Below are 125,066 nucleotides of genomic sequence, written 5' to 3'. Positions count from 1 at the left end.
GACATTAAAGCTCTAACTTAAAAAAAAAAAAAAGGCACAGCCTGAAAATGCTTTCTTTTCTTTTCCCCAATAGCAGAGCCCGCTAAAAGGGGGAGAAATTCGCTCTTGTCGAAGTTCCCAGCCACTCTGAGAGTGCAAGGGGGAGGACGAAGCGAAATGGTATTCTTGCTCTGTGCCTCTCGACCCTCTACTCTCTGACTTCCTTACGTTGCTTTCCCGCGGAGAGTATTGCAGAGGCAAAGGCAGTTTTCTGCACCTGACTGCTGGTTTCTGCCGCTGGGTTTTGCTGGATCTGCCCAGGGGCGGTTCCTGGGACCCGAATTTATTCCAGGCGAAAACGTACACGAAACAGTTTTTGGCCTCATATCTTTGCTCAGGGAGTCTCCATCTCCTTTCCCCTGTGTCCTCTGAGTGTAAATGAAAAGATGGAAAATTAAACGAGAAAGGCACGTACTATCATGAAAAAAAAAGATAGTTTAAAAATAAGGAATCTAGCGGGGAGAAATCATTCTCTAAGAGCCTACATAGAAGAAATCCTGACAGGGCCTACGAGAGCTACAGGATTTGCTCCAGAATGAGTTCTGTAGACAGCGTCCCACGCACAGGCCGATGACTCTCTAAACTCTGGTTCCCGATCCTTAAGACAAGGACAGCTGCGCGGGTTGAACACTTTTCGAGACGATAGACGTCCTGACCTCCTTTGGAAAAAGCACACCTTTCCAAAATCTTGAGAACCCCTCAGGCTTGGGAAGGTTGCAAAAGCTGGTCTAAGAGTTAAGAAGAGAATGGAGAAAGAAGGGAAAGGCTGTCAGAGAAAGGAGAAAGGAAAGATTGTGGCTAGTGAACTGCGAGATCGATTGAGTTCATTTTCCCCCAGCGGCGGGTCCCAGCACTCTCCTCCCCCCGGTTGCGATCACCAGCTACTGGTGTACAGGCGAGAAACTGCCCGGGATCACCAACTACCAAAGTTGTGTCAAATTGAGGTAGAAGCGGTGGGTCTGTTTCATTTTAAGGTCCACTTTTGGGAGTCGGTGGAAACAATATAACGCTGATTTTCGTACAATCTTCTAAGAGTGGAAGGAAGGAAGCGATCGCCGCTTACAGACTTGCTCTTAGTTTCTTTGGCCCCCTTCTCTACAGGCCCCACCCTCGTCTAGCCCAGGGAGCCTGCACCTGGATTTGGGCCTCCAGACGCGCTCGCAAGTCTGGGGTACCCGCGAGTGCCCCCCCCCCACCCCCCAGGCCCCTAGCCCCCCAGCTACGAACGCTGAGGTTCTAACTGCGACGTGACTTTCTGGCTAACGTGAGGGAAGCCCCTTTCCATCCTTCTGGGGTTTCATCGGGTCCTGCCCCGGCCTCCCTCCCCAAAACCCCCGTGGCCTTGGTCGGGGCCACCCGGGACCTGACGCAGGCCGCGCTGCCGCTGACGTCAGGGGCTCCCGGTCGCCCGAACCCAAGCCCTGGCCACAAGGTGCCCGGCGCGGGCATCATTAATTATTAGACGGTAAATGTTGTAAAGAAAGCTCAAGCTATTATTATTCAAGCGGGAGCTAACTATATATATATTTTTATATGTATATAATATGTATTATATATAGTAAGGTTTTGGTTTCTCAAAGCATAGTTACTAACTTCGCACCCTCCTGCGTTCCCGTCTGCCCCCTGGGTCCACTCTTTTGTAGATTTGAACTCCTTAGTTTGTAACTGGTTTGGGGGATTCTTGGTGGAAGCGCCAATATTTGTTCATATGGGAACTGCATGGCTACAACTTCCCTGTAGATTCAAGCTTGAGGAGCTTAATCATCTCTATCAACCAAGGGTGTGTGTGGGGGGGGGGGGAGCATTGCTTCATTAAGCTTCATAAAGCTTCATAAAGCTGGATCTAGGATGTTCACATCATCCTTTTGTTTGGTCAGATTCTTAGTCCGAGATCTGATACTATTATTGTTGTTGTTGAGTAAAAAGGAGGGGAAAAAGCTCCACCTACACCGATAGGGCCAAGATAAATGAATAGTGTAATTCGGTATCAGGAACAAAACCTTTCATTTGTAACATCAAACGCAGCATTTCTTTTGTTTTTAAAGGAATTACACTATAATGTCTGACTTAAAATAGAATTTTAAGCAGTACTAACTTCTTCAAAATAACACCAGTTCTTGGTTCTAGCTCTAATACATTTTCAAAATCCTTTCCCTGAGGATTACTGCCTAATAAACATAGGGCACAGCAGGGTCATTGTGGTGTGAATTCTCTCTTGGGCTCTTCTCCACAAAAGGAAAAAAAAAATCATGCCATATATGACGGAATTCCACAGGTGATGTGAGGTGATTTTCTGGAAAAAGAACAAAGTGATATTAGAATTAAACTAAAAACCCATTTGAATTAAGACAATTTTTATGTAAGTGGGAACAATAATCCACAAATTTAAACTTCTTGAATATTATCTTATTTGTCATAAATAACTTTTTTGAAATTCCCTTGTTGAATTAGCTGTTTGAAAGATCCTGCACATAAAAATAAAGCTCCCATGTATCACTGCATAAAACTAGTAAGTAGCATCTCTCAAAAATATAAAATTATCTTCATACTTATGAATATAAAATGTATTTGTCAGTATCCACAGGTCCAGTATGAAAAGTCTCTCTAGTTCTATCTATAGGAGGTAGAAATATCTTGAAAAGCACTTTGAAAGGCAGGTAATTTGTTTACTGTTTCACAGACAGAAAAACAACTGACTGATCTTTAATTTTTCTTTTGGAAGTTTTAGAGCCCTGCAAGCAGCTTTTGATTCAGAACTGTGATGGTGACCTTTTACTCTCAAATTAGTAATTTATTTTTAACCAATCATTATATGGTAAACATTTAACAAATGTATACAGATTCCTCAGAAGTGTGCAATAATTATTTAGAAAATATGAGTAAAAATAGAGCTCATTCTTATACAACTTATAAATATATTTGCAGTATTGAAATCTTTATGAAGGAGAGTTTTAAAAAGTTTAAATGGTCATATTAATAAATGTACAAAATTCCACAAGCATGGATCAATAAAAATTTCCAAGAATTGTGTGTTAAACATATTAGAAAAGAGATGCCTGTGCACAAAAAGAAAAATGAAAAGAAACCTCACTTAGGGAAATGAAAACAAACAAAGGTCCAGGGTCCAACATTTTTTTTCTTTAATGATTATTACCTATTTTTATGGCTTGTTATACCAGACTTTTCATTTAAAATTCCAAAATGTGTGTGAGCTAGAAAAAAAATATTTGGAGTTGAGGACAACAGTTAATTAGTATTCAACAACTTCGGTGCTGTTTCTGTTTTCTGTACCACTACTTTTATATACTATAAATCTTTCCAGAGAGCTCTGCTATTTTTGGTACAACAGGCTGAAATTTATGGACCTAAGATATATTCCAGACCATGTATATAACACCCTGGCTGAGAAAAACCCTAGGATATTCATTAGATTAAAAAAAAAATTCAGCTAGTATTATTTTAGTTCCTGAATCAATAAATATTTACAGATTTAAGGCAATAATTGAATCGAAGGGCCACATTTGAAGGTTAGTGTGTGTGTATATGTGTGTGTGTGTGTGTGTGTGTGTGTGTGTGTGTATCTTCAAATAAGTGATTTGTACAATTTAGGCAATATCCTATGGAGGTTATGTGATTTTTGTGCTGCTTCAATCATAATTTCACTTGCTGACCTCGTAAAGTCAGTTAATATTCTTGGCTCTTACTTAGCTTTTTCACTTGTGAAATCAGTGCCCTAGATGATACTCACTTAATTTTTATATAGTCCTCAAAGTAGTGATTTCACTTAGTCTTGCTTATGTATTAAAGAAAAAAAAACTTTTAAAGGTAGAATTTTATTTGTGAAAAAAAATGAAATCAGGGAAATCTTCTTAACTGATTTGGATATAAATGAAATAAACTAGTAACTCCTAATTGTAAAACCTCATTGTTAAGGTTTTCTTTTCTGAGAGTCCTGTTTCAGAAATATGATTCTATTAAACAAGGAAGGATACAGGGAACCTATCTCTTTCTCTTTCTTAGTTTGAAAAGGAAATAAAATACATTTCCAGTGTTTTGTTTACACGAATTACAAAAAATATTTTCATAAACCAGGGGCTTAGGAGATGGAAACACTATTAAATCTAATTGTTTAAGGGTGTGGATTTGGGAAGTGTAAACTAAGTTCTGATCATATGCAAATCATGTAAAATATGCTTGCTATATATATTAATGAACTGAAGGCTATACAAATCCTACTATGCAAAGTAACAAGAATAAGAGGAAAACACAATGCTCCTGCACACTCTCCTCGCTAGATCAGTGTGAAGAGCTAAATATATTGAGTATATTATTCAATCCACAGGTTCTGCAGCTGTTGCTTGTTACTTACCTATCAGTTAACTGCACTTGACTAGACCAATTGATTGATTAATTAATTAACCCGACAAACATTAAAGATAAATATAGTTATTGTTATGGTGACTATGGCATTTCAAAAATCAATTTCAAATGCTTTCTTCCCTCCAGGAATATAATAGGAGAGACATATACAGTTAGTCAAAATATAAAATAAAATATAGTATTTGTCATAAGAGAGGCATAAACAAAATCGATTGGGAAATGTTTAAGTTTTTGATTCTCTTTAGAAGATATTGGGTGTCACTTGCTGATTTAGAAAATCAGAACAAAATATCATATCATGGATTTTTCCTTCTCTTTCCTTCATGCCCTCTTTTGCTCCTTTTCCTCCCCCTTATCTCCCCCTCTTCTCTTCTTCTCTCCCTTGCTCTGGAACCTAAGGTAATATGAAATTTTCAAAAGACCTTTCTCAGGATGGTGGTAATGGTGTTGTGAGCTCGCTGCCTGAATCCTTGCCAGGCCTTTGTCTTTTGGGGGAAGTTTTGTCCAAGTGCCCATCTGTAGTCAGCTAGCCTGGGCTCCCTTCATGGGCTTAAACTTTGTGAATGCTGGGCTCTGGGGCTGGTCAGAGCTTTTCAGCAACCAGGGTGTCCATTTTAATGGTTGAAGTGGGTCAGACCAAGCAGAGACCAAGTTCTGATAACTCTGGGCAAATACCTCAAAAGAGGACACTGATTGGTCACCAGGACATTTCCACTTTGCAAAATTGTACAGGATTTCTCTCTTTTCTATTATTTGTTTCATCTAAATACAGATTCCGTTGTCACTAACAAATAAATCTTTTTCTTATTTTTATGATGGTTCTTTTGTTCATTTTTATTCAGTTTTAAAAATATTTACTATAAAAGTGTCAGCATATGACTAATTTTTCATGAATTTTCGATTTGTTCTGAAATATTAAGCCATGTGTTTTCCCTTTCCCTAAGACTGATGTGATTTTCTCGAAATATTTTCCAAGGAAATTTTATGTCCATTTTATAACATTTGATAGTCACCCTACAAAACCGAGGAATCATTCATGTTTTCTGAAAAGGGTTGCATTCAGTTTCTTTAGAAGCTCTAAGAAGGACTAACTGGTAACTAATCAAAGAATTAGAAATAACTGGTCAGTTTATATATTATTCAGATTCCTGTTTTTTTTTTTTTTTTTTCCTTTTGTTGCTGTTCTTTGGGTCGATTGGAAAGTGGCGCAACTCAGATCAGTATGGTTTGTACTTGCTAGCTGTTTGGATGAGTCAGTTCAGGCAAGAGGGGTTGCAAAGTATGTTTTAGGACTTTGTTTTGTCATTTTTCATGTGTTTCTTATCCTTTTTATAAAAAGTTTTCTTTTGAACAATTTCAAACATATACAAAAATAGAATAATGTAATAAATCTCTATTACCCAACTTGAGCATTTATCAACTCATAGTCAATTTAGTTTATATTTCCACCCACTGTTCTCCCCCAGGATTATTTTGAAGCACATCTTAGGCATCATATCATTTAATATGTAAATATTTGTTACTTAACTAATATGTAGTTAATGTTTGCTACAAAGCAGAGTGGCTTTTTTTAAGGCAACTGGTATGTTTTTCTGAAACACTGAGCTTTGGGTTTGAGCTTTGGGTTGCTATTCTTGATCTTTTCAACAGTTTTGCTTCCAATACCAGAGCCTTTATTAGCGCTGGAATCAAGGAGCTCTGTAGTTATCAAGAGGAAAAGAATAATTCAGTTGATGATCATCATAATCAATGAAGACGGAAGCTTCAAGTGGGAAATCTCACAAATTCCAGAGTCTAGTACTCATAATGGAGTGAGAATAATTCACTCAAAAGTTTCTGATTTGGGGAAAATGTGATGACTAGGAATTCCTTTTATTAAAAAAATCATATGAACTTGAACTGGTATGGAAAAATCATCGTACTTGAAAAGCTATCACTTAAATGCATGGAGTTTCAGCTTTACACCACCCAAGGCAATCCCCCAATTATCGATATAATAATAAACATGAATTTATGCACCGTGATTTAAATGTATTATTTCCTTATCTCATTAAGTTATATGAAACCATATATTGTGGTTGATTTTTCAAAAGAGAGTACCAATCTTTTAGAGCTCTATACTAAACTATTTATGGATGAAATGATGTGATGTTTGGAATGGGTGCTTGGGATCATGATAACATTCTCTCTACTTCAGTATATATTTAATTTTTTATTAATAAACTAACAAAAAGAAAAAGATAAAAAGTCAGGAAGAACTTCACTAAAGTATCTATCTACCTATCTATCATCTATCTGCAGATAAGTCAAAAGATTTTCATTCAAAATTGTTTGGACTTTAAAATTAAAAAGGTAAAAGTTTACTTCCTTCATCCTGGACTACCCAAGTGTGTACTTGGAGAAGCCAGTGAACCTCTTTCAACATTGGTTTTTACATATATAAAAATACTTCCTCTGGGTTAAATAAATGCTAATATTTTTCCATGTACCCCTATATATTAGATATCATTTCATAACATCTTGCCAGCAAAAATGTAGCTTAATAATTTAAACTTGCAGTTATTTGAATGTTTGTCATCTAAATGTTCCAACATCTGTTTGTTACTTTCTACTTGTGTTTTTTTTTTTTTTTTTTTTTTTTGTGCATTGATTATGGTAGAACTTCTCAGTATGTGGGGAAAATAATGATAGCTATAGATTTTAAAATGAGATTTTTGCTATAGCATAATTCTGTGCCATCTACTTTTCTGGTGGGAAATATAGGCTCTTGAAGTTCAGGGTTAACTCCCACCTCATTCTTTCTCCTTCCATAACACATCTGCCCTTCAGACTTTATTTCTGGGCCATTCCTGATGGAGGCAGAAAACACAGCATCCTCATAATGTAACTCATTATGGAACTTGGAATTGAATTATAATTTTCAGATTTGAGTTTTTATAGTGGGCCTCTAGTTTTAGCTTATGTTGCCCTTCTCTATTTTTCTAACCAGATCTAGAATATTAGGAATAAGAATAAGTAAGCCCTTCAAAGTGCAAAATTATCTTCCTTTCAACCTGTCCTGCCCATAGATTGGCATTCTGTCATAGTTTTCTTCCATGTTCTGAATATGCTAGATTTTCCTGCCTGGCACCCAAATCTCCCCAAGGATACAAACCAGCCTAGACAGTACCATGAAACTAGGGCATTAGAAGCATTCTAGTTCTTTCCTCCCTGGAGCTAGATCCTAGTCCATACATCTCCAGCATCAGTGGTTCTTATGACAGCACTCAGAAATGATGGCTTTTCTTATCACTGTGTTATGTCTGTTGTAACAGACCTTTGGTACCAAGCCAAGCTGTGGAAGCCATTCATTGAACTGACTAACCATCCCCAGCCCAGTCTTTGCAGTCAGGGAAGTTCTCTCTGGACCAGTGTTTTTCAGAGGACTTGAGTCAGAATCATATTTTTAAAGATTTTATTTATTTGACAGAGAGACTGTGAGAGAGAGAGCATAAATGGGGTGAAGGGCAGAAGGAGATGCAGACTCCCTGCTGAGCAGGGAACTGGATGCAGGGCTCAGTCCTGGGACTCTGGGATCATGACCTGAGCTGAAGGCAGACACTTAACCGGCTGAGCCACCCAGGCGCCCCTTGGGTCAGATTCATTTTGGGGATGTTTATACAAATTCATATTCCTGGGCTTCACTTCATGTCTAAGGAATGAGAATGTATGGGTTAGGGTGTTGATTGGGAATCTACATTTTAACAAAGTGAAGTTTAAAAGTCATTGACTAAAGTCCTAGATTGTGCCCTTGGATTTGAATTTTTCTCTGGGCCCAAAGTTTGTTTCCTTTCTCCTGCTTCTATTGCTGTGATTTTAAGCTTACTGGTGCCTGTGATTTCTAGGGTCTGGACTTTCATAGAGATTCCAAAAACGAAAAGCGAACAACAACAACAACCTTGGACAGATTCTTAGCAAACAAGGCTGGTGGTCTCAAACATACTACTTGTCTTGCCACCATTACCCTTACTGTAATCACTGTCTTCTTCTTGATCTAGCATTAGAGTAAGAACATGTACATGATATTAATAATGATAATGTGCATGAGAGTGCCTTTTAAAAACTTAAAAAGCACCTTATAAATGCAATGTATTATTCAACACTCAGTTAATGAACTCATAGTCTATTTGGGGGCACTGTACAACCTGCCTCTTGAACGTAGTACAAAGAAAATGAAGAACATATTTTCTGCTCAGGGGAAGCCCATAATGAGGATAACATGCGCACATAATGTTACAGGAAAACAATTGGAAAGCAACATATCTGATTTATATCCCAAACATACTCTTTAGTGATATAATTCTGAGTGCCCTGGGAGATATAGGATAACTATTTGTTTTTGTACCAACCATTGTATCTGTTGGTGTATCTATGACTCTATATATTCATCTCTATCAAATATCTGCTATTCATCATTCTATTTTTATCTATCTTTATTTATTATTTATTTTTTTATTTTTACCTATCTTTAAAGTAAATGTGATGTAGTTAGAATGTAAACTCCATGAGGGTAAGCATTTTGATCTGTTTTGACTGACTGTCGTAATGGCTGACTGAATGAAATTAATTAGAAAAGATTTCCAAAAAGTGATGAGTGTAAGGGAGATCTTACAGGTGCCCACCTATTGGTTGGCAATGGTTGTGTAGAGGAAGGACTGCACAACATAATATAAAATTGGCTTAGTGGTGAATGTCTCCATATTTGACATTTCCAGTCTGCCTACTATGGACCAATTCAGTAACCAATGACTTGGGGTGATTGTAACGGTGATTTTTCTGTCCCAGGAGAGGGACTCCGCCCCTCTTAGATCTGAATCTGTTGTGAAGTGGAACTAAATTCTGTTTGTGGATATAAACATGTAAGTTTTTTTGTTTGTTTTGTTAGTTTTGGGGGATTTTGTTGGGATTTTGGAATTGAACATTTTCTTCCTTTAGGAATTGTGTCTGTTTGTATACACAAATACATTGGACAGTAGCATACATTTGCCAAATCTGAATAGTTGTGGTTTAATTGTAGTGAAGCCTCCTTTGCAATTTCATTTTCTAGTCTATATAAGGAAAGGTAGAAAGATTTTCCCTCATGGAAACTAATAAGTGAGGATAGTCAAAGTTGAACAAGCTACTGATTATAAGCAACTTGCACCCAATCAGGATTCTAAATACACCTGGAAATATAATTTGTTAGTCTTTTTTATCTAGATGCTATGTGAAATTTTAATTGTTCAAAAATCATTTACACATATAGCAATTTAGTTTGTTGTCTAATACTGAAGAGCAGTGATACCATGTGTGGGCATATATTTTAAAACCGCAATTTTCAACCTTTCAGTCACTCATTTAACAAATATTTATTAAATGGCTTCTGAGTCTCAGGCCTTCTTCTAAGTTCTGGAGATGCAGTGATAAGTCAAAATTCCTCATGGAGCTTACATTCTAGTGGGGGGTGGGGTGGGTAGTGACAACAGTTAAGATGGAAGGAATACATACAAAAGGGAACTTCAGATAGTCATAAGTGCTATGCTTAAACTAAACCAGTGTAGTGCGATAAGGAGGCCTTGAGGGGTGGAGAGGTTAGTGAAATCAGTGGCCTTTCTGAGGAGCTGAAATTTAAGCTGAGATCTAAATGATGTGAAGGAACCAGTCATGAGAAGGACAAGGGGAAGGGCATACTGACTAAGGAAAGACAAAATCTAAAGGTGCTGGAGTGGGAATTAATTTGGCATGTTAATTAAACTGTTTCTTTACTCTTCTCCACAAGTACTCTTCTCCACCTGTTTTGTGCCAGGTGCAACATATTCTAAGGTGCTAGGGAAATGGTGAGGAACAAAACAGACATCTTGGATTCTAGAGCCCATGGAACCATATTCTAGTGAAAAAGAAAGACAAACAAAAGAAACAGAAAAAGTATCAGAAAATAATAAATGAAATAATACTAAGTGAGATGGAACAGTGTAATAGATGCTGTTTTTGTGGATGCCCTAACTTGAGGGACCAGAAAATGCCTTTCTGAGTCAGTGACTGGTATGGTAAGAGGCTCACACTTGTGTCACATACCCCCTTTGGATATTTCAAATTATGTGTTGGGACATAGCAAAACAGGCTGATGATAATTTGTGACTCTTGTTGGTCTACCTGTAACCCCACCATTTTCTCTTCTGCTAATATGGGAATGCAAGGAACTGTAACAAGTTTATAAAAAAGGAAAAAAAAATAAATTTATGTACTTTATTAGTAATAGCAAATTACATGAAACTCTCCTGACCAAGGATTTGGGATATTCAGGCTGAAAACAGCTGTTTTAATTGATGGGAATGTATGGCAGAATTAAGGAATTTTTGCTGAATAAATATTAGAGAATAACTTTAACAGTGATGAAACTTAAATAATGAGGGTATGCAAATTAATATAGATTTGAGCAATCCTGCAACAGTAAGAATCAGCCTTGGTCTTAGCCTTCTTATACTTTTTAATTAAAAGCAGTGGATTCACCATTGAGCACATTTTCTTATATTTTATAATTTTTCCAGTGTTGGGATATTGTCTTAGTTGGTATTTAAGTCAAGATTCAAACATCACAGGGAATAGAATTCTATTTAAAGTTGTTCATTTAAAAGAGTGTTTATTGATAGGAAAGAACATGGACAGGAAACGAAGTGTAGTTTCTGCATGTGGGTGGACAATGAAAAGTAGGAGGCCACATGCATCTCTGTCTCTACATATCTGGTCCATCTAGTCTCCTGATTCTCTTTTTTTGCATAAGCTTTCTTTCCTTCGTTATGGTTCCTTTGTCTCTTCCAAAATTCACTTTACATATGGTATTGTTTGACATTGTTCTCAAATTCCACAAGGCCTATAGTTCCAATTTTCACAGTTCTCTGACTGGCTTAGTCTCGCAATGACCAATTTCAATTTCCTAGGAGAGATAATTTGATTTTCCCAGTTTAAATTAGATCTATACACTGGTCCAATCAGCTGTAGCTGGAGCAGGGGTGTACAAGCTAGGGGCTACACAGTATGTACTTGTGATATGTTATGTTATAATTAACAAATAATCAATCTCCCATTATATAAAAATAATGACTATATCACATTTAAAAACTTGAAACAATACTTAAGGATAAAGTGTCATTTTGATAACCTCTTCCACCCACACCACACATATCATGATCCCATTTACCCTCTCCCTACTTATACTCTCTCTAGAGCTAAATGTGGTTTAGAGATATACACACATATACACATTCCATGGAAAATATATAATATTATATAAATTCATTTCTCCATTTAACAAATATTAATTAAAAGCACTGGAGATTTAGCATTGAATAAAATGAACAAAAATTGTTGCCCTCATGGAGTTTACCTTCCAGAGGAGACAGACAGACATGAAAGTAGCTAAATAAGTACTTGTGTTATATGGTACTTGGGAAGATCATGAGTGCTATGCAGAAAAAATAGATCCTGAAGATAATAGGAAATAAGTGGTCAGAGAATAGACCAATTTGAAGGTGACATTTGAGCCAAAACTTATAAGAGGCCATCTAGAGAAAAGACATTATAAGCATAGGGAACAGCAGGTGGCTGCATGTTCAAAGAACATGAAGAAATTCTGTGAGTCTGAAGCAGAATGAACAAGGGGGAGAAGAGTAGGAGAGGTCAGAGTAACTAACGGATTCTGGGAGCTGGGGAGGAGTTGGGACTACTCACTCAGGTTCTTGTTAACAAGTTTAAGGCCTTTACTTTTGTTCTCTGTGAGGCAGAAGACACTGTAAGGTCTTGAGCAAAGTAACTTGATCTGACATATTTTGAGTGGATCATTATGGCTTTGGAGTTGAGACTAGACTGAAGGAGGCTGGCAGCAGTCAGATGTCAGGCTATGACTGTGATTCAGGCAAGAGATCATAGTGATTTGGACAAGAGAGTAGCAAAGAAAGTGGCAAGTTGTCAAGATCTGGATTGATTCTGAAGGTAGAGCCAATAGAGGTTTCTTCTGGATGAGATGTTGACGTGAGAGAAAGAAGTCAAGGTTGACAACAAGTTTGACCTTGAATAATTGGAAAAGGTGCAGGTTTCATTAACTGTGATAAAGAAGATTGTGGAAGGGGAAGTTTTTTAGGGTGTGTGTGTTGGGGGGTGGAAATCAAGAACTCAGTTTTGGGAATGTTAGGTTAAATATGCCTTTAGACTTTTGTGTGGGGGCACCTGGGTGGCTCAGTTGATTAAGCGTCTGCCTTCAGATCTGGTCATGATCCCAGAGTCCCAGGATCGAGCCCCGCGTAGGGCTCCCTGCTCAGCAGGGAGCTTACTTCTCCCTCTGCCCCTCACCCTGTTTGTGCTCTCTCTCACTCTCTCTCTCTCAAATAAATAAAAATCGTAAAAAAAGAAAAAAGTAGACATTTGTGTGGAGTGGCTGAGTAGGCAGTTGGATTGGAGTAACAGCATAGTGATGATATTTAAAGCCTTGAGACTGAATGAGACCACCAAAAAAAAAAAAAGAAGTTAAAGAAAGAAGGAAGAGGCAAGTTGGCCTCTCCAAAATTTAGAAGATGTAGAGATATGGAATAACTAGCAAAGGAGATAGAGAAGCATTGAGTGAGAGAGGACACCAGGAGAGGTGGTGTCCCAAAAGCCATGTGAAGAAAGTGTTTCAAGAAGGAAGGCTGTAATAAGTTGTGTCAAATATAATGGCAGGTCAAGTCAGATGGGGACAGAGAAGTGACCATTTAATTCAGTATCAGAAGCTATTAGTGATTTGACATGAACACTCAGGGGGTTTGTGATGGTAGAGATAACTATCTCTTCAGAGTGGTTTTGAAGGAGACAATAGGAGGAGAGGTATATAATATATATATTATAATGGGTATATAGGTGAATGAAATGGTAATATTATGTATTTGGCAACTTTTTTATGGAGCAATATGTGCTAGGGATTCATACTCTTCTTTGTAGCTCTAGATCTTTTCTCCTAATCATTGCATAATTTTTGACTATATGAATGACCACAAAGTGTTTAAGATAGTTCCCTAAATAGGTCTTAACTCTTTCATTTTAGTGCCAAGAATATCAATAATCCCTACTCTAAAACACTGATACAGATGAAATGTTCAGTGGAAATTCATAGATAGTAGGAGAGGCCAAACCATGTAGGGACAAGAGTTGACATAAGCCTGGCTGCAGTGGGGATTTCATAATGGAAACCAGGAGGAAATAAAATCCCCCAAACTGTTCTCTGATAACTCTCTTCCTTGGAGTAGGGCCAACACTAAGCAAGCAAACACAGTTTTTTGTTTCACAAGAGATACCAGTGACGGCCATCGGTAATTTTACCAGTAATATTTTTTTCAAAACATGGAAGTTTGTATAAGTTGATTATGAAACTAACTATAGCTCTCCATTATTCTTTGTGACAAGGAGTGGAAGCATTTTTAGTTGTCGTTTGGGTACCAATCTTTAGGCTGAACATTCTTGCTTTCTGATGCTATTCTCTCTACTCTCAAAACAACTCATCCTGTTTTGGAATGCTTTGTAGCTAGAAACCCCTTTTAGTTCCAACTCTCTCTTATGAAGACAGGAGCTGTTTCTTCCCAACCTCCCACATTGCACAGCTGTTTATGAGGCTTGTAATTAATGAAGATTTGCTAATAATCACACACGCAGTGATGTTCTGGGCTTGTTGAAAGAAATAGGGTGGGCAACAGTCATTGGGCTGGGGCCTGTAACTGTGCATTTCATCAGTGGGCTGTCGATTGGCTTTTGTCTTTTTTAGTAAGAGAATTTCTGGGAGTCCTATTCACATAGTTCTGGCTGAATTACTTCGGGAAATAGGAAATGATCTGAAAGAAGAAATGTTAAAGAGGAATTTTCTAAATAGAATTAACTTCGGGGCACCTGGGTGGCTCAGTCATTAAGCATCTGCCTTCAGCTTCTCCCTCTCCCACTCCCCCTGCTTGTGTTCTCTCTCTTGCTGTCTCTCTCTCTGTCAAATAAATAAATAAAATCTTAAAATAAATAAATAAATAAATAAATAAATAAATAAATAAATAGAATTAACTTCTTCTGTTAGGTTTATTTAAAAGTCTACAAATCTTGGGGCACCTGGATGGCTCAGTTAGTTAAGCTTGAGCTGACTCTTGATTTCAGTTCAGGTCTTAATCTCAGGGTCTTAAGTTCAGGCCCTGCAGTGGGCTCTGCGCTGGGTGTGGAGCCTACTTAAAAAAAAAAAAAAGTCTACAAATCTTCAGGAATTTCCAGATTAATTGTCTGGGTTTGTTGATTTCTATTTTCAGTTGCTTTTAAAATGACAGATTTTGCAGGCAACCTCACTTTCATTGTTCTAATGAAGGGAGCTTGATCTAGTCCAAAAGTTGAAAAGTCAAGTATCTTGTAGGAGCCAAAGAAGAAACCAAGCAAAAAGCAGCTCAGAATTAGAAATCACTAGGGAGAAGTGAGGACTGTGGTGGACTTGTTGCCACATGAGAATGTCTTCCTTGTCTTAACACTCCTCAAGTTTTTCAGGAGAAGTTAGAAATCTGGATTTTTACATGACATCTTTCAGCTTAGAAATATTGGCAATGAACTCAAAGTTTTAAGAAAAGCAATCTGTAACCCAATACATTGCAGGCCAAAGCAAACACATCTGCAGGCTGGATCCAACCCCAGGCCACCAGTTTGCAACTTCTGGTCCAGAAGGATCAGTGGCTAGGCAAGGCTTTGGGACAGAAACTTAAAAAAAAAGTGGTTGCTAATGATCCAAATGTTCGCAGTTACAAGTTGTTCTCTCTTTTTTGTTTTTGTAGCAAATTTTAAATCACATTAGCCTGATATTTGAAACCTGCTGGTTCAAAGTAGAGTGATCATATATCTTGGACTGCCCAAGACAGCACTAGCTTAGGCCTGTAGCAGTTATAATTATTAATGCTATGTTTTTTCATACCCAACATTATATGGACAACTCAAGTGTCTCTTTTGTCCCCACACCTCATTTTTCACTTATTCCTTCTTCTTCTTTTTTAAGTAGGCTCCACACTCAACGTGGGGCTCAAACTCACAACCCTGAGATCAAGAGTCGCTTGTTCTTCTGACTGAGCCACCCAGGCTTCCCTCACTTATTTTTTAATTTGTTTCTTTTTACAAAAGCTATCGTGGTGCATTTTAAATATATACAAAAACTAGACAAATATTATCATAAACCTCCATGTAGCCATCGTCCAGTTTCAGCACTTATCAACTAATGGCCGCATGTTTCTTCCATACCCTCACCTGCTTCCTATTCCTGTATTATTTTGAAGAAAATTCCAGATTTCATATCATTTCATCCATAATTTCTTATGCCCTTTACGTCAGTGTTATTTAAGTACCAGTCTACCACTAAACATTTAGATTATAACCCATTTTGTTTTAAATTGTCCTTACTTTTTCCCAATACCTTGACTTCTTTGTAGCCTTTCTTTCTCCACTGTCCACCATGAGTCTGTCCTTTTGTCCCTGAGTACTAGTACTAAGATACTTCATTAGCATTTCTCAAAAACTTTTCAAGAGTCATTGAATATTTATTGCTGCTTAGAAGGATAGCCAATATTTATGTCTAAAATTAATTTATTCTTATATTTATTATTAAAAATAAAAGATAATTTTGAAACTTATTTTTTTCTAGTCCTTCAACCTCATCCATCTTTTCAAATGTTGACTTGCTCTGCCCTGAATGATTTTTGGTAAATTTATCTCATTGCCTTGTTACAAAGAAGATGCTTGCCAGATTCCAGTTCTATGAAGATCTCTGTTGTCTATTATAGACTAATCTTGGGGCCTAATTTCAAGATTTGTTTGACATTTTTGGTGGAAAATGTGTATTCTGGTAACTATGTCCTTTGAAAAATTTCATGAATTGCAAATAATAAGAGAGAGAGTAGACATGATTGTTAAACTTTGACAACTTTATTAAAGACTCAAAATACTTTTATTATATTAGAATTTTTTTATAGTTTAAATATTTTGGATTAATACTTATGAATGCACCTTATATAATTCACATACATATAATTTGATAATATAAATAATTGATTCCTCGAACATGCTTGTTTTGTTAATTTGCATTTCATATTTGGAAACCTTGAATAAAAATGCATTACATTTTTACTCCTTTTTGCCTTCCTTCTGTGTTCTATTTATATTTTTCTTTTCTTTGTTTATTTATTTATTGTTATTATTTTTGGTTATCAAATGATCCTTTATTGAAATATTTTCCTTTGTGGGGTATCTGGGTGGCTCAGTTGGTTAAGCCTCCAACTCTTGATTTTGGCTCAGGTCATGATCTCAGGGTTGTAAGATCCAGTCCCTGTCGGGCTCCACACTCAGTGGGGAGTCTGCTACTCTCCCTCTCCTTCTGCCCTCCCTCCCTCTCATGCACACTCTCATAAATAAATAAATAAATAAATAAATAAATAGATCTTAAAAAAATATATATTTTCCCTTGTAGTTCTTAACCAGCTGGGCATTCCACTGCACCACTATTGATGTCATCTATGATGTCATGAAGGTGTTGGCCATCAACACTGCAGCCCACAGACTGGGCAGTCCCCAGGATCTCTTTAATAGTTCCAGATAGTTCTCTGGCTAAAGATCGGTGCCCCATCTGTCCAGCAATGTTGGCAATCTTATCAAAACTGACATTTCTACTGTGCTTAATGTTTTCCTGCTTCTTTCTGTCTCTTGGCAATTCCTTGAGGGCTTTGATAATCAGGGCAGAGAGAGGAAGGTACCACTTCAATCTGGGCCTGTCTGTTCTGAATGGTCAGTTTCACTGCAATCCTCAGATCCTTCCAATCATCAGTTGCCTTGGCGATGTCATCACCAACCTTTTTCGGAGATAGACTCAGGGGACTGATCCTCAGGACTAAGGCAGACATGGCACCCACATCCCCACTGGTCACCTCAAGTATACGAATTTGGTCTTGTTGGGGTCCCACTTAAGTGGAATGGTGGAGGTGGCTGGTGTCAGATGAACCCGGATTCAGGATGACCGAAGACAGTTGTGCCTTCCTCTCCTCTGAGCCAAAAACCAAACCAAAAGCCTATGATTTTTTAAATAACATGCTAACATTTTCTCTTTGAGTTTTATATTTTTAAATTTTTTTGTATGTTGGTAATCCCAAGCTGCATTTTTTAAGGGGGGAGGGGCAGAAGGAGAGGAGGGAGAAACTCTTAAGCAGGCTCCACACCCAGCATAGAGCCCCATGAGGACTCCATCTCAGGACCCTGAGATCATGACCCTGAGCCGAAATCGAGAGTCAGAGGCTTAATGGACTGAGCTACCCAGGCATCCCCCATCTGCATTATTTTCCCATATTCAATCTTTATGTGTAGAGTACCGGTTGCTCTACATTCTCATATGGCACATAATTATTCTTATTTTCTTACTTAATATAATTTTTTAAATGCTTTGTTGTCTTCATAGTTAATCTTTATATTTTGAAGTATATATAATAAATATGTATTTAATTGAAAAGATGTTAGAAGGTAAAGGAATTATTCTTTTTCTATTATTTATACAAGTATCTGTAGCCTTACTGTATATACAAATTTTCTGATTAGAACTGGGTGGGCCTGGGTTAAATTTAGAAACAAGTAAAGATTTTGGGACACCTGGGTGGCTCAGTCAGTTAAGCATCTGACTATTGATTTCGGCTTGGGTCATGATCTCAGGGTTGTGAGACTGAGCCTCATGTAGGGCTCTTCACTGGGCATGGAGCCTGCTTAAGATTCTCTATCCCTTTCCCTCCTCTCCCCCTCTCTAAAAAACAAAAAACAAGTAAAGATTTTGCTTTAAATCTCCTCTTTCCTTTTGAAGTCTATCTCTGCTTTCTGTGCCTTATCATTCCAAGATGGCCTGTCATTATAGAGGTCACACCTCTACCTTAGTTTTTCATCACGTTTTTTATACCTTAAACTTCTGATTTTTTTTTAAAAGATTTTATTTATTTATTTGACAGAGAAAGAGAGAGAGCACAAGCGGGGGGAGTGGCAGGTGGAGGGAGAGGGAGAAGCAGGCTCCCCGCAGAGCAGGGGGAGCCCGATGTGGGACTCAATTCCAGGACCCCGCGATCATGATCTGAGCCAAAGGCAGTTGCTTAACCAACTGAGCCACCCAGGTGCCCCAAACTTCTGATTTTGTATTTAACGTGGTAATGCCTTCTGTGGTAGAGCTTGCCAGTCAAATATATAAATGCTTCTTAATCATGCCTTGTTTGAAGACTTATTCCTTCTACTGATAAGGTTAGCTCTGATAATATATTTTGTTGTTTCTAGGTTTTCTTTGACTTTTGCAGATATCTAATTTCCATCCTGCAAAGAGTACATGAGAGGGCAAAGCATGGTGTGTGTATACGTGTGTATATGAATGTGTGTACCAACATGTGTTTTATTGCCCTGAAAGAACAGGTATCTCACTCCAATAGCTTCACAGTATTATGGAATAGGATGAGTTGGGGAGGAGTTTCCAACTTTTCCAACTAAGTTCTATAGTCCTTGTAAATCCCCTTCTTTGCCTGGCTGGGTAGACAAAGTGTAAGCCTGAAGTGCTTCACTGCCCGAGTGACCTTTCATTCTCCCAGGCGGCTGGGATTAGATACTGCAGTCCTCAAACACTCAATCACAGTTCTTAGTCACAGACTAGGTCACAGCCAAGCAGTCAGCCTCAGGGGATGGTCATGTTCAAGTTCAGCTCATTAGTATCGACTCAGGCCATGTCTTTTGTTTCTGTTCTCACGATTATGTCAGGAACATGCAGAATTTAGGCTGCTTTAAAAAATTTAATCACCTCTCCTCAAGTTTTTGACTGTGAAGCAGCTACAGAAGAATGGGCTTTGCAGTAAAACAGACCCATCTGTGTGCAGGTATTTCCTTCCTTTTTTCTCTTTTTTTCATTTGTTTAATTTATCACTGGAAAGGATATAAAAGAGCATGATAAAATTTCAAAAAATTTAAGAGTATGCAATGGAAAGTAAGTAGTCCCTTTCATGTCTCTAAACTCCTTTCCCAAAGACAGCCATAGCTAGCATTTTATGTATCCCTTCATAAATTTTCTATTAATAATCAAACATGTATTTATACCCCTTAATTTAAACTCTTCTAAAGAGCTCAGGTGTTTCTGGCATATTTTCACTTAAAATGTGCCTTGAATGTTGTTCCTGAACAGCACATAGAGATCTACTTAATCTTTTTAAAAGACTATATTTAGTTACATAGTGTTCTATTGTATGCCTGTAAATACTATATTGAACCCATCCTCTATGGAGGGACCTTAAGTTATTTCCAGTTAAAAATATTTAAAAAAAAATTAAAGATGGTACTACAGTGAACATTCAAAGAGATATATGAGGGTAATTATTGGAGACATCCTTAAAGTGGATTACTGTGTCTAAGCATTTAAACTTTGATAGTTGTTGTCAAGTAGTCCTTCAGTGAAGGTGTATCAACTTACTTTCCCACTAACATTTGAAAGTGCCTGCTTTCAGACTATATACTGTTAAACTTTTTGATCTTTGCCTACAAATTCAATTTTCTTCAATAAATAGGAAGCAAATAATCTCTCTTCTTTTCTCCATTTCTCTGCCATCTTTAATTTTCTTGTTTTTATCACAAAATTGGATATTTAAGGTTATAACTTATTAGGGTTAATCATAAATTTCAAATATTAACTATGTAATCACTCCTTATAAGGGAGAAAGAGGTGTTTCTCTGGGCCTACATTCAATTTCCATGCTTCAGTCCCTCTTTGCTTTAACTCTGCCCACATGCTGATATGTGGCAGTGTTAATGGGACATTCTGTTTTTTTGGATCTCATGTAGAATGTACATCCAACTCATTTACCACAAAATTAAAAAAAATGAAGAGAGTGAATACAGCCATTAGAGTTGTGAATAATTTGAGTTAAATGTAAATGCAGAAAGAAAATAAGAAAACTACTATTAAGTACACCTTGCCCTCCTCAATGGAATACAATACAGATTTACAATGTTAATTATTTCCACCACCTATCTATTTAAAAGCTGTAAGATTGAAATATGAATATGTCGGGTATTTAAATACTTATTAAAAACCTGTACTTTATTAAAATATCATTATGCATATTTTAAAGTTAAAACTCTGCACTCTGTAGATGTAGAGGTAAAATTCCCATTTATTGTCCGCTGAATGTGAGGGAAATTGGATTTGTCAGGAAGCTGATTGATATCTCGAAGTGTTTTGTTTTCAGTGACTGGCACTGCCTAGTTACAACCATCTATCATCTAACAGGTAATTAGTCAGATTTCTCATCATGAGCCTTCAATCCTGCTGTTTTATTATTGAAATACCACAAACCAGTAGGCAATTTGAATGCAGATAAAATTCTCTGTCATGGTCTTAAGGACAAAGACAACATTTTGCAATTCAGCAGTAGTGATTTTGAATAAAAGTCCCCGAAATGTAAGTTTGGGTCTTATAAGAAAATAAATATAAAAAATTTAATTTGATACCACATTTGTCCTTTACAGTAACAACTGAGACATTTGTTGTTTACAAAGCAATCCAGTGTTCTAATATGAACTTACTTTATTATAATAATTTATAAGTAGAAAGTTAAGTGAAAGAACGTTGATAGCATGAAAAATAAAGTTAGACAAAATAAATGAACTAAGTCTTGAATAGCTTTCATTCATTTTTCAAACTATTTTAAGATGGTGGATAAAAGTAGTCTGTAATTAGTAGTAGCTAATAATATGAGAAGTTTACTCCTTTCAATTATTTTTCATAAGAAAGTTTAGAAATTAAAATAATTAGAAATTTTAAAGATGAATTATTTGATCACTCTTACACATGCTTTGTAGTAAACAAACTTGCTTCTGAAGTTGATGCTAAGATACTTTGGGGGCCTTCTATGATTTATAGATTTCAGGCAACTGATTTTACATTACTGGTATTCCAACAAGATTGATTATTTCATACCATTTAATATTATTTTCTTGACTTAATTAAAAATCGTTTGGGGGCAGAAGGAGCTGCACTGGGTCATGAGGAGCGGCCCATTATATACTTTCAAGCTGGGAGGGGGTTAGGCATAGTGTAAATCCCTAAGGAATTTTGGAAGCAAGGTTTCCAGGACCTTGAGGGGGCTAGCTATTGTTAGGGAAAGGTCATTTATTAGTGTCTAATAAAACCTTAGTCATGAGACCCTTCAGATGTCTATTGGTGGGTCATATGCTTGGGGGATGATTGCCAACATATATCTTGGGGGGTAGAGATAAAGGAAGTTTCCAAAGGAATTTTTATATGTTAAAAGACTCACAGGATCCTGGGGGTCAGGCTAAGATTGCCTTTTACCCTGAGCAAGATATTAACATAGAGGCAGCTGAGTTCCTAGAGGAGTATCATTCTGCCTCTTTCAAGAACTTGTCAATGGGCTGTAAGTAGTAAGGAAGTTTAATTTTTCTTTTGCCTTTGTTTCCCACATCATCTCCCCCCCAACTTTTTGTGTGGGACTAAATGTCTACATGCTTTCTCAAACCTTAATTAAATAATAATTTTCTTTGCTCCACAAAGTATTGTATATATTGCACATGTACATTAAAATTATCCAGATCAAGGGAGCCTGGGTGGCTCAGTCGGTTAAACATCCGACTCTTGATTTCGGCTCAGGTCATAATCTCAGGGTTGTAAGATCAAACCCTGTGTAGGCCTCTGTGCTCAGCGTGGTGTCTGCTGGAGATTCTCTCTCTCCCTCTCCCTCTGCCCCTTCCCCCTGCATGCTCTCTCTCTCTCTCTCTCTCTCAATCTCTCAAATAAATAAATAAATCTTTAAAAAAAATTAACCAGATCAAACAATGTTTTAATTCAGTTACATAGTCACGTCTTCTGGTGTGTAATAGATTTTACCAGAAAGAAAATATTTACATAATTAATTTTGATTTTAAAATATAAACTAAACCTTAGTTTTGTGTGAGGATTGAACACATACTTTAGAAACATAATCCATAATATGGGCATTCAACAATTCCTATGTAATAGGTAGAAAATAATATCAAATATTATAAAATTGCTTATACTTGTTTAAAATATGGCATTGTAAATTTTTCTTGTAGTATCTTTATTAAAAATAGGTCAATGTACACACTTACCTTTTTGTTTCTTTAAATAGCATAAGCTTTGGTTCTACCATGAACATTTCATAAGATCTTTTCATATGAAAACAAATACCAATTCATAAGCCATGATTGCTTACATTATCTTTTTAAGATATTTTTTAATTTTTAATTTTTTAAAATAATCTCTACACCCAATGTGGGCCTTGAATTCACAACCCTGAGATCAAGAGTCGCGAGCTCCACCGATTGAGCCAGCCAGGCACCCTGCTTACACTATCTTAATGCACTAATATAAAAAATACTCTTACAGGTATTACACATGGAGAATAAAAAGTTAAGAGAATAATTAAAGTATTAAATAAGTGATCTGGTTAAGCAGACAAATAGAATATTACATACACTGCTGCTCAAAGTAGATAAAACATGTGATAAGGTTTCCAGACCTGGATAAGAAGATCACAATCTCTATTATCACATAAAATCCAAAGCTGCTAGTTCCCTGAGAATTTTATTTAGATAATATTTATGCAACACTGAATAAACACAAATTGAAACCTTAAGTTAAACTTCTAGGCTCTTATAGGCATCAAGATAGAGCACACACACCCTGCTGACTTGGCTCTTGGCACCTAAGCATATTGGATTTTATTTCTATTTGTGAGTGAATGGAAATTTTAGGTGTTTCTATTGACTACTTGACTACACTGTGGTATAATAAAAATAGGTAATAACAAGGGAGATTTGTTGCAAGGCAGGTTCACTTTTTCATTTAATCCTCCCATGAGAAAGGTCCTGCCATCATCCCCATTTGGTGGATGGGATACTGAGGCTGAGAGAGATTAAATGCTTTGTCAGATTTCATATAGCTAGTAGAGTGGTGGAGTGGTGGGGATGGAATTTGGACCTAGGTACTTCAATATGGATCTTAGGCCCTTTGTCTCTGTTTGCTAGTACCAAAGCAGAATATGGCTCACATTCTAAGCAATGCCCTGTTCACTCATTCTAGAGAGACCTTGTCCATAATAGTCTTCATTTGGGGGCACTGTAGAGTGACATATGGAGTCACCATCTTTGGTATCTCCTGACAGCTACCATGTACTGGTCTTACTCCTATAGATTTTCTTTGGTCGGCACAATTTTTTTTCCATCCATTACCTTCATCTGAAGCTGAAGTCCAAAGAGATGAAAGGACCAGTAGAAGATTATACAACTGTTAAATGGTAGTGTTAGGTAATTCATCGCAAGAAACACAAATCATTTTTTTTTACACACTCAAGTATATTTTCTTTGCAGCATATGGGAGAAATATAGTATAATGGAAAAAAGCATCAATTTTGGAATCAGAAAGACCTGGGTTAAAAATCTAAATTCTACCAGTTACTAGGAGGTGTGTATGTGAGTGAATTACTCAACCACTCTAAACCTGTTTTCATATCTATAAAGTGGGGACTGATAAGAATATCTGTTCTAGTTATTCTGTGTGTCTGGTGTGTGCAGGTGTCAGACAACACCCTCTCCTCTCATATGCTCCTGTTTCCTCCCATTTGAAAGCTACATGAACTCTTCTGGCTCATATTTCACTAAGTTGAAACATAGTACTAAAACAATAAGAAGTTTTATTTTGAGTTCTTTGATTTAGTTTAACTAGGGTGAATGGTAGCCAGTAAAGTCTTTATTCTCATGTACAGTTTACTGAATCAATTGACTATTATTCATGCGCTTTTGGGAAGATATCAGTTGGCTGATATTCATGAGCTTTGGGGAAGATACGTAATAATACCAAGACTTTAAACAACAAAATAGGGCTGGAGGAAACATCTGGAGGTGATGGATATGTTTATGGCATTGATAATGGTGATGATTTCATGGGTGTATACTTTTCTCCAAACTCACCAAATTGTATACATTAGATATGTATAGCTTTTTATATATCAATCATACCCCAATAAAGTGGGTAAAAAATGATTTTTTAACCATACACCTGTAAGAATGATGGGTAGTACATCAGGATATAATTCTATAATGCTTGATCCTACTATACTTTTCTTAGTATTTCTTAATAACTATATTCCTTAAGGTATGCTTGGTGGATGGATTAAATTAGAATCACTGGAGGTGCTGAATAAATATTCAGATTCCTGGGCCCTCCTTTGGAACTATTGAATCAGAATCTCTGAAGGAGAGGACCAAGAATCCACAATATTCCAGGAAGTATATTATTGTATTGATTGACTGACTTATCTCTGTCTACATCCCACCAGCATCTAGGAATAGACTAATATTCTAGGTTCTGAGAGCACATTGTATAGTGCAAATGCCAGATACATAAACAAATTACAAAACAACATGATAAAGGTTAAAGCAGAGGTATATAAAAGTATGCTATAAAAGCACACTTAATAATGGCTAATTAAGCCAGCCAGGTAAATCAGAGGAGATTGCTTATGTCTCCACCATGGCAGTTGAGTTGGGTTTTGAAGGATGGGTAGAATTTCACCAGGGAGAGAATGGGATTTGAAGACAAAGAGGATATTATAAGCAAAAGGAACAATAGATTAAAAGACACAAATATTTGAGGTGAATTTTAAAGGAGTACTTTTACATATTATTCTTAGAAATATAAGTTATTTCATATTTTTTTTGGAGGGCAGGTGGGCAGTAAATTTTAAGATGACTTTGTACAAATATTTGACCCAGCATTTCCACTGCTTAATATCTACTCTAGGAAGACATGCACAGATGTTCACATTACAGAAGACAATTTAAATGTCACTCATCAAGAAATGGGCAAATAAATCGTAGGGCCTTGATTTATTTATTTACCAAATATTTACTGATACTTATTATTGATATTTATGAGTAGTTATGTGCCAGGCACTATCTAGGTACTAGAGATAAAGCATTGAACAAACAGACAAAAATATATACCTTCATGGGGCTTATAGCAGGGAGAAATAGGCAAGAAACACAAATTTAAAAACTGAAGTATTGGGAAAGATTGCTATAAGTGTCATGGAGAAAAAGCAGGGAATGAGATAGGAAGCTCAGGGTGAGAGTTGGGACATGGGAAGGATGGTTTGTAATTTTATTTTATTTTATTATTTTTATTTTTATTTTTTTTTAAAGATTTTATTTATTTCTTTGACAGAGCGAGAGACAGCGAGAGAGGGAACACAAGCAGGGGAAGTGGGAGAGGGAGAAGCAGGCTTCCCGCTGAGCAGGGAGCCCGATGCGGGGTTCGATCCCAGGACCCTGGGACCATGACCTGAGCCGAAGGCAGACGCTTAACAACTGAGCCACCTAGGTGCCCCTAATTTTATTATTTTTAAAAAATATTTTATTTATTTTAATCCCAGGACCCTGAGATCATGACCTGGGTGGAAGGCAAACAAACGCTTAACCAGCTGAGCCACCCAGGTGCCCGGTTTGTAATTTTAAATAGTGTGATCAGAGGGTTCTACTAAGTGTAAAAACCCTGCAGTGAGAGCATGCCTGACAGTTCATGGAATAGCAAGGAGGCCATGTAACTCTCATGGAAGAGAGTACTTGAGGAAAGACTAGTAGGAAGTGAGGTCAGAAGTGGGGGTGCTTTTGTAGGTACGGCCTGTAGCTATTGTAAGGACTCTCTGTCTTTGACTCTGAATGATGGGGAGCCATGGCAGGGTTTTAAGTAGAATAGTGAGATGGTCTGCTGTATTTTTTTTTTTTAAGACTTTATTTATTTATTTGAGAGAAAGAGAGAGACAGCAGGGGGAGGGGCCGAGGGGGTGGGAGAGAGAGAATCTTTTTTTTTTTTTTTTAAAGATTTTATTTATTTACTTGACAGAGAGAGACACAGCGAGAGAGGGAACACAAGCAGGGGGAGTGGGAGAGGGAGAAGCAGGCTCCCCGCAGAGCAGGGAGCCCGATGCGGGACTCGATCCCAGGACCCTGGGATCATGACCTGAGCTGAAGGCAGTCGCTTAACCAACTGAGCCACCTAGGCACCCGAGAGAGAGAATCTTAAACAGGCTCCATACCTAGTGTGAAGCAGATGCAGGGCTCAATCTCATGACCCTGAGATCATGACCTGAGCTAGAACCAAGAGTCAGACACTTAACCGACCCAGCCAGCCAGGCACCCCAGGTCTGTTGTATGTTTTAATAGAATCTTGTTAATGCTGTATGGAGAACAGACTAAAGGAGGCAAGGGTGGAAGCAGGGAAATCAGTTTGGAGGCTATTATAATCATCTAAGTGAGAATGATTGTAGCTGTGACCAGAGTTGGGGTTGTTGATGTAGTGAGAAGAGTTTGGATATGTGTGTGTAGGGAAGATAGGGCCACTAGAATTTCCTGATAGACAGGGTATGGGGTGAGAGACACAGGAATGAGTCTGGGAGAATTCCAAGGGCTTTAGCCTGGTCAGCTAGAAGGAGAGTAGGAGGACTGGCTGGGCTGGAGGAAGGTCAGCAGTACAGGTTTTGACACGCTAGCTTTGAGATGTCTGTTAGACATCCTGTTAGGGATGGGGAGCGGGCAGTTCTATATGTGAGTTGCAATTTAGTGGTGAGGTACAGCTCAGAGACCTACATCTGAGAGCTACGTATGAATGGTATTTAAAGTCATGAGATGGAGGAGATCCCCAGAGATTCCAGAATTTGGGATAATATTCAGAAATTAAGAAAAATAAGGAAAACAATAGCATCTGATAATAGTAAGCCAACACACATAGAGTTTATGCCATGTATCAAGAACTGTTCTAAAGGATTTGCATTTTAAACCTCACAAAACCTTACAAGGGAGGTAGTATTATTATTTCAATCTGCCAGATGGGAAAATTGAGGCAGAGAGGAGGTTAAGTAACTTGTCTGAGGTCACTGATAAAGGGGCAGAGTTGGGATTTGACTCTATGCTTTTCTTAACCACAAAAAGGATTAAGTAAAAAATACATTGCAGAATTATGTTATCATCGTGATATAAATATGAAAGCCTCAAATACCATCATTTATTTCTCCATATGAATGTCTATGAAAATAATTGCTGAGGAAAGATCTGGATGTATGCACTTCAACCAGGAATTAAAGATTTGGGCAGCCAAGGAGATACCAAATTCATAAGCAGTGTAATAGTTATATATTTGGGGAAATAAAGAACCAGTTGGATATGCCCCAGCTTTCTGATATTTAAATAGCATTTATTCCTACCTTGTTTATCGTTCTTGAACCTAAGTAGATTCTTACTTCAATAGGCTTTTTGGACATAATTTAGAAAAATAATGCTGAAGGATATTGATTTAGATCAGAAACTGTTAGACCAATAAGTCTCATATTTCTTATATAATTTTACTACAAGAAAATTCCATAACAGCAAGATTTGTCATGGCTTTAGCCTGTATAAGTTAGGGTATCATCACTTGCTACCTACCCACTAATTTGGATTGGTAATACCTGCGTAAGTTATAAAGAATTTTCACAAATGGATTTTTGGATTTCACTCCAATAGGCTCTATTATGCTAATATTTAAAATGTCTTTTGAAGGGAAATACTAATTCAATCAAAGGATACTCTACTGCTTAAAAAACTTGCCCATGCAAATATCCTTGATTATTAATTCATTGAATCATAAATAAAATATAAGTTAAATTAATTTTGACTTTGCATTCAGTTTCATCTTAAGGCCACATTCTGCCCTTTTGCATACCAGCTGATGTCCCTGGGAAAGGTTTGCAGCTGTTTCCATAACCAGTGCTATAATGACTCACCTGCCAGACCTGCACGGCACTCCTTGTGAGAGCCCGATGGCAGGATATTGATTTCTTTAAAGGCTATTAACATTCTCAATGATGAGGGTGTGAAGGATAAAGCAAAGGGAGATGGGAAGAAAAACCTTAGAAACATTCAGATAAGTCTTCAAAATGGAAGTGCAGAGAGAATTTAATCGGCTAGTTATCTGACCTCTACACCTTTGCAGAATACAAGCCTATCTGAAAATTCACTTTGTAATAAAGTTTCCATGATATTTGGCACCTTCTGCTTCAGGCTAGAAATGCTGGGTACTGTTTTTCACTACCATTTTCCTTCTAGTGAGAGTTTTGTCATAAAATTCTTCATGAATATCCTTATATTTGGAAAGAAAGATGATTAAAGCTTGTTTCAGCACATGGACATGACACTGTTTGGTTATCATCCAGCCATTTCTAAATTGATGAATAAGGCAAACATTTATTTAACATGGATGCTAAGCACTTGGCTAGATGCTCATAGGCAAAAGGGAGTTCTCAGAGGGGAGAAACAGGACACGCGTGGCTATACACTATAAATGGGATAAGTATTGCTCTAGCATGAACTATCATGGAAAAAGGTCGTGATAACTAACTCTCCTTTGTGCAGGGAGCACAGTTAGAAAATGGAGCTGACATTTGAGCTGAGCTTTGAGCCCATAGAGGTTTTAAGTCTGAGTATGATCAGAGCTGTGTAGGATAGCTACGGATGTAGCCCTCTGTGTGGGCAAGATGGCTGTCATTGGTGTGTTGAGGAGGAATGGAGTGGTTGAGAGATTGAAGCATGTGACTATTGTAATGCTGTAGTTAAGAGGTGCTATGGGGCTGGATTTGGGTCATGTAGGGGAAGGAAGGCATGAATAGCAAGAGATTTTGGAGATGCATCTCACGGGACATGGTAAACAGTTGAGAGTGGTGGTTGAGGGAGGAAAGAAAGCAGAGAAGGAAGAACCAAGATTTACTCTTGAGTACCTAGTGTAGACCACCAGAAAGTTTTTTGCAGGGGGTAATTGAAGGGAGTGATTATAGGTTCAGTGTTATGCATATAGAGTTTGGGTTTTCAACAGATTATTCAAGTGGAAATGTCGTGTAGGGGGTTCAAAGGGTATGTCTGGAGCTCAGGTGGGAAGAGACAGTTCTGGAATTATTTATATTAGGAGTCAAAAATATACAGGGGATGGCTGAGGTTCTCCAGAGAGCAGCTCTCTTTGATGACCTCTGTGAGCCTCATTTTCTGAGTAATAGTAACTACACTATGAGTTTTAGTGAGAAAACTGATAAGAGAGAGCACACAAAGCCTTGTGTCTGGAACCTAGTAAGCACTCAGTCTATATTAGTTATTACTGTGGTTGTTGTTTTTATTTGCTAAAGAGCAGAGACAGTAGAAGTCTGGGAATGGTGAGTACAAACCACTCCTACAAGAATATAGGGATGACAAGGCTGAGAGAGCTGGGAAGACACTTAAAACGAAGGTTTTTTTGTTTTTGTTTTTTTTTTAATTGATGGAGAAATGGGTATATTTATAAGGGGGAGAGCTATTGAAGATAAAGAGAGAGATGGACAAAATCTTGGAGTTAGGGCCAGGAGACTTAGTGGACATGTTCCTAGATTATCACTTGGGGTCTGGCACACATGGTTGGAGGCTTGAAGGACATGATAAAGGTTTACAGACAGCTTCAGTGGGGATTGAGAAAAAAGGCTGTCCTTGTGTCTTCTTTTGTTGATCAGTCTTAAGGTCCTATTGATTTTACCAGGACCTGGATTTTCTTCTTCAATACCTTAGTTCAGTCCTGTAATATCAGACACTATTCATGCCTTACAACCCAGTCCAGCCTCTAAAAAGCCAACTACTGTTGCCTTTATTTTTTTTTTATTTTTTTATTTTTCTACTGTTGCCTTTAAAAGGTACCTATTCTGATATATCCCCAGTTAAACATTTCTGATGTCTCCTTATTGCCTACAAGATGAAAAAATCTTGATTCCTTAATATCCTCCTTTATTCTTATCCATCTTCCCTAATACACCTAAGGTTGCAGTAGTGCTGAACTGAGATATGCTCTTCCATTAGTTTGACCATGTACTGTAACGTGCGAAAGGTAGTGCTTTTGAGTGTAAGGGGGTGCTACTAAATAATGTCAGGACAGTAGATAAAAACTGGATCCTAGTGTCTATCATCCCCCTGATTTCTCACATTTATGCCTTATTTGTGTCTTCTGTTCATTTTGCTTGGAATATGCTCTCTGTCATCAATTTCATTCTCCCCCTGGTGAAATCCTACCCATCCCGCAAAACCCAATATAACTGCTAGGTGCCAGAAATAATCAATCCCCTTTGATTTCCCTGGCTGGCTCAATTAGCCATTTTCTCCTCTATGCTTTTCTCTAAAAAATAGAGAGCATTTTATGTACCCCTGCCTTTATCATGTTGTTTTGTAACTTGTTTACTTGTATAACTGCCCTGTCCAATATACTGTGAGCTCCCAGAATCCAGAATATTGGTGTATACTTGGCATTTGGTGCAGTGGGTCAGACCCACAGAAGTCGTCCAATAATAAAATCATGTATTCCCTTGAATTGTCATTATCATATGTGCCAACTTCCCTATTATATTATAAAGTCATGGAGACTTTGGGGCACCTGGGTGGCTCAGTCAGTTAAGCATCTGACTCTTGATTTCAGCTCAGGTCATGATCTCAGGGTCCTGGGATTGAACCCTGCATTGGGCTCCACGCTGTTAGGTTCCACACTCAGCAGAGGTCTGATCAAGGATTCTCTCTCTTTCTCTCTCTCTCTCTCCCTCTGCTCCCCCCAAAATAAATAAATAAATCTTGAAAAGAAAAGTCATGGAGACTTTGCTTTCAGTTGATCTTTTTATCCTCTTTAGGGCTAGCACATTTTCTTGTAAGGAGTAGGTCCTGAGCTGTATTTGTTGAATGAAAGAATAAAAAGACACTGAAAAATACACTTAAGTTTCAGGCTATTAGTATATAATTCTGAAAACCTGTCCTTGAAACAATATAGTATTTTATAGAATTCTCTCTTGTTAAATAATTTCAACCTAAATTTGCAGCCTTGGGTTAATTTCCAAAGAGATTATTTTGTGGGTAATGGTGATTTAAATCTCATAATATGTTTAATGCTCGGACAAGCAAATCCTTTTAACATCAGTTGAATTTAAATATGCAATTTCTTCTTTCACTCCCTGAATATGAAGTACAGCAACCTTTATCCTAGGACTGATCCTAGGATCAGGTTCCTAAGCTGAGCTTTATTGTTTGTGTATTGAGAGGTCACGGAGAGCTTTCTGTGGAAAAAAAATAGAATAATTATGATATTCCTAAAGGAGGAACAGATGATGTTTTGTAAACAACAACCATATTCTTTGCTTTCCGCCAATTGTCTTCCAGAAAGAAGCCTCTACCTTCTGATGGGAGAGAGAAACTGCTTGGGTATCTGCTGGAACGTTTTCTGATGGTGTTTCTGATGCCTTTTAGCTAGTCTGCTCTTTTACCAGTTGTGGTATTGAGATAACATTAAACACACACACACACAAGGCAGGATTTTTATTTTGAAGTAGTTACTGCCGGAATCTTCAAACTATTTAAACCAGTTGTTAAGTGACACTTTATTATTTGAAGTAATTGAGGCTGGCGAAGGCTGTAGCTGTCCCATCCATAAGCAGTTACCGCTCTGAGGTGTCAGAGACCCAGGGAATCGGGATTCTTATTATTGGTTTTATTTTTAGCTGAATCAGTCATGCCGACTGAGGGCTGACACGAGAGCCAGCCTATAATGAGATGTCATGATTTGTTGCTTTTATGCATTCACCTTGGGGCAGTCATTATACCAAGTGAACAGCTCATGGCATCTCTTCCTGTGGCTCCTACTGCCATCTCCGGCTCCTGCTGTTCCTGTGGTCATCCTTCTCCGTCTCCTGCCTGTGCTGTCTCTGGCCAGGGCTTTCCCCCTCACTTTCCCCTGCTATTGCTGATAGCTCTTGGCTCCTGGTGGCTCAACTAATGTCTGAAGCTAAAGGCTGCCATCTCAGTGAAGTGTTGTTTCCCAGAGTGTAGCAGGGAGCTGTGCATGAAATACTGGGAAAAGACACACCGCCTTGTGTGCTGGCATGCGTCCGCCTCCACTTGTGGACAACAGAGAGGCAGCCCATCACAGCTGGTCAGGCGTGCGGTCCGTGAACTGCAGGGTCCAGCCGTATGTCAGTCTTCTACGTATCATGATACTTTGAAGACTTCTAAAACAGATATCTATCTTTATTCTATGCGAGTCCCAGCCAAAATGATTTCTAATTCCGTATTCTGTGCTTTGAAGGTTGGCAATCAAATATTTCCTATGAAAATAACCCAAATAAGAAAATAAATGTGATGGGGCCGAAGGATGTTGCTTTTGTCCATCCATCGTAGAGTGAATAAATAAATAGTTTTTGGTGATTACAGATAGTATTGTTATGAAAATTCTTGTCCTTGTCTTTTAGTAAATAATATATGTACACATTTTTTGTTGGCTATATACCTTGGAGTGAAATTGTTGGATCTAGGGAATGCATATGTTCCATTTTAGTGGATACTTCGTTTTTTTATTTAACTTTCTCTTTTTTTTTTAAGATTTTATTTATTTATTTGACAGAGAGAGACATAGCGAGAGAGGGAACACAAGCAGGGGGAGTGGGAGAGGGAGAAGCAGGCCTCCTGCCGAGCAGGGAGCCCGATGTGGGGCTTGATCCCAGGACCCTGGGATCATGACCTGAGCCAAAGGCAGACACTTAATGACTGAGCCACCCAGGAGCCCCTAATTTTCTTTCTTTTTTTAAAGATTTTATTTATTTATCTGAGAGAGAGAGCGTACAGATGTGGGGAGGGGCAAAGGGAGAGGAAGAGACAGAAGCTGACTTCGCACTAAGCATGGAGCCCAACAAGGGCTTCGATCCCAGGACCGAGACCTGAGCCAAAGTCAGACACTTAACTGACTGAGACACCCAGGCGCCCCTTCATTTAACTTTCTACTGTTAAATATTTTTGTTTATTACTGAATAGCTTTTAAAACTAATTTTTATTAGTTACACAGTATTTCAGCAAAGTCGTCATAATGCAGTTTACTTAATCCTTTCCTTACTGGTTCAGTGTTTTGCTGGCTTACAATTTCAGAACTCCTTAAAAAAAAGTTTATAAAATCTTTATTGGGGTGCCTGGGTGGCTCAGTCGTTAAGGGTCTGCCTTTGGCTCAGGTCGTGATCCCAGGGTCTTGGGATGGAGCCCCACATTGGGCTCCCTGCTCAGCAGGAAGCCTGCTTCTCCCTCTCCCACTCCCCCTGCTTGAGTTCCCTCTCTCGCTGTGTCTCTCTGTCAAATAAATAAATAAAATCTGAAAAATAAATAATACAAAATCTTTATTAATTTTGGGTACACCTCTTTTTGCTTTATATGTGAAATGTCTAAATGACATCCTAGAGATGATAGTCACAACATATATATATGCCCTCACCATGTCATCTGAACCAGACATTGAAACAGGTGCTGTATTTATGAGGATAAAATAAAAGTGTTCTTAAGTACTCAGAAAAACTCATCACCTTGTGATTGGATTAGAATCATTCTTCCTCTCCCTCTCTCTCCCCTTCCTGCCTCCCCCATCCCTCTTTCTCTCATCTCTTTTTAAGCACAACTCATGGACTACTCTACACTTTGCTTTTGTACCTTGCTATTTTTCATTTAGCAATAGATTTGGAGATATTTCCTGTCAGTACATACAGATTTACCTTGTTCTTCTTAATGACTCATGCCATTTTAATTTGTTGAATTGCCAATTAGCATAGCACTCAAATAAAGATACCAAAATTGAGTTTGATAAATCAATAATCAGCAATCAAGAGATACTCTATAGATTTGGGTAGACTTTTCCATTGTAGAAGAGGCTTTTAGGCAGCAGGCTCTATTTTCAACAAACACGACTTTACATATATAATTCATCCTTACAAAAGGGCACAAAATTAACTATTTAATTTATTCAATTTTTCAGTGACTGGTAGCTTCACTGTTTATTTCTTTCAACAAATGGGGGAACTAAAATTCTGGTGTGTTATTCAATTAAACCAAAGAAACACAGCAAGTGGTATCCAAGCTGGGATTACAGTTCAGGGGCTCTCCTGGTTTCATGGACTGCTTATTAAGTCATGTTTCAATTAGTGCATCATTTCATATTCCCTGGTGTCTCATGCAAATGCAAAATGTTTAAGTTAAGGAGATAATGTTTTTAAGAACTCCAAATTGCATTTGAGCATAAATTCCAGGAAGCAGACTCACCTTCAGAATAAAAAAGGATTTTATAAGAGGGTCATGCAGTTAGATATTTAGGGTCTGAATGACTGCATTTTGTCCCTCTTCCCCGAGGGCATTTGGAAGTGGCCCTGAGGCCCAGATGCATAGCTCATTGTATGAAAAACTAAACTGGCTTAGAGTGTGTCTCAGTTTTAGAAGTAATATGTTTTTCTTTTCCTCTGTCATTCTTTGTTGTGCTCATTAGGTAAACCTTTCTATAATCATAGAATCTAAGTCAATACTAAGTCCATGCAAAGTACCTAGTAGGTACCTCATAAATAATTTATCAAATTGGCTTTTTGTTTCACTTATTTCTGTTTACAATTTTCTGTGTCTCAGGTTTCATCTCTTCAGAATCCATTGGTGTATTTTCCAAAAATTTTTATAAAAAGCGTATTTCAAGACAAATAAGATGCTTAACATTTAAACCAATAGAAATATGTGTTAAATACTTAAATGTTGACCTGTGTCAAGAAACATCGGTATGACTTTAATTTGTTTAGCAATTGATTCAAATAAGGAAAAAATAGGAACATGTGGTAGTAAAGGTTTTTTAATGCATCCGCAAGCAATATATATACATATGCAGTCTTGTAATCTGAAATGTACATAGTATGCTAATGTGCAATTTCATAATTTCTGTTAAAAATGATTATATCCTGCTGCTAAGACCAAAAGCATACTAAAGTCAGTTTTCCATGCTTTCCTAATCATGGGATGTATACCAGCATACTCACATACCCAATACTTACATTATGTTAGAGGATAAGCCAGTAGTTTTTAGGTACTGGACACACACACACACACACACACACACACACACACACTTCTTCTCCTTTTAGAAACAATGACAACAACCGAATAGCTTTATTATTTCACTTGTCAACCAGTGAAATGTTTTTATTAAAAACAAATTACTTCTTGATAAAACAAGTGATAAATTTGCTACTATGAGCAATCTAGGGATCTGTTTCACTTTTCCCATGGGAAAAAAACCTTTAAGCCTCTGAGTGAACTCTGTAAATAGGCTACATAAAAAGAACAAAACAAAACCCACCTCAAGATATTTAATAGCATCATAGAATTTTCTTGTCATTACAAAAATTAATTTTAGTATATTATATTAAAGAGTATCTTGAATAAAATTGACACTCAGGCCTGCCAAATAAATGTTTCCTGATCAGAATTAACTACTTTATACTTTTCTAATTTATCAAGAAAAATATTTTGGAAATGCCAAAATGGATACATACATTATACTTATTCTTTAACACTGATAGTCTCTACCAAATAAGACTTAGATAAATAGGATCTCTCTTTCCTTAAGAGTACAGAGAGACATTGGGTGTAATAATAATATGGTGAATTCTAATATTTCAAAATTTTGAAAGGAAAGATATATGTTACTGTGTTTTTATACCTACACATGCTATTCATTAACAAAGTGTAGTTTTTTCCAAACTGGTACAGTTAGAACAAATATTTGTCAGGGTTAGTCTCAGAGAACAGAATCCAGTGAGCTAGTTTCAGCAAACAAGATTTATTGCAGAGTATTAAATGGCTTGCTGAATCTTTGGGAGGGCTGAAGAAACAGACTCTAGGTTGAGTTTCCAGGGACACCTAGAAGAGCCACACTCCTGAAATGGGCTGCCAAGAGAGCTGCTGATGTTGCCATGGCCATGTTTACCTGGGAAGCTGCCATGAAGGCTCCCGGCTCCATGCTGTCTCTGCCCCAATTTCCACTAGCAAAATGGATGTCTCATGTCACCTCTCTCCCATTTACTTCAGATCCAAATTCTAGTCTTGCATGAATACCTTTGATGGCAGAACATGATATCTGGAAAGCTAACTGCAAGGGAGTCTGAGAAGTTTAATTTTTTAACTTTCCAGCCTTCATAGCACACAAAGGCACATTAGAAGAAGACTGGAAAAGATATTCAGCAAAGCAATTTATAGGATATGCCATAGAAATAATAATAATTCATAGGAATACACAAATTAAATAACTATTCAAGACTCTAAATAGCAGATGTTGTTCATTTTAGAATTTTATATCCAAGGTATAGATTCCTACTCACCATCTTCTTTTTTCTTGCATAGAAATTTAAGTACCCAATCCTGGTCTTGATATTCAAAGTTTCCAAAAGCTAACATTTCCATAACCATTCAATATCTTTGCCCTCATGACTCCTTAACACCACTTCTTTATTTTACTCCCCAGTACCTATTATGTACAGCTATATCTCCCTACTCGCCTGGTAATACTTTGTTTGGAATTCTTTTTTTAAATTTCCTTTTCTAAATTCTATGGAGGGGTAGGGGATAATTTAATTTCTTTTTTTTTTTTTTTTTAAGATTTATTTATTTGGGAGAGAGAGAGAGAGTGCAGGGGGTGGGAGGGGCAGAGGGAGAGGGAGAGAGAATCTTAAGCAGATTTCATGCTGAGCATGGAGCTCCACATGGGGCTTGATCTCAAGACCTTGAGATCAGGACCTGAGCCTAAATCAAGAGTCCAAAGCTTAACCTACTGCGCCACCCAGGCACCACCAATTAATTTCTGTTCAGCTCTCAAGGGTCAATACAAATTTTACTTCTTTAATGAAGACTTGGCCAAACATCCATTATTTCTTTTTCTTATAAGTATAAAATGATAAGAAAGTAACAGGTTTTTAATATTTGTTTTGTAAAGAGATTGAGACCTAATTGACTTAAAATAAACTGCACATATTTCAATGTACAGTTTGATGTTTTGATACATGCTTATACCATTGAAATCAGAAGTTTCCTCCTGCCCTCTTTTTCCTATTTTTTTTATTGTGATAAAATACATATAACATAAAACTTACTATCATAACCTCTTGTGTATAGCTCAGTGTTTTGCATACATTTATATTGTTGTGTAACAATGGTATTTTCTTGATTGTACTTGTAATAGCTTTAGTCCCCTGGATGTCCCAAATTGTCCTGCCTTCCATTACTGACATTGCAGACTTCTTAGTCATCAGCCATAGAAATGGACTCTGGCTATCTAGATGACAATCAGAGATTCATAGAATCATGGAAAGGCTGAAAACCAGGCTGGAAAGTGAACAAAAAGCAAGGGTTAGGCAGCTTACCCCACAGCAAATACAAACTGGAGGAAGAATCCTTCTTATGTTCTCTCTGTGCTATAGGGAAATTTGAATTCCCTCTATGTTGTTAAATATATTGTTGATCTATATAGTGTTAAATCACTTGTTCAGGATTTGAAGTCCCAAGTGTGAGGCTGTATTTCTGATTAGGGAACCTATCACTGATAGGACAGGAGTATTCTGCCTCACTGGACTTCCAAGGTGGGAGGGGATCATTATCTTAAAGGCGATGTACACACATCAGGAGATCCCCCAGAAGAGGATTTTGTCCATTGTTTATGCATCTCCTGACTCTCTAATGTGATTATAAGGCCTTGCCTTGTGTTTCTTCGATTTCTTCCACAATAACTGGAAAGTTTCTAGGCATATTATAGTTTTCTATATGCATTTGTAAAATTAAGTTAAATGATAAGATATTATCCTTAAGTTTCTCAGAGCCTATGCTCACAAAATATTTACTGGTTCATTCAGTAAAAAATAAAAATAAATAAATAAATAGGGGGATAAGGAGTGATTCAGAATTGCTGAATAGCTTCTCCCATATTCAACCCCATTTACTGAGAGTAGAGATTGATTAAGCTGTGTCTGGTCTCATTTATGTTTTCAACCCCAAGTTTTCATACAGTTCTTTTCCCTTCCGGCTACCCTGCCACGATGTTACATTTCACTTTGGACTGACAAGGACCTCTATAATCTAAAGCACCTCTTTATTTCCCACCACCATCCCCTTGTTTACTCCAGTGTGCTGATCACACACACATCTACTCAGGAAACTTTACCAGGGTCCCACTCTTGCCTCAGTTTCTTCCATGGCTTACTAACCTGTTTTCCTCAGGTCTCTGTTTCAGCCAAGGAAGGTTCGTCTGACAATCCTACATAAAATCATTGCTTCTGCCATCTTTCATTAGTTACCCTTGATTCCCCCCTCCCTGCTTTGTCTTTATCGCATTTATCACCATCTGACTTATTATAATTGTCTATTTCCTATATCCCCTGCCCCTCCGTGAAAATATAAGCCTCCTGTGAACAAGGATTCTTTTTTTTATGTTTAGTTCAGTGGTTGGCACAGTACAGCTATTTCTGGCCTGCCCTTTTATTGCCTGAGCTTAGAAGGTACAGATGAACATTTGCAATGGATTTGATTATAGGAATGCTAACTTTGAATCCAAATCAAACAAAATGTTATCGTTTCTAGAAAAAAGATTTTATTATTCTCAGTAGGAGGCTTGTATTAAAAAAAATTGTACTTAGTTTTATTATTATATTTATTTATTTATTTATTTATTTATTTGCGAGAGAGAGGGAGAGAGAGAGCAACCACGAGCAGAGGGAGGGGCAGAGGGAAAGAGAGAAGCGGGCTCCCTGTTCAGCAGGGATGCGGGGCTGGATCCCAGGACCCTGGGATCATGACCTGAGCCGAAGGCAACAGCTTAACTGACTGAGCCACTAGGTGCCCCTATTATTATATGTTTAGTTTCATTAATAAAAGTTGAGGATATTTGTTTTCTCTTTTGTAAATACTACATTATTGATTTTGTCCCTTGGCTCACAAAGCCCAAAATATTTACTATCTGACCTTTTACAGTTTGAAGACCTCTGGTTTAGTTTATAGCTGTATTACCAGCCCCTACAGCAGTGCCTGGTATAGAGAAGATCCTCAGTGAACTCGTTGAATTTATAAATAAATGGATTACTCCTGGGGCTATTGGAAGGAATAGATTATAGAGGATGGGTTGTGAAGATAGTTAAGCATAACTTTGAATTATATATATATATATAATCATCTGTCAGAATCAGAGACAGGAGACATGGGTCAAAAAAGTGGGACAAATTCAGGCAGAAGACAAAAACCTAGAGGCCCCTGAGGCAGCAATTGCTTTATGGAGCAAGCATATCATCTATTTCCCTTTTCCATCGTGGTGTAGTAGCATATGAAAGGAACTAGGAGGTAGTGAAACTACCTCATGGGATTGTTGAGAGATTTAAAAAAATAATGGAGAACACTTGGAGAACACAATAAAAACTAGCTATAAATGTTTTATCGTGACATATCTTTTGTTACATTTTTTTATTCATTCATTTATAACAATAGAACATGGAGTTTAAGTTGAGTAAAAGGGAACTGCTGATCTAGAGGAGGGATAGTGTAAGATGGAAGCATCAATGGATTGAATGTCTTGGTGGGTTCAATAATTATTGGAATTGGGGTATTAGGTGGAAAGATAGTTGGTTATCAAGGAGTGGGACCTTTGCAATTGATATCAGTGGTGCAGTTACTGATAATGACAAGGTCTAGGGTAATGCTATCCAACAGAAATTTGCAGGCTACAAATGTACTTTTAAATTTTCTAGTAGCTACCAAAAAAGTAAAGAGGTAAAATTAATTTTAATAATATATTTTATTTAAGCAAATGTATCCAAAATATTATTATTTTAACATGTAATCAATATAAAAATTATTAATAAAATATATTACATTCTCTTTTTTATACCTTAGGTCTTTGGAATCTGGTATATATTTTATACTTTCTTTTCTTTCTTTATTTCTTTTTTTTTTTAGTGAGAGAGAGCATGGGTGGGGGCGGGGAGGGGCACAGGGAGAGGGAGAGAGAAAGAAGCAGGCTCCGTGCTTAGCACGGAGACCAATGCAGGGCTGGATCTCACGACCCTGAGATCATGACCTGAGCCAAAATCAAGAGTCCGACACTTAACTGACTGAGCCATTCAGGCGCCCCTACATTGTATACTTGCAGTACATCTCAACTAAGAAGTTAAATTTTTTTTTTTTTAAGATTTTATTTATTGGGCGCCTGGGTGGCTCAGTCGTTAAGCGTCTGCCTTCAGCTCAGGTCATGATCCCAGGGTCCTGGGATCCAGTCCCACATTGGGCTCCCTGCTCCGCGGGAAGCCTGCTTCTCCCTCTCCCACTCCCCCTGCTTGTGTTGCTCTCTCTATGTCTCTCTCTGTCAAAAAAATTAAATAAAATTAAAAAAAAAAAAAGATTTTATTTATTTATTTGACAGAGAGAGCAAGAGAGCACAAGCAGGGGGAGCAGTAGAAGGAGATGGAGAAGCAGGCTTCCCGCTGAGCAGGAAGCCCGATACGGGGCTCGATCCCAGGACCCTGGGATCATGACCTCAGCCGAAGGCAGACGCTTAATGACTGAGCCACCCAGGTGCCCCAAGAAGTTAAATTTTTATCAGAGATGCTTGATAGGTATTTAGATTTCAGAACCTTTACAATTGAAAAAAGTTAATTTACATACTCAAGTTGATCCATTCTTAAAAGTTTTTCAATGACTAAATCACTTATCATTTAAAAATTTTATATTAATTTAAATAATGTTAAATAAAATTTAAAGTTCAGTCTGTTAGTCACACTAACCACCCTTCAAGATCTCAGGAGCACATGTGGCTGGTGCCTACTGTATTGAATAATGCAGGTCTAGGGTGTGATGGATGGAGTGAGTGGCTGAAATAAAATAGATGGCAAGATCATTGGAAGATGAGATTAAGAAACAGAGAGGACAGGATATGAGAAGCCTCATCTAATTGGATAGTGAAACCACCAAGATTTATAATGGATATATTTTAGAGAATAGTTATAACTCAGGAATTATAATAGAAAAATGAGGGATAGTGTGGGCTTGACAGATGACCTACAGCAAGCTGTGAGATTTTAGGGAGGAGTGAGAAAGGAGGAATAGTTTGGAACTGGTAATAGAGAGAAAAAAAAGGCATGTACTCCAACTCATTGACTAGTAAGGAGCAATGGGAGAAAACACAGTCCCTGCTTGAGGGAGCTGTAGTGAAGAGAGGTCTTTAGGGAAAAGCCAAGAGTAAGGGACCCTTTAAAAAACAAATTGAAGATAAAGGGGATATTTTTCAATTTATTGATAATAGCGTTCTAATGGGTGTAAAGTGGTATTTCATTGTGGTTTTGATTTGCATTTCCCTGATGACTAATAATGTTGAGCATTTGTATATCTTCTTTGGAGAAATATCTATTCTAATCCTTCACCCATTTTTATAATTTTTTTTTGGTATTATTCCACACAATTAGGTTTGGGGAAACTTTTCTCTCTCTTTTTTAAGGTTTGTTTGTTTGTTTAGCAATCTCTACACCCAACGAAGGACTTGAACTCACAACCCTGAGATGGAGTCTCATTCTCTTCTGACTGAGGCAGCCATTGTGCCGCTCTTTGCCCATTTTTAAATCAGGCTGTTTGGTCTTTTGTTGTTGAGTTGTAGGAGTTCTCCATATATTCTGGATATATGATTTGCAAATTTTCTTCCATTCTGTGTGTTGTCTTTTTCCCTCTTTTGATAATGTCTTTTGATACACAAAAATTTTAATTTTAATGCAGTCCATTTTGTCTATTCGTTATTGTTGTTGCCTGTACTTTTGGTGTCATACTTAAGGAACCATGGCCAAATCCAAGGTCATGCAGATTTACCCCTATATTTTCTTCCAAGAAACTATAGTTTTTGCTTTTAAAAATTTAGGTCTTTGACCTATTTTGAGTTAGTATTTGTATGTTATGTAATGTAAGGGCCCAACCTTATTCTTTTGCATGAGTATATCCAATTTTCCCACCATTTGTTGAAGAGACTGTTCTTTCCCTATTGAATTAGCTTGGCACCCTTGTTCAAATCAATTAACTGTAGATGTAAGGGTTTATTTCTAGGTTCTCAATTCTATTCTGTTGATCTATATGTCTACCCTTATGTTAGTACTACATTCTTTTGATTACTGTAGATTTGTGGTAAGTTTTGAAACCAGGAAGTATGAGTTCTCCAACTTGTTCTTTTTTGAGACTGTTTTAGCTGTTATGGATCTCTTGAAATTCTATACAAATTTTAAGATGGGGTTTTCCATTTCTGCAAAAATCCTGTGGGGATTTTGATAAGGATTACATTAAATCTGTAGTATTATCATTTTGTAAATTTTAAGTCTTCCAATCTGTGAACCTCGGGTGCCTTTCCATTTAGGTCTTCTTTAATTTTCTTTTTTTTAAAATCCTTTTTGTTTTTGTTTTTTTTTGGTCTTCTTTAATTTCTTTCAGCTCTGTTTGTAGTTTACAGTAGAGTCTTATGCCTCCTTGGTTAAATTTATTTCTATCTTTTTCCCTTTTATGTTATTTCAAATTGTTTTCTTAATTTTCTTTTTAGATTATTCATTGTATGTGCGTAGAAACACAGAGAAGATTTGTGTGTTGGTTTTTTATCTTGCATCTTTGCTGAATTAGTTTGTTTGCTCTAACTGGTTTTGTGAGTGTGTGTGTGTATTTGTTAGTTTTTTCTACATATAAGAACATGCTCTCTGTGAATAGAGATAATTTTACTTCTTCCTTTCCAATTTGGATGCCTTTTATTTCTTTTTCTTGCCTAATTGCTCTGACTAGAATTTCCAGGACTAGGTTGAATAGAAATGGTGAAAGCAGGCATTTTTGTCTTCTCTTTAATCTTAGGGAAAAGCTTTTAATCTTTCCCCACAGTGTTTGATGTTAGCTACACAAGACTTTTTGCAGTTTAGAATATTCCATCCATTTCCAACCTCTTCCCCATTTTTGGACTATTTTTTGGTTCTATTTTTTGTGGTCTCTTTTTAGAAATTCAAGTATTTACGTATTCTCTGTTCTGTGCTTTCCAAAACTATAGTCTTCATTCTATCATTTTCATCTCTCTGTCCATATCCTGTTTACTGTAGGAGGGATTTCTTAATTTTGTTCCACATATTACTGATTTCACTTTCTCAGTATTTGTTCAGTTTTGTTCTCTCTCCAGTATAGATTTTTATTTTGACATTACATCTTTAATTTCTTTGCATTGGTCCATATTGTGCATATTGTCCTCTTTTTCTGACTTGTTCTATTATTATGATCTTGTTTCTTTTTTATATAGGTCACATTTTTTTACATTATATATATTTGGATTACATTAAAATACACAAATACAAGATGTATTTACATAGATTGACATACATGAGAATGTCAAGAAATTTTATAAAATTTGTCTTGAATACTGTAATATAACTTTCTATGTCCTTCCATACCTTTCTTTATGTTTACAGCAGTTTTAAAATATATCTGTATAATTTTTAATTAATATCTGCCTTCCTATTTGATTTTAAACTTAGTGTAGAGTGCTCATATATCATTTATTTTCCCTTCTATGTCTAGTATCTCTGATAGTATTAATTACATAGGTAAGACATATTAATTACAGGTTCAAAAATATTTGTTGAATAAATGAGTAAATAAATAGTTTTTAGAATTATTTCTCTTTCCCTTAGTCTATATTTTTTCAGAGACATCAGGTTGAATTTCTACATGTATTTGTCTGTTAATGAGGCAAGATCCAACCACACTTAAGATTTTTTAACAGGAATAGCCCTGGCCCTGCTCTTGTCTATGAGAATCGTAGTTGATTTTTTTTTTTTTTTTTTCAGATCTGAAATCAGACGGCAAGCTGGCATTCTATTCAAATTTCTAGGAGGAATTTTTCTCTACACAATTCTTCTTTCCTTAGGGTGCCTTCCTATCCTTCTCCCATTTGATTTTAATGCTCTGAGCTAATGGAATGTATAAAAAACTACAAGTCCCAGCTTGCACTACTACCTGACATCCCAGGCTTACAGACATCCCAGGATGCAACTTGCCATTGCCCATCCTTCCACATGGTCTATGAATGGATATAGTATGCAAATTTGGAGAGTGGAGTTGGAGAGGATTTTCTGTGCATATGTGTGTATAAAATAGTTTTCTGGCTAATTAAAAATGCAGTATCTTAAACCTCTGCAGTAAATAATTCAATACTTGGTTTCTAGAATGCTATAAATTGTGTGTCTTAAGTTAGAGAATAGTCAATATTTTTTTCTCTTTTTTAAAAGAAGTCTATATTTATTGAGAGGAAGTCTAGATTGTTAAAAAAAATCAATACAGCTATCTTCCTTTCATAGTTCATGGATTTTTCACCTTAATTTTGTATATTGGATGTTTTTGTTCAGTCTCAATTTTTAGTTGTGGCATGGGATTTGGTCTTTTTTTCCTGTACATTTTAGTAGGAAGTAGGGAGAGCCGGTATGAGTGACCCCTTTCTAGATATCATTCTAAATTGGAAATTCCTGAATTCTGTTTTCAAATTGATAGCTGGGTACCACCTGACAGAATAGTAAATTCAGAGTCCTCCGGATCTTATTTGCAAACTAAATGTGGTAATATCACTAGAGGACAATCAATGAGAAATCTAGAGTCTCTCAGGAATTAAAATGTGGCACCATGGGGCCAAGATATGAGTGAAAAAATATTATAAACATGCACCATACTGAGAGACTGGGTAATTGTTAACATGATACCATTCTACCAAAAGTTCCTGAAAGGTTTCTGCTAATTATGGACCAGTATATCTTACTTTCTTTTTTTTTTCCACTTGTTTTTTTTTATTATGTTATGTTAATCACCATATATTACATCATTATATATCTTTCTTAATGGAAAGAATTAATAATTAATGTCCTCTTAATAGACAGTGACATTATTGCTACAGCATAGGGGATATAGCCCCCTAAGTTAGATCAAGTTTGGTCAAAGCATTAAAGAACTATTCCTCTGCCAGGGCTCTGTCATTCTTGGGCTCTGCCACTATCGTGGTCTACCCTGCCCTCAACCAGCCCTGGGATGACACGCCTGATAGCCACAGGATGGGCCTTGATTTCTAGTCACCGCCATCTTATTCATTGAGGCAAGCAGCAGCTATGGTTGCCCTACATAACTTTCTTGGAATTTTGCATATTTATTCCTCAATGTCAGAGTTTGAAGTTTGGGAGAAATTTCTTATTACTGTGTAAAGTGGATGTATGAATTTCAAACTGGCCTAAAGATTGTAGAGGTGATATAGCATGTTGAATGATACTAAAATTTTAATTTAAGATCTCTCAGTTTGGGCTATATTAATTTATTTAATCTTCAAATAAAGTTTTGTTAGACATGTGGTAGGTGGTTATGGAACATGTGAAATAAAGTTCCTCACTTCCAAGGTAGGATATTTCATTTTCTTGGAGGAAGATCTACTTTTCATTTTCCTCAAGTCTTAACATGTTTAGGGGATAAGGAGATAAGGTCAGCTAGTTCTAATTGTTGATGGAAATGGACTTGGGGCTCATAACTACTGCCAGATCCCTGTGGGATATAGAAGTGGTGTGAAGATGAGTCAACCAATCTTGGACTCTTTCCTAATGAAAACCAAATGATGGTGGGATACTGGTCAACTTGTTTGTCAATCTGAAAGGGTGGTTCTTTGATATATTTACATATTTGCATGACCAGATCTGAGTGGGACAATATAATCTCTACTAGGAATCATTGTGAACAACCAATACAGGGCTTGATTATATATACAATGCTTGCTCAGAAACCAGGCAGAGTCAGACTGAAGAGTAACTGTGAATGCCACCATTTTACAAGCCAAGTAAGAGAGGCAGAAACTGGCTGAGAAATTCCTTAGGATATATCACAAATTAGGGACAGAATTTAGAATGAAATTCACAGGCACTGAGGTTCCAGTCTGTTGCTTAGTCACCGAATCTTTCCTCTATTCAGCCTTCAGTCATGGTTCTCCTTTAGATTGAAAGACAGATTTACTTACGAAAGTTGGTGCATATAGTGTGACGGGGGAATGAGCAGAAGTGAGAATCCAAGTGACGTTTCTAAATGTAGCATTTGTGGACACTGCCAAATTTAGGCAGTAAATATTTTATTCATTACTTCAGATTTATTTTCCACTTTAAAGATGAAACATACTTTCCAAACAATTTGGCATTATAGTAAAGTGAGAAAAAATGAAAAATAATTGTGCAATCATCAAAATAAAAAGAAATTCAACATTTTGCTGAATTTCCTTTTTTGAACACACATATACAATTTTTATTATATGTATTATATTCTGATTTTACCAGTCTTTAAACAATGCTTTGAAATTAAAGAAAAAGTAATTATGGAAGAATATTTAGATAATAATTATTGTGAAGATCAGAATTCAGTGGCTGGAATTCTTAAAGGACTGGCTATTACTGTGAAATTGAACATATAAATATGACAAAAATTCATGGTTGCCATACAGTTCTATAGGGGTTTAATAAATACTTGCTAAACAAATGAACATGCATATATGTACATAGATAATACTTTATATTTATATGTGTGAAAACCCATAATTGGATCAATTGGCTAGAAAAAGACCATAAAAACCATCAAAGTCTTCAATGAAATTTGTTTATCTCATAATGTTAGGTAATAATAATAATAACCATTTATCATGTACCTATTTTTGTACACACTACCATACAGATGTAAATTCTCTTTACAACAACAACCAGGAAAGAGGTGAATACTTATTTCAATTTTACAGATGAGCAAATGGAGGCTTAGAAAGTTGAAGTAATTTGCACAGGTTCACACAGTTATTCAGCACTGAATTTAAACCGATTTATATTTAATTCCAATCAATCAATGCAAGGGGGTGATAACAAACTTCAGTTTCTGAATCTCAATAGTTCACAAACTATTAGATACAATTAAGAGACTGTAATGGGTGAAATTAAAGTCTCTTACTAGCCAAAATCAGTGACCTATCATAATAAAGTCTGTTGAGTCATTCCTTTAGGAAAGTAATACACAAATATCTTTTATAGATGGTAACTTTTTGTGTAAATTATTAATAAAATAAGTTTGTAGTTTTCTGGGTGTTGTAGATTGGAAATTTACTCTCTGCTAAACTATTCTAGCCTGCTTATCACTTAAGAAAACAGTTTTATTGAGGCACACTGGAAATACAATAAACTGCACATTTTAGAAGTGTACAACTTGATAAGTTTGACATTTGTATATACACATGAAACCCACATGTCCATCCTCCACAGTTTTACTTTCCTACCAGTAGTACATGAGAATTCCAGTTTTTCCATAATCTCCTCTACATGTGGAAAGTGCAGTCTTTTTAGTTGGAGTTATTCTGATCCACCTGCCTTATTTACTTATTTACTTACTATTTATTTATTTATTTATTTATTTATTTATGAGAGAGGATGGCAGAGGGAGAGGGAGAGAGAGTTTCCCAAGCAGGTTCCACACCCAGTGCAGAGCTGGACATGGGGCTTCATCTCAGAACCCTGAGCCAAAATCAAGAGTCAGAGGCTTAAACAACTGAGCCACCCAGGCACTCCTACCTGCCATTTTTAAATGATATTGACATTTAAGCAATCATTTATTTATTTATTTATTTTGGTAGTGTCAGTATTCAAACTGGGGAAATATTAGGCAAAAAATGTCAAAAGGATAAAGTCTTCCTTGGTTACGTTATATAACATTTTTTTTTTATATTTGATAATGTCATGAACATTGTATTTCAGGGTTTTCCAGTTAAAATGACAACTCTTGAGGTAGAGAAAATGTTATTTATGAGTCTTCTTTTTATGGCCTTACTGAAGTTTTATAATTTTCATATTCAGTTCTTGTGTATTTTGTTACTCTATTTTTAGGTATTTTAAGTTTTTGTGAATATGATTTTTAAAAAACATTTCAATATATGTTTTATATATTTTTAAAAGGTTGTTGATTGTTTATAGGAACACTTTCTTATCCAGCCTCTTTGATAAACTCATTTCTTTCAATAGCTTATAAATTTACTTATATTTTCTATGTAGGCAGTCATTTTGTCTGTCAATGAGATTTTTTTCTTCCTTTCTAATTCTATACCTCTTATTTCCTTTTCATATTTTATTACATTGTGGTTAAATGCTTTTTGAAGTGACAGATTATTAAGGTTCTCTCCTTAGTGTTCATTTTGGATCAAAATGGTGCTCTTTGAAGACATGAAGTCTAGTCTCTGATACTTACTATTTATATAACCTTGAGCAAGTAACTTATTTAAACAAACCTCAGTTTCCTCATCTGAGAATAAGGATAATAAAAATGTTTGCAAATCCAATTTACTGGGATTCTGTGAGGATCAAATTAATTAAAATACATGCAAGCAATTTTTAAACTGTGAATCGACATGCAGGGATTAAATTACTTGCCCATTATGGAGGAGCTATTGTATCTGTTTCTTTGGAGTTGTTTTAAGGGGGCTATGTTATCCCTAAAAGCTTATAAATATATATTGGCTTGTCAAGAACTTATGTCTTTTTATTTAGTGATTAGTTCAGAGCCAACTATAAGAAAATTTAGCAGGAGAAATTAATATAAATAATAAGAAAATCATATCAGTTTGGTGTTTCAGCAAAAAGATGAAAATTTTAGAAAAAGTAAACCACATTAATAAAGGTATTATTTTTTGTGGGAGTGTTTTTGAGAGTAAGACATTGCCTTAGTTTAGAAATTAGATCATATAAACACCTGAAATATGAAGTCTGAACATATATAGTGAACAAAATGATCATCATTGCATTTATATTTTGATAGTCTGTAAGAGGTCTACGTATAGCTAGATGCATATTTTAAAGTAATTTTTTCTTTTCGTAAGAAAAAGATATATACAAGAAATATTTATAGCCACATACTCATAAGACTGGCCATCAAGAAACTGTTCTGATCTTTGAAGTAAGACTTGTATTCTGATCATTGAACATTCACTCTTGTTGATCAAAGGCAAACCAGTTATCAAAAGAAGAAAGAAAAACTAGGTCAAAGGTGAAAAACAAAATGGGGAATAAACTAAAAGAAAGTATCTCTCATTCCTAGCTCATTAGTTAATCATGTGTTTTTTTAAAAAAATATTTTAAATGTTTTATTCATTGTAAGATACCATGTATTATACTAGTTTTCATCAATTTAGACCCAAGAACAGAATTCATGGTGATCTATATTAGTAAACAATGATTAGCAATAATCGCGCCTCGGATAAACCTCATTGGCTACGATACTGCCACTGCACATTTGAAATCTGACAGTCAAATGGAAGGAATATTTCATAATAGTGGAAATGAGGTAATCTTGCAACTCTGAATTTACCCAGAATTTATAAATTATATTTACTGATAGCTATTATATATATTCATGCAACATGGATAAATAATTGAACCCTAACTTTAACATTGTGTATATGTACTCAATGCCATGGTAGAGACTGTCTAGTAATTTGCAAATGGTTCTGACCTTGAGGGCTAGAAATCCTAAATCTTCCCTGAGTTTGAGCTATTCCTGACTTACTCAAAGTGGATGTGTGAAGGGTGCCTGGATGACTCAGTTGGTGGAACATGCAATTCTTGATCTCCCAGTTGTGAGTTCAAGCCCCACGTTGGGTGTAGAGTTAACTTAAAAAAAAAAAAAAGTGGATATATGAGTGTGTGTTGTGGGAAGGAGGAGAGGAGAAAGGGGATATTGGGAAGGTGTCCTGATGGGGAAGTCATTGATCACAGACCAGGGTATGGCTCCCACCTGCACTGTCTTGAGTCTGGGATATGGAGAATGCCATGTAGCCATGGCTTGGATATTGACCTTTAATGATTGTAGATTAATGAGGAGATTGGAGCTACTTGCTGAAGGATGTTATTTTAGGAGAATCCTAAACAAAGCGTCATTATAAGCAAACTAGAGAGTATTGTATGTCTTCAGTCTTTTCTATTATTTCCTACAATTCATTGTGACCTAACTTCTCTCAGTCTTTCATCTGCCTCATTTTTATCATTTATTGGCTTTCATCCCCATGTCTCTCACTACTGTGAAGAGTTCTGCACAGGGTTGAGAATTTTCTTTTCCACTCTGCATTCTTATCTCTGTCTTTGTGCTTGACTCATACAAAAATGGACTTAAATTTCCTGAATCACTTCAATTTTATTGAGTTAAATCTTCAGTTCATTTCAGCCATGGATCAACCACCGTCCTTCTTTAGGTCATGCCAACATTTTGAACAACTGAGTATCTTTAACAAGTCCCCTCATCATCATTTCCTTGATTTCATATCTTTCACTCCTTCATTCTTCCAACATCCTTTACTTTCTAAAGGTATTTGTTCCCCTCATTATGACTTTTGATCTTTTCATTTTTTTTAGTTCTCTTAATATGTTTCCTGCTCTATGCCTTAGATTATACCATTCTTTCTGTTCAGAATATTATATATCTATTGAGATATTCTTCATTATCTAAAGATCATTCTGAATGGCACGTACCTGAAGTATTCTCTGATTTCTTTAGTTACAATAAAAAGAAAACAAAACAAAAGAAACCTTTACATTTACAAGGTACTTTCTTATACAATATTTTATTTTGCTATCACAATAACCTTGTGAGGTTACATGCTGCTCTTTTATCCATTTTACAGAGAGCTAGGTGGCTGGTCTACAGATGAGGTTTTACTCCTTGTTCAGTGCTCTTTCTGCTAACACAGTCCTGCCAGAACCAATTTTCAGAACTTGTTTAGTGTATTATTTGCATGATTCAATGATACTTAACATACAGTAGTTTATTATGTAGTTATTTTTATACATGTAAGAGCTCCTGCTTCTATTTTTTAAGCTCTAGATAATGTCTTAACTTCCTTTAGAGTCCCAAAGCAACTGCCCCAGTGCCTTAAACATGGAAGATGCTCAATATATATTTGTTGAATAGATGAACAAATTAATTATAGGACACTACAAAAGATAGAGTGTTGGAAGCCAGAGCCAGGATGCAGAGCAACATGCTTTCACAATACTATTTTGTAAGTAAAACAATTGAGGCTTAAAGAGGGCAAAAGGTTTCTTGGGGTCACATCACAAATTAGGAACAGAATTAAAAAGAAAATGCAGAGGCCCTGAGGTTCCACTCTGCTGCTTAGTCACTGAATCTTTCTTCTTTTCAGCTTTCAGTCATGGCTCTCTGTCTAGGTTGAAAAAAAAAAGATTCGTTTATGGAAAATGGTGCATATAGTGTGACGGGGAATGAAAGTCTGGCCCCACAACATTTCCATATGCCCTTAACAAGGTCAGCTGTGTTTAGCATCTTTCTTTATCAATTTTGCCCACTTCATGATCTTTCAGGTTAAAATATGGTCCTTACTTCAATAGATTCCCATAAATATGGGATATTATGAAGATTAGTGATGCAAGACGCATAATATCCTGCAAGTTCCACAGGAGAAAGGTATTACATAAATACAAAGCATGATTATTTTTTCCACTAGCAACAGGACTAAGCTTACCAACACATAGTTCACAGGCTGCTGAGCCACCAGCAGATGATATACACTTTTTCCTGTACGTGGATTAAAGTGGCAAAAATTTCCCTTGGGATATTTGGACCATTTACTACACTTAAGGTATTTTTTTTTTCTGGGGGTGGGGTGGGATGGGTGGTGTGTTAGTGATAGAGCAAAAGCGTTAGAAGTGAGATTAATTTCAGATCAAAACATGTATAGAAGGCCAAACAGGAAAACAAGTATAAAGAAATAAGTACAAAGCTAATATCAACATGTAAAAAATGTGGCCTTATTTGTCCCTTACTTGCATTTCTTGTGATGTTGGATTTATTCTGAAACAGAGTATTATCAAAAACATTGAATTCAGTCATACTTCAATAGAAGAACAATTGTGAGGTCTAATTTTTGGAGAATCTTCTGTATCAATGGAGAAATGATATAATTTAGAGTTGGTTATAAGAAACATTATTTTATTAAAATAGTTTTGCATGAAATCAGTGATATCATTTAGTTGTTGTGATTCACACTTCTCATGTCTGGAAGCAATGTAATTCCATGACTTAAATATCAGATAATAATATCAAGCCGTAGAAAACGTGATCATTTTTTGTTTCACTTTTTTTTAATGTATATGCAAATATTTTATATGAGCTAACTTCATACCTCATGTACAATGAAAAAGGTATCCTTCCACAATCTGATGACCTGGTTTGATGGCTCCAGGAAGTGAATAACTATAGAATTTATTGCCAGCAAGATTAACTCAACATTGACTAGGAAAAATGAAACTCATTATCCGACAAAGACACGCTCCTGAAATTAGGGTAGTGAATACTAAATATCTTTATATATCTAGTTCGTATGTTCAGTGATCTGGACATATAGTTGCAGCTAACTAATTCTGGCATGCTCATGGAAAAGCTAAGCATTTCAGAATCATCCAACCCTTGGAAGTGGTACTAAGGTTTTTCTCTGTGGACAATAGGAAGAGTCTGATTCATATAATTCCCGGGTTGATATTAGACAATTCTAAGGTGTGAATTGGTGGGATCTCACTTGAATACTTGTCTAATTACTGAAGGTGAATGCCAGTTGTTCTCTGAGAAAAGATCTGGCTTTCCTTCTCTTCCATGAGTTGGTAGGTGGGTCTTCCATGGAAAAGAATCTTGGATAAACTTTTCAGGCCTCATAAAAATTGTAGCAGTTTTGCCTGCTCATCTAGAATCTAAGGTCTCCTTATTTTTCTGGAGCAAGTTATGCCTTTTCTAAGACATGTGTCAGATTTTTATTCCCGACCTGTGTATTTCCGCTAAAGAATCTGACGCTCAGGGATGTAAAATAAGTTGTCAAATATATTTCAAATTCAAATTGAAACAGATTGTCAAATCTGGATCTCCTTGATTCCAAAGCCTGTGATCTCTCCCAGGTGCTACCCTTCATCTAAAGTTGAATGTGAGAAGTGATTTTTTTGAGAGACATTAGTCCAAGGGTTTGTCCTCCATCAACTTCTGTGGATATTCAGGTATTATTACTGGATCTAGTTTGAAGAAAGAATGACAATAAGATCCACATGCATTAACTTAGACTGGGTGGAATTACTCTTTCTGCCTCTAGCTTTTATTGGAAGAGATCCCAAGAAGCAGCAACATTCGGTCTATTTCTTTCTCAGGGGTTTCAGATTAAATCCCACAGGAGAACGTCTTTTAGAATTTAGAGACTAGGTGTTAGAATTTTCTTCTGTGAGGAATTTATATGCTTTCTACTGTCAGTTAATATGAACTATACACCTTTACAAGTTTCTTTTCTGCATTAGCTATCACAAAGCTCAGAGTTAAATTGGATATTTTGACATGAACCATATGATGTTTTTAGTTAGAATATTTATTTTTTTTCTCCTCTCCTTGGTCCTTGTTTTCTAATTTATTGAGTGTATTTTGCATGTTATTAATTTCAGCCATCTCAATTCCTGTCAATAAATAAGAGTAAAGACCTGTATAAAGAGAACAGAATTTAATCCTTCTACCTTTTATCTTCTTATGCTCTCTTCAAGAGACATTATATGCTGTACAATGAGAGAAGAGGATCTGAAGTCTAGGTAAAGATACTAGGGAGAATGACCATGTTGAAGAAGAATCTAATTAAACTCATCCAGTGCTTTTTGAGTACAGACTATGTGTCAGGCACCATGGGGTATTACAAGCATTAATATAAATGTAAACATAGCCTCTGACTTTTACAGCGCACAGACTAGAAAACAATAAATAATGGCACAGTATATAATTAATTTTATAAAAAGATAAAAAAGCCCAAATTAAATGAAAAATCTCCAGAATGTTTTATACCACAGTGACATTTCAACATGAAAACATGCAAGAAAGTAACTTAAAGCTTTTATTCTTGAAACTATACAGGAATCTATTCTAATGTATGATTAATCTTGTGTTCCATTGACAACATACTAAGCACAGGCAGTTGCATTTGTATTGCAGCCTGTGGATTGTGTATCATTTCTGGCATACCAACCTACCCTCTTCTTCTGTATTCAAGAACGCAGATAGGAATGGAATTGGGGATGACATTATTTTAGGAATAATCTTGAATCTGGTCTCATTTATAAGCCAAGACAATCATTTGCAAACCACAACCTAATGGTAACTACAACATGTCAAGAAAATTGCTATGCCACATTAAAATGGGGTCAAAATTAAAAGGTTTTAATTTTCACCTAGTTTCTAATTCTTAGTACTTTATTGATATGAAAAATACTTGATCACTATCTCTCTTAAGGTGTCTTTAGGCTTCTCTAACCACTCCTCATGTCTTATTTTTATTGCTAAACAACTCAGTTCCCAGCTATTAACTCCTAGTGTTAGTAACAAACGGAAGACAAGACTCTACTAACATCTATGGACTTATGAGCTTTCATTCTAAATTAGACACATTGATTGCCTATACAATCAATTCATTAGAAACCAGGTCTTGTTTCACTTGATTTTATTAACAGTAAGGAAATTAGGACTGTTAACTGTGAAATGTATTACTTTTTGAATTTGACAAAACCTTTAATCCTCTTGTGACCCTCAGGATTTTTGATATCTCTGAAATTTCTTAGTTATAGAATAACTAATACATAATTTTAGCCTAACATATAAAATTTTCTAATTATACATATCTGGCTAGGGTAACAGGTATATGATTTTGTTTAGGCTTTTGGAAAATTTTTGCCATCATGATACAACATAAGATTGATCTACTGTTCTTAGGATAGATTAGGTTATGCTACAGTAACAAACAACCTCTAAATCTCAACTGTTTAAAACGAAATATTTTTATCTCTACATACCAGTGCCCGTTGCTGGGATTGAGGTGTGCTCAGAATCACTCAGGGGTCTAGGCTGATGGAGTCTCTATTATCTTTTTTTTTTTTTTTTTTTAAAGATTTTATTTATTTGACAGAGAGAGAGATAGCAAGAGCAGGAACACAAGCAGGGGGAGTGGGAGAGGGAGAAGCAGGCTTCCTGCCGAGCAGGGAGCCCGATGTGGGACTCGATCCCGGGACCCCGTGATCATGACCTGAGCCGAAGGCAGATGCTTAACGACTGAGCCACCCAGGCGCCCTGGAGTCTCTATTATCTTATATCTCCATTTCAACACGAGCCTTCAAGGTTTGCCATTGTAATCATGGAGAATCATCACCTGCTTTTAAATGGTTCCATCTAGAAGTGACCTATCACTTCCACTCACATTTCATTTGCTGAATCAAGCCACATGGTTATGACAAATTTAAAGGGGCAAGGAAGCTTATTTCTCCTGCAAGACCAGGAAAGGGAGGAGCATTAGTAAGATATATCACACTTACGGAATTTGACTGTGGCATCAGTGTGTGGATATTAAAAAGACAAAGCAGGAAAGAATGTCCAATGGAAAAAAGACAGTCTCTTCAACAAATGGTGTTGGGAAAATTGGACAGCCACATGCAGAAGAATGAAACTGGACCATTTCTTTATACCACACCCAAAAATAGACTCCAAATGGTTGAAAGACCTAAATGTGAGACAGGAGTCCATCAAAATCCTAGAGGAGAACACAGGCAGCAATGTCTTTGACCTCAGCCTCAGCAACTTCTTCCTAGAAACATCGCTAAAGGCAAGGGAAGCAAGGGCAAAAATGAACTATTGGGACTTCATCAAGATAAAAAGCTTTTGCACAGCAAAAGAAATAGTCAACAAAACCAAAAGACAACCGACAGAATGGGAGAAGATATTTGCAAATGACATATCAGATAAAGGGCTAGTATCCAAAATCTATAAAGAACTTATCAAACTCAACACCCAAAGAACAAATAATCCAATCAAGAAATGGGCAGAAGACATGAACAAACATTTTTCCAAAGAAGACATCCAAATGGCCAACAGACACATGAAAAAGTGCTCAACATCGCTCGGCATCAGGGAAATCCAAATCAAAACCTCAATGAGATACCACCTCACGCCAGTCAGAATGGCTAAAATTAACAAGTCAGGAAACGACAGATGTTGGCAGGGATACAGAGAAAGGGGAACCCTCCTGCACTGTTGGTGGGAATGCAAGCTGGTGCAGCCACTCTGGGAAACAGTGTGGAGGTTCCTCAAAAAGTTGAAAATAGAGCTACCATACGACCCAGCAATTGCACTACTGGGTATTTACCCCAAAGATACAAATGTAGGGATCCGAAGGGGTACATGCACTCCAATGTTTATAGCAGCAATGTCCACAATAGCCAAACTATGGAAAGAGCCAAGATGTCCATTGACAGATCAATGGGTAAAAAAGATGTGGTATATATATACAATGGAATATTAGGCAGCCATCAAAAGGAATGAAATCTTGCCATTTGCAACGACGTGGATGGAACTGGAGGGTATTATGCTGAGCGAAATAAGTCAATCAGAGAAAGACATGTATCATATGACCTCACTGATATGAGGAATTCTTAATCTCAGGAAACAAATTGAGGGTTGCTGGAGTGGTGGGGGGGGTGGGAGGGATGGGGCAGCTGGTTGATAGACATTGGTGAGGGTATGTGCTATGGCGAGCGCTGTGAATTGTGTAAGACTGTTGAATCACAGACCTGTACCTCTGAAACAAATAATACATTATATGTTAAAAAAAAAGAAGAAGATAGCAGGAAGGGAAGAATGAAGGGGGGGAAATCGAAGGGGGAGACAAACCATGAGAGACTATGGACTCTGAGAAACAAACTGAGGGTTCTAGAGGGAAGAGGGGTGGGAGGATGGGTTAGCCTGGTGATGGGTATTAAAGAGGGCACGTACTGCATGGAGCACTGGGTGTTATATGCAAACAATGAATCATGGAATGCTACATCAAAAACGAATGATGTAATGTATGGTGATTAACATAACATAATAAAAAAAGAAATAGAAAGCTATGTTGAAATAATTTATGTGTATTTTAAAGTACTCTTAGAAATCTATCTATATCATATCACAGAAAAAAGAAAAAGTATGATACTATCACAACCTACTACTACCTGTTGGACGTTTGTGTGTCTTCCTTGGGAAAAAGTCCATTTGGTTTCTTTGCCCTTTTTAAAATTAGATTTTCTATTTATTTTTTGCTAGTGAGTTTTTGAAGATCCATCAGATATATGGTTTGTAAATATTTTCTCTCATTCCATAGCTTGCCTTTTCATTCTGTCGATTGTTTCCTTTGTTGGGCAGAAAATTTTTAGTTTGATAAAGTTTCACTTGCTTATTTTTCTTTTGTTGTCTATGCTTTTGGTGTCATATCCCAAAATAAGCTTTGCCAAGAAAATGTCAAGGAGCTTTTTCCTTATGTTCTCTTGTAGGAGTTTTATGGTTTCAGGTCTCACATTTAAGTCTTTAATACATTTTTATTTGATTATTTGATTATTATATATGGTACAATTTAAAGGTCCAATTTTACTCTCTTACATGTGGATATTCAGTTTTCCCGACACCATTTTTTGAACAGACTGTCCTTTCCATATTGTATACTCTTGGAACCCTGTGATAGATTAATTTACAGTGCATGTGTGGGTTTATTTCTGGACTCTCAATTCTATTCCATTTATATATGTGTCTGTTTTTATGTCAGTACCACACTGTTTCAATACTATAGCCCTGTAATCTAGTTTGAAATCAGGAAGTATGATGCCTCCAGCTTTGTTCTTCTTTCTTAAGATTGCTTTGGCTAGTCAGCATCTTTTGTGGTTCCCTATGAATTTTAAGATTTTTTTTTATTTTTATAAAAAATGCCATTGGAGTTTTGATAGGAATTGCATTGAATTTGTAGATAGCTTTGAGTTAGTATGGACATTTTCACAATATTAATTCTTTCCATCTAAGAACATGAGATAGCTTTCCATTTGTTTCCTTTTCATTTTCTTTCATGTCCTACAATTTTCAGTGTACAGATCGTTCATTTCCTTGGTTAAATTTATTCCTAAATATTTTATTCTTTTTAATGCTATTGTAAATGAATTATTTCTTAATTTCCTTTTTGAATAATTCATTATTAATGTATAGAAAAACAACTGATTTTTGTATGCTGATTTTGTGTCCTGCAATTTTACTGAATTTGTTTGTTAGTTCTGGTGGAGTATTTAGGGCTTCTTATATGTTAAGACATATTATTGGTAAACAGAGACAGATTTACTTCTTCCTTTCCTATTTGGATGCCTTATTTCTTTTTCTTGTCTAATTGCTCTGGCTAGAACTTGCAGTATTGTGTTGACTAAAAGGGATGAGAATTCTATACCTAATTTTGTTGAGAGTTTTTATCATGAAAAAATGTTGAATTTTGTCAAATGTTTTTGCATTGATTGGGATGATCATATGATTTTATTCTTCATTCTGTTAATATGATGTATCACATTTATTGATTTGCATATGTTGAACCATCTTTGCATCCCAGGGATAAATCCCATTTGATCTTGGTGAATGATCTCTTTTTACGCACTACTGAATTTAGTTTTTTGTATTTTGTTTAGCATTTTTACATCTAGGTTAGTCAGAGATATTGACCTGTAATTTTTGTTGTTGTGTGTCCTTACCTGGCTTTGGTGTGGGTGTAATGTTGGTCTTGTTAAATGAGTTTAAAAGTATTCTCTCCCCTTCAAGTTTTTGGAAGCGTTTAGGAAAGATTGGTATTAATTTTCCTTTAAATGTTTGATACAATTCACCTGGGGGGGTGCATGGGTGGCTCAGTCAGTTAAGTGTCTGCCTTCAGCTCAGGTCATGACCTCAGAATCCTGGGATCGAGCCCTGTGTTGAGCTCACTGCTCTATGGGGAGTCTGCGTCTCTGTCTGCCTCCCTTCCCCCCGCTTGTGCTCTCTCTCAAATAAATAAATAAAATCTTAAAAAAAAAAAAAAGAATTCGCCTGGGAAGCCATCTGGTCCTGGGCTTTTTCTGTTGTTGTTATTGGGAGGTTTTTGTCATTGTTTAGCATTGCTGGCCATTGTGAATGCTGAAAGTTATAAAAGCATCAACAGCTATAGCTCCTAAATCTGCAAAATAGGAATAATTATTTCCACTTCAAAGGTTTTTTTGTGAGATATATATTAGATCTTATATACAAAGAATCTAACAATGCTTGGTACAAATGTTTGTTTCTTTGTCCTTGAATGATTTAATAAATGAAGTCTACTTTTTATTCTTCATTCTCATTATTACTCTCACAACTTGGACTATATAATTTTCTGAATTATGCCAAGATTTGGTCTACCATTTCAGAATACTCCCCAATCCCAGTCTGGCTCTAGCCCAGTAGTACTTAATTGGGGTCAAATTTCCCTCCAAGTAATGTTTGGCAATGCCTGGGGACATTTTTAATTGTCACAACTAGGAAGTGGAGGGATTCCTACTGGCGTTGAGTAGGTAGAGGTCAGGGATGCTGCCACACATTATATAATGCACAAGGCAGCCCCAAGCAACAAAGAATTTTCTGATCCCAAGTGCCAACACTGCCCTGTAGAGAAACCCTGCTTAGCCTAATTACCTGGTTTTAGCTCTGACTTCTCTGATATGTTGGCAGGTGGTTTTGAACTGTCCCTCCACTCTACTTCTTTATTCTCCTCTGATAGTTCTTAGAGTTTTCTCTCCTTCTGTAGCTTGAAGAGAGAAACCAAGTCTTATTTGTCTTAGTATTTCCCAGAGCAGATTCAGGTCTTAAACTTAAGAAGATCTGAGTTGGTATTTACTTAATACATGATTCTGGGCATTATTAGTATACGAAAATAAAATTGTTTTAATAGTTTTTTTTTTTAATTTGAGAGATAGAGCATGCACGTGTGAGTGGGGGTGGGGGGTGGGGCAGAGGGAAAGGAGAGAGAGAGAGAGAATCTTAAGCAGGCTCCACACCCAAACACAGAGCCCAATGTGGGGCTCAATTTCACAACCCTGAGACCATAACCTGAGCTAAAATCAAGAGTTGGAGGCTTAACCAACTGAGCCACCCAGGCACCCTGAAAATAAAATTGTTTTATAAATAATTGTATTTTTTCAGGATATTTAGCTTTGAGCTTTTGAGGCTTGGAGGATTGCTGTAATAGTAAAAATGAGGGTGCATGCCCATACATGTCTTTCTTCAGACAGGAAAAATAGTTTTTTTTAAAAGTGAATTTGACACACAGGAGAGAAATAAAGTGTGATTAAATAATCAAAGAAAAAGAATGCGTTTCCTTTGCATAAACATAGATAAAAATAAATACAATGTTTATCTGTGCCTTTATTAAGTAATGACTTTAGGCATTTTTTGTAAAGTTAATATATAATATACTAACTTTTATTAATATATAATTATGTTGTCATGTGAATTTTATATTTCATGAGCTATTCTGTTACTTTTGCTTTTTGTTAAGCTATTCTGTGCCTACTCTGTATTTTAGTAATAATAGGATCATAGGATTTTAGCTTGTAAACATATATAGCATTTTTTTTTTCCAACTAGGAGTCAATATTTTTACCAGCTTCTCTTTATAGTTCTAACTTGTCTTATTTTTTTGCTCCAGGGACATTCCCTTCTCATTCAAATGGGAGATAAGAAACTTTCAATGTGATATTCTACAATTAGAAAATTGAGAATGGAAAATCTTATGAAAGCAACTTCTGTGTGATGATTTGTATGGAAACCAGATTTGAGATGGTTGAGAAGTGAGGGGGAAATGAGGTAATGGGGACAATAATAGACAATTCTTTTGATAAATTTGACCATCTAAGGGGAAGAGAGAGCCTGGGAATAGCTAAGGGGCAGAGAGGTGGAAGGAGAATTTATTTCTTCAATGGAGAGAATTTGCTATGTTTCAATCTACCAGTGTCTATATATTTTTGAGTCATTTCACTTCCATTATGCCATCTGGAAACTTTCAGTTTAAAGTTTTTACACATTCTTCAACATTCCATTAAAATTTTAATGCAAATTATATGAACCACTCACACTCAGTGATTAAAATTGTTGCAGATACAGCACAAATATATCTTAACTGATTCTAATAAATAACAGCACTGATTATTATTGTTCCGTAACTTTTGGTTCATGTGTTAAGTTTGATTTTCCCAACTTATAAGCTTTTATAGGCATGTTTCCTCTTTATATTTGGTAGTATATTTAGTAGTGTTCACTGAAAAAATATTGTTGAAGACATAGTCTCTTACACGGTATTAGGAGTCTTCTTTTTTTTTTTTTAAATATTTTATTTATTTGAGACAGAGAGAGAGAGCATGAGTGATGGGGAGGGGTAGAGAGATAGGGAGAAGCAGACTCCCTGCTGAGCAAGGAGCCCGACCTGGGGCTCAATCCCAGAACCCTGAGATCATGACCTGAGCCGAAGGCAGCTGCTTAACCGACTGAGCCACCCAGGTGCCCCTTATGGAGTCTTCTTAATAAAGCCATGCCAAACAAATTTTTGTCAGATGTCAGTTCCACAGAAAGTTTTATTAAACTGCCTATAAACTTTGCATCTGATTATATTTTCTTCTTGGCTCTGGCTGCTTGAAAGGTCAGCCTCTGATCCAAGTATAGGTCCACTTATAGGATTAACATTAGAGCTTATTGTATGAATTCCATTAATACTGTTTCTTATTACTGGCCTCCTCTTTGTTTTCTACCTTATTTCACTTCACACCCATTTCTACATTAATTTTGTTCCTTATTTTATTGTATGTTTTCCAAATAATTTGTTGGCATTATTTGGAGTACAATAATAAATTATAAAGTGAAATTATAATATTAAGGATAAGTTTTTTTGCATGCCTATAGGTCTTTAGGTCTTAATGACTTATATGCAGTGGCCATGCAATAAACATTTATTCCTGTTGATGATGTTAATGATAACTCTATAAAGTGAGAAAAATTCTACTGATCAGTAGGATTGAATACATGAAAGACAAACCAAACAAATAAACGAATGAATTAACAACAAAACACACCTCAATCTGGATTCGTTTTTTAGTTTTCTAAAACAAATGAAAATTTTTAGTTCTAGTCATTGTCTTCTTACAGGGGGGTAGGTGTTACACATGCTACCAAGATAAATTTCTTTCAGTGACACCTTTCTCCTAAATTACATAAAATGTTTTGGATTAGGGGGCTCCTGGGTGAATCAGCTGGTTAAGCGTCTGCCTTTGGCTTAGGTCATGATCTCAGGGTCCTGGCATCCAGCCCCAGGTCAGGCTCTGTGCTCAGTGGGGAGTCTGCTTCTCCCTTTCCCTTTGCCCCTCCCCCTACTCGTGCATGCTCTCTCTCTCTCAAGTAAATAAATAAAATCTTTAAAAAAAAGCTTTAGATCAGGAGATATATCTGGATTTTTTACCTTTGTTGCTATTGTTTAGGGCCTTGCTAATGGAAGGTCGTCTCACAGATTATTATTATGTTTTGGCATAATCTGATAACTGGTTAGAAATGAATGTTCTTGGGTCCCATCACCCATTTACTAAATCAATTTTCAGTTTAACAAGATTTGCAGGTGACTTGTATACACATTAAAATTTGAGAACCATTTATTCAGACGACTCTTAGGAGGCTTATGCTGACAGGCTTTAGGAGTAGGATAATTTTAGAAATACAGAATGGTGACTCTAATTGATATTTAAATCTACTGGTACTCTAGTTTTATTTCTCCAGAATTTTCTAAAAAATACAGGCCAAAGTTGCAAATTGTGCTTTTAAAAAAATTTAATTTTGCTAAATCCAAAGTTGCCTTGTAATTAGCTTTAGACAGGTAGCAACGAAAAATCTATATAAATACACATGCAATCTGCCTCTATATCTGTAGGCAAAAAGACTCTTGAGTAGGTATACAATTAATGTAATATATGTAGAGAATAGTTTCAGTGGCTAATTTGCATTTGTTCTCTCCACCAATACATTTTAGATACACGTTTGTTGGAAAAGGACAGAGAGCTCTAGCTGATAACTTCATGGAATTAGTTTGATTAAAAAGGTTCTCTGTTATGACATTTATTTAGATCTGTCAATTTATCTACAGTTAATCCATGAACAACGTGGGGGTTAAGGGTGCTGACCCCCATGCAGTCGAAAATCTGCATGTAACTTTTGACTCCCCAGAAACTTAACTATTAATAGCCTACTGTTAACTGGAAACCTTACCAATTACATAAACAATCAATTAACACATATTTTGTATGTTACATATATTATACACTTATAATAAAGTAAGTGTTAAGTAAGAAATGCTATTAAGACAATCATAAGGAAGAGAAAATACATTTATGGTACTGTACTGTATTTTATCGATACTGCAACACTTTGCACGATGATGACAGTTTACAGATGATGACACTTTATGTCATCTGTTTACAAGATGAATCATGTCAGTATCTACATCAATTTTGTCTTACATGGTACAAAACACTGTAGATATTATATGTATTATTAACACTAGGCCTCAAAAATGAAAAGATAATGTGAAAAAGAAATTCATAATTATTTACAGGTATAATGAATGATATGCACTGATAATGAAGAAGCAGCAATATGATTGCTTTATGGTAGCTTAGTCTATACAGTAATGAATGTATCATTCATGTAAGATTTTTATGGCATACAGTGTTACAGTCATACTCATAATACAGCATTGGAAACATCACATTCAACATTTCTAGTCTATGGGGTTTGTCTGTGATTTTTTTTCAAATTGGCAGAAATCTACAAAACTTTTACAATATATTTGTTGAAAAAAATCCACTTATAAGTGGACCTGTGTGGTTCAAACCTGTATGTTTAAGGGTCAACTGTACCTATCTATGTATCCATTTTTGTATCTGTCACCAAAAAAGTTCTGTTATGATATCTTTGTCTACGCCAGTGTTATTTATATCTACATCTAAATATTTCATATCAAAAGAGTGAATTTGTGGCTTTTTAGTCAATTCATAGATCATAGAACATTAAAATTGGAAGAAAGTGTAAGACACACATCAATCCAGTCCCTTGTTTCCATTGTAGATCTGAATCTGTTATTCCAAAACTTTCAGATTATAAAATCCATCTGAACCACTGTGTTCTGGAATCTGTATTTTAATAAGCTTCTAAGGTAATTCTTATGAGTCAGGTATGTTTGGGAAACATTGAAATCAGTGAGTTAATGGGTGTATAAATTATTCTCCTTTTAGAAAAAAAAGCTCACATAATATTGAAATTAATATTCTGTTCTTTCTAATCATGTTTTTAATATGAATTTAGGGTTAAGTCTAAATTTAGTATTTGGAAACTCTATATTCAGCATTTTATACTTCAGAAGAATCAAAGCTTCTCTGAAAAGTTATAGAAATCAATCTTTTGTAGCTCACTTTCAGAGTTCTTTAATATATAAATTAAAAGATACAATCCATGTCATTTGTGAAAGTGGATATTTCTATGATTATGAAAATTGAAATTAAGAAAGGATATATTCTTAACACAAGCATTGGTGTGGAACATACCATTAGCTTGTTTACCATTTGCCTTGATTTTGACATCTGTATGCTCAGAGTTGGGGAGCTGCAGGGCTCCAATATTTGATCATTGTCTACAAATCTTGCAGAGAGACTTCAACTCAGCTGCTGAAAAATAAATGCAAAACAAGGAAGAGATTACAGTTGAGTTGGCTACTTAAAAAAAAAAAGATATAGTAATTATCTCTGTCTGTAACTTAGGGGTGCACAAAATGTTTACAATAACTTGCTTGGCAAACTGGGTTTTCTCATATTCCTCATGGTTTAGGTGTCAAAACCATATGCTACCTATAATAATGGACTTTTCGAGGGCACAAAGCTATTCATATTCATGTCATAGGATATGTTTACATGGGAGCAAAATGCTCTAACATCAGAATAAATCAGTAACATCTTAGAGTTCAAATTTCCATATGCTTCCTTGGCATAATAAAGAAGAAAAATTCCGATGTTGTGTAATACACTTTAATTAAAAACAGAACTTTTCTACAAATCATGGAAGTTCTCAAATAGTGCAGACAAATGTATCATTTTGTCATATCATAAACATTTATCATCATTAAGTAGAAATAAGGATAGAAGCTATCACACAGATATTGTGTGCTTTTTTTTGATCTCTGAACATACCCATTTATTTTAATCAATTAAAATCGGATTTGACTTGGATAAGGTTTTAGGAATTGTCCCATGTCAGACTGCATCAGGATAAATTGAACGATGTTGTCTAGGTGATGCAGAGGTATCTGAAGCATTTAATTACTTTAATAATTATGAATGGAGGTTTAGTCCTTAGAAAAACATCTGATCATGTTTTTATGTTTGCAAAGTTATGCTCTTTAGGTTTCCTTTTATCAGAAATATTATAGTTTGTATCAATAGTTGATGATATCACTATTAAAAAGTCATTCCACAGTTATTTTGATACTTTTCAATGAAAAAAGGTCAGCAGCAGTGCATATAACTGAGAACTTTCAAAATAAGATCCTGACTATGATAGGGAAATATGAGTCCATCTATGCTTGTAAAGCAGAATTGCATTTTATGTGATGAATGACTTAATGTACATGTTGATTCTTTTTGGAAAAAAGTTATTTGAATTATTGAGAGATAGCCAGAATAACCAGGTTGCTTATAATTATTTTTGAAAAATATTCTCTTGTACAAATGTGGAAGAAATAATAAAATCAGCGCATTTTTTAAAAATGGAAGTTTCAGGGGCTCCTAGGTGGCTCAGTCAGTTAAGCGGCCGCCTTCGGCTCAGGTCATGATCCCAGGGTCCTGGGATCGAGTCCCGCATCGGGGTCCCTGCTCGGTGGGGAGTCTGCCTCTTTTTCTTCCTCTGCCTGCTGCTCTGCCTACTTGTGCTCTTTCTCTCTCTGTCAAATAAATAAATAAAATCTTAAAAAAAAAAAAATAGAAGTTTCAGCCTTAAGTTACTAAAGGGACTATGAAAGAAGTGACCATTGGAATACTTCCTATTTACAAATAAAGCATGATTAAATTATATCATCTGAACCTAGGATTTAGTATTTGTCATCAAACAACTTCCTAGTTTAGGTTAAAATACTCTTGGATTTTCCCTCACTCTGAGAAAGTAAGTAATAGAACTATAAATTTCATGTAAAAATGATAAGAAGAGTCTCTATATAGATACTTATTTTTAATAGTAATTGCAAATAAAGTAATAAAAATGAATATTTCAGATCTTCCCTCCAATAATACTATATATATTTCAAACATAAAAGGCAGGATTTTGTTTTAGACTTCCAAAGGGTAAACTAAGGAAAAGTGGGAATTGCAAAGCACACAGCTTCCAGTTGCATGGGTCTTATATTTCAAACCCATTAGCAGTAAAATTTCATTTTCACTACTGAAGGGGCACTTCACTCCTGAAGGCTTGAATGTGTTTTCTAAGTTAGCCAGGACAAAACATAAAGTTTTGTGCATATATATATTTATATATATATTTTTTTGCATTACACTTCGAGTTGCACCTGGAAGTAAATAGCTAACTAGAATAGACTAATGATATGCTCAGTGTCGCCAACAGTTGTGGAGTAAGCATCTCTCCCTGTCTGGGTTCTCCAGTGAACTCTTAAACCATTGGCTTTTAATTCAGGAACACACTCTGAGGAGCATGTCCCCTGCTCTTTATTACATTCCAGGGGCAGCTCCATCAAACTGCATCACTGCCGTTTAGCACAGCACTTACTCTCTCTAATAAAAAAACACTCCAGGTGTTATATTGAATGGATTATTATCAACAGAGGATTCCAAAATTTGGTTTATGCCCTACTCTTTCAAGATTCAGGGCAGCCTGAGGTCCCAGATGTGTTTTATGAGTGCCAACATGACATGTGAAAAAGATCTGGCCGGATGCATAAAGATGGTCAGTAGAGAGTTGTATTCTGACCCAACAATGTTCCATGTTGTTGGCTTAGGAAACAATTTCAGGAGATGGTTACTATGCCTTTTTGTGAAAATGGCATCAAAGGCAAAATAGTTGATAAAGAAAAAAGGAGAAACAATGACAGTGAGAGAGAAAGTAAGGGCTGAGTGACAGAAGACCAACAGGACCAACAGGATCAAGGAAATAATTCTTTAGCTACAGTAGTTTCCTTTAGAAAGGATCTAAGAAGTACCTTATTTCCTCATAGAAAGAAAACCAAGGACTTAAGAGAAGATCTAAATGATGGGATCCACATTTCCTACCAAGATTATTTAAGAAAAGTATTTTAATACCAGGTATAAAATAATCAAATCCTGACAGGCTAGGCAGTATATATTTTTTTAATGATAAATCTTGGGGTCAACAACAGATTTTTGTGTACATAATAATAATACTTTGAGGTCACAGACTAAACTCTAACATGACATACAGTGATCCCTTTCCTGCTGCCTCATTTCCTCCCTTACCTGTCTCCTCCTTTCAGTCTTTCCGTGTTCCTATTTTTATGTTCCATTAATGATGAAGATCCTATTATTCTCCACACATGCTTTTTGTTTTTTATTTCTCTCATCTCTGTGGCTTTGCATATCATCTCTTCTGTACTTGGAACTTCAGCCCCTTTTTTGTCTACCTAACACAAGCTCATTATTAAGGCTCAGATCAAGGGTTGCCTCTTCTAGGAAGCCTACCTTGATGTCCTCACTTCTGCTCAGCACATTTCTGAGTGAACCCTTAATACTCCCTGCGTTTCTCCACCGCCTTAGAGTTGTAGTTTTCTGCTGCATTTTGTCTTTCTTCTTAACTAGTCTCTGACTTACTTGACTGCAGATGCTGGATTAGATACATCATTTAAACCCATATTCCTACAATTTAGTGGATGTTCAGTAAAGAATTTTAGAAAGAATGAATGAAGTATCTTTAGTAAGTTACACAGATACTCACAGGAAAAAAGTGACTTGGGACATTTTATAAAGGAAAATATTTTTAGTGTCAGCTTGGCAATAATTATGGGCTTCAATTAAAAACCTTTAATTGCTGGCTAGGCAAAGCTGGGGTAAGAAAGATGTTCTTGGTAGGGACGGAGATACTGAAATGACTATATTAACAGAACCAGAAAAGTTGAGATCTACTGCAATGAGTCATTCAGAAATTGTGAATTTCATTTCATTTCATATATCTTTAAAATTAAATAGTGTAGTTTCTGTCATTCATTCATATATTTATTTTTGAGAACTTATCATGAGCCTAGCATTATGTTACAATCTGGGGAAACTAGGATGGATATGGCATACGTTTTTTTCTTTGGGGGCTCACAGTCTCTTAAAGATGATATTGTGGCTTGCAGACAGTCCTACAGGGATGAAAGATTTTGAATGATAAGAATCTAGCCCAGTAAACGTAGAAAAATCTTTGAAGAGAAACAGACAATTTTAGTCAATCTGCACACTGAACTGTCAGAGACAGGGGAAGGATGATGGGAGAAGTTCTCAGGAGGCATCTACATGGACAAGAACTCTGATTTGTGCGATTTATTTCACTGGGAAGGACTTTAATGGAAGAAAGAGAAGGCAAACAGTGGAAAAGCCTGCCTGAGATGGAATATGGTAGTGGAGGTGAAAGGGTTACATCTTTGTTCTCTATAAGCTTGTGACACTGATCTGAACTAAGATGCACTTTCCTCATCTGTAGAGTGGGTACAAAGATGAGTAAAGTGTAAAAGCCTTGGGCAAAGGCAAAGTATGAATCAGACAAAAGTGCAGCATTTTGTTTTGCTTTTTACAAATCAAGACAGGTTTTAGCATGTTTTTATGTCCAGGCTATAAATGCTCTGAAATATGAAAATGGATGTTGTTTGGCTCCTGCTGAGTTGCCCCTGACAGAAGACCCTCTGAGCCTCCCAGCCCAGGCAGAGCTGGTTGAGCTAGGCTCACTGAGCTCCAGAGCACAGCATGGCCTTCTCTTCTCTGCATTTGTAGCTTGAGGCCTTAACCTTTTATCATTATTTTATTTTTATTTATTTATTTATTTATTTATTTTTTAAAGATTTTATTTATTTATTTGACAGAGAGAGACAGTGAGAGAGGGAACACAAGCAGGCAGAGTGGGAGAGGGAGAAGCAGGCTCCCCGCTGAACAGAGAACCCAATGCAGGGCTCGATCCCAGGACCCTGGGATCATGACCTGAGCCGAAGGCAGACGCTTAACGACTGAGCCACCCAGGCGCCCCACCTTTTATCATTATTTTAATGATGTTTTTATGTTTAATTTAACTGTAAATCACATTAACAGAGTTTTGACTAGTATGTCAGAGGGCTTGAAAACTGAGTTAAAGTTATTCTAATAGCTAAATTTGTCAGGTCTGACATGTTTTAGTCAAGATGATCCAGTCAAGTGTAGAGATGTTGGAAAGATGGTGCGGGATGGTATTTAATTTATTCAGGACTTGAGGGGTGGAAATGGACTGGTAGTAGAGCTTGCTCCATAGTAGCAACAGTTAAGAGGATAATTTGTGGCTTGTCTTAAGGACATTAACCAAAGAAAACTGCCCCTAGAAAGCAACAAATTATATGTTACGCTTAAATTATTTTCTGAAGAATATGATCACATCAGAACATCATATAATTTAGGAGACATTAGTGAAATTCTATACTTCCCTTATATTGCATAAACCTATTATAGTAATGAAAGACAGGCACTCATTTTTCTATATTTAGAAATCATACCTTTAGGGGTCAAAGATTCCATTTGTGAGGTTTTTGCTAACAAACATTTTATTTTCTTAAAAAAATTTTATTACAAAATAGGTGTTAAAGCAAGAAAAATATACAATATAAAAATTAATCACTTTACTATTAATATTTTGATATATATATTTTTACTCTTTCTATGAATAATATTAGGATATCACAACTGCTGAAACAGATACCTCTAAAATATTAGTGGCTTAACACAATAGTTTATTTCTTACTCTGGAGGGGCTTGCCAGCAGTGGAGGGTGGGGGAAAGCAGTGCTCCCTCATGCTCTGCTCCATGTAGTCACTCAGAGCAGTGCCATCAATAACCTTGCTACTGAAGATTCCTGGCCACCAACCTCCAGCAAGGGAGAAGAGAGAGGATGGCCGGTGAGATGTTTGTAAGTTGCAGATCATAAAATAGTGAACCAACATTTCTGCTTATACTAAGAAACGCTGGAGAGGAAGCAAGTTCAATGTGTACATTGTTTTCTTTGCCATCGCAAATACATATGTCAACAGGCTCACATTCTATACGTTCTGCTGTGTGGTATTGTCTATTTACCCAGCAATACATCTCAAACTTCTTTTCTTGTAATTTATATCATCATTATTTGATTATACTACAATTTTGCACTTTTAAAAGTCAATTTCTTGTTAAACATTTTGGTTCATACCAGTTTTCATGAATGTTGGCAGTAGTCTGATAACATGCTTGCACTTTTGCATATTAACCTGATTATTTTCCTTAAAAAATTCCCAGAAGTAGTATCGCTGGGTCAAAGGGTATGTATCTTAAACAATAACAACAAAAAAGACTTGACACTTTGCTAAATTGCCTTCAGACATTTATATTCCCACCAGCAATGAATGTGCCAGTTGATGACATTTTTCTCTTGGATAATGGGGTCTGGAGATAGAAGCTGAAAATTGTACTTCCAGGATCCTTTTTATTTTATTTTATTTTATTTTATTCTATTTTATTTATTTTTTTAAAGATTTTATTTATTTATTTATTTGACACAGAGAGACACAGCGAGAGAGGGAACACAAGCAGGGGGAGTGGGAGAGGGAGAAGCAGGCTTCCCTGCGCAGGGCTCGATCCCAGGACCCTGGGATCATGACGTGAGCCAAAGGCAGACGCTTAATGACTGAGCCACCCAGGTGCCCCAGATCCTTTTTATTTTAGTGTGAATTAAAGAACTGGTCATCAAGTACTTGTTGAGCCTCTACTAAGTGACTGGCTTGTGCTATAGGGAATTCAAGAAAAGTAATTAAGTTGTTTTTATTGGGAAACAGTACTTTATTCTATATGCTTAACAATAAAAGGGAGTTTCAATTTCCTGCCTCTCTCCAATTCAGTAATTGAAGCTTTGGTCTTTACTGTGGCTATAGAAAAGAGTAAGAAGAGGTAAGGTGTTTCTTAAAATTCTATAACTAATTCAGATGAAAAAATAAGGTATTTAAATTTATTCTTAAAAAATATTGTGACAATGAGTTGAAAATGATTTCTGGGTATTGGTACCGCAGCCACATTAGGCAAAGGGAGTACAAATCTGGGGCATGAATGGAGAAGCAGAATCATGCCTCAACTTTGGCTTCACGCATTTCTTGAAAAAAAGGGTATATAATTATCATTTCAAGTTATGAATTCCCATGGCCAATAGTAGCAAAGTCTAACTTAAATTTTAGTTTAATTTTAAACATTAAGAATACTGTTAGGTATAAAGTTTGAGGCATCTTGTGAGCTTTTTCTCATTATTTTGACAATCATTTTCCAAGTTGCTAATGATCATTATATACTCATTTAAAAATATAATGTTTGAAAAAATATACAATGTTTGGATATACTCTGAAACCATATAGATTGATTTTATTTCAATGATAAGTATTATCTTTCCTTCTATTATTTAAAATTATATTTGGGTTTAACCTTTATTTAAAAGTAATGGATTTCTCAGATTCAGATTTGTTGCCGTGTTCGCTTATGTGTGTTCAATGGAAATAATTTATTACAAAATTCATTAACTAGATTCTTCTTTTTCTATTGTAAGATAAATTTTTAGTGAAAGTAAGAACTTGTGTCTTCCTGAGATGTAGTGTCTATAGAAATGTTATTTCCACAAAGTAGAAATACAGTCTTTCTGGGCACGTGGGTGGCTCAGTCGTTGAGCATCTGCCTTCAGCTCAGGTCATGATCCCAGGGTCCTGGGATCGAGCCCCGCATCGGGCTCCCTGCTCGGCGGGGAGCCTGCTTCTTCCTCTCCCACTCCCCCTGCTTGTGTTCCCTCTCTCACTGTGTCTCTCTCTGTCAAATAAATGAATAAAATCATTAAAAAAAAAAAAAAGAAATACAGTCTTTGTTATTAGATACCTGAGTTGTTAGTAGGTATATGTGCACCATAATATATAAACACTTCTATGAACGGATAAATTTATGTATGTTGTGTAGAAATCTGAAACTTTACAGATGGATACTCTATTCTCTAAATACTCAGAATGGCCCTGTCAAAGTTCAAAGGATAATACAGTAGTTTTCAAAACTAATAGGCAAATATGCTTGGAGTAGAAATGTAATTATAAATATAAATATAAAAATAAATTAATCTCATGAAAAATGAATCCATATTCTTTTTAAAGTATCTAGAAATCCTTAAAGTCTAAACTTGTCTCACAACTACTTTGTTACCTTCAAAAACTTTTTTGTTTTTACTTACCTGAGGCCATTTACTCAATTAATTCATCAAGCGTATGTTGTGTATGAGATACGTAGTCCACTTGATTTAAGACTTTATAGTCCACTGGGGGAGACAATCAAGCAAACAGAGAACTGCAATTCAAAATAATAAGTTTTCTTATAGAGGGAAGTTCTGGGTTCTCTGGGAACATAAGAAAGAGTCCTGAAAGAGATCAGAGATCAGATTGTTTTATATTTGCATTGATGCTAGTTGTATTTTGAAGTACTTGATAATTTGTTAGTTTTGAAAGCTTCTGAGTTATCACTATTGCTAAAAGACTCTTCAGATCATTCAAAAAGAAACATCTAGCTGTTCAAGTTTCTGAGTAAGTACTCTAAGGGGTACTGGAAGGCAGTCTGTCATGAACCGTGGTGGTCCATTTAGCTTGTCATCTTTTGACTTCAGTTATTATTGATGTTACTACTTCAGACAATACTATTTGCAAATCTTATTAATGTATATACATCCTACACTTAGGAAAAATTTATACTGCATAAATATTAATGATTGTGATGTTGTGTGAGAAGTTTTGTTTCTTGTCGATCTTATAGTTTTAGAAGTGATTGCGATCAAGTCCAAATAGACTCGACATGGCTTATAAGTCAAGGGGGATTTGAAGGACTTGAACTGGCCTGAAAGAACGTCAAAAAAGACTGGAGAATCAGCAGTTGAGGGTTGAAGTTGCCTTAGGTCAGGAAGAGGGAGGGTCTCTGTAAAAGGCTCCCAACAGCTGGGCTGTAAAAGGTACAGCTGGAGCACTTGGAAGGGAGATTGGAAAGGCCTGATACTGCGGAAGAATGAGGGTGAAATGAGATGTGCCTTGCTTAGGACAATAAAAGAAAGGCAGGAACAGCTGCGGGGTTTGGGTCTGAGATGCATGGCAAACCCGGTTGCAGGGAAAGCCTAAATGAACAGCAATGGGAAACATATGTATGTATATACGTATATCTGAAGATGCACAAAACATAATGCTTAGGAAAGACTAACATGCTTAAAACGTTCTGAGTGATGAACTGGAAGAATGAAGATTAAAAGCCAAAGAGAATTGAATGGACAGATATTTTGATTACAGTTTCAGGTTAGAACATACTGTAAATAGCGTACTAAGAAATACTTGGAACTCTACACTGGCCACCAAAACCAGTTATGACCTAAGTGAGTTTGGTTTATTTTAAGTTCTTAATTGGAGCCTTTAAAGCATCCTCCAGTCTATTTATACATGGACTAATAGGAAATCAATTTAACTTGCTCTACAATAGTTTAACAATATTAAAACATTTACATAATTTTGTGATATTTCTCATTGTAATAGGATACAGTAGTCAATTAATTTTTTCCTTCATTATTAACAATGAGCTTTTATGAAATTGCTGCTTGGTACAAGAGCTGCTTTCTGTCATTGGGTCATTAGATTTGCTGCTTTGAATTTAAAGGGAAAATAATATTAATTCCCTCAAATACCTTTTCCTCAAATTATGTAGCAATGTCTTTTTTCCCCTTCTTTTTGCACTGCATAATATAATCTGGCAAAAAGTAAGTGTGATCTTAATTGTTAGACTTGTTTATTCCAGGGAGGAACCAATGGAGCACTTACAGTAATTAACATATTTTCTGTGGTCTTCTCATTTTGTTAATGATATCTTATTGAAGGCTGTGCAGTAATTACTGCCCACTGAGGTACATATGCTGAAACAAATTAATGGCCAATGACCAATAATGATTACACTTGTAATTATCTATTGTAAAGTATAAGCAGAAAAAAATTGAAATTAAAAACAATGTTCTTTGAAGCTAAAATTAAACTGTATTATTAAACTGTGCTAAAAATCATATTAACAACTCGATAGAGAAATGATATTCTATGTTTTATCATAATCTCCATCAGTTTCATTTAAGTTACAGGAGACTTTTACTTTTGCTAATGTTGCACAGCTTCACTCAGTGGGAGACAGGGGTAAAAGTGTGAAGAATAGGATGCCTATCATGTTTACTCTCAGGTATGACTTTTAGGTATTTATAGCACATTTGTCTTAACATAGGCAAAATAATTTTCACTGACTTCAAGAAGTATTCAAACTTCATTTATTTAATGGGTTTATTAAAATAAAGAGTAAATTTCCTAAAACGCCCACTATAACTTGGGATAGAGGGTGGTGGTAGATGTTCATGCAGTTTTCACACAACACCACTTGATTTTGTAAAGTTGAGCAGTTTGAAACTCCTTCAGTGTATATATTTTGCATATGGAAAAATAATAATAAACCTTAGCTGAGGATTAGCATAGTACAATGTTGGGGTTCTCCAGACTGGGATACAAGAGACTTGATTCCTAAGTCTGTGTCACTAATCACCTAGCAAGTCACTCATTGTCTTTGGCCTTGGTTTTCTGACCTGAGAAATGGGAACTTTGTACTAGATCATCTCCAAGGACACTCATCAGCTTTAATGTTCTACAAGTTTTATAATAAGGATCCCAGGATACTGGGAATTATTTCTCTTATCTCTGGTTAAATTCTTGTGTGAAAATATCTTAAGATTTTTTAGGTAATTTTAATTATTTGGAGTTCGGTTGATGAGTCAAATATTCTCATCTTTGATTCTCAGGCCTCATCAAGTATTTAGGATATGAAATAGAATCCTGAATTTTTGTTTGCCTGAGTAAAAAAAAAATGACACCAGCATCTAAACCTAGATAACCTAGCTTAAATGTACACACTATTTTCAAATAAACTTAAAAATAATATTTACATAAATTATTTTTAATTAAAATATTTAATGAAGTGTAATGATTTTGTTTATAATAATGTTTTGTTCCTTATGAAAATTTGGGTTCCTGCAAGATCAGACTTAAGTTTTTATATATTGTTGTACCATGACTCTTAGCATGTATTAATGTTCAAGAAATATTTGTTGAAAGAAAAAAATGATTGTCAACATATCTTTCTTTGCTTTTGAATATTCTGTATGTTGCTATGTTGTTTTAAATTATTCTCAGTGTCAAATATCTTTTCTCCCTCAAATAGGAAGTTGGCTTTCTATGTGACAACTTAAATGTTTTACAATGAAGCAATTAAGGCTTGCTTCTTTTGAGTTAAGGTTTATTATTTGGATAGGGATACCATGGTGGAATTATGATCTTGCTGTTTTAAGTTGAATATCACATCCAAATTGCTTTTTTTTTTTTTTTTACATATGAGGAAATTGGGCATAATGAAGATATAAATTGCTAGATTATTATCTAAAATTATCTAAAATCTCTGCCCTGGAGATTTCGACCTGTCTATTAAATCTTTAGGATCCACCAGCAAAAGATGAGAAAAGTTGTTATCTAGCTTTAAGATTTTTCAGGACCTCTGACTGCTTTTAATTTTTTCTTTCAGTTCATGGGAACTGGTCTTGTACGCCTGACTGAACTTGGTTTAGATTTTTGACAGTTTTTTATTTGTGTCCCATTTGGATGTTTTTCAAAATGTCCAGACTATTCACATTACATCTGAATAAGCACTACCTAATGGTTTAATTCAAATTGTCTGGCTTACCTCTAATTAGTATTGTTAATGTTTACAGATTATTCTTAATAAAATAAAGCTTTGTGGCTTTATTTTAATAACAAAAATAAATACATAATAAAAATAAAATATTTTAAAATAAAAATAATGTGGACATTATCAGAAGTTTTAAAGAAAAATTTGTTTTAAAAAAAACCTGACTGCTAGAAAACTCTTGGTTGGAGTAAAAAGAGAAATGACAGAGTAGCCAAAATAACTCTCTCTTATGATATAATTCCCAATCTGGAATAATCTTGGTAGTCATCTGTTAATATATTTAGACTTAGCAACACTGACAAACTGAAGGTTATAGAGATGCACATGGTGAATACTTACCTGCTAGTCTTACCATACTAATAATTAGCACTAAATTATAAATATATCCAAATCTAGTGCATGTCTGCACATCTGTGTTTTAGTAATTTAAATAAAGCAGTTTGCTACAATATGAAGTTAGAAATTGTTTCCTATTCTAACTTAGTAATTAGTGAAAAAACAAAGAAGAGATTCTGAGAAAACTATTATCTAGAAGTATGCTGGAAAAATAAAATACTCATTACTTGGCTATTTATTTCTAGCCCTGAAATCATGAAAGGTTTTGTTTATTTTGCTAATATAATTTAAAGAAAGTTATTTAAAAAGTTAATAAGGCACGAGCCTGAAATTTATTTAATTAAAAAAATCATGAATTTAAAAAAGGGAGGTTATGGGCAATTACACTATAGTCTTGTCTCTTAGATAAGCTGCTCCATGAACTTGGGCAAGTATATTTATCCTTCAGAGGCTCATTTTCCTCATCTGACATTCCACACTTTTCTAGTCTGGAGCATCACTAAAGTCCTTTCAGAAACTATTTGCAATGTGTATATTGGTGTTAATGGTTTTAGTTTCTCTCTCTCTCTCTCCCCCCCATATGTATATAGTTATAGTTATAAATTCTCTTAAATTCTATATGGAACATTTATAATCTTAAATGTATATATACCTTGTATATGAAAAAAATAATCAAGAGGAATAAATTACTTTTCTTATTTTATTCACAGATATAAAATAATTCCTACCATGTCATTTTCTTCAATGATGTGTACATTGGAATTATGGTCCTAAGAATATCACAGTCAAATTTTTTTTTTTTTGGAAACATTTCAACATCTCTATTCAAAGACTGGCTGGATCATGTTTACAGAGGCTTTTCAAGGCATCTGTTCTTAGCCACAGCTGAGAATGGGGCCCACCGTGCAGACTGGAAGGATCCACCTAGAATTTGTTGAATTAAGTCCTTGCACCTGGATATAATTGTCGTGCCGCTGTGCTGGGGTTTTCTTAAGCTACTGGTAAAACAAATTAGCTCAATTTAAACTGGCATCCAGTAGAGAAGCAACAACTCACCTCATATAATGTTTTTCAAATAATTATTTTTGTATTGCCGGTTTTACCTCATGAATATTTTCCTGGGGGTTGGGTGAGAAAAAATGTAGCTAAACCAGAGACGTGATAAAAATTCTACTCATGTTATAGGCTTTGATATTATTGCAGTATAATTAAGATATGGGTAAATATGCGATTATAGTTTCAGTTCAGCTGGATTTTTTCTGCCACTAAACAAAACATCAATTCAGATATTTAGTTGTGAGGTAAAGTTTAAGAAATATTCTCATATCCACATGCAAGTTTCATAAACCATTGATGTATTTGTTGTAGCTTTAATAGTACAACTGTTTTTACAGATAGAAAAAATACATGTGAGAAACATAATAAACAGGAGACAAGATTCATTTATGTTTGTCAGTAGAATTAATGAAACTCATGTGGTTATGTATTTTTGAGTCATTTATACTTGGCAACCTAATTCATAAGTTTTCTTGGAAACCCAATAAACGCCAAACTTTAATGGCTGGTAAGAATGAGGCTAGTGCTTGTGGGATTATGGGGGCTGATACATGTATGTATTTCTGTGTGCATTCATTGCTTACCCACTTAGGACAGATTTCATAGGTGCCAATTATATGTCAGGCAGGATTCTCAGCACTGAGGACACAGCAGGGAAGCCTGAGAGGTGCCTGGCTTCCTAAAGTTTACATTCTAGTTTGGAAAACACACACAGAAAGAAAGAAGGAAAGAATGAAAGAGAGAGAGGAAAGGAGGGAGGGAAGGAGGAAGAAAAACTAAGAATATAATTATGTAAGTTCAATTTAGTGTTAAGTTCTATCAAGAACAAAGTGTGGGCTAATTAGAGAGTATGAAAGGTACAATTAGATTGGTCAGGAAGGCTTCTCTGAGAAAGTTTTCATGTTGATATATGTATCAGTAAGCACATATGCTAGCTGCATTAATATACCCATGTATTTGTTAATATGCCTTTGTATTTCCAGCCCCCTTGCACAATGTCTAGCATAAAATGGAGAAAAATATTCCCTACTTGTATGGAAGGCACAAAGCATTTAGGAAGGTCTGTGCACATGTGTAGAATACATATAGGATATAGATTTTTCCAAAATATAGCATACAGAACACAATAAATCAATATTACAAAATAATTTATTAGAAAGTTTTGGATATAAAGCCCTATAGAGCCTTTCCTAACCATATTTCTTCAAACATTGTCACTCCCCGGTCATAATAACTTGTGCATATTTCTCTTAGTACTCCCTGCCTTGTGTTATCATTAGTTGTCTATCAATGTATTTTCCTTTCAAGAGTTTACTCTTTGACGGAGGCCTTTGTTTCATGTATCTTTGTATTTCCGGGGCCCTACAACAAGTCTAGAAGCAAATCAAATATGATTTAATATAAGTGTGTGATAAAGGGATTCTACTGTAGTTCAATAAAATGTTCAGAACTGTTACAGAGTAAAATTTCGCTCATATGCTGATGTTCTGAGAGTGAAATATTGTGGTGAGGTGGCAGAGCTGAATTCCGAATTCCAGCCCCCCAGCTGGCTGACTTGAGCTCATTGTTGGCAACAAACACGGCCGCCGAGTTTGATTAGCAATGACAACGCCACTGTTGCTGGTGGAAATAGCTACTGTTTATGCAGCTCTAATGTCAGCTAGTAGCCACGAGCTGCACTGTCCTAGCAAATCCTGACAATTACCCTGTGAGGCAGGTGTTACACACCCACTTTACAGATAAGTAATTGAAACTCGGAGAGAATGAAAAAACGCCTGAATTCATCAAGCTTCTCATAGCTTAAAATAATGTGTGTGCTGAGTTATATTTATGAAATGTATGATATGTAATACAAATAGTATAAAATTCCAAATTAAAAAGTTATAAAATGACTGCCACATATATGTATACATATAATGTATATATATTTTGTATAATATACAATATTATATATAAACATATATATAAAATGTTTATATATATAAAGTGGCTGCCATATATATGAGTGTATATTTATATATACGTGATGCGTGTGTGTTGTTAAATGGTAGTGGGATAGTCTTTTGAATGTTTGGTGAGGAAAGGATGCAAAATGTCAGGGATATGTATCTTGGTAAAGTTTGGGACAGTATATACATGTTTGATGTGTATGCGTACATATATACTCATCACTGTGTATAGATATTTGCAAAGTTATTGGATACTATCGATTTTGAACCAACTTATAGTCATTATGGTATAGTCTCCTTACTAAAAAATGAACTTTGGGGGAGAAAAACCATGAGAGACGATGGACTCTGAGAAACAAACTGAGGGTTCTAGAGGGGAGGGGGTGGGGGGATGGGTTAGCCTGGTGATGGGTATTAAAGAGGGCACGTTCTGCATGGAGCACTGGGTGTTATACGCAAACAATGAATCATGGAACACTACATCAAAAACTAATGCTGTAATGTGTGGTGATTAACATACCAAAATAAAATTTAAAAAAGTGTTAAAAAATAAAATTAAATTAAATTAAAAAAAAATGAACTTTGGTTTGGAGGACAGGGCATGTTTATTTGTGTTCTCAATGCTTAACACAGTGTGTGGTGCAAATGTAAGCACCCACTAAATGCTTGTTAAAAAAATAAAAGAATTAACAAAGCATAGCATTGTCACATAGCATAAGGGGGCCTAAGATTTTTATGCCCATTAGCTTTATTTATTTTTTTAAATTTTTAAATTTTTTTAGTTTTTAAAGGTTTTATTTATTTAGTTGACAGGGAGAGACACAGGAAAGAGGGAACACAAGCAGGGGGAGTGGGAGAGGGAGAAACAAGCCTCTCACCGAGCAGGGAGCCTGATGTGGGGCTCGATCCGAGGACCCTAGGATCATGACCTGAGCTGAAGGCAGATGCTTAATGACTGTGCCACCCAGGCACCCCTGCCCATTAGCTTTAAAAACCAATGTTAAAACCATAAGAGACTCTTAATCTCAGGAAACAAACTGAGGGTTGCTGGTGTGGTGGGGGGTTGGAGGGATGGGGTGGCTGGGTGATGGACATTGGGGAGGGTATGTGCTATGGTGAGCGCTGTGAATTGTGTAAGACTGATGAATCACAGACCTGTACCTCTGAAACAAATAATATAGTATATGTTAAAAAAAAAAAAAAAGAAGATAGCAGGAAGGGAAAAATGAAGGGGGGGAAATCAGAGGGGGAGCCGAACCATGAGAGACGATGGACTCTGAGAAACAAACTGAGGGTTTTAGAGGGGAGGGGGTGGGGGGATGGGTTAGCCTGGTGATGGGTATTAAAGAGGGCACGTACTGCATGGAGCACTGGGTGTTATATGCAAACAGTGAATCATGGAACACTACATCAAAAACTAATGATGTAATGTATGGTGATTAACATAACATAATAAAATAAAATTACAAAAAAGAAAAAAAACAATGTCAAGAACAGAGGAAAACAATAAGCAAATACTGGTTATTATTATTTTTTTATTCCAAAAGCTCAGTGGAGTTTTATTTTTATTGTAAGAATTAGTCTATTTCAGTATTGTAGTTCTGAGTTAGGCAAAATGGATTAGAAATGCAAAACTTGAGAAAATTGCATACATGTGCAAAAATCTAGCAATAGTATTCCTTTTAAAAATCTGATATAGGCCTGTAATCTTCAAAATAAGCAGCTAAATAGATATTTTATGAATTTGATGCTAATGATCACTGATATTCACACATTTATATATGTTCACACAGTGGATCATAATATTGACTGATAAATGTGTATGTTCTAATACATCATTCACACACATACACTCTGTAACTGAAAAAGAGGCTCCTGCACTGTGAAGCTATGAAGCTCACCAAATATCATCACGTGCTTTTCAATTTATGGATTCTTTTGTTAATATAGAAAAAGGCAGAAGAGAGGTGCAGACAAAAAAAATCTGTAACCTGAAAATCAGGAGAACTATGAATCGTTAGAATTGTCTTTTCAGAAATATAAAAATAGGTTCAAAATTAAGTAAAAGGATATTTTTATCTCCCCATGGGATGACGGAGGCAAAGGTCAGTCCTCACTGCTGGTAATTTATTTTATGTTTATATGTCTCTAGGTACAGAGAAAGTAGAACTCACCCAAATGCTTTCTAAAAGTTTAAGCACACAGACTCTATTATATGCAGCAAAAAGTTGAAGAGCTGGTCTATATATAAATGTAGGTGACTTGAGGAAACAATCTCACTTTTACATGGTTATGTGTATCAGATATTAGAAAAGCCAAAATGTGTTTCTCTACTTAATCGGTTCAACCTCCGTAATTACTGAATACAGAGTAAAAATAACCCAGTCTGTAAAATCTATTAATTAGAAGTAGAAGATTTGGGGTAGAAGCTCCTCATAGACTGTGCAGTACAAGTGTACAATTCTCAGAGTTAAAGGGAGGCACTTTATAAGGAAGTGTTTATCTCTTAGTTTTTCTAGGGCGGCACTTGTTCATTCTATGGAATTGGAACTACCTTGGGAATAATCTCTCTCAGGATGACGTGCTGCCTCAGGCATCCCACTGTAAACAAGGCTCTCACAGTTCTAATATTTTTCTTAAATTAATATAGAGACCAAAAGGGAGTGTGACAGCCTTTAAAATTCCCCAAATTATCTGATCTTAGTGTTCCACGTGTAACTCTGAAGAGAAATTAAATTGTGTTTTGTTGAAAGACAGTGTAGGGACTCAGTACAAGAGTCTAGAAGTTACCTGGCTGTCACAAAAGATTTCTTTTTATAGACTGGATGATAGATGGTCGATTTCATAGAAAATTCTGTTTTCAAAACTTTTATGTCCAAAATTTAATTTCACTATCTGATACCCATGGATTTGTTAGGTTAAAGTGATATGGAGATAGGTAATTGGAAATGAAGAGATGCACAATAATCTAGTTGCTCCAGACAAAAACTAAGGAGACAGCTTTGATTTTTCCCAATTGTCATTACCGCAAATGCTCTACACTGTGCTTTCAAAGTAAGTATTGTGATTCCATTGATTTCTCTATATCTCCACTTGAGTCAGTACCTTCTTCTGTCACCTGGACTACTGTGCTAGCTTTCCTGCCCTGGCCTCCTACTAAAATGTATTCTTTGTACAGGAGCCAGAAAGATTTTTTTTTAAGTTTATGTCAGATTATGTCACTCCTTCTTTAAAAGCTTCTATAGTTTTATTCATAATGGCCCAAACTGGAAACAACCCAAATGTTCATCAACCAGTGAATGGATAAACAAATAGTGCCTTCATACAATGGAATTCTTTCAGCAATAATGAACAACTGATACACATAACAACGTGGATGCGTCTCAAAGGCATTATGCTAAGTGAAAGAAGCAAGACACAAAAGGCTACATGATTCCATTAAATGACATCCTGGAAAAACTATGGGGACAAAAATACAATCAGTAGTTGCTAGGGGGTGGAGGACATGAGGGAACCCTTTGGGGTGACAGAAATGATCTATTTCTTGATTGTGGTAGTTATACAACTTTATATATTTGTCTATAATCATCAAACTGTTATGTGCATGGAAAGGGTGAATTTTATTACATTCATATAGCCATCACATATATGAATGTAATAAAATTTATTACATATAATACTTATATTTATTGTTTATAATAATTATATACATATGTTTATATGTATATAATTGGGAGACCGAATTCCGCAGAATACATTAAGTCTCCTTTAGAAAAAAACAAGAGAATAAATCCATCCACATAAAGTGCCTCCGTTTAACTCTGAGAATTGTACATGTGTACTAGAGAGTCTGTGAGGAGCTTCTACCCCAAATTAGATACATATGAGGTAAATTATATCTCAATAAACATGACTTAAAAAAATAAAGGCCATTCTATGGCCTCTGCCTGTATTTAGAATAAAAATCCACTCTTGACTCTGGACTGTCAGGCCCTTTGTGAACTCGCTTCCCTGTCTGCCCTTCATATTTCTCTCCCAGACTCACACTCTTCAGGTTTACTACACAGGGTGTTTTCTTAGAGGTTTAATATTTAGCTTTAAAAACAAATAAATTATTAGCCTCTAAAAATAACATTCAATTTTTATTAATGAGGATTTAAAGTATAAAATTGTGTGTTAATAATTCTTTAGCATAATACCTATATTTTCTCATAAAAATTAAAAGCCCCATCTACAAAAAAACTGTTTTCATCATAATAGGCATCCTGATTCTTAGTTCATGGAAAGGGAAGAGAGAGGCAGTAATTTTAAGTATCTGAGATCACATTCAACTCAGTTAGTGACCAGGTATTTTCTGACAGTTAAACATGATATGAGAAAAGATGAATTTATGGTATATTAATTAATTAAACAAGTGATTTTTTATACCTATTACATAACAGGAGACTCAAGGGAGCCATTTTTTACTTTATAAGATTATGAAAATTGATTTTGATTAAATAATAACCCCTCTTATTTTATTTAAAAATTTAAATTTAGCATACAAACATTTAATTACTTATATTTTAGACATACACCTTCATGTGTGTTGAATATGGGCCAACACAAACTTACAGAGTTTTACAACATGTAAAAGGATAGAAACTGTGTGTAGAAAACACACACCTCTACACCCTCACACACATTTTATTTAGTTATAAGAAAAATATACTTTTTTAATAGTGTCATCATATAAAAGTAAAAATTCAGTTCACATATCTAAATTAGATTTACAAAGCTTCTATAAATGCGTTAAAACAGATTCACATAAATCACTACAATGTCATCTTAAAAAAAAAAAACAAGTCACATCTATTATCTGATAGTGCACCTTATCTCATAGGTCATATTTACATATTATGCACCCCAGCAATGTGTCAGGACTAGACAAAATTTCCAGCTCATGTGAGAAATAGCAAAAATACAAGCTGATTCTATAGTAGGATCATGGGACTTGAATTTTTAAAGTTTTTCAAGTGACTGTTTTCTCCCTCCCTCCTTTCTTCCCTCCGCCTTTCTTGCCTCCCTCGCCCCTTCCTTCCTTCCTTCCTTCCTTCCTTCCTTCCTTCCTTCCTTCCTTCCACTTCTCATTCTTCTTTTTAGCCTTCCTTTTCTTCTTAAGTTCACTGAAAAGTATGGTCATTGAAGAAAGTTTCCAGTTTATGACTTCAGGATATATATTCAATTCACCTTAAACTTTTGCTGTTCAGCATGAATATAGTCAATATTCAGATTGCTTGCTAGCCAGAGTCCCAGAATTTGTTTTAAGGTATCCAAGAACAGGATGACATTACTCAGGAAACACCTTGTACAATGATGCCACATCCATCACTTGACTAAGAGCTTGTTTTCAACTTTATAAGCCAGTGGGGTGACCTTCTGTTCCCAAGAGAGGGCCTAAAACGTACTGGGCAAATCTTTGGCTCTTGAAATAGCTGTTCAATGTTACAGATGTTCAAGTGACTGACTAATGGTTTCCTTCCCTCGTAAGACAGCTCCCGGGAAGCTCTAGGATGTGGCTTTAAACTGGAATGACTCTGGGGAGCTAGGTTTGATATGGCATGGTCTCGAGGCATCCCTAGTCTGAAGTTCTTCCAGGAAGTCTGGTGAGTTCTAAAACTTCCCTGGCAAACCGATCTGGTCTGACAGCACAAAGAGGAAAATGTAAATGAGGAAAATACCAAGGTCAAGGCCTTACTTGGTGCTTCCAGAGTGTAGTATAACACAGTGGTTAAAAACTTTAGCACTGAGGTTGAGATACTCGGCTATCCTTCCTAGTTCCATCTCTGATGGCTGCATGACTGGAGCCTCAGCTTTCTCATTAATATTAATAATGATATTAATAATAATAATGATAAAACATTTTCCAGTGGAATTGTGAGGAGTGATCGAAATTAACTAAGTGCTTAGCAAAAAGTAAACACTAACTAAATGGTACCTATTAGTATTGTTATTGTTACCCTGAGCCTCAGAAAATAATTTAGCCATAGTTGAGAGACTACTGGGGATTTTCTCATTTCATCAATGATAAGAATAATTTATACAACTGTTGTGATAAATACATATGGAAGGAGCTGAGCACATTGACAGGTTGAGTTCAGAATGCAAGTGGGTGCTGGAATTTAAAATATTCATAACTAGTTTATATAGAGGTAGGAAAATTTTGTGCGTTGAATCAGTTTACTTTATTCAGGTTTAGGCATAAACATCTTATTTTCTAGGTTTTATAATTATATATAATGTTTATGGTAACAAAATATTACAGGAGGAGGAAGCTTAGAAGTAAACCAATATATGTTATATTTTTCTAGTATAACATTTCCATGAGAAATTAGATTAAGGTAAGAAAAATAAAATCTCCTGTTAGAGTTCCTTCAGCATTTTGTAATGCTTCTTACACAAAATGCTAAAACTATAAAAAAAATCCCATTTGTTTCTTTTTCCTGCACCTGTACCAGGTCTAGGAAGCTAATTATTGAAAATACATCTTCCAGAGATTAAATAGGCAAATATTATTGTTCTTTTAATATAAAATCAATGGAAAATAGTTAACATTTTTATATCTATTTCCTTATCTTCCTTTTTCCTCATTATTCTTTTTGATACTACTATTATTATTACAGCTGCACAGAAATGACACATTGCTAAATAGCAGTGAACACTGGAAGAAGGTTAAGCAAAGTTAATTTATGCAAGGTAACTGCAGCTAGAAATGCGGGAGGACCTTATTCTACTTAATAAATACATTATTTGTACAGGTCAGTTTTACCTGCTGAGTATTTCCAGGCATCCAAATAATTGTTATTCTCAACTGTCTCTTCTCATGTCTTCGCCAAGCTAACCCACAAAGGATGAGCAGCTCAGAGCTTAGCGAGTGCTTCCCAGCTGGCCCCCAGGAGCGCTGGGAGCTTGCCTGAAGAGCTTCCCAGAAGACCCGAAAGGCCACAGCAGCATCACTTACAGAAACGGCCCGGATAATGTTCGTTTTGGATTCATCTTCTGGCTTTGTGATCTTGGGCGAGTTACTTGTTTTCCTCCATTTCTCCATATGGAAAACTAGAGGAGTAATACCTACCTTACAAATATTGCTTTCATGAGAAACAATGGAGATGATGTTTGTAAAGGGTTTGCTAAATGCAAAATGCTTATTCCGCTTAAATCTATCACGGTAGTTAAAAGTATGCCATTAGCTTGAATCTTGGCTCTCTAATGGGAATAATGATTGTGCTTACTGCTCGGGATTGTTGGCAGGGAACCACTACATATAAAACAGGTGGGGCCATGCTTTTTGTTATTATTACTCTACTAATCCTTATTTTCACTCAGAAGCAGACCAAATGGACATACTTAATATAGAGTGTAAGAATGATAGAAAAGTGAGGTTAATTTTTAAAAACGAAATGAAAAGAATAAACACATACTGTTTATGAATATGCAATATTTAAGTTTTACATGCTATACAGCGATAAAATCATTTCCTTGACAGAAATATTAACTGAAAGAAATAATTTTGATCATGGAGGTTTGTATGTTCTTGGACAGGCTCATGTGAGCACAAAATGAGATGGCTTTTGAAAGTCTTTCTAGCTTTGGCTGGGAATAATGTTTTTAATTGGAGAGTGTTCTGTATTACCTGATGGATTTTAACTTCTTGAACATCTTTAGTACTTAGTGCACGCAGCATTAGCTAGCTAGCTTTTGAACATTCAGAGTTATTCTTTATTATCTTCAAAAGATAGTGTTTTATGATATATGTAAATATGCAAGCTTATACGCTCTTTAAGATGAGAGGAAAGGGAATGATTTTATTCTATGTTAGAAAAACTGGATTAGTGTTTCCTAAATGTTAACAGGTGTAATGTAGATAATAAAACCAACCACAATGAAAATATTCCTCTAGTCAGGTTTGAGAGACACTAGATTAATTAATACTCCAAAATAAAAATTTTATTGTACCACTTCTCAGAAGCTTTAATATATTAATGTGTACTGAGAATCTTGAAGGATGGCACTAGTATGTTTGCTAGTATTATCTGACCACTGAGTTCTTCTCCTGAGGAGCTATTGTTAAGGAATATATTTTGGGAAGTGTGGGGCTGGAAGATTAATGTGTTTCCTGTTTTCATTTTTTAATGAGAGAAAACAAAGTTCATACGAGTTTAGAATTTTCTACATTTTCATCTTGCTTGCTCAGTTGCATTGGGGACATCCTTGTAAAGATACTTTACCAGAGAGCTTCTAGGGAGAAGAGACTGGATCCTGGCTTCTCCCTTTCTTCCTTTTCCATTTTAAAAGTACAAATTATTCCATGGGCTAAGCCCAGAAAAATTCTGGTTTTGCCTCCAAGAGGGTCTAATCCTAAGGCTGGAGAAAAAAAATAGCATCTGAGATTTAAAGTAACAGGAGAAAAAGACAACACTCCAAACAAAAGTGATATCTGCGAGAACAGTTTGGAACTTTGAAAATTATTTTATTTTATTTTATTTTATTTTTTTTTTTTTTTTTAAAGATTTTATTTATTTATTTGAGAGAGAGAGCACATGAGAGGGGGAGGGTCAGAGGGAGAAGCAGACTCCCTGCTGAGCAGGGAGCCCGATGCGGGACTCGATCCAGGGACTCCAGGATCATGACCTGAGCCGAAGGCAGTGGCTTAACCAACTGAGCCACCCAGGCGCCCTGAAAATTATTTTAAAGGGAAAATTAGAGGCATCAATAAAATCAGGAAGGCGATAATGATGACAATTGTTTTATCATGTGTTTTATTAATTGTTATAGAGGAAGGAGGGAAACAATAGAAAAAAATCTCAATTGTAAATCCTTTTGTTTTGTCTTGTTTTTGTTTGTTTTGTTTTAGTCTTCCAACCTTGATGCTATTGATGTTTTGGGCCAGATAATTCTGTATGGTGGAGGAACATCCTGTACACTGTAGGATGTTTAGCAGCCTCTACCAGATGCCCGTAGCACCTCACCCCACCCTCCTTGTCATAACCAAAAGTGTCTCCAGACATTGCCAAATGTCTTCTGGGGGGGGGGGGGCAAAATTGACCCCAGTTGAAAACCATTGGTCTACCACTGTCTCACAGTATTTTCCCCCTTTGGTACTAAAAGATGAGTACAGCATCATGCTGTAAATCTTCATGTGAATAATACAATACAACTGCAAATATCTTCAAGAGGAATAACAATTCTTTAACAGGGCTTCTGTCATTTTTCTAAGTCTCACTCTGGAAGTATGGGATTGCCTTTTTTTTTTTTTTTTAAGATTTATTTTATTTATGAGAGAGTGCACACACACATGTGCGCCCTGGATGGGGACATGGGAGAGGCAGAGGGAGAAGGAGAGTGAGAATCTCAAGCAGACTCGCCCTGAGCACGGGACCCCAAGTTGGGGGGCGGGGCTCAATCTCACGACCCTGAGATCAGGACCCATGAGATCACCACCTGAGCGGAAATCAAGAGTCAGACATTCAACCATTCAACTAACTGAGCCACCCAGGTGCCCCTGGGATCACTTTTTAATATTCTATTAGCTGACTTATTTTTCATTCTTTTGCCCTGACTGATCGCCATTTCCACTTAAAAGATAATTAGTAAAACGTTCTCTTTTGGTCTTAAAACATTTAAGAAGGAATTACTAAAACTGTGGCTTAAAATATCTCCTCGTTGCTGAAACTTTCTGGAATTAGCTAACATCAGTCATTTCAATAAAATAAGTAGTTGCCATATATGTTGGTTAAAGCTATAAACCTAAGGAAATGGGATGACATACAGTACCTTGCCTATTGATATTTTTACGTTCTTTTGGGCTATAAATTCACACCTGTCTCTTAATAGTTTCCACCTTTCATACTGGTGTTTCCGGACTCTGTTATAAGACTAGAAATGAAGCTGTCCATGATAGATTAGAAAAGAGGAGAATCTGAAAATAAGCTTGTGGTTTCCTAGCTCAATAGAAGCTAAAAATGCGCATTACAGTATTGTTTTAATTGTTATGTATGTTTCTTTTTGTCTTGGGTCTCCGGGACTGAACATTCGCTTCTGGAAAGCTACATGGTGAATTTTTTAATTTATGTCAACCTATACTGGATTTTGAGAGATTCCCTAAACAAAGGAGTAAAAAAGGAGAAATATCTAAAAGGAAAAAGAAGACATGTATATCCTGATAACTAGATAGATTCTCAAAGCTTATATATGTGTTGTAGACATGAAATAATTTAACATTGTGCCATAATATTTTCTGCTTAACATTCAATTATATGTTTTCCAGTTTTAAATAATCTAATTATAGTATAAGTAGAAAGATGAACCCTAAAGGAATCTATATCTCAACTTAATAGAGGGAATATTATTTTCTTTTTGCTTTCCAAAGTTTCTTTTGAGTACAAAGTTTTAAAATGAAATGTAATACATTCACCACCCAGTTATCCCTTGTGCTTATATTACCCTTAAATAATAAAAAGCTTAAAGTCCATTTTTCTATTTCTGAATTTTACATATGATTACATTTAAGTTAATCTTCTTTATTTGTTTTCCTTTTATAAAAAGTTACTCTGTTACCTCTGTCAGATTACATTAGAGGATTTTGGTGACATTCTTGTACTAGAGAAACTACAAACACTTCTACAGGCTATGTATTTATGCAGCCACAATGGGTATAATCCTATTTTTATGAAGAATGAATAGAATTGACTTAAAAATAGAAATAGCTTCCTGAAATCACCTACATTCTATTTAGCCCAATTTAAAAAAATAACTTAAAAGCTTGTTGCAAACATTTAAATCAGATAAGTCAGCACAATCCCTTGCCAAAGGTCAAAAAGATTGCAGTAAAAATCCAAACAGAATATCAATTGGGACCTGACAAGGCAAAGGAAGTGGACGATTCAAATACATTTCTTTTTGAATACACATTTGCTCATCTTTGCTCAAGGGTCAAAACAGAATTATTCTGGAATAGAAGTGGTGACTATATGACCCGTTGTTTAACGAGTGTTTCTAAACTGGTTTATAATTACCAAATTAATCTCAGAATATATTAAAAACCTATTTGCACAAGCTATGTACAAATAAAAAAAGGAGCAGAGTACTTTACCTGCATCGATACAAAGCATTGCATAACAAGTATTTGTTTTTGTAGTTATGGTGGCTTTGGGAACAAGTAAATATAAACAGCAGGAAACAAAAACACAGAGACAGTGCAAGTGGAGGTTGTCAGGGAGCAGTATGGTGGCTTTAGGCGCTGAATTCGGCTTGAAGTAAGCTTTGTTTCAGTATGTGTAAGAGGCTTTGGCGCTGTATCAGAACTCTGGGGCAACCACTCAGCAGGACGGGGATTATTCTGATGTTAATTCAGAATCAAAAGTATTTAATGAACAGAATTGAGAAGATACCAAATGTTTGACATCGATAGATAGTAAGTAAGCATAGCATAGGTAAATTTGCAAACTGAGTAATTCATTTTCTGATATTGATATTTCTTTGTCACTGGTTGCCCTACTAAAAATGTCCTGAGCCCAAATTGACTGTATTTTAATACAACTGCTACTCACTCACAATAAAGTTCCAAATGTATTTCTATTCTAACAATGAAATGCATTCTTTTCTCTCTCCCTTTCTTTCTTTTCTTTCTTTCTTTCTCTTTCTTTCTTTCTCTCTTTCTTTCTTTCTTTCTTTCTTTCTTTCTTTCTTTCTTTCTTTCTTTCTTTCTTTTCTCTTTCTTTTTTCTGAGGCTTGACAGGGTTAATTCCATTTAGCTGTAAGAAGACTATGCTCTGGTGGAAACCCCATGGTTATTCCAAAGGCATGACCATCAAAGAACCAGATTAGCTGAGTGAGGAGGGAAAGGAAACTGTGCCCTTCCTGTCTCTTAATAAAGCTAAGATTACAGAAGTATTTAATAACCTTTGTGGGTTTTAATAAGAAATTGTATGAACACTTTTGGTAATTCGCTCAATCTATGGTTACCGTTGAAGATTGTTTTTGTTTAAGCCAGCTTAGATATCTAGAAAGTGTTGTAAAACCAGGATCCTATTACCCATAGCACTGCTAAGTAATCAACTATAAAGACGTTAAAAGTTCTTTTTGGATATCTCATTTGCACTGTGAAGAGTGAGTTGCACCACGGCTAAAGAAACAACAGCAATTGTTTTATACACACTGAGAAGGCAATAAAACGTGGATTCCTTATGTAGGTCCAAATGTAGCAGCTGGATTTGGCTTTATGAACCATGAAAAATAGTTCCCATCTGGAAGTTGATGTTGAATAAAGATGCAACAGTAAGACAGCATTTTATGTGAAACATTTTATACAGGTCTAGCAAAATTGTTGGTAATTTCCATTTATAATTAGAAAATAATAATTGAGGCTCAATGAGTTTGGTATCAAATACCTAAGACTTTCTTAATCTTGGAGAGAGTGTTTCATTCATTAAAAACAAACTAGGCAACAGCAAAATTAATTTTAAATTTTCTGACTAAATAATTAGTACTTTAATAATTGTAGTTATACAATTATAAGCAGTCACTTATTCTGAAGTTTAAAATTTCATTGGCAATAATGGTAAATTCTTTAGTTATTGAAAAATGTATGGTAATGTGTACAGTTCACTCCTTCATTCTACAGCATATTCTAAAATGTTAGTTCTGTCTTTGAATAAATTTTTATCAAACATTCCATGTAACTAGTACTTGAAATCATATATATGAACTGGACCTTCTGAGGTTATTGTACTATCCTCAAGCCTTTGAGGAGAAATAGTCTCAAATAAAAAATAAACATAGAACCATAAATCCAATTTTATAAGATCGGGATAATGCTTGTCAGCATGTTCCAATCTCCCCCTGAATTTATTATGTAAATTGATCAAAATTATTGCTTACTGCCAACTCTTTTTAGTAGATGTTTTGCATTTAGCAAGGACAGACATAATTTGCCTCCTTTTTGCACTTGTTTTTGCCATATTAAAATTGAGAGACTGAGCAGATAATAAGAATGTTCACAGTAGTTCTTTTTTGCCAATGAATTTTTTTTATTATGTTATGTTAATCACCATATTACATCATTAGTTTTTGATGTAGTGTTCCATGATTCATTGTTTGTGTATAATGCATCATTTTATATATGTTAATCCAACTATATAAGATTTAAGTTCAAAGGTAGTACTGTTTCCGCTTTTGCCTATTGGTTCTTTAAAACAGATAAAGATTTTAAATTAGTAGAGTCTCAGCCTTTTTTTTCTTTTTTAAAAATATAAACTTTTGAGTGACTTAATTATTGCAGATAAAACAAAGACTGCTTTACTATATCTGCAAATTTAAAAATAATTTGTAGCATATTTTGAAGTTCATTGAAAATTCAATAAAGCGGGAAAGGATAGAGACACAAATTGAAGGTGTAAATCTATTAAAATTTATTAAAACTTGACAAAATTTACTAGATAATAGTATTATAAACTTCCTGTTTTTCCTTAAATGCTTATTTCTAAATTCATCTATTAAAAAAAATAAAAGAATTGATGTGTGTAGGGGTGCTTGGATGGCTCAGTTGGTAGAGCATGTGACTGTTGATTTGGGGGTCATGAATTCCAGCCCCATATCAGTGTAGGGCTTACTTAAAAATATTAAAAAAAATAATTGATGTGTGTTTTGAGTTCTACCTATGTGAAATAAAAACCAAACTACCAGAGACTTTACACTATATGTTCTATCTTGATAACTATCCAACATATTGATCTGTTAGCCTGCTTTCTGCTAAGCCCAAAGCTCTACAGTTTAAAATTTTAAACTACAAAATATTATTTCAGACTCCTCAAGCATTGTATGAATAAAATTTGAAAGATAAATGAATGTTAGTAACTATAAATATTTTTATTTCCCAAATGAATTAAGCATAAATTCTTTAAAAAAAATGGAAAGAGAATCCTTTTTCCAATTATTTTTATTCATTTTTTTTTTTAGAGGGGGGGAGGAGCAGAGGGAGAGGAGGAGAGAGAATCTCAAGCAGACTCCACACCAGTGCAGAGCCCCATACAAGGCTCCATCTCACAACCCTGAGATCGTGAGCTGAGCCAAAATCAAGAGTCGGACACTTAACCAACTGAGCCACCCAGGCGTCTCTCCAATCATATTTTAAACAATCCTCCTTCCTTTCTAGAATCACATTACCCATGCCTTTACAGAGATGGGCCAAATGTTTTTTGCTTAATGTTTTAGCTCTAAACCCAATTTGAAGATGCAGCTGAAATTGAACTATTCCATAAAGCCTCTCTTGATTCCTCCATTGCAGTTCTTTTCACTTTTAAACTTGCAGAACTGGGATCATCTCAGTAATTCCTTGGACGACTATATATATGTATGTATATATGTGGCATTATATATATATGCATATATATGATATTATATATGTAGTTTTGACTTTGTACTTATGATCCTCTACTCTTTAGATGGTAATGCAAGTAAATTTTGTAACTTCCAGTGCATCATAACTTCCTTCAAAGCAAACACAACATTTACAATTTAAGAGCTCATAATTCACAGCTTTGTATGATAGGCACACAATAAATAATTGTTTCTTCTCTATCCTTGACAAAGCATTGCATCAGTGATTCTCAGCTAGGGGTGATTTTGCCCCTCAGCGGACATTCGACATTGTTGGGAGACATTTCACTCCTTACAATGGGGAGCAGGGTATGTGGAGGGTGGCAGGTGGTACTAGCATCGAAGGGCAGAGACCAGGGATGCCATAAACAGGATCGCCCACTTGCCTTCCTGTCATATTCGTACATAAACTCCTTAGGTACTCCTTTCCATCCATTTTTTCTCCTTCTGGGATTTTAAGTCATTTGGCAAAAAAGAGTGGACGCTAAGACAACAAAAAATTAAACAGCCCAAAGTTTCAATAGTGTCAACGTTGAGAAACATGTATCACATCAAATCCCATAGTCACACAGTTGAACAGAAATCCAAAAAGATTCTTTGGTAGGGAAACAAAATCTTTTTAAAAATCTAACTATGGTATATAATTTGTCCTTTGTCAAAAATTTTCATTAAATTTCTCCTGTAATGTGAAATATTAGGCACTTTTTTTTTTTTTAAAGATTTTATTTATTTATTTGAGAGAGAGAGAATGAGAGACAGAGAGCATGAGAGGGAGGAGGGTCAGAGGGAGAAGCAGACTCCCTGCCGAGCAGGGAGCCCGATGCGGGACTCGATCCAGGGACTCCAGGATCATGACCTGAGCCGAAGGCAGTCGCTTAACCAACTGAGCCACCCAGGCGCCCCATAGGCACTTTTATATAGAAATTATATTATCTTTTTCCTGAGTATTTATTTAATGAGCATACATTTTATTATATAGATTTTACCATTTTGCTGAGTAGTTTTTTTTTTTTTTTCCTGGTTGGAAAGCAGAGACCCAAGAAGGACAAAAACAGTAGAAAAATCATAGAAATCATGTGTTTTGTTAGGCAGAAACAAAAATTGAGGCAGTGTCTTAATTTTTCGTATTTGAGGAACATGACTGATTCCGATATTTTATGGGCAGATATATTACCTGCTTCTCCTTCCCCAGCTTGAATTCTATATCTATCTTTACTTTATTCTACCTTATCTCTTTTGTAAATTTGCAACAAAGATTCCATTAAATTCAGTTGTCTTTGGGCCAGCTATAAGTTTCAGAAAGACAGGTCCTCTGGGATATTTTTTTCTGAGGGAATTACAACATCTCACAGCAAGAGAGTGTTCCCTCCACTTAAGGACAGTGGCCGGGTGAGGTTGCAAAGTGTAGTTTTGAATGCGGCAGGATATTCTTCCTCATTTTGTTCTGGGACACTTCTTCCTCACGCTCTGAGATTTGTGCCAAAGCCCTGGAGATAGGACCTCTCATTACAGCCTTAGTCCCTCCAACATAGGAAAATCTGTTTGTTGTTTTGTTTTGCACACACAGTACAACAAGAAGTGAGGGAGGGAAGGGGTCTTAACAGTAATCACTTCTTTGTGAATATTGGAGTATTATGTATTTTCTTTTCAATATTTGAAGGTCTCTTCCAATTTGAGAAGTTAAATATCAGGAATCAGTTTCTAAGTTTACCACTTAACTACCTTTCTATCTTAGTTTTTGGAATACCTCTCATACTTCCATAAATGTAGTTACAGAGAAATTTTAATAATGGCAATTTCTTACCAAAATCCAGGTACAAATTCTAGCCAGTGTTAACATTTAAAAGTATCCTCGTATTTTTTCCTTAGAAAGTAAATTGTGAAAGCTGTGGTTTAGTAAACTAAGTATATAATTTGCATTATACAGTTTTAAATTCCTAGACCTATTTTGTATCCTAGAAACATCAATATGTACTTTGTTAGAATAGAAACATATTTTAAGTTTCAAAGCAATAGATTTACTCTATATTGAGGCATGTCTTGGTTATTAAGATACTGTCAACAACAAAAAAACCTTTATGTATCTGTTCCACAATACCATGATTTCAAAAAATAACTTTTCAGTTTCTGAGAAGCAATCTCAAGAGCCACCATGCAAGAGATACGTTTAGTTAGACCCCAAACTTTTATAAGAAATGTCCACATCTATTTCTAAAATCTTGCTCAGTGTTCCTAGTTTAGCTGTCATCAATTCTCTCTTTAGTTTTTCTTTCTTTTCTCCTTCTTTCTTCCTTCTTTTCTTTCTCCTTTCTTTCTTTCTTTCTTTCTAGAATTTTTCTCTGGAATTCTTTATTCTTACAAACACCCACTCATACTCGGAAAAATAAAATATTTTTGCAAAATTCTTCCAAATAATTTATTTGCCCCCTTCTCCAGTTATAATTCAATGTATTCTACAAATGCACATTAAGTTGTCTTTAAAAATATTTGTCTCCATTTTGAGCTTACTTTAAAAGGGAATGACCAATGAATAACTGAAGGGGTGCTTTGAAGTATGGTGGCTATCATTTATCATTTTAGTTGGAGAATGAGACTACTGTTAAATTATAAAAAGTAATCCCTTAGTGCTCATACACATGGAAATGACTCACTATTTTGAAAATCATCTGTCTTACTCCTAGTGAGCCTGGTTTGGCCCAGTCAAACAAAAATGTGAGTGCAGAAAAATAATGTGGACATCCTGAATGCCCAATGGTACCAGACTTTCAAAAGGAGTCAGTAATTAGGTTGTAGATACAAAAAGAGGTAGAGATTATTTAAAATTATGGGGTTAGATTGAAGGGAGAGATAATAGATAAATATGGTTCCATTAAGACATTTAAAGACAAGTAGAGAAAAGATATGTCTAATATATATTAAGCTAACTCCTAAGTTTCTTTTTGTTTTTATTACCTGTGGGAACTTCCTGCTGCCTAATTGTCTTTTTTTTTTTTTACATGTATAACTCTCCAACCACACTGTGAATTCTTGAGGGCAGGGATTGAATTTCATTCTTTATATGCCCTGGACTGTATCACCTGAAGTAGCAAGTACATTCATTGGAATAATTAGAATATATGAAAAAATTGAAATATAGTGGTTTTAGAAAATCATCACTGAACTTTAAAAAATATTAAGTTTTTTCAAAGCTACAGAACAATAAGGAAATAGTATAATAAACATATGTGTAGCCAACATGTGCATGTAACAGAGGTTGACAGCTTGCCTTTTGCTTCAAATCATTTTTAAAAGTACTTAAAATTCTTGGGGCACCCGGCTGGTTCAGTCGGTGAAGCATGCGACTCTTGATCTTGGGTTGTGAGTTCAAGCCCCGTGCTGGATGTAGAGATTACTTAAAAAAAAAAAATCTTAAAATAAATAAATAAAAGTAGTTAAAATTCCTTTTTTTTTTTTTACCTTCACCAATCTCCTTTGGCCCCCCTTCCTCCCCGTAGGCAATCACTGTTCTGATACTGGTGTGTTCACTTTCTTTTCATGTTTTTAAATACATTTCAAGATATAACCTATAAATAAAATAGTGTATTGTTTTCATGCTTAAAATTTACATAAGTATATTGTACTCTGTGTATCCTATATCTGGTTTTAAATTTACATCTGAATCTACATCTATTTTTAAAGTGTATCAAATACTATCTCATAATTTTAATTTATATTTGCATTTCTCTGCTTTCTAATGAGATTGAGTAAAGTAATATAGGTTTATTTGCCTTCTGAGGTTTTTTTCAGCGAATTGCTTATTCATATCCCTTGTCCATTTTTTTCTACCAAAGAACCCCAGAGTTATATGTATTGCCTATATCCTCTTCCTATTTGATTTCTCTATACATGTTTATAGTGCCTTTCCTGTACAGGTATTTTAATTTTAAAGCAGACAAATTTATCAATCTTTTTTTTCTGACATGAGATATTTTTGTTTTATTTAAGCGAACTTTACATATCCTGAGGTCATAAATGGTTTGCTATATTTTCTTTTCTCATGCAAGAGGTGCATTTAAGTCTTTTCCATCTGGAATTTATTTTGGTGTATGGAGTGTGTTAGAGATCTTATTTTATTTTACCCTGTATAGATAACCAATTTTCCTGACCCTTTTCCTTGAAGAGAACATGTTTTATTCCTTGCCCTGTAATGTTACATGCCAAATTCCCATATATGTGTGGGGTTGTGTATGGCCTCTCAGTCCTGCTTCACTATCTGTTGATCATTTATACACAAATGCCACATCATTTTAATTAATGTATTATTATATTATGCCTCAATACGTACTAGAGCAAGTTCTACCTTTTTGTATTGGCCATTCTTGGTCATTTTCTCTTTCATATGAATATTAGGATAAGCCTATTAAATTAAAACTTGTTAGTATTTTGATCAGATTTGCATCGAATCTATAAATCATTTATGGAGAAAATGGCATCTTTATGCTATTGAGTCTTTTAACTCTGAATGTTGTATATTACTCCAGTTTTTAAAGGTTTTTTTATGTCCTTACTTAAAATTTGATGATTTTTTTATCTACAGGCCTAACCTTAATAGATTTCTTTCTTTTTTTTTTTTTTTTAAAGGTTTTATTTATTTATTTGACAGAGAGAGAGACAGCGAGAGCAGGAACACAAGCAGGGGGAGTGGGAGAGGGAGAAGCAGGCTCCCCACCGAGCAGGGAGCCCGATGTGGGACTCGATCCCAGGACCCTGGGATCATGACCTGAGCCGAAGGCAGACGCTTAACGACTGAGCCACCCAGGCGCCCTTAATAGATTTATTTCTAACAACTTTATTGATTATACTGGTATTGTTAATAGGATTTTTTCCTAGTGTAGAATAGATATGGGTGAAGAAGTCTGGGTTCTGGATCCAAGGGCTTGAGTTCAAATCCTAGCTCTACCACATACTAGGTGTGTCTCAACATACTTATCTGTAATTCGGGAACAATTACTAGCACTGCTTCAGTAGGGTTGTTGTGAAGAGTAATTGAAATAATACATGCCTAGAATATAGCACTTAATATACTTGATTTATTAGCACTACTCCAACTCCTGTTCCATTTACTGCTTAGTTTTTGCCACTATAAAGGGTATTATTCATTTGTATATGTTCGTCTGTAGTTACTCTCGCATTTTCCTGATAGAAAATCACATCATAATGACTTGTTTTTAAAATTCTTACACCTTTCATTTCTTCTTGTCTTACTGTGTTAGCTAGGACTTCTAATATAATGCTGCATAAAAGCACATTGTACATTTTTACTGAAACAAATTAGACTTTTAGAGAACATTTATGTGAGTTTCCTCTTTTGCCAATGGTTAATTACATAAAAGTTTTAACCTACTCTTTCTGTTTCTTTTGGGTATTTTGCAAACAAAACAAACAAAGTAAAACATGGAAACACATACCAAGCTTTTCCTTCTGCCTATTATGTTGTTTCTCTGTCACATTCATCTCCTTAAATCCTACCCATCTTCAAGACCTAGTCTAAAAGTTCCTTTCTCTATGAAATGTGTGGCTTCTAGCTGGAGGTAATATCTCTAGTCCTCTACCCCTTAGTGCTTCATCAGAATCAGAATCTCTCTTATAAATTTTATTATTGTTCCTACCCAGATCCTAATATTTTTGAGGTCAGGATCAGCATCTACTTTGTTTTGAATTTTCTTTCCTGCTACTACCAGCAAAATTTATAGTCAACAAATAGCAAATAAATAAATGAAAGAATAAGTAATATCTGGAACTGAATAACAAACATGTCTAAAGCTCATTAGGGAAGAAGCATAAAAGCAGAAACACATCTTTATTCTTTTGTGATAGTTTGCTATGTTTTTTTTTTAAGTATGTGGCCATGACTATACAGACATATAATTAATATTCTGAAACAAAGTAAGAATTTGCCTACCACTGTGATTTTTGATTAATTAACTCTACTAGAACATGTGACACAATAGAAAGGCAGTAGAAAAGCACCCTCATGGGGACAACCAGGATGCACAAATAAATGTCATTCATCTCTATTTAATAGAAAATTTAATAATCTATTCAGCTTCACTCTCCAGTTTAATCCAGGCCATTTCAGGAGTAGTCTTTGAAGAAATATTTTTTAAGAAGTAAGTTGACTCAGATGTTTGTAAATATGATGTTTGGATTCTTCCTCCTGTTTTTTTTTTTTTTTTTGACAGTACCTTTTTTGTTTTGTTTTGTTTTTGCTTTGTTTGTTTGTTTGTTTTTTAAACTAAAGGAGCAAGTCCCTAACGGAAAATACATTGTAGTGCTCCTTATCACTATCCAGTCTTCGAGTTCGCCACAGTTGCTTCATTTTATGTGAATTTTCCCCTTTGGAATCTAAATTCTTAGCATCTAGACCAGTTTGTCACGGCAAATAGAAAATGTCTGGCATAAGTGGCGGACGGTTTCCTCTTTGAGGAGAAATAGAACTCAAGGTTTTTATTCATGAATCACACCAGAAGCTTTATACAAAAAAAAAAAGTACTAAATATGTAAATATAAAATGTCCTTACATAATCTCTCAAGTTCTTAATGTATGTCATCCCTGTTTTTCAGAACTTGATCTCAACTTTATTTCTCAAAATATATCTGCCAAAGTGTGCAGAAACCTGCAGTCCAGCATCTGCTCCTGGAGGCCAGGCTTCCAGCTTGCACGGACTTTCAGGATCCTCCTTCAGGCAAACACCTGGAGGCAATCACGCAGATGCCAGTCGGCAAGCAGATGTGTGTGGGTAGGACTGCAGCACTTTTTGCCATTAGAACAGCTGGGAGGAAAGGAAAATAAATGTGTTCTGCTTTCCTCTGTGTCATATAAAACTCCCTTAGAGCATTCTCACCTGGAACCCATTTTCCTTCTCTTCTGGTCTTGGCTTGTTTTTGATGGGGAAAGAAACTTGCCTCACTTATCCTTCCAGGTTAAGAGGAAGTTTGTTCTTCCTTGACATCAGTCACCTTGGTTGAGAATGTTGCTCAGAAAGCATTCTTGTATTTGCTTAAAATATTCTTTGTTCCAAAAAGTGAGCTCCTTGAAGGGATGACCTTGGACTCTATAATTACACCACTGTATGGTGCCTAGTAAAAGTTTAAATACATAGATGCACTCATAAATAATTATGATTTCTGATTTATATCTCAGGTGCAGCTGAAAACTCAATGTGTATAATTTTATTTATCATTTAAAAAATATATACTTGGGGCACCTGGTTGGCTCTGTCGGTGAAGTATGTGACTCTTGATCTTGGGATTGTGGTTCCGAGCTCTGTGTGGGGTGTAGAGATTACTTAAAAATAAAATTTTGGGACGCCTGGGTGGCTCAGTTGGTTAAGCATCTGCCTTTGGCTCAGGTCATGATCCCAGGGTCCTGGTATTGAGTCCCACATCGGGCTTCCCTCTCAGCAGGGAGTCTTCTTCTCCCTCTGCCTGCCGCTCCCCCGCTTGTGCTCTGTCAAATAAATAAATAAAATCTTAAAAAAAATAAAAAAAATTCTTTATATATATATATATGTATATATATATACACGTATATATATATTTGGTTTACTAATGAGATTCGGTTTGGAAAAAGTAATATATAATTAGATAGTACTTTTGAGAAACATATTTAATTTTCTTGTTTTTAACATTCTTAAAGTAATACATTGACTGGATAAAAAATACTCAAATAATAAAGAACACATAATTAAAAAAAAAATACTTGTTTTCTGCTCCACCCTTCTCTGCCTTCAATCCCAATCCCTAGAGGCAATATTTTTAAGTGCTTCTGTTTAGGTTCTTCTGTTATTCAGCTCTGTTAGTACCAAATAATATGCAGATACCTCTAATTTCTTTATTTTTGTCCTCCCATTATGACAGATGAGAATTAGTGCACACCAAGCCTATCTCCTTCTCTCTCTAGCCCAATTTTATTATTTTTTAGTTCTTCTAAATATCACTTATAATGGTGTTTTAAGGACATGTACATTTATTTTTTCTTGGGTAAGTACCCAGAAGCAGAATTGCTAGGTCTTATGATATTATTAATTATTATTATTAATTTATAATAAATAAGTGGAATACCATTCAGCCTTAAAAAGAAAGGAAATTTTTCCAAAGAAGACATATAATTTGGCCAACAGGCATATGAGAAGGTGCTCAACATCACTAATCATCAGGTAAACACAAAACCACAATGAGATAGTACCTCACATCCATTGAGATAACTGTTATCAAAAAGACAAGAGATAATAAGGGTTGGCAAGGGTGTGGAGCAAAAGGGAGCCCTTGCACACTGTTGGTGGGAATGTACATCAGTACAGCTATTATAAAAAAAGCACAGAGATTCATCAAAAAATTAAAAAAAGAACTATCATATGATCCAGCAACTCCTCTTCTGTGTATATACCCAAAGAAAATGAAATCAGTACCTTGAAGAGTTATCTGTGCTCCCATGTTTCTTGTAGCTTTAGTCATAAGAGCCAAGATATAGAAATAAATGAAGTCTGTCAATAGATGAATGGATAAAGAAATATATATACACACACATATATAAATTTATATATATATGCACATATGTATAATTATATATACACACAAATATACATAAACATATATACTATTCAGTCTTAAAAAAGGAGATTCTGTCATTTGTAGGAACATGCATGAACCTAGAGAATATTGTTCTTAGTGAAATAAGCCAGACACAGAAAGAAAAAAAAAAATGCATGGTTTCATTAATATGTAGAATCTAAAAAAGTCAAATACATAGATGCAGAGAGAAGAATGGTGATTATCGGTGGTGGGAAGGTTGGGGAAATGGAGATGTTAGTCAAGGGATATGGAGTTGCAGTTATGTAGGATGAATAAGTCTAGAGATCTAATGTATAGTGTGATGACTATAGTTAATAATACTGTATTGAATGTTGGAAATTTGCTGAGTGGAGATTTTGGGTACTCTCACCACAAAGTATGGAAACTGTGAGGATAAGATATGTTAATTAGCTTGACTATAGTAATCATTTTGATATATATATATACCAAATCATCATGTTGTACATCCTAAGTATATACATTTTTTAATTAAAAAATTAAAAATTAAAAAGTTATCCCTATTAAAAACGATGGAAGAAAATTCTGACACATGCTATGTGGATGAACCTTTAGGACATTATGCTAAGTGAGATAAGTGAGTTACAAAAAGACAAATACTGTGTGATTTTGCTTACATGAGATATCTAGAGTAGTCAAACTCATAGAAACAGAAGATAGAATGGTGGTTGCTAAGGAATGGGGGAGGGGGATACGGGGAGTTGTTTAATGAGTACAGAGTTTCAGTTTTACGAATGAAAAGTGTTCTGGAGACAGATTGCACAACATTGTGAATATACTTAACACTATTGAATTGTACACTTAAAAATGATTAAGATGGTAAGTTTTATATGTTCATATTTTACAACTTTTTAAAAAAGTGTAACAATAACATACCTGTTACCAGAAAAGTCAAGAATATTAAATATGTAAAGTGTGAAATTAAATTCTTCACTCTTCCTACACCTGAGAGGTAACCAGATCAAACAGTTTGAAAATTTTTTCTCTTGTCCTAAATTAAAGAGGCAGAGAAGAGTTATCAATGATAAAGAAGGCAAATCTCTCCTTTAAGGAACCACTGTTTGTAATGGCTACACTACCATCTGAACTTGGACACAATCAATATTTGATATGTAGTGCCATTTTTCTAGGTAACACTACATAGCTTTTTTATTTATTTATTTTATTTTATTTTATTTTTGAACAGGAAAAAAAATTTAATTTTGTACATACGGGAACCCCATAAAAATACAAGACTCAAAGAAATGACTAAAGCAGGCAGTATTTTTAGAAAAAGAAACAACACATTTGTGAAGAATTGACAAAACAGGGGTTTGGGCTTGAATTAGCAAATTAGTGAAGGAGTAACAAGGTTTGTTCATACAGCACTTTTGGCCTTGAATTCCCTCTCTCTAGTGGTAAGGATGCTTTCTACCCTCCTGGTACAAAGAGGGTGTCTTCAAATGGGAGATTTATTTTCTGCTCTCAGGGGGACAAAGGAGGTTCAGAGTATCCTTCTTGCACCAGCTGTTTCTTGAGTAACTTTAATTTAAAATAATGAATTATTTTGGGGTGGCATATTCTGCTCTCCAGGCCCACCGTTGAAATCCCCAAGGAGTTTCACAATTCAGAAGCTGAGTTGGTAAATTGCTCCAGTATTTTACTGAATTGGTCTTCTTCGTCTTGAAAATAAATCAGTTAAAAATTTTTTAAATTAATTTTTACCATTTTTAATTTTTAATTAAATAGATGACGTACAATATTATATTAGTTTCAGGTATTCAGCATAGTGGTTTGACATTTGTATACACTGTGAAATGCTCACCATAATAAGTCTAGTTACCATCTGTTACTATGCAAAGTTGCGACAATATTATTATTATTATTTTTTTAGGGTTTTTTTTTATTATTATGTTATATTAGTCACCATACAGTACACCATTAGTTTTTGATGTGGTGATCCACGATCCATTGTTTTCATATAACACCCAGTATTCCATGCAGTACGTGCCCTCCTTAATACCCATCACCAGGCTAACCCATCCCCCCATCCCCCTCCCCTCTAAAACCCTCAGTTTGTTTCTCAGAGTCCATAGTCTCTCATGGTTCATCTCTCCCTCCGATTTCCCTCCCTTCACTTTTCCCTTCCTTCTCCTAATGTCCTCATGCTATTCCTTATGTTCCACATATGAGTGAAACCATATGATAATTGACTTTCTCTGCTTGACTTATTTCACTTAGCATAATCTCCTCCAGTCCCATCCATGTTGATGTAAAAGTTGGGTATTCAACCATTCTGATGGCTGAGTAATATTCCATTGTATGTATGGACCACATCTTCTTTATCCATTCATCTGTTGAAGGGCATCTCGGCTCTTTCCACAGTTTGGCTATTGCGGACATTGCTGCTATGAACACTGGGGTGCATATGGCCCTTCTTTTCACTACATCTGTGTCTTTGGGGTAAATATCCAGGAGCGCAATTGCTGGGTCATAGGGTAGCTCTATTTTTAACTTTTTGAGGAACCTCCACACTGTTTTCCAAAGTGGCTGTACCAACTTGCATTCCCACCCACAGTGTAAGAGGGTTCCCCTTTCTCCACAACCTCTCCAACATTTGTTGTTTCTTTCCCTGTCCATTTTTGCCATTCTAACTGGTGTAAGGTGGTATCTCAGTGTGGTTTTGATTTGGATTTCCCTGATGGCTAACGATGATGAACATTTTATCATGTGTCTGTTAGCCATTTGTATGTCTTCTTCAGAGAAGTGTCTTTTCATATCTTCTGCCCATTTTTTGACTTGATTATTTGTTTTTTGGGTGTTGAGTTTGAGAAGTTCCTTATAGATCTTGGATACCACTAATAGCTTTTTTTTTTTTTAAATAAAAAAGGACAAATGATTATTTCTTAGTATCTAGTATGTGCTTGGCATTCTGCCAGTTTCTCTATAAACAATATGTAACTTAATTTCTCCACAATGTTATGAGTTGGCCCTTTAAAATGCTTCTGTAATAACTGCTCCTTGTCTTCATCATGACACTTAACATACTGTACCTCCCACTTGCTTCCTTGAGGCATGGATTGTGTTGTGTCCACTTTTGTACCTCTCCATGCCTATAGCAGGAGTTGGAACATGATATAAACTTCAGCAACATTTGTTAAATAGGAGACTATTACTATTCTCATTTTAAAACTTGTGACACTGACTTTCAAAGGGGTTAGGCAAGATCAGAGAGCTAGTAAATGACAGAACTATCATTTAAATTAAATATATAGTTTTCCTTTTTCAAATTCCAGCTTGTCTTTCTGATTTTCTGCTAAATAGAAGGTTCCTACACTGAGAAGCTAGGGTGGAACTGTAGGTCATTGCCATACTAAATGAAGTAGTGTATATAGAATTAGGTACTCAAGTCAGTGGATTCAGCAGTAAAATTAAGTCTGACATGTATGATGATAACAGTTGGCATTTGCAATAACTTTATGTGGCATTATATACTCATTAATTAGTCTACATAATACTTCATTATGTGAGTCTCCATTACTGAATTTTAAGTACCTAAGAAACAACACTGAATTAGCAATTAAACTAAGCCACATGAATAAACAGATACAGTATAGCATTCTATGAAGTCAAAATGAACATTCATGTTCTTAGAACTCAGTAATCAGGCTTTTCTTAATATTATGAAGAAACTACCCTCTTCTCTAGAGCAACGTTTCTCGTGAAGTAGCTAGATAATTCAATGAAGAACCCAAGTTAATGGATTTTTATATGTTAATTTTAGTTAAGTAATTAATTTTTTAAAGTTTATTTCTGACGTGAGGGAAAGTAGTTATTCACAATTTTATTATCCAACTTTTTTTTTTCCATGTAGAATTTCCATTCCCTGGCTATGAGAAAAAAAATAGAATAAAATTTTGAATTACATTTTCTTTAATTGTACTGAAATTGAATTTCAGGTTGAAAGTAAAATAAATCTAACTAAGATAGCTGTTTACCTCAATATAAAGAAGTAGAGAAAAGGAAAAAATATAGATACTTGGAGAGTAGAAACTGTACTTTAAAAACCAAATTTTAATAGAACGTGTACTATGTAGTGAATCTTTTTACCTCTCTTTTCGCAGGGGCGGTGAATGGGAGGCAAACTTTGGAATAGATATTTATTTTGTTTCAGAAAAAAGATGTCTGTTAAAACTGGCATGTTCTAGTTAAAATGGGATTTTGGAAAGGGAGTAGACTATTCTACATGGTTCCCCCCCCCCCATAATAAAGGAGCCCCAGGAGGCAATTAAGCTCAGGGCTAGAGACTTAAGGTAATGACACAAACAACAATGGCAGGGGAATGGGATTTTCCTCTGTGAATTCTGATTTTTCTCAGGGCTTTCCAGAAGCAATATCTTTGGAAATCTGGAGAAGAAGCTGAGTCTTGCTTCTTCCGTCTGGGGTAGAAAGAGAGAGACAAATGACAGAAGTTGTCCAGGGCTCTGACTCCATGAGGATGCTCTCTTTTTGTTCCCTTCCTCAGATGAGGCAGAATTATTTTTAAACGAGGCAGAATTATTTTTAAATGGCTGAAACTAAAATAGATGTTAGCAGTTCAAAAATCCTAACTATGAATAGTGGCTACCCTTTAAAAGATATAAAAATTCTAGCTATTGGCTAAGTAGGAGACATCCAGGAACTATCAGGACCTTGTCTGGAGTATGGCTGGGACAGCGCCATTTCAGGTCTTGAAGCAAGAGAACATTTGCCCTATGGAGGAAATAGTTTCATTAACAGTCCCTAGCAGTGCACATAGCTATGTGAGAGTGAGCGGTGCTAAAGATCACCCAGATGGCATGGGAATAATACATCTCTTCTTGGTGCCTGACTCCAGCTTGAGATAGATGAAAAGATGTAACTGACTTTAGGTTCTCTGTAAGTGTCAATTTGACTGTTAATATTACTCATGAAGTGGGAAGCATAGATAAGAGATAGCTTGATGGCATTGTAAAGGAAAATGTAGTCAAAAACCTTTATAGAAATACTGAGGGGGATGCTTTCAATTGTGAAATACTTAAAAAAAAAGTTGAAAATAGGGTCACACATTTCTTCTCTTTAAAAATTGCCTGTCAAGTTAGTGGTGAAGAAGTGTGAATAAAATAAGCTAATTTGTAAGTAACGATTCAAAACAGAGTTTATAGGGCAATCAGGTGCAACTATGGTCTAGGCATATGTTTCACTGGTATGTAGTTGTGCTATTCTATTAAGGCTAGATTTGTGTACCACTTTTGTAGGGCTTTTTAAAATTAAATTTCAGGATTGCCTAAGTAAAATTTGCATAAGATTCATTTTAAGACTTCAGGAGAAGAAATGCAGATGGGCAACACGAAAAGATGTTCAACCTTTCTGTAAAAGAAAACAAAGTAATAAAAAATTTTTGGCTGCTAGTTTAGGAAAAAAAAACCATTTAAGATAGATATTTGAAAAATCTGGTATTAGCAAAGGTAAAGCAAAATAAGTAGTCTGCAGAGCTTCAGAACATGTAAATTAGTGCAGCCTCTTTGACAAACTATATCAAAAGTTAACTTTTGTTCATACTTTGATCCAACAAATTTACGTGTTGAAATTTATTCTCAGGAAGTGACTGGATAAGTGTACAAATATGATTTAAATATAGAAATAGAAGTATTGTAATTGCTGGCAAATAACTTAAATAATCATGTTGGTCAAATAGATGATGGTGTATTCATGGAACAGAAATTTTGTTTGCTAAACATGATATTGCATATTTATATTTATTGACAAGGAAAGTTCTCTATAAAATGTTTTTGAGTGAATTATGTAGATTAAAATGTAGCATCTCGATTAAGCCCATTAAAAATTACATTTGTATGTATTGAGAGAGGTTGGAATCATGTTCCCAAAAATTTTAAGTAAATCTTCCTCAGTAGTGGGATTCCAGGTGACATTTAGTATTCTTTGTTATCCTCTTCTGTTTGAACTAGACAATGAGCATATGCTTAAAGATCCACAAAACACATCCTAATTTTAATTTTGTAAAACAAATCCTTTTTGGGGCACCTGGGTGGCTCAGTCGTTAAGCGTCTGCCTTCGGCTCAGGTCATGATCCCAGGGTCCTGGGATCGAGCCCCGCATCGGGCTCCCTGCTCTGCGGGAAGTCTGCTTCTCCCTCTCCCACTCCCCCTGCTTGTGTTCCCTCTCTCGCTGTGTCTCTGTCTGTCAAATAAATAAATAAAATCTTTAAAAAAAATCCTTCTTAAATGTTGGAACTATATAAACTTTATTTTCTACATTAAGTGAAAGTAAATTTCACCAGAATTAAGATACTTGCTCACGTGCTTTCATCACCCTCACCAACCTTCAGTGTTTCCATGGAGATGATGAGGTAAGCCATTTTATTTGTAAAATTTCTATGGGGTTTAAAAAATTAATTTCATCTCCCAAATGATACAAAAGGTAAACTAAATTGAAAGATTTATGATGTATGTGGCATTTGTTCAGGTAATGATTTAAACACAGGTCATGTTATATTATGGGACACTAGTAGACTACAACCAGACCTTTTTTTAAATTTAGTTTCTATGAAATTTAGTTTATTGCTGTGTCTCATTTCCCAAAGTAACATTGATACATTATTATTTCATTACTATAATGTCTCCAGTAAAAGTCCACATGATGAAAGTAAAGTACTATATTTTATTGTCTCATTTGTTATTCATTCTTTTTTTTCTATTCTTTTTTTTATTATTATGTTATGTTAATCACCATACATTACATCATTAGTTTTTGATGTAGTGTTCTATGATTCATTGTTTGCATATAACACCCAGTGCTCCATGCAGAACGTGCCCTCTTTAATACCCATCACCAGGCTAACCCATCCCCCCACCCCTCTCCCCTCTAGAACCCTCAGTTTGTTTTTCAGAGTCCATCATCTCTCATGGTTCGTCTCCCCCTCCGATTTCCCCCCTTCGTTCTTCCCCTCCTGCTATCTTCTTCTTCTTTTTTTTTTAACATATAATGTATTATTTGTTTCAGAGGTACAGATCTGTTATTCAACAGTCTTGCACAATTCACAGCGCTCACCATAGCACATTCTTTTATCTTGGGAATTTATTTTTGATAAATAAAAGGGTAAATATTTCATGTTGTTAAAGTATTGAATTTAGCTTTGAAGGATGGTTATGTGCTAAAGGAAGTTATAAATAGAACTTATTTTTGATCAACTGCCCCTACCCAAAGTCTAGTTTTAATAACAAGGCTCATACTAATATGTATATCTTGCTGCAAATGGAAGTTGTAGTGGATTTTCCTGCTTTTGAGCTCAGTATCTTTCAGCTATTTCATCTTTGCAACCCCCAAATTAAACACTCATTATCTTGTAAAAAATAAAAACAGCAGACAGTGAAATCACAATTTTCAAAAACTTTTCTTAAACAATTTCATATTATTTATAAATGAAACCTACAGTGCAGCATAACAGTAGGTCTCATTTGATATTTGGAAATTCACTCCTATGTTGCAAACTATAAAAGTTTCATGAATAAACAAATGGTTCTGTATTTAGCTATGCTAGACAAATAATTACTGTTCAATTTTTTAGAAAAAAGTATTTAGTAAACTCTAGATCTTATTTTTTTTTTTTTTTTTGAATGGCAACTCCATTGAAGAGAAATTCTACTTCAAAATAAAAAAATGAATCAATTCGGGGCGCCTGGGTGGCTCAGTCGTTAAGCGTCTGCCTTCGGCTCAGGTCATGATCTCAGGGTCCTGGGATCGAGTCCGGCGTCAGGCTCCCTGCTCAGCGGGAAGCCTGCTTCTCCCTCTCCCACTCCCCCTGCTTGTGTTCCCTCTCTCGCTGTGTTTGTCTGTCAAATAAATAAATAAAATATTTAAAAAAAAATCAATTCGAGGTAAATGGTTACATATGAGGTAATGAAACTACTGAGTAAATCTACATTTTAATATTTCTGCACTATATGGAAAATTTCTCATATATATTTTTTAAAGATTTTATTTATTTGACAGAGAGGGAGAGAGAGCACAAGCAGGGGAAACTGCAGGCAGAGGGAGAGGGAGACCAGGCTCCCTGCTCAGATCCCAGGACTGATCCCAGGACCCTGGGATCATGACCTGAGCTGAAGGCAGACACTTAACCGACTGAGCCACCCAGGTGGCCAAATTTCTCATATTTTATTGATAAAATTATTATCCAAGTTTTTTCCACTTGGGGTTTTTACTAATTATTTCTGTGTTGATTATATATCTTATTCTAATTATATCATAGCAGTTCTTTCCAAAGAGGTTGGACTGTTTAGTCTAGATCCTTGGTGAAAGGATTGACTACTGATTTTGCATGAAAACAGGGTGACATAGAGGCTTCGATGATGAGACTAAAACAACAGGTTAATATAAACAGACTTTTGAGTTGGAAGGAAGCTAATTGTCATATGGATGGAGTGATAGAAGAAATTTAAGGACTTAAGGACTATAAATACGTGATTTTTCTGATTGGCATTTGTTAGTTAACTAGACGAGAAAAAAAAATCAGTGATTGAAATAACACAAGGTTAATTAAGCTAAATTAACAGAAGATGAAATTCTGTTTGGAGGCCTTGGATGATACTCTTCATGATTTTCTTTGACACTCAAGCTACCAGCAAGACTTATGATCTACCTTTGTGCTTTTTTTCCCACTGAATTCTACTTTTAGTTTTAGAAATGACAAAGACAGTAGTTATGCTTACCAAATAGTTTTATGTCTTCACATGTGTCTGGTTATCTTCAATTTTATGTTGGTCTTTGTGTTTAAAAACTACAGACATACCTTGTTTTATTGTGCTTCACAATTTATTGTGCTTTGCAAATACTGAATTTTTTTTTTTTTTTACAAATTGAAGGTTTGTGGCAACCTTTTATCAAGTAAGTCCATTGGCACCTTTTTCCCAACAGCATTTGCTCATTTCATGTCTCTGTGTCACATTTTGATCATTATCACAAACTTTTGAAACTTTCAAACTTTTCATTATTATTTCAAACGTTTCAGTTATTATTTTATTTGTTATAGTGACCTGTGTGATTACAACTTGCTGAAAACTCAGATGATGGTTAGCCTTTTTTAGCAATAAAGTATTTTTTAATAATGGTGTTATGATGGTTTTTTAGACATAATGTCATTGCACACTTAATAGACTATAGTATAAATATAACTTTTATATGCACTGAGTAATCAAAATATTGGCTCACATTATTGCTTTATTTGCTTTATTGCAAAGGTCTGGAAACAAACCCAAAATATCTCTGAAGTATGCCTGTATTTGTAGTGTATGTTTGTGGTTGATGTCTTCCTCCAAAGAGGATTTTCTTTGCCTTTTTCTGGCACATGGAAGTGCTCGCCATTCATGACCACTTTAATCCAAATTCAGAGTTTGATATATTCTGTGATGCAGAAACAACTTGAAGACGGGCAGCTCTCCATTAGAACTGGCTTACTTCAAATGTAACTCCTAGGGTGCAGCTCTTTGAGTCCCCGTCTAAGTGGGAGTTAGTTTGTCAGAATGTTCACCCTTCATGAGCCCTGGGCTCTAGGTATTGTCTCTTGTCCTAAGTGTCACCAAAAGAGTAGCTCAGCTGATTTCCTACCTCTTCAGGATTGGCAAGTACTTTATAGGGTGGAGACAATCCCAGGACCAGAATTACCTCTTTGAATCTTACTTACAAAATATTGTTTATTCTTTAGTACTTTTAAAAGATCTTAAAGATGTAAGATATTTGTAAGATATGAAATCTAGTTTTTTTAGTTATTTTTAGTGGCAAAGTGATTCCAAGTTACTCTACCATTAACTGAAGTAGAAGTCCCCATTTTCTTTCTTTTTTTTTTTTTTTAAGTAAGATTCATGCCCAGTGTGCAGCCCAGCATGGGGCTTGAACTCATAATCATGAAATCAAGACCCTAGCCAAGATCAAGAGTTGGTCGCTTAACCAAGTGAGCCACCCAGGCGCCCCATCCCATACTCCTTTTAATTGTAAATGTTCCATCATGTAATTTCTTCTTGGGTGTTTTTCCTCAAGAAATTGTTACTGTGTGTGTGTGTGTGTGTGCACACGTGTGTGTGTATACCAATTTCTTTGTCAGTTGTTATCTAGCCCTAATAGAATAAAAATTAATGAGGTTTTAGTTACACAGTTTCATTTCCTAACTTGTATGCCTGTATGTGACCTTTGGTGTCAGACAGGTTTGTGTTTAACTCTTGTGTTCACCATTTACTAGCTATATTACCTTGGGCTTGATAGTATAATTAATCTCTCTGAACTTAGGTTTTCTTGTGTATAAAATGACAACTGCCTTACAGTTACTGAGATATTGTATGTTACACGTATAAAATAATATTCACATATGATAAGAATATGGAGAATTTCCTATTCTCTCTCCCTCACATTTATTTTGGAATATTGAAGAGTTAAGTCTTTGAGAAATAAGCATTTACCAGGCATCTTTTTCCCTCCAGCAATCTTTTATGTCATTATCTCAAAACATCTACCTTTTAAAATACATTATTATTGTTATTATTTTTCTTGCCCATTTCCCTTAGTAGACTGTAAAGTTCTTAAGGACAGGGCTTATGCTTTGCCTCTCTGAATCCCCAGAATCTAGTACAGTTCCTCACACAATATTAAGTGCTCAACATTTATTTGAATCCATAAATATTTGTATTTAGTTGTTTCAGGGATTCATCAAATACCCTTTAGATTTTGCATCGACTTGAATGGCAAAAGGAAACTAAATATTTGTCTGTAATAAATATTGAAAACTAAATATTTGTAAGTGTGTCTAGCTCCTAAAATTGCATTTTGAACTGTATATTACCTTTATGAGGGTACTGGAATATTTTTCTATGTACCTTATAAACTTCATACTATTTTGCACGTAAGAATTGTTGAATCTGATTTCTTCACTTTTCCTTCTTTTTCTGTCCCTTTTCTTCTTTCCCTTCTCCCTCTCTTCCTTTCTTTTAATGTTTTTATTGCAAAATGTAACACACTTTCAGAAAAGTGTATTCAATAGTTACATATATTTGATGAATAATTATTAAGCAAACATGTAACTACAACCTCTGTCAAAATAAATAGAACTCTTGTATTTTGCTTCTTTTGCTCAATATTATGTTTATGAATTCATTCATGGTATGGTGAATAGCTCTAGTTCATTTATTTTTATTGCCATATGGTATTTCATAATACATCTTTCTTATCCATTATACTGTTGAGGGATCTTTATTTCTAGTATTTAGCTATTAAGAATATTGCTAATGTGAACATTCTTGTATATGCCTCTGATACATGATTACTTTAGTTTCTCTAATGAGTAGAGAGTAGGAGTAAAAATTTCTAGATCATATGATATAGTATCTTTAACTTGAGTAGATTCAGTAAACTGCTTTTCGACATGATATACTATTTTACACTCCCATCAGAGTGTATGAGTGTTCCCAGATACTGCAAATTCTTTTAGTGTTAAAGATTTTTTAAAAGATTTTTATTTATTTATCTATCTATCTATCTATTTATTTATTTATTTAAGAGAGAGCAGGTAGTTATATCTCGTTTAAGTTTTAATTGGCATTTCCAAAAATTCTAATTTGCTTGAACAAATTTGCATATTTTTATTGTATATCAGGAGTGCCTGTTGTCTCTTACTCATTTTAAAAAATTGTGTTATTTGTCTCCTTATTGATATGTAGAATTCTAGACATTTGTCTCTTTAATTGTGTTGCAAATATCCTCTCCTACTCTGAATTTTTTTTCAGTCTTGATTTTTTGTTTTTGTGGGGTTTTTTTTTATTTATTTAAATTTTAGTTAATGTGCAGTGCAATATTGGCTTCTGGAGTAGAATTCAGTGATTCATCACTTACATACAACACCCAGTGTTCATCACAACAAGTGCCCTCTTTAATACCCATCACCCATCTAGCCCACCCCCAATCCACCTCCCTCTATTAACCCTCAGTTTGTTCTCTATTAAGAGTCCCTTATGGCTTGTTTCCCTCCCTCCTTTTTTTTTTTTCTTTTCCCTCTTACCATATGTTCATCTGTTTTCTTTCTTAAACTCCACATATGAGTGAGATCATATGGTATTTGTCTTTCTCTGGCTGGATTATTTCACTCAGCACAATACACTCCAGCTCCATCCACATCATTGCAAATGGCAAGTTTTTATTCTTTTTTATGGCTGAGTAATATTCCACTCTGTATACATACCACATCTTCTTTATTCATTTATCAGTCGATGGACATTTGGGCTCTCTCCATAGTTTGGCTATTGTTGATAATGGTGCTATAAACATCAGGGTGCATATACCCCTTCAAATCTGTATTTTTGTATCCTTTGGGTAAATGCATAGTAGTGCAATTGTAGGGCAGTTCTATTTTTAACTTTTTGAGGAACCTCCAAAGCATTCTCCAGAGTGGCTGCACCAGTTTGCATTCCCACCAACAGTGTAGGAGCGTTCTCCTTTCTCTGCATCCTCACCAACACCTGTTGTTTCTTGTGTTGTTAATTTTAGCCATTCTGACAAGTGTGAGGTGGTATTTCATCATAGTTTTGATTTGTATTTCCCTGATGATGAGTGGTGTTGAGCATCTTTTCATGTGTCTGCAAGCCATCTGGATGTCTTCTTTGGAAAAGTGTCTATTCATGTCTTCTGCCCATTTCTTAACTGGATTTGTCTTGATGTCTTTGGATAAGCAGAAGAAATTCATTTTAATGAAGTCAAATTTATTAATCTTGCTCTTTATAGCTAAGGCTTTGTGTGTTAAGAAAGTATTTCCTACCCTGAGGTCATAAAGGTATTCTCTTATACTATCCTTTAAATATCTTTTAATTTTGTTCAACTTTAGATTTTTAAACCACTTGGAATTTATTTTCATATATAGTGTGACTCCTGGCTTCAATTTTATTATTTTTCCAATATGGATATCCTATTTTGAGCAACTCTTAATGAAGTGTTTCATATATATATTAGACTATCATCATCATTATTAAAAGGGACATTTTATGGTATATCACTCTATTTAAGATATCTTTAGTGTATCTTAAAAAGTTTAATAATTTGGGGGACTTAATTTTCCCTATAGAGGTTTTGTACAACTTTTATTTGATTTAATTCTAGATACTTGATATTTTTATTCTGCTTTATTTCTTTAAAAGATTGTGTTTATTTATTTGTCAGAGAGAGAGCGCGAGCGAGCACAAGCAGGCGGAGTGGCAGGCAGAGGGAGAAGCAGGCTCCCTGCTGAGCAAGGAGACCTATGAGAGACTCGATCCCAGGACCCTGGGATCATGCATGACCTGAGCCGAAGGCAGACGCTTAAACAATTGAGCCACCCAGACGTTCCTTTTATTCTGTTTCAAATGGAATGTTTAACATTTTATGTTATATCTATTTGTTGCTGGTATATAAAAATTAAATTGATTTCCGTATATTGATTTAAATCTAACAACCTTTCTAAACTCTTTTATTAACTCAATTAATTAACCTATAGAATATTTTGGATTTTCTATACATTTAATTTTGTCTGCTGTTAACAATGAAAATCTGATTTTTTTTCCTTTCAGGACTGAAACTCACCATTTCCTTTCCTTGTTGTACTCTGGGCTAGGATCTCCTTTAAAATAATGAATAGATTATATGCAAACAATGAATCATGGAACACTACATCAAAAACTAATGATGTAATGTATGGTGATTAACATAACATAATAATAGCAAAAAAAACATTGTATACTATTGCAGATTGAGATTTGGTTACTGTAAAATTAAAAAAAAAATAATGAATAGATATTCTGACAGCAGACATTTTTACCTTTTTCTTCAACTGAAGAGAAAGCTTTCAAAGCTTTATCATTTAATATAATGTTTGCTATGGGTTTTTTGTAAGTACCCCTTATCAGGTTAAGAAAGCTCACTTCTGTTCCTAGTGTGTACAAATTCTTATCATCAATGGATTTTAAATTTTATCAGTGCTTTTTGTGCATTTACTGAGCTAATAATACATTTACCCTATTTTTAAACTTGATATAGTGGTGTATTGTATTTACTGATTTTTTGAAATGTTAAGCCAACATTTCTTTACGGGATAAAATAAAGTTGACCATAATATATTATCCTCTTTGTATAGTAATGGATTTGACTTGATAACTTTTTTTTTAAATCATCATTTTGGAATTGTCGATACTCATTTAATAAATAGCTTCATTCAAGCAAAGAGCAGGTCAAATTTTTGGCCATTAAGGGGCATGCATTTTAGCCAGGTTTGATATCTTTTATAAAAGGAAATTTTGTATTTAAAGTAAGACTTGAAACTGACTTTTAATTTTCCTTTCTCATGCCATCCTTCAGATTTGGTTTTAATGGATCATAAAATGAGTTGTGGAGTATAACATTTTTCTCTATTCTCTGAAAACATTTGTGCAAGTCTTTGTCTTAGTCTGCTCAAGCGCCATTAAAAAAAAAACACCACAGACTGGTGGCTTAAGCAACCGATGGATTGTCTCACAATTCCGAAGGTTGGGCATCTGAGATCGAGGTGCAGTATGTTTGAATTACAGTGAGGATTCTCTTCCTGGCTTGTAGATGGCTGTCTTCTCACTCTGTCCTCAAGAAAGAGAGGGAGGGAGAGAAAGAGAGAGAGGGATAGAAAGAGAGAGAGGGAGGGTGGGGAAAGGGAGAGAGAGTTTCTTCTTTAGTGAACAAACTCATCATAATTCAGAGCATATAATCTCATCCTTAGGGTCCCACTCTCATAACCTCATCTAAGCCTAATTACCTCTCAAAGTCTCCCTCATCACATGGGGGGTAGGGCTTCAACATATGAAATTTGGGGGGAGGTGTGCAGCTCAGTCTATAACAATCTGGAATTGTTTGTTCAATGACTGCTTGGTTAACTCATTCATAAAGCCATCTGGACCTATAGTTTTCCTTGTGGGAAGAGTTTTACATTTGATTCAATTTTTAGAAGATTATTTAGGTTTTCAGTTTCTACTCGAGTCACATTTTGTTAAAGATACACTTTTTTTTAAAGATTTTATCTATTTATTAGAGAGAGAGAGAGCACGCCTGTGTGAACAGGAGAGGAGCAGAAGGTGAGAGAGAGGGAGGGGGAAAGAATCCTAAGCAGACTCTGTGCTGAGCATGAAGCCTGATGAAGGGCTTGATCTCACCACCCTGAGATCATGACCTGAGCCAAAACCAAGAGTCAGATGCTTAACTGATTGAGCCACCCAGGTGCCTCAAAGATACACTTTTCTAGGAATTTATAAATTTGTTCACAATATCTCCTTTTTATCTGTTTCATGTCTGCAGCATCTGCAGTGATTTGTCCTATTCATTCCTAATATTATTTTCCCCTCCCTCCCACCCTCCTTCATTTTCTCCCTCCCTCTCTCCCTCACTCTCTTCTTGATCACTCTTACCACAAGATTTGTCTTTTCAAACATATAACTTTAGTTTTCTTGATCTTCTCTATTTTATGTTTTATTTCATTTCATTTTATTTTAAAGATTTATTTATTTATTTGAGAGAAGGGGGAGGGGCAGAGGGAAAGACTCTCAAGCAGACTCCCCATTGAGTGTGGAGCCCACGTGGGGCTTAATCTCATGACCCTGCGATCATGACCTGAGCCGGAATCCAGAGTGGAACGCTTAACCAACTGAGCCACCCAGGTGCCCCTCCATTTTATGCTTTAAAAACATTTTATTAATTTTTGCATTTATCTTCATTTCCTTTTTCATATTTCTTTGATTTTATCTTTTGATAGTTTTTGTAACTACTTTACATAGGTGTTTAAAATTCTTAGTTCATTAATTTTCAACATTTCTCTTTTCTATTATATGCATTTCTTGCTAGTAACATTTTACATGTTGCTTTAGATTCATCTTGTGAGTTTTGCTATATAACATTAGTGATTACACAGTTCAACATATTTTCTAATTTCTTTTATGATATTTCTTTGGTCCATGTGTTGTTTATTTTTTATTTTTATTTTTTTTTTAAAGATTTTATTTATTTATTTGAGAGAGAGAGTGAGCACGAGAGGGGGGAGCGGGAGAGGGAGAAGCAGACTCCCCACCGAGCAGGGAGCCCGATGCGGGACTCGATCCCGGGACTCCAGGATCATGACCTGAGCTGAAGGCAGTCGCCCAACCAACTGAGCCACCCAGGCGCCCCGGTCCATGTGTTGTTTAGAATATATTGTTTAATTTCAGAAGATGTGGGAAATTTTTTTTTTTTTAAGATTTTATTTATTTATTTCAGAGAGAGAGAATGAGAGACAGAGAGCATGAGAGGGAGAAGGGTCAGAGGGAGGAGCAGACTCCCTGCCGAGCAGGGAGCCCGATGCGGGACTCGATCCCGGGCCTCCAGGATCATGACCTGAGCCGAAGGCAGTCGCTTAACCAACTGAGCCACCCAGGCACCCTGAAGATGTGGGAAATTTTCTAGTTACCAGTTTCTGATTGATTTTTGACATAAATGCATTGTGGTCAGACAGTATATTTTGTATGGTTCAGATCTACTTCAAAATAGTGTGTAATATTAATGACATACAAAAAAGTGCATAAAACATAGCTATTTAGCTTAACAAATTATTTTCAAGTAACTGTTCATGTTACTATCACCCAGGGTAAGCTATAAAACAATGTTAAAATCCCAGAAGTTACTTTGTGTTCCTTTCCAATTTTCTCTGAGATTTCAATCCTTTATTTGTTGACATGTACTTTATGGCACAATATATAGTCAATTTTCTAAATGTTTCATGTGTGCTTGAAAAAAATATGTGTCCTACAATTGTAGGGTATAATGTCCATAGGTCCATTTTGTTAAGTATATTTTATATTTTAAAATCTATGGCCTTACTTATTTTTTCTGTTTATTCTACCAACAACTGAGAGAGATGTATCACAATCTCCCACTATAAATACAGATTTGTCCCTTCTTTTGGTAATGTCAATATTTGTTCTTTTTTTTTTTTTTTGAGGCTATATAATTAGGTGCATACACATTTAGAAATATCATTTCTTTCTCGAATTTTTCACTAAATCTTTCTTGTCTTTATATTCTCTTCTGCTCTTTCATGTTTTTAATCTGTATTTGCAGCTGTCTGGATATTTTCTCTTGACTTACCTTCTTTTTCAGCTTTTGACTACCTTACTGCTCTTCCTGGTTTGCTCCCAAACATGTCCACTGAGCATATTTTTAAATTTTTAAATTTTATTTTTTATACTTCATTGTATTGAATTTTTATAATTATTTTATATTTTATGTTTTGCTGTGCTGTACTTTATTGTATTATTTAGTCCTTCCAAGCAATATTTGATTGTTTTTAAAATCTGCTTTGTCACTTTCTCTAGCTTCCTATGCTCTGCAGATATTTTTGAGCTTGTTGTAGATATCTTTTTGCACAGTAAAGATGGTCATGTTGTAAGCTGTGCTAATGTCGATATGTAACCTCTTTTTCCTTCTGGCTCTTATTCATAATTTTTTTTTCTTTTTCCATGTATGTTTGGTTATCTGTGACTATCGTTGCCCTTAAAAAAATCATTTTTGAGATTCCTCAAAGTTTAGGGTCTAGGACCTTTCTTTGTGTGTGAGATAATTTGCTTTATACTCCAGTGGGTATTTATAGTTCACCTTAAACTGATTTTGGACCTTAAAGTCACAAATTTGCACAAAAACCAGTGATGAGATTTTTTTTTTTTAAGATTTTGTTTATTTATTTATAGAGAGCACAAGTGGAAGGAGGAGCAGAAGGAGAGGGAGGAGCAGGCTGCCCGCTGAGCAGGGAGCCTGATGCAAGACTTCATGCAGGGCTCCATGAGGGGCTCTATGTGGGCCTTGATGCTGGGCTCGATCCCCGGCTCGATCCCAGGACTCCCAGATCCTGACCTCGGTCAAAGGCAGATGCTCAACCCACTGAGCCACCGAGGTGCCTCTAAGGTAGTAGATTTCTTAACTACTATGACATAGCACACCTTTAAAAAACAATTTTGATAATGAAATGGTGGATTGACAGAGTTTTGTGGTAGGTGGAATTTCTTCCCAACAGGGAAGGCCTCATTTCCCAGCAGGCAGAAGAAAAACAAGTAAAGCATTTCTATAATAGAAATATTAATAATAATAGTAATATCTCTCTATATTGAATGCTTACTTTATGGCAGGCACTGCTAAACACTTAATATAGAATATATTATTTAATCTTTAATATATATTATCCTCAATTTGCTGTTAGAAAAGCAGGCTCCATGAGGTCAAGCAACTTGCCCTAGGTCACAATTGGCTGAAAATCATCCTCAGGTTTTTTGAGAAATAGTATCACGCTATATGGTGGACTTGTCTTCATTTCTGTGAGGCCAAGAGACTTCTTCTACATGTTAATAGTGTAACTTTTTTCTTTTTTCTTTTTTTGAGAAACATATGGGCAGAGGTAGAAAATGGTCTATAGTATCATCTTTGGCATTTCCCCAAAAAGTACATTAGTGTGTTAGTATAGAAACAGTTGTTGGCAAAGAAAATACCTAACCTCTACCTTGCCTCACTGGTTTACTTAGACAGTTAATTCATTTTATCCGGTCTCTTGAATAAATTCTCATGGTGCACTAAGCTACATTTATGGGTAAAAAGTTGTAAAATACCTTTGAATACTTAGGGATTAAAAAAAGTAAGATATTCTTTTCTATTTGATTAATGTTGTTGCTGCCTAAAGTAAGTACTATTGATGGCATTTGAAATTGATACAAGTGTCATTTTTATATTTTGAAAGAAGAAATATGAAAAGAGCAATTGAGAAAGAAAAATATAATTATTCATGTTTTGTCAGCTTGTAAGTGAAGATTGTAAATAGTTGATTCTCAGTTTTAAAGAAGGGATGCAAGGACAAATAAACAAGTCAATCTAAAAATACGAGAAACCAGGAAACATACATGATTTGTTAACAGATATTGGCATTTTGTGAATCAGAGAGCCTCTCCCTCTCTCTTTTTTGAGAGGCAGGAATACAGTGTTTTGAAATCTTGAAAACTCTTACGTATGTTGCTGCTTTTAATGGTATTGCTAACACCTCAGGACAATTTTTAATGTGCAAAATCAGCTGCAGAACCACATGCTTCTGTGCTTGGAAACTCAATGCTACTTTGCGCTATTATGTGTCATAACTTCGTATGAATTTTTTATTGTTGCTTACCTGGATAATTTGTGACACCTCATTCAGAACTAGCTTCCCAAATTGTGAATCCTATGGCCGAGCTCCCTTGCCTACAATCCTTTAGCACCTTTTCTTTGCCTGCAAGATACAACAGAAATGCTCCAGCTGGTATACAATGCCTTTCACTTTCAGACTCCAGCTAACTCTCCAGTCTCACTTTAAACTCCCTCCAAACTTCCTCTGCCCTCCAGCTACCCTAAATTATTTGCTATTCCTCAAATGAGCCATGTTGTCTCAGGTCTAAGTGCTTCACGCATGGTGTTCAGTGTGTCTGTAGTGCCCTTTCTTTGTGACTTTCCAGGTACTTTTCATTCCTCAGAGCTTGATTCACCTACCACTCCGTCTTTGGAGCTCTCACATCCATGCAACAGAGAGCTGCTATATTTTCTGTCCATTAAGCCTCCTGGTACCTTATCCTGGCTTCTATATTAGTATCTCTCCATTGTATTGTAATTATATACATGGTTAGTACTACTTCCCCAGTAGGCCTTAAGCCCAGAGTAACAGTGAAAGCAAAATATATTTTGTTGAATAAAAAAGCGCATGGATAATACCTAATTCACAAAGTTATTATAAAACACTGTAAAACAATGGATATGAAAACTTTTGTAAGCTATTTGACACTATAGAATTGCTATTGATATATTTACCCACATCTACCCAAATACTCAGCATGCAAGCTAGGCCAGACCACTCTATTAAGACATTTTGAGGAGGGTTGAAAATTATGCATTTTTATGATTGAGCTTGTAAGATGTGCAAAGACTATGAAAGTAATTAGGGATTTAAAGATCACTCTCTGACATCAGAAAGCCTATTATCTATATTATGAGACAAGACATAAAAAAACAAATCTTTGAATAGCAAGTGATGCAAGATTTCCTATGATGAGTGGGCATTTGGTGCTGTAGGAGTTACGAGTGTCAAGAGGGAAGGCCATTATGAAGAAGCTGATTTTGATGTAGATATGAAAAGCCATAGCCTTTTAATTGAGAAGGGATGGTATGCAAAGTCAAAGGAAGGAGCTGCTTGCTCCTTTCTGTTAAATGTGAGCTAATGTGAGCACAACTTCTTTGAAATCTTCCTCATGGATTTCTCTGGCATTGCCCACATGATAAAATCCTGTTCATTCTTCAAGATTTGGTTCAAATGCTACTAAAAACACCCAGCGGAAGCATTCTTTTTTTTTTCCCCCTGAATTTCCAAAAGCATCATATCATTTAGGATCAGATTCAACTTTATATGATAGAAATCTCTCTCCCTTGGGCAATAGCCCAAGCAAAATAGATATTTATTTTCATGATTCTGCAATCATCAAAAACTCAAACTCCTTTGACTTTTCTGCACCTTCCTAGCTTCCATCTTAGATTCTCTTACCATCTAGAGTAGTTGTTGGAGCTCTAACCATTTTGCTCCAGTTTCAGGCAGCACAAAACAGGAAGGAAAGGACAGAAGGAATGTGCCCCTATCAAGAGCGTGCCAAGGCCTTTAAGTCAGTGACTTTGGCTTTCATTCATCAGAATGTCCAATGGTCACATCAGCTGCAAGCGAATTTAGTAAAAAAGCCATACCTAACTACAAGGATAGCTGAGAACAGTGAGCCAGTATAAAACTAGGGTCTGGTTTACGAGGAAGAGGAGCATGGACATTGTGTGGGTAGCTGTCCATCTCTACCACAAACACATTCTTTGCCTGTTTCTTGAGACAGTTATCATTGTCTTCTTTTCATGCCAGTTATTTGGAACAATGTTTATTTTCCCCCACCAGACTCTACTTCTTTGATAGCTTATAAATGATTAAGGAGAATTAGTTAGGTCTGGAAAGACAGAGAACTGAGTGGGATCACAGAGTGTGTGCAGTGGGGTACTGGGAGATAAGAATGGCAATGGAAATGAGGGCAAGATTATAAGAGTAAGGACTAGTCAAGGGAAGTAGTGGTTTTCAAGCTTTTGGACTCAGGGCCCCTTTATACTCTTAAAAATAATTGAGGACTCCAAAAGCTTTTGTTTCTGCAGATCCTACACATCAATATTTATCACACTAGAAATTAACACTGAGAAGTTTAAAACATATTTTTGTATTGATTCATTTTATTTCATCCATTCATTTATTCATTTATTTATCTATTTGAGTATAGTTGACATGCGATGTTCATTAAGTGTACAACACAGTGATTTAACTTCTCTGTACGTTATGCATACTCACTGCAAGTGTAATTACCCTCTGTCAGCATACGCCATTACAATATCATTGACCACATTCTCTGCCCTGTCCCTTTTATTCCCATGACATTCATTCCATAACTGGAAAGCTGTACTTCCCTCTCCCCTGCACCCATTTTGCCCATTCCCCCAGCACCCTTCCCTCTGGCAACAACCATCAATTTGTTCTCTGATTCTACTTTTCATTTGTTTATTCTTTTGTTTTGTTTTTTAAATTCCAAATATGAGTGTAATCATATGGTATCAATTTATTTTAAAATAATGTTAATAAACTATTACATATAGAAATAAGTTACATTCTTAGAAGGTAACTATATTATCCAAAATTTAAAAAAATCTAGTGGGAACAGTGTCATTTTTTTTTTTTTTTACCTTTTCGTAATTTCTTTAATGTCTGTCAAAACTGAAGAAATAGGTTCACAAGTCTGCTTCTGCATTCAGTCTGTTGAGGTATTTTGTTTAGGTGAAGTACTTGAAGAAAATCTGGCTTTGCGTGGATATGTCATTGGGAAAAGGAGGATCTCTTGGATCCCTAAAAGGATCTTAGGGACTCCCAGGGGTCCTTGGGCCACACTTTGAGAATTGTTGGGCTGGGATAGTATGTATCTACAGAGTCTTAAAAACCAACAAAGGAAACCAAATAGGATTCCTTTTATTGTAAGGGGAAATAAAAATTTGTATAAATAAACACATTATTATTTGTTTTGAAGCCTCAATTCCATCAGTTTATAGAAAACATATTTTGTAATACTGGCACCTGCATGCTTCTGTTTAAAATGAGGATTCAGAAGGCAAGTCATGCTTA

At 35.5% G+C, this 125,066-nt stretch overlaps 2 pseudogenes; both read right to left on the bottom strand.

Annotated features, from left to right (window-relative positions):
* Positions 1–16,936: 16,936 nt before the first annotated feature.
* Positions 16,937–86,840, bottom strand: LOC118548041 (large ribosomal subunit protein uL11 pseudogene; annotated as a pseudogene).
* On the bottom strand, positions 49,607–49,738 carry LOC118548056 (U4 spliceosomal RNA; annotated as a pseudogene).
* Positions 86,841–125,066: the final 38,226 nt, after the last annotated feature.

This window comes from Halichoerus grypus, chromosome 1 (genome assembly GCF_964656455.1).
Source record: "Halichoerus grypus chromosome 1, mHalGry1.hap1.1, whole genome shotgun sequence".
Taxonomy (NCBI): Eukaryota; Metazoa; Chordata; class Mammalia; order Carnivora; family Phocidae; genus Halichoerus; species Halichoerus grypus.
This window is presented reverse-complemented; position numbering and strand designations above follow the sequence as displayed.